Source organism: Balaenoptera physalus (genome assembly GCF_965194825.1).
Source record: "Balaenoptera physalus genome assembly, chromosome: 16".
In the NCBI taxonomy this organism is placed as follows: Eukaryota; Metazoa; Chordata; class Mammalia; order Artiodactyla; family Balaenopteridae; genus Balaenoptera; species Balaenoptera physalus.
In genome coordinates this window covers 3,972,895-4,117,073 of record NC_138898.1, presented here as the reverse complement: position 1 = coordinate 4,117,073, position 144,179 = coordinate 3,972,895, and the positions used below count along the sequence as shown (strand labels likewise).

The window sequence follows — 144,179 nt, the reverse complement described above, 5'->3', positions numbered from 1 at the left end:
CTCTGCATGAACTCTGGCCTCATCTCCTAGAAGTTTGCTCTTGTTCTCTTTGCTGTTGTTCTGCACACCCATTAGCCTTCCGATGCTTTTAACTTGCCAAGTGAGTACTCACTCCTGGGCCTTTTCACGTCACTCTCCCTCTGTCTGGAACGGCTTGTTCTCAGATTTCCCCATGGCTGAATCTTCCTTATATTTCAAGTCTCCTCATCAAGGGTAATACCACTCCATTTTTCTTTCTTCATCACACTTATCTCTATCTGAAACGACCTCACTCATTTATGTGCATTCTTACTCATGATTGTCTCTCGCTCCAAAATGTCAGCCCCATGAGGGCAAGGACCTTATCTGTCTTATTCTCCCCCAATCCTTTGACCTAGAACAGAATTTGGAACCTGATTGGTATTCAAGAAATATTTGTTGAACGTGTGGGTAACTGTTGAATGCAATTTCCCTGACACCTAGGAGGGGGTCTGTTTTCTTCTTCATTGCTTTTTTGTTTGGTATCTGCCTGTTTGGTTTTGGTCCTTATTTTCTCCTCAATCATCTTGATCATGTATCACAGAAAAGATGAAGAGCAGTCTAGAGGAGACAGAACGTTCTCAGGCAGTGAGAAGTGAAGGGACAGACTCGACAAAGCACAGCTTCTCATGGATAGGAAAACAGGCCAGGCTGGACGCATGCGGACATCAAGGTTTTTGTCTGCATGCACCTGCACAGATGCCCACATTTGCATGTATGTGTATTTAACACCGTGACAAACACAGTGGCAACCAGAGATCGATGTTGTGGGTAATGGCATGGGCTCTGGTGAGAGGTGGGTTCTGGTCCCACCTCTATGATCTTTAAAACGAGGGGGTTTTAAGGTCAGGGGCTGAATGGCTTTAGGTCAGGGGCTGAATCTCACTGGGAATGATTTCTTGGAGGTCCAGGTAAAGAGGCATCTGCTGCCCAGCTCTGGGGTGAAGAGTGCTGTGACAAAGCAGCCATGAGTGTCAGAAGGGGAGAGGACAGGTGCTTCTGAACTTGACATTCCTGGGCTAGATGATCCCTGATGGACCTTTAGCTCTAAATCCCAGGAGCTCTAAATCCCATCTCATCCCTTTGGGAATGGGAAGAGATGGGTTGGGGGCCTTAATTAAAGGGGTAAATCTTCCTACACTAGGAAACTTCATCTTTAGCATCTGCCTTCAAGAGATGTGCTGGAAAACCTCTCTGGGAGGGTATGAAGCGATGGTGACCCTAGAGAATGTATGGATGAAGTGTCTGTTTCCCTGGTGCTCCACCAATGACCCTGAAGCCCCTAGCACTAAAAATAAGTCCTGCAGGGAGCTGGGGATGGTGGTCCCTGTGCTGCAGGGAGAGACGTATTGAGGTCAGGCTAGCGCTTCCCTCCGGGCGCTGGTGGGATTCTGAACTCTGGCTTTGGAAGGAAACTGGGTGGCTTACCATTTGAGCTCTGCTTCCTTCCAAAAAGGATTTGGGGGAACTTACACTTACACAAGGACGCACCCAGAGGATGGGACAGGGGGAAAGAAAGCTAGAACCTGAGATCAGAGGCCACCAAGAAGAAGAGAGAACCAAATCTCTGGGGTCTCTCAGGTCAGGACTTGGATTCGAGGAGCAGTCATCATTTGGTTTCACGAGGACAAAAGGATTCTTGGCTTGGAGAAGCAGCTGGCAGAGGCTAATATACAAATCTGTGTCTTAATCTGTTTATTGAAATGTTTAAACATATTGTTTTTGTAAATACATCCAAGAGACCCTGATTGACCAGTCTCCCAAGGGGTGGGGTGGAGTGGGGTCTCAGCCCCGCCATTTCGTTCCTCATCTGGACCAGTGAACCCTTCCCCTTAAAAAAAACCAAGAAAACAAACTCCTTACATAAGAAACTTTTGAGAGTGGGTGGAAGGAGGAACCAGTTTTTCTTGCTACAGCTGAAACGTAAGGCTTTTTCTTTCTAGTCTAAACAAATTAATCTACAGAAACAGTGGGTGATGCCAGCAAAAATTACTTCAGGTGCTGAAATGATTTCATTTTTACACTCCATGATTAAAATCTGATAGGCCAAGTGCTCAAGAGCCACAGCACGTCTTCCTAAAAGGGGTACAACTTGTAGGGAAACAAAAGGGCCCACCTTCCCCTGGCTTTTTGTCTGTCACTCAGTCGCTTTCATTCTCCGTGTCTCTGCGAGAGCACAGTCAGGGCGATGGTCTGGGGAAATGAACTGTGCGGCAATTACGGCGGGAGAACATCGGGAACATCGCGTGTAATGGGCCCTGGGAGGCTTTGAACCTTTCCCCGGATGCAGCACAATCACAGCCCGGTGCAAGCGCGGAGCCAGCTTGATGGAGCCATCTCCATCAGCGAGATGGGAGCTGCTCCGGAAAGGGTGGGAGGTGGCATTTATCCCAATAGCCTTCGCTGCCCAGGGAGAGGGGATGAGGACAGTTTTGGGGAAACTGTCTTGAGAGTCAGGACATCATCTTGGCAAACTTCTGCTTCCTGCCCACTGAGCCACAGGTCATGGCAAGGGACATCTTTGTGCTTCCTCACTCAGCCCTCCCCAGAGCGGGTTTGGACCCGAGACACCAACCCAAACCCAGCCCATCCCTTTTGTCAGAAGAGTCTGTAGGGCTGGCACACAGTCTCACCCGACATTTCCCAAGATTGGTATGCAGACCCTGGGGGTACTGCTTTTTAAAAAATTTTTTTAACTTCTGTAACTTTAGGTGGGACCATTCAAATTTTTTTAAATAAACTTTTAATCTTGGTATCATTTTCGGTTTACAGGAAAGTTGCAAAATTAGCACAGGGAGTTCTCATGTCCCTTTGCCTCCATTGTGAGTATCTTACATACAACACGGGGCTTGTGTCATGATGGAGAAGGTGGAGGTGGATGCGTGACTGTAACTGAATTCCAGACGTTATTTGGATTTCCAGTCTTTCCCCGAATGCTGGGTTTCTCTTCTAGGAGCCAAGTGAGGGTCAAGGGGTATCTTCTGATATATCTTTTAAAAAAGTGACTACCCAGGTAGTTATTTTAACGGATATTACAAAAGTATATCATGACCACATCAACTCTGATTACAGCTTGCAACCAATTAAATGAGGAAAAGCAGGTCGATTTGAAGAAATAGAAATATAAATGAAGATGATGTGCAGCTTGGGTATGCGGCTTCAGGCACGGGGTGGTCCAGCTTCTTCTCTTCACCGCCCCGCTGAAAGGGGGGGCATCGTGCCAGGTCCCCCAGGAAGCCGGTGGCAGAGTTCCGGCAGGAGGACTGGCCCGGTGGGAGACTCCCATCCTGGCACCCCTTCCACAATCCAACGGCGTCTCCCTCCTCAACTAGAGGAAGGCAGGAGGTGTAGGTGGAGGTGAGGGAGACTCTCGGTGGGAATAGAGTTTCCATTTCAATTATTCAGCTGAACCTTGACCCCCCATTATCATGGATAATCAAAATCCGGCTGGATGCATCACGTTTGAAACAAAAACACGGTTGAAGTGGCCCTGAGGACGTGCAGGCAGATAATTGCATGGGCCACTTGTGCGATTACACCTGGGGGTGGGGGGCACTTTTCTATCTGCACAGAAATGAGAATAACAGCTGTAGGGATATTGTCACACGCCCATGGAGTGCTCCTTTCTATAGGGACTCTACAGGTCAACCTCATTTCTCATTACACGCGGATTGTGATTACAAACCTCTTTTGACAGTGAGGATGTTAAGGGGAACTGAACCCAAAGAGGGAAGGGGCTTAAATGAAAATCCGAGTGTGCGTTCCCAAGAGCAGGCCGAGTCCCACTGCCTCCCCCCCGTGAAGCCCACCGTGACACACTTTGCATTTGATGAGCTTGGAGCCTTTGCGGTTTTCCAAGCCGGGCAGGTCCCACCTGCCTGGTAGGTCTCTAAGTCCCTCAGTGTAAGATCTGGGTTTGGCTCAAGGCCAGAGAAATTTGATCGGGCTTGTCACTCAGCGGGTATTGACCTTGGACTGACATTGTGCAGGGTGGCAGAGGTCACAGAGGAACGCCCAGACAATCACTTAAGACCCGTGGGACAGGTCACCCGAGAAGGACAAGAGATGTGCTGTGAGGGTCCGTCTCGGGAGAGTCCAGAGGAGAAGGGTGATTGTCTGTTCTGATTGGTCTTTCGTGCTCTCCGTTCTTCACAAATTGTCCCACTGGATGTACAAGAGTTGAAACAAACACATCTGTTCATTTCCATTCATTTAACACAGCTTTGGGGATCCTGATGCTGTTCTAGGCCCAGTTCAAGGCTTTGCAGAGGCCCCTGGAGGTCAGGGAGAGAAGGGCAGGCAGCAGGATGTGGGGCGAGAGCCCACGCCTGGGGACGAGCCCGGAGAGACTCGCCTTGTAGGAACTTCTGATCTGACTCACCCGAGGCCCCGAGAAGCACTTCTTAGTGCCCTGCTTGCTGGCGAGGCTGAGCCGGGTCGCTGGGCCCCAGATTTCCTGCACAGATTCATCCTTGTGCCGAGTCCTGGGTGAGCCAGGTAGATGCTCTCAGAGTTACAAGAAGGGGGCCAGGTGCAGCCGCCCCACCCCCGTGGCCTTCTGCCATGTGACTGCATATTTGGGGACTGGGGAAGGTTCTGGGGGCTGAACCCCAAAGGCAGGGGGTCATTCTGCTCCCCCGGGCCCGGGCTTCTGGACAGGAATGTGTGTCGAGGGGTGCAAGGGCCGTGCAGCATCGCCCCTTGTGTGCATTATTCTTCCCACCTGGTCTCCCTCGGGCCCTCAGGGAGGGTCTGTCCTTCCTGTCCTGGTTTTGCTGCCTTTTCTTTTAGCTGCACCTAAGGGCCTTGCTTTAAAGAACAGTCATTACAGACTGCAATTTTGCCAAATGAGCCTTGCCCTTAACAAGAGAGTGAAATACCTTTTTTGTTTGTTTCCTTGCGGGGGGGAAAAATGGCCCAAGAAGGCAAGTTCACAATCATTTGGAAATGACTTTTTTCTGTCTTTGTTGACTCTTGTCACATGCTTAGTGGGTTGGTTATCTGCTGCCCACTCCGGAGACTTGATTTATATGACAGTGCTTAGAAAAATTGGAAGGGGAGTGATTATTTATTATCTTGAGATATAATTCACATACCATGAAGTTTTCCTTCTAAAGTCTATGAGTTAGTGATTTTTAGTGTATTCACAAAGTTGTGCACTCATCACTATGATCGAATTCCAGAACATTCCACCACCCTCCAAATAACCTCTGCACCCATTAGCAGTCACTCCCCTCCCTACACCCAGCCCTAGAGAACTACAAATCTACCGTCTGTCTCTACAGATTTGCCTGTTCTGGACATTTTATATACATGGAATCAGACAATATGTGGTCTTTGGTGTCTGGCTTCTGTCACTCAGCATAGCAGTTCTGGGGTCCATCCACATCTTAGCAGGTGTCAGAACTTCATTCTCTTTTTATTGCCTGATGATATCCATGGCATAGATATGTCACATTTTGTTATATAATCATCCATTGATATATTTATTTTCAATTAACTCCAAAGGATTTATTTATTTATTTTGGCTGCATTGGGTCTTCATTGCTGCGTGTAGGCTTTCTCTAGCTGTGGTGAGTGGGGGCTATTCTTCGTTGCAGTGAGCGGGCTTCTCGTTGCAGTGGCTTCTCTTGTTGCGGAGCACAGGCTCTAGGTGCACGGGCTTCAGTAGTTGTGGAACCTGGGCTCCGTAGTTGTGGCTCACGGGCTCTAGAGCGCAGGCTCAGTAGTTGTGGCGCACGGGCTTAGTTGCTCCGTGGCATGTGGAATCTTCCCGGACCAGGGCTCGAACTCGTGTGCCCTGCATTGGCAGGCGGATTCTTAACCAATGAGCCACCAGGGAAGCCCTTTTTTTTTTTTTTTTTTAAGTAGCTTTTGTACAGGAAAACTTTCTCATTAATTTATCTTAATGAAGTGCGTTCACACTGTAATTTGGGAGCAAAAAAGGCAAATCAAAGTCCTTTTCAGGTATAGAGACAGATTCATTCCTGAGGGCTTCCTTGGTTAAGCCTGGGGAAACGTCTGTCCCAGGTCCCGGAGAGAGGTGGCCGGCCCCGCTCAGCCCTTTCTGCATTCCTTTCCATAGCTCTCTGCTCCTGGGAGTTTTACCCCACTCCAGGGGAAGGCCCAGCTCTTCAGCACGAGAGTTTGGCCTTTAGTTGGTGCCAGTTCCTATTTCCGGTCTCCTCCTCTCCATCGCCTGGTCCACGGCCGCCCTGTGGCCCTCTCTCTCCCTTTCAGGGACAGCGGAGCACTCACATGCCTTTGACCTTGGTGCATTTTCAAGCCTCCCCAGCTTGCCTCTTGCTGGGGCTTCTGCCCAGCAAATTCTTATGCATCCTGCAACAGCCAGCCCACCTATTACCTCCGGGAAGTCTCCACAGACCCTCTTCCCCCAGACTCCCATGATGCTTTGTTTATATGTTATGACCGGGTGTGGTTCTATGATAGTTAGCAATGGGAGAGGTGTAGGTAAATAAATTGGAGCGGATGCTGGTGTCAGTGCTGGGTTCTGGGGGGTGTCGGAGGGTCCCTGGGGAGGGGAAGGGACATGGGAGGTGTGGTCATGCAACCCTGTTGAGGCGTTAGCCCCTGGCTCTGTGTCTGTCTCTTTCCCATTCTTACCTGCACGCGATCTGTGACCTCTTGCACGCCTGGTGGCTCAGACGGCCAGGGAGGTGCCTGAGCATTGATGCGGGGTGTATGGGGGGTGGAAGCCATGTGAATCCGCATGATTTGGTTCTTCCAAAGACCAGCTCGCTCAGCCAGATAAAATTCCTCCCCAGACCCAATCTAGCTCAACAGGAGGCTTAGATACATGACCAGCTGGATGTTATTGATGGCAAAGTGGGGTAAGGAAGCATTCCTCCCCCCAGTGGAAAAAAAATGGCATATTTTAAAGCAACAGGAAACTGGCCTAAACAAATTAATGCACCACCAGTCTACATGGCCAGTTTTGCATCTGGTCTGCCCTGCATCACCTCCAAACATATTTCTTTTCATTCTCTCATATGCTGGCTTAGAGATTCCTTTTTTTTTTTGACAATACCAATAGCTGCAATATTTTGTTTTATTTTATTTATTTATTATTAAGAGCTCAGATTATCTTTTTTATTGAGATGTAATTCACATATAACATTATATTCGTTTTATAAAGATTCAATATTTGTATACATTGCCACATGTATAATGATCACCACAATAAGTAGCTGCAGTATTTTAAAATTGAAGTATAGTTGATTTACAATGTTGCATTAGTTTCAGGTATACAGCTAAGTGATTCAGTTTTTTATATTTATGTTTGCATATATGTATTCTTTTTCAAATTCTTTTCCATTATAGGTTATTACAAGATATTGAATATAGTTCCCTGTGCTATACAGTAGGTCCTTGTCATTTGTTTTATATATAGTGGTGTATATCTGTTAATCCCAAACTCCTAGTTTATCCCTCTCCACCCTTTCCCCTTTGGTAACCATAAGTTTGTTTTCTATGTGGCTTAGAGATTCAGTTTGCCTCTCAACCTCCACCACTGAGAATAATTATTTTTATTTATGTATTGAATTCTGATATATTGTATTTTTACACGTTTATAGATTGTACTTATTGTACTTTTTCACGTTCCATCACTCCTGTGTTTGCTCCTTCCAAAGTCAGAGAGAGCAGGGCAGGAACTAGGGTGGGGAGACAGAGGACTTACCATGGATGCAGAATTTAGGGGCGCCCCAAACTGAGTCATCAAGACAATATTTTCGTGCAATATCTTGAAAATAAGAATTAATGCAAACAATTCCATATTGAACAAAATATTGACATTTTAAATAAAGGCGGCATCACAGAGATCCTTGTGAAGCTTCTTACCGTCATCACCTGCAGTGGAAATGCTCGATCTGGGCCCTCGGGAACCTCCAGCGTTAATACGTGGAGAGGCTCTGCTGACGCTCCTTCCAACCGCATCTCCAGGAAAATGACCAAACTGGCTCTAATTCTTACCAGCCTGCACAGAACAACCGTATCTCTGATGCACTGGGTGCCACACCTTCATCTCCCAGCAGCAGGCTCGGTGGACGGGTTGCTAGATCAATAGTCACAATTACTAAAGGCCTCAGCTGAGGCTCTATTTTCTTCCCCCTCTCTGCGTCTCTCTCTTCCTGTTTTCGAAGCGTTGCTACCGTGATATTAAGTGATGTATAGAAAAGAATTGACTTCCTATTTCTGAGCCAGCCCCAGTTTCGTCTCTGCTTGCATCTCCTCCAGGTGGTTCAAAAGGGTGCTTTTCTCAGTTAAACCCGGCGTTGACTCAAAGGCCAAGCCATGGGAGGCCATCCTCTTTTATTTTATTTTCTAAGATGCAGGAAGGATGCCTCTGTCCTCTGAGATGCTGCCTGCAGAGTAGGGACCGGAGAGGATGCCTGAGACGGCCGTCTCAGCAAAGAGAGTGGGAGGAGGGCTGGGCCAGCGCCTCTCTGCTCTGGGGCGCCTGCCCGCTTGTCTTTTCTGGGGCCATGGATGTCTCCCCAGTTTCAGGCCAGGTCACTCGTGTTTGAATCGGAGCACGACTGGCTGCAAGTACATCTCTCTTCATCAAGGTATGTAACGTATTCTACAAGATAAGTCTATAGAAGATCCTAGTTTAAAAAAACCCACTCTTTTTTACGTTGTGCTCTTAATGATATATTTATCTTCAAGCACGCAGTTAAAAAGAAAGTGCTACAGAAAACTGGGCCTGACCCAGTTCAGTAATTGTCTTGTGTGCCTATCACCACTGTTATTTTTGTCAGAATATTTACTGCAAATCATAATGGCTGTCAGAAACTGAGTCCACATTCCGTGTTCTACTGAACACAGAACAACCTATAAAGAAATTCGTTGCTTTATAAGCAGTTCTTTTTTTTTTTTTTCAATGATGGACCTAATTAAACTGAAGGTGTGAATTGGTTAGAAACATCAGTTCTATTAGCTCAAGGGTTAGAAAAATAAAACATACAGTATAATCTAAATATCAAGGTATTTGATAGCGACACTATTTTTAGCAGTTCTACTGATCAACCACCCAAGGGTAGCATTTTTCAACGAGATTTACAAGGGACCCTGGACCCTGGACCACGTATTTATACATATATTTGGCTTCCCTTCATCCAAAATAGCTAAGAGCTGGAGGGTCTGTCAGATAAGCCCTGGAGCCCATATTCTGAGAGGTGGCTTTCTCCTCTGTTCCCGTAGCAAATCTTTCTGTGAGAATGAAAGCAGAGATGTTATCTGCCAGAATGCAAGGGGAGACAGGATGCAACTTAGAAAAACGATAACATCAGCTGACTGGGAAAAGCAGAATAAACGTCAGGGCCGGTTTAAAATAATGTGCTTGTTAACTACCCTAATTCTATTGCCCCAGCTAAGGGCAAGCTTTTAGGATCACAAGACTGATACTCATCAGAGCAAGTGTTTAGCTTCTGCAGAAGGCTTGGGGGCTGTGGGAAGGTTTTGAGAAGCCAAGACATGAAGGGTTGCTTCCTCAGTTTTACTTTGACCAGGAAGTCGGGGGAGGGGAACCTCCCAAAACCTAAATAATCACTGCCTAGTTGCCGAGAGGAAATGAGGCCACCAGGAGGGGCAAACGGGTATCAGCCAGAGGCCTTTCTCGTGGTAGAAACCACAAGCATGTACGCAGAGAACCAAGACAGTGGAAGGAGGTGGGGAGGTCTGTGTGTGATTAAGGGGGAAAAACCCAACGTGGAATGTCTACCACCCATACATTCACTGGTTGTCTAGTCCTTTGAACAAGTGGACGTGAGCCCCACCCAGAGATATGGGAACATATGTATGTGTATAACTGATTCACTTCGTTATAAAGCGGAAACTAACACGCCATTGTAAAGCAATTATACTCCAATAAAGATGTTTAAAAACATTTTTTTTAAATAAATAAATAAAGAAGGAAAACACGGCTTGGAGAGTCAAGGTGACTTATTCAAAGTCATAGAGTTTGGGAATTCCCTGGCGCACCAGTGGTTAGGACTCGGGGCTTTCACTGCTGTGGGCTGGGGTTCAACCCCTGTTTGGGGAACCAAGATCCTGCAAGCCACGCAGCGTGGCCAAAAAAAAAAAAATGATGTTTTACATTGCTTTAAAGAATAATTTACAAAGTCATAGAGTTTGAAAGGAGCAGAGCACAGGTTCAAAGACAGGTCTCGTCTCCGAGGTCTGGGTATTACATCCTTCTGGGTGTGGCTCGGCAGGGATGGTTGAATGGTAGATGACGTGAATGGTTGCGTTCAGGAATCTCTGCAGGGTCCGTTGGGGGCATCCGTAGGCAGCCTTTTCCCTGCTTTGACTTGCAACCAAGTGAGAGGTCTTTGAGGGTCTTCATTGCTATTGCTGTATTTTCATTATGATTATCTGCACTCATACAGTGGCGGAGCCTCTGCACATATGGCGGTGATGTAAAATGTCCTCTGATATAAGGGTACCTGAGGACAAGTGAGTGGACCCAAAGAAAACAAAGCCAAGGAAAATGATGTGTGTTGAGTCAATGTTTCTCCAAGGGCAGCCCAGGCCTAGGGACGTGGTTTTAGGTCAACTCTAGATGCTGCAGTAAATAACATGGGCTCACACACTGTGAAGGTTGTTTCCTGTTTCAGTGCTCTCTCTTTTTATTTATTTATTTACTATTTATTAGGCTTTTTTGTTTTGAGATAATTGTAGATTCACATGCAGTTGTAAGAAATAATCCAGAGAGAGCCCATGTACCTTTTACCCATTCCCCCCCATGGTAACATCTTGCAAATCACAACCTGCATGTTGATAAAATCAAGATACAGACCATTTCCATCACCACAGGGATCTCTCATGGCCACACCCACTTCCCTCCTGTTCTCTTCCTCTCAACCCCTGGTAACCTTTCATCTGTTCTCCAGTTCCATAATTTGTCATTTCAAGAATGTTATATAAATGAAAAAATAGAACTACCATATGACCCAGCCATTCTACCCCTGGGTATATATTTGAAAGAAACAAAAACACTAATTCTAAAAGATCCACACACCCCAATGTTCATAGCAGCGTTATTTACAATTGCCAAGACATGGAAGCAACCTGAATGTCCATCAATGGACATTGGATGAATGGATAAAGGAGATGTGGTACATATATATACAATGGAATATTACTCAGCCATAAAAATAATGAAATTTTGCCATTTGCAGCAACATGGATGGGCTTGGAGGGCATTATGCTGAGTGAAATGTCAGACAGAGAAAGACAAATAGTGTATGCTATCATGTATATGTGGAATCTAAAAAATACAACAAACTAGTGAATAAAACAAAAAAGAAGCAGACTCACAGATACAGAGAACAAACTAGTGGTTACCAGTGGGGAGAGGGAAGGGGGAGGGGCAATATAAGGGTAGGGGATTAAGAGGTACAAACTATTAGGTATAAAATAAGCTACAAGGATATATTGTACAACATGGGGAATATAGCCAATATTTTATAATAACTAAATGAAGTATAACCTTTAAAAATTGTGAATCACTGTATTGTACACCTGTAATTTATATATAAGATTATACATCAACTACATGTCAATACAAAAATGGAAAAAATAAAATAAAATATAGAAAAAAAGAAGAATGTTATATAAATGAAATGACAGTGTGTGGTCTTTGGGACTGGATTTTTTCATGCAGCATAATTCTCTGGAGATTCATCAAAATTGTTCCATGTAATTGTTCACTCCTTTGGATTGCTGAGTATATTCTATGATATAGATGTTCCACAGCTGGTTTAACTATTTATCTGTTGAAGGACATCAGGACTGATTCCAATTTTCAGCTATTACACATAAAGCTACTGTGAACATTTGTGTACAGGCTCCTGTGTGAACCTAAGTTTTCATTTCTCTGGAATAAAAGGCCAGGAGTGTAATTCCTGGGTTGAATTGTAGTGGCATGTTTAACTATTATTTTTTTAAAAGAAACTGCCTAACTCTTCTCCAGAATGGCCTTTCCACTTCATATCCACACCAGCTACTCATCTCGTGTTTCCACATCTTCGCCTGCTTGTGGTGTTGTCACTATTTTTCATTTCCGCCATTCTGATGGGTGTGCAGTGACAGCTTGCTGTGGTTTTCATTTGCATTTCTCTGATGGCTAATGGTGCTGAACGTCTTTTCATGTGCTTGTTTCCATCTGTATATCTTTGGCGATGTGTCTCTTCATGTTTTTGCTCATTTTCTGATTGGATTGTTGTTGAATTTTTTAAATTTAATTTTTATTTTATATTGGAGTACAGTTTGAATTTTTTTTAATGTTAAGTTTTCGTACTCTAGATCCAAGTCCCTGGTCAGATATACGGTTTACGAATATTTTCTCCTGGTCTGTAGCTGGTGTTTTCATCCTCTTCAAAGCAGGGGCTCTTGTAGAGCAAATATTTTAAATTTTGATGGGGTCCAATTTATAAATTTTTCCTCCTATGGCTCATGCTTTTGGCATCAAGTCTGAGAACTCTCTCCTGTGCCTTGGATTTTTGAAGATTTTCTCCTATTTTTTTTTCTAGAGCTTTATAGTTTTACAGTTTCCATTTAAGCTTGTTTCACATTTAGAGTTAATGTTTTTATAAGTAAGGTGTGAGGTTTAGTTGAGGTTATTCTTTCTGTCTATGTACGTCAATTACTCCAGCACCATTTGTTGAAAAGGTTACCCTCCCTCCACCAAATTGCTTTTGAACCTTTGTTAAAAATCTGTTGGGCCCATTTGTGTGAGTCTTTTTCTGTTTTTTAAAACAGTTCTGTTCAATTGATCTATGTGTCTGTTCCTCTGCTGATATGACACTGTCTTCATTACTGTAGCTCTGTAATAAGTTTTCAAATTTATTGAAAATTTAGACTGATGTCTCCCATTTTATTATGCTTTTTCAAAACTGATTTATTCTAGTTCCTTTTCCTTTCTCTATACATTTTCGAATAATCTTGTCTATGCCCACCAAAAAAATCTTACTGGGATTTTGATAAGAATTGAGTTAAACCTGTAGATCAATTTGGGGAGAATTGACATCTTTACTGTGTTCAGTCTTCCAATCCATGAACACAATCTATCTCTTATTTATTTAGATTTTCTTTGAGTTTTTCATCAGTGTTTTGTAAATAGGTCCTGGGTATGTTTTGTTAGTTTTACATTTAAGTATTTCAATTTCTTGAGTGATTACAAATGGTATTGCATTTAAAATTTGGGTTTCCAACTGTTCATTGCTAATATATATAAGTAGGATTGATTTTTGTATCTCATGACTTTGCTCAACTTGCTTATTAGTTCCAGAAAAAAAATTTTTTTCCTTGGGATTTTCTACATAGACAATCATGTCATCTGCAATTAGGGAGAGTTTTATTTCCTCCTCTCTTGTCTGTATGTCCTTTATTGCCTTTCTTGCTTTGTCGCACTGGCTGGAATTTGCATATCTATGTTACATGAAAGGGCTGGGTTGCACCTCTGTCTCATTCCTGATCTTTGGGAGGAAGTATTCAGTTTTCTGCCGTTAACGGTAACGTTTTTAGATACACTTCATCAAGTCAAGAAGCTTTCCCTCTATTTCTATTTTCTTTTCTTTTTTTTAAAAATTTATTTATTTATTTATTTATTTATTTATTTATTTTGGCTGTGTTGGGTCTTAGTTGTGGCATGCGGGATCTTTCGTTGTGGCGCACGGGCTTCTCTCTAGTTGTGGCATGTGGGTTTTCTCTCTCTAGTTGTGGCACACGGGCTCCAGAGCGCAAGGGCTCTGTAGTTTGCGGCATGCGGGCTCTCTAGTTGAGGCGCATGAGCTCAGTAGTTGTGATGTGGGTTTAGTTTCACCGCGGCATGTGGGATCTTACTTCCCTGACCAGGGATTGAACCCGTGTCCCCTACATTGTAAGGCAGATTCTTTACCACTGGACCACCAGGCAAGTCCCTACTTCTATTTTCTGAGAGATTTTATCACGAATGGGTGTTGACTTTTATCAAGAGCTTTTTCTCCAGCAATTGATATAATCATGTGATTTTTTTTCTTTGCTCTGTAAATATGGTGGATTACACTGTTGCAGCCCTGGGGCCCTGGGTCATGATGTGTAATTCTTTCTATATTGCAGAATCTATTTGCTGATATTTTGTGAAGGATTTTGCTTCTATATTCATGAAGAGATAGTGCTCTGTAGTTTTGTTTGTTTGTTTGTTTGTTTTGACTGTCTTTGTCTGGTTTTGGTGTTACAGTAATACCTAGTTTCATGAAATTAATGGGGAAATGCTCCCTCCTCTTCTGTTTCCTGGAATAAGTTTTGTAGAACCGGTGTTAATTTTTCTTTAAACTCTAGGCAGAATTCTTCAGGTCCATTAGGACCCGAAGACTGCTTTTTGGGGCATTTTAAAATCACAAATTTTGTCTGCTTAATAGTTACATTGCTATTCAAATGATCTGTTTTTTATCTGGTGAATTTTGCTAATTGGTGCTTTTTGAGAAGTTGGTCCATTTTATTTAAGTTATCGAATGTATATGGATAGAGTTATTCATGGTATCCCTGTGCTGTCCTTTTGATACTTACAGGGTCGGTCATGATATTCTGTTTCATTCCTGATGTTGGTAATTTGTGTCTTCTCTCCTTTTTCCTTTCTAAATCTTTGTAGAGATTCTAAAGATCAGTTTTATTTATTTATTTAAAGAAATTTATTTTATTGAAGTATACTTGATTTACAATGTTTTGTTAATTTCTGCTGTACAGCAGTGATTCAGTTATACACATATATATATATTCTTTTTCATATTCTTTTCCATTATGGTTTATTATAGGATGTTGAATATAGTTCCCTGTGCTATACAGTAGGACCTTGTTTATCCATTCTCTATATAATAGGTTGCATAAAGATCAATTTTACTGGTATTATTAAAGAACACTCTTTTTTTCTTTCACTGACTTTATTATTTTTCTGTTCCAATTTAATTGATTTCTTTCCTTTTCTTTATTATTTCCTTCCTTCTGCTTACTTTGGGTTTACTATGCTTTTCTTTTACTAGGTTATGGAGGTAGGAGCTTGGATTATTGATTTGAGACTGTCTTTTCTGGAACAAGCATTTAATGCTATAAATTCCCTCTCAGCAGAGCCTTAGCTGTGTCCCACAAATTCTGAGATGTTCCATTATCATTTTCATTCATTCTCTGTAGTTTTGGGCTCCTTGACACTTCCTCTTTGACCTGTGGCTTATTTAGTAGTTTGCTCTTTAATTTCCAAGTGTTTGAAGATTTTTCTGTTATTTTTCTGTTATTGATTTTTTCCAGTTTGATTCTATTATGGTCAGAGAACGCTCTCTGTATGATTTCAATTCTTTAAATTTGCTGAGGTTTGTTTTATGAGATATGAGCTATGTTGGTGTAGCAATCTGGGTCCAGTCAGGAATGGGAAGCTATGTAGTAGGTTCAACAAGAGAAATTTAAAATAAGAATTACTAACTCTAAAGAGTGACTGTAGGACATAAGAGAACTCTCCAAGGTATTCTAGGATTAAGAGGAAGGGCAGACTTGGAAGACAATCAGACCTGATTGGAGAAGCTGTGATTTGGCCACCAGAAAGCAGAAGAGTTGGCTGGTTTAGCCAGACTGGAGGTTGTCTGGAATTGCTGGGCAGACAACAGGGAATGTTCTGGAGTGCCTGGAGGTCAGGAGGTATGTCATTGACCACAGGAGACATGTGTGTGCGTTGGGACTCTGGACAGAAGTGGGGACAAAGGCCTTTGGAATGCACGGGCTGCATGGGTGGGTTGTGGAGTGGTTCTCTGTGGACACCTGGCTACTGGTGGGCTGTGTGCAGGCTGCACGGGGTTGCAGAAGGAGCTTCACAGCCGTGTGGACCCTCTGGGCCACAGGCAGCCTCCGTGAAGTCTAGATAAGACCTTTGGTTTCTGTGGAGGGGGCGGCGGCAGACAGGGCAGCGCCAGACTGAGGCCGCCACGTTGCACAGGGAGTTTGTTGGGGCCATTGGTAGGGGTAGGACCGGAGTATACATCCTCACACCCATCCCACTGACTGTCTCCCTGGCTTCTGCTGGAAACTGCAGGAAGCCTCTCCCTCCCAAAGTGTCCTTCCCGCGTCCTCTATTGGGAAAACTGAGCATTGTGCCCACTCTGAACGTGAAAAGCTTAACTGAATTGCATTGTTTATTATACAGCGTATGTTGAAGGGTGCATTTGGAGCTGAGAGGCAATAAATTAATAACTGACACAGTCTATCCCTTTGGCTGCTCAGCTTCTGCATGTAGCCTTTTATACACATTGGAACTTCCTTAAAACAATGAAACAACTGTGTGTTTCCACCCAGCCAGATACATCTCTCCTTACAAATGAAGACGTTCTCACTCTTCTTCACAATGAGAAGCCCCAGTCATTGTATCCACCACGGGCTCTATTAATGGTCCCTCAAATCTAGTCCTTGACTCACGGACTATTCTGTTCTCTCAAGACTAAGTTGTAAAATTAACCCCCAATAACTCATGTAGAAGTTTAAACATACGAAGAAGGAGAGGGAAGTAGAGAATGGCTGGTACGTGTCAATGACTCATTCCTGGAACGTGCATAGCATCGCACACAAAGCCCTCCCAGTCCTTGCCTCTGGAAGTGGACACAGGTTCTAGTTCATATCTATGACTTTCTCCTTCCCTTGCCCTTAGGGCAGAACCTCAGCTGCTCTGGGTTCTTTACCTCTTGGAGTATCTAGTAATCCCTGGAAGGTTTGAGTATTTACTTTTTTTCCCAAATCACAGTCACATAGGTCCCTTTGGGGAAGGCTGTAGGAAGATTGACAGTGTGTCTTTGTGGCAATAGTACAGGGACCTTTATCAAGGGGATCTGAGCTTCCCTTAAATCAGGGGCTTCTGGGTCTGTGAACTGATTTAGGTCTGAAAACTGGATGAAGGGCTGTGATTTTTTTTTGGTGACTCAAGTTGGGTTACTAGTGGCCACGTAGAGTTTCTTGTTATGTAGAGCAAGCCATATCCTAGTGGGGTGACCTCTTATTTTACCCCTAGGGACACCATGGTCAATTAGCTACTGCTAAAGATCTCTGCGACCCAAAGAATTCTGACTCCTGGCACCTTCCTATTGCCCTGTGCTCGATGTGCCCACTTTCCCTTTGACAATTAAGTGTTGCCTCTTGGCCTCTGCTCTCCCAGGATTCCCACAGAAATCAGGGAGCTCATCTCAAGGCTGGCATCCCTTAGTCATACTTGGCCTGAAAAAAGAGCAACCACAGAGGTTTTCAGGGATGCGAGTGTACCTCACTAAAGTATTTCTCGATGCCCTAGGGAGGAGAGGGCCTTCTGGGTCTTCTTGCGAATTGTAGTTGAGGAGTTGGTGGGTGGGTGGGTGGGTCTGAATGTTGCACGTGGTACCTCCAGGCCAGCCTTCCTAGTTATCTGAGCCTTTGAATTCTCACCTCTACATCAGGCCAGAGAAGCGCTGGCATGTTAACCTCATTAAATCTAGGTCACTATTGGGTCCAGGTTTCAGTTAACCAACCAAGTAAGCTGTGAAAACCACATCCCATTGCTCAACTAATACATTGAACTGAGACTGTCTAATAAGCACCCCTATCGATAAATGTGGCCCGATTGCTGGTGTTCTTTTCTGCCCTTTCTGGTATAACGCCCTTAGAAGCCATTCCCGCACATGCATTCCCTGGTGATATATCTTATTGAGGACCTACAGCTCTTGTGGTGTATAAGCTATTCGCTCTTGAGTCATAGCCTGTACCTGTCCCCTGAATCAGGCTGACACTTGGTTCTAGTTACGGGTCTAACGGCAAAAGTGGGGGCCTTGTGGTGGGTTCTGAGAAGAGGGAGTATCCCCTTTCAAAGCATCTACCCCGAGTGAGGGTATCACGGGGTTTCTGAGCTGAGGAAGACTGGTCTTCCTGGACCCTGGAGGAACCGCCACTGCTGGTCAGAGAAGCTCAGAATGACTTGGAGGTCAATGCTGTCAGTTTCTCCAGATCCGATCAGATGTCCTTATTCCAAGTTTCAGGATCTCATTCTTACACGATTAATGTCCTCATTTTCACCTGAGAAACTTGGTGAGACCATGAATTCAACTGCCATTTAAATGCAGCAACTTGCACCATTAAATTTTGTGTTTGATTTTCAGCCGTGTCGGCCCTGTGGCTACAAGAAATAAGAAATTCTTTCAGGGCTGTCCTGGAAGCTGTCTGATTCTCAGATCATGACTTGAGGTGGGAGTTAATGGACCTGGGTTTGTCATTTTCTCTCTAAGTGCTCAAGGGCCCTCAAAAGAAAAATTCTTCTCACACCACATCCCTGATTGTCATCATTACTGCCATGCAGCTTGTGTTCCCAAAGCACGTGCTCCCATCGGCACTTTATCACAATAAACCACGGGTGATGGCTTGATTAATTGCAATGCCACTGCACGTCATGGGTGGCCAGTATCCTATTTCTCATTGGCAAGGATCTCAGCGTCACACTCAAATCCGAGGGCGTGGCTGAATCAATCCCCAGATCCCACATTCACCGATCTATCTCTTGGGACCCCTCCCATTACTAATTCTGTAGTATTTGTATCTAATCAGGAGATAGAAATCACATAGTCAGTTACACTGGGGAAGTTTAGGTTAAGACTGATTAACTGTGATAAAAGAGGAACTATAAGACATAAGAACATTCTGTATGGTCCCTAGGATTGAGAGAGACTGCCCAAGAAAGGGCAAACTCAGAAGGGGTTCAGACTTCATTGGAGAAGCGGTGGTTTAGTCACCGAATAGCAGAGAGGGTGGCTGGGTTAGCCAGACTGGAGCTGGTCTGGAATCGCTGGGCACACAATGGGCAACCCTCTGGAGTGGGGGTAGGAAGCAGGCAATGGACAGCAGGGGACGTGGATGCATTGGGAGTCCGGATGCCAGTGGGGACGGAAGCCTTCCAAGCTCATGGGCTGCGTGGAGGGAAGTTGGGCTTGCAGAGGGAGCGACCGGTTCATGTGGGCCCCCAGCCACAGACGGGATGTGCCTTGGCTGCACAGGGCCCTAGTTTCACTGTCAGGAAAGCTGCAGCCATGTCCTCTCCAACCTGAGGCTCTGTGGCTGCAGAGAGATCACATCTGTGGCCTGTGGCTGGGCAGGCTCTGTAGGATATCCTCGTATTAATTATGCGGTTGTTTTATGTATTACATTAAAGATTCATAACTCATCCTAGTCTATTGGCGTCACTGCTTTACCACCAGCTGAAGTGAAATGTAAAAACTACCTCTCTTAGCTTCTCCCACTTATAATTGTCTTAAATATTTCTCTAAATACATTAGACAGTGTTTTTGTTTTAACCATCAAACATCATTTAGAAAATTCAAAAGGAAATATTGTATTTACCTGTATTTTTACTCTTTCCATCCTTCTTTTTGCTTCTTGAGGTTCCAAGTGTCCTTCTGTTATTATTATTATTTTTTAAAACAATGGATTACACCATTAATTTATGATGACTTCTTATTTTATTTTTTATTTTAAAAAATTTGTTGGCTGCGCCTCGCAGCTTGTGGGATCTTAGTTCCCCGACCAGGGATTGAACCTGTGTCCTTGGCAGTGAAAGTGTAGAGTCCTAACCACTGGACCGCCAGGGAATTTCCCCCTTCCTTTATTATTTCCTTTCTATGTAGAGAACTTCCTTTAGCCATTCCTGCTGGTGACAAATTTTCTCTGTTTTGTTTTTTTTTTTTTAAATTTGAGAATGCCTTGATTTTCCCTTCATTCAAGAAGAATCTTTTTGCTGGATATAGAATTTGCAGTTGACAGGTCTTTACTTTAAGCCCTTGAAAAATGTTGTGCTACTTCTTTCTGGTCCCAAGTTTTGGATGGGAAACCTGCTGGCATTAGGATTTGTTTGTCCTATAGGAAGGGTGTCTTTTCTCTTTCACTGCTTTGAAGAATTTTTTCTTTGTCTTAAGAGTTCAGAAGTTTGACTATGATGTGTTTTGGTGAGGATTTCTTTGGGTTTATCCTGTTTGGGGTTCACTAGCATACTGATTCCATGGGTTTATGTCTTTTGCCAAATTTAAGTTCTCAGCCATGTTTCGTTGAGTATTGTTTTATCCCAGTCCTTTTTCTCCTCTCCTTCCAGGACCCAGATGATGTGAATGCTGTACCTTTTGTTAATCTCACAGGTCCCTGAGGCTCTGCTCATTTTTTTTCAGCCTATTTTCTCTCTGTTGTTCAGACTGGGAAATTTCTATTGTTCTATTTTCAAGTTCACGGGTTCTTTTTCTGTCCCTTTCATTCTGCTGTTGAGTGCATCCACTGAGTTTTTAAATTTTTGGTTATAGTACTTTTCATTTCTAAAATTTCCATTTGGTTGTTCTTTTACTTTTGATTTCTTGGCTGAGACTATTTTTATTTGTTTCAAGCATATTTGTAAGTATTCATGGAGACATTTTTATGACGGCTGCTCTAAAATCTTGGTCAGATAATCCCAACATCTCTTGCATCTGAGTGTTGGTATCTATGAATTATCTTTTTTCATTCAGTTTGACATCTTCCTGGTATGAGAAGTGAGTTGTTTTTCTTTGTTTGTTTGTTTGTTTTTTGGCCATGCTGCAAGATCTTAGTTCCCCGACCAGGGATTAAACCCCTGCAGTGGAAGCTCGGAGTCGTAACCACTGGACCTCCAGGGAAGTCCCAAGTGAGTTTTGATTGAAACTTGAGCACTTTGGGTACTATGTTATGAGAGTCTGGATGGATTAAACCTTCTGCTTTCGTTGGCTTCCTTTGGTGCTGCTCAGCAGGGGAAGAGGGTGGATGGAAGTCCAGGTTGCCCACTCGGTCTCTGCCGACCCCAGGGGGGAGCTCCTCGTTACCGCTTCATGGGGTGGTGGTTCTGGTCCCCACTCGGCCATCACTGGTGTCTCCGGGGGAAATAGGATGCCTGGTTGTTGCCCCCACGTGGCTTCCAATGACCCCTGGACAAGAGTGGCCTCATTGCTGTTGAGTGGTGGTGAACATGCTGGTGTTCCAGGCGGCCTCATGAGACACCACCCAGCACGGAGGGAAGTGAATGAACAAACTTCAGCGTGCACACACACACACACACACACACACGGGAATACTACTCAGCAACAAAACGAATGAACTACTGAAGCATGCAACAAATTGATCACCCCCTCCCCACCCTCATGTCTTCAAGATGGCATCTGGCGGTCCACTTGGTCCTCTCCAGGGCTCTCGTTACAGAGCTGTTCCTCCTTCTAGGTGTCCCTTCCCAGCACTCTGCGAGCTCCAAGCCAGACCCCATCAGGTCACGGGAGGACCTGTCGGGGCTCAGGACAGCTCAGCCCGAGGGGGGTCTCTCTGTGCAGGACCTGGCCTTGCTCGGGCCATCTCCTTACAGTCCTTCAAGGTGGATTTGGGGGACAGCCCTAGTGTTGCCCTGACTTACACCTTCTCCTTTCTTGGTTGAAACCTGACCTTCCTGTTTGCCTTCCTCCTCTGGCAGGTCCCCTCCTCGTCATCTCTCAAGACTATGAAAATAGCAGCATTTTCTTTCATTTCCTCTATTAGTGTCATGTGGATGCTGTAACAAAGTCCCACAAACTGGGAGGCTAGCACAGCAGAAATGGACTCTCTCACATTTCTGGAGGCTCTAAGTCCAAAATCACAGCGTAGGCAGAGCTATGCTCCCTCCGAAGGCTCCAGGGAAGCACCCTTCCTGCATTTTCCAGCTTCTGGTGGCTCCAGGCGTTCCTTGGCTTGTGGCTGCATCCCTCCAATCTCCGCCTCCGTGGTCACATGGGTCTTTGCATGGCCGTCTCTCTTGTACGTCCGTGTCCTCTCTCTTCTTACAAGGACACTGTTCATTGGATTTAAAACCCACCCTAAATCTGGTATGATCTCTTCTTGAGATCCTTAATTTAATGACCTCTGCAAAGACCTAACTGCAAATGAGGTCACATTCATAGGGAGTAGGGATTAGCACATAGACCTATGCTTTTGGAGGACACGATTCGACCCACTACACTTCCCTTACATCACAGCCTCCTTCCACCTCTAATCAGCTACTCCTGTAGCTCTGCTGTGGCCCTGTTACGAGGGGGCATCTACTCTCTTCTGCAGGAGAAGTCCCGACACACGTCTTGCCTTGGAGCCTGAAGCATTAAGCAAAGAGAGAAGGTGATTTTGAGAAACCTTTCACTCTCAACAATAATATCTGCTCTCAAGATTCCGGTCTGCCCAGAAGTCCTACTTTGCGTGCTGGCAGCTGAATCTTCCCTTGTTCTTTGTGTCTCTCTTCCTTCTTTAGGAAGGGATATACCTCCCCGAGCACTTGACCCTGAGCATATCTCTCCGGCTCTCAGCGCCTGCTTCCCCTCGCTGGAACAGTAAGAGCGCCTATGTGATGGGGTCGCCGTGTGGGTTAGATGACTTGTGTACGTCGAGCCTTCGGCACAGTGACACATGGCACGTGGTAGGCACTATGTGAGGCTCAGCCACGTCTGCTCTGAACCTGAAAAAATTCTCGGTTTCTCTCTGGGCAGATAATTGCCTCGGGCTGACCAAGGTGAAACTGATTAACTTAGGAAAGGAAAAAAGAGAAGCCTATGAATACTTTTCAGCCGACTGCCCCCATTTTGCTCCGATGCTGTGACAAGTGCATGTAGATGGTGTCCGTTTAATCCTCCTTGATCCCATCCCTCACCCCCATTTTACAAATGAGAATCTGAAGTTAAAAGAACTTGCAGAAGCCACAAGTAAGCGGTCAAACTGGGAGATGAACCTGGAGGGCGTTTCCTTCTTCAACCGAGGCGTCCCCAGCCCCAGGGACAGCGGCCCAGAGGCAGAGTCCCCCCTGCCTCCCATTTGCCAAAGCCGCCCTGACATCAGGCTCTTCCCTCCAAACATCTGAAACCTATCGACCGTCTACAGGGAAATCACGTAGTTTGTGTATGAAAATTAGGCCATCGCCCGGGGTACTCTTCTGCATCCACTCGCACAAGCCTTCTGCACGGCGTGGTTTTGTTTGTAAACTCTGGCCCGTTCCCTGATCTCACTTTGTTCAAGCAAATCAAGCGGAACGAATCTGGGTGAAGTAGTGGTGGGGACCAACGTGTGTTTGGGCCTGTCAGGTCCTGGAGCTGCTTTCAGGGAGGTGATGCCCCGAACTAGGTAGTCCCCCGCTCAGGGACCCTTCCAGACCCTTGAGAATCCGACAGAATTCAGAGATGCTCTCGCTTTCCGGGAAAATTCACCCATACATGTAATTTAAGTTGTAATTTCATTTTGCAGCCTGGCAGGCCTGATGCACATTTGAGTTGGATGCACAAGTGGGACGAGTTTAATGGGGGGGGGGCGGGGCGGCGGTGTTACCCCAGGGACCGGGGACGGTGGGAGCCATAACTGGGACCGGGGGATGTCACCTGGCAGAAATGTGGCCTTGAGTAGAGGGACAGAGCAGCCTTGGAACCAGCCCTGGCCTGGCTCTCTTCCCTCCTCACTCTGACCTGCGGGTGTAGACACCACAGCACAGGAGGCTACACCCTGGGGACACAGGGTGGAGGGAGGAAGATGGGATCTGTCTGGAGGGTCTAGCCTGAAGGTATCTCAGGTCAAGATCTTAACTTAGAGGCATGTTTCCCCAAAGTATGGGACCACACCGCTCAGCTGTGCTAGATTGTATGACAGCTACACAGCTTAAAAGATTAATCATTATACATTTATTTTCATCATTCTTAGAAAAAATAGGAATCTTCTTTTTTTTGGTAATGACATAGCCCTCCTCCCTTTTCCCCTCCAGTTATAACAAGTATTTATTTGTTGGTTTTTTGTTTTTGTTTTTTTTTTAACTCTGATAGGCAAAACATGGCATTTGGTATATACTTTGCACTTCTTGGCCGGTGAGAATAAATGTCTTTTCACGTATGTCTTTTTAAAAAAAAAAATTAATTGTTTTGATTTTTTTTTTAATTTTAAAGATTAATAGACAATTTTTAGAGTGGTTTAAGTTTATAGAAAACTGAGGGGAAAGTACAGAGAGTTCCCATATACCACTTACCTACACCCCTCATACAGTCTCCTCTGTTATTAATATCTTACATTTAGTGTGGTACTTTTTTTTAAATTGAAGTATAATTGTTTTACAATATTGTGTTAGTTTTAGGTGTACAGCAAAGTGATTCATAGATATATACATATATTATTTTCCATTATAGGTTATTACAAGATATTGAATACATTTCCCTGTGCTCTACAGTAGGTCCTTGTTGATTATCTATTTTGTATATAGTAGTTTGTATCTGTTAATCCCAAACTCCTAATTTATCCCTCCCACACCTCCTTTCCCCTTTGGTAACCATAAGTTTGTTTTCTGTGTCTGAGTCTTTCTGTTTTGTGTATAGATTCATTTGTATTCTTTTTTAGATTCCACATATAAGTGATATCATATGGTATTTGTCTCTCTCTTTCTGACTTACTTCACTTAATATGATAATCTCTATGTCCATCCATGTTGCTGCAAATGGCATTATTTCATTCTTTTTTTATGGCTGAGTAATATTCCATTGTATATATGTGCCACATCTTCCTTATCCATTCATCTGTTGGTGGACATTTAGGTTGCTTCCTTGTCTTGGCTATTATAAATAGAGCTGCTATGAACACTGGGGTGCATGTATCTTTTCGAATTAGAGCTTTTGTCTTTCCTGGATATATGCCCAGGAGTGGGATTGCTGGATCACATGGTAACTGTATTTTTAGTTTTTTAAGGAACCTCCACACTGTTTTCCATAGTGGCTGCACCAATTTACATTCCCACCAACAGTGTAGGAGGGTTCCCTTTTCTTAGTGTGGTACTTTTGTTATAATTGATGAGCCCTGGAAACCACTGATCTTACTGTTTCCATAGTTTTGTCTTTTCCAGAATGTTATGTAGTTGGAATCATACAGTATGCAGCCTTTTCAGATTGGCTTCTTTCACTTAATAATATGCATTTAAGTGTCTTCCATGTTTTTTCATGACTTGATAGCCCAAGTCTTTTAAGTCATTAAAATTAAATTTTAATTAAAAGTCATTTCTTTTTAATGCTAAATAGTATTCCACTGTCTGGATGCACCATGGTTTTTTTTTTAAATTTTTTATAAATTTATTTATTCATTTATTTATTTTTGGCTGCTTTGGGTCTTTGTTGCTGAGCGCAGGTGTTCTCTAGTTGCGGCGAGCAGGGTCTACTCTTCGTTGTGGTGCACAGGCTCAGTAGTTGTGGCACATGAGCTTAGTTGCTCCGCGGCATGTGGGATCTCCCCAGACCAGGGCTAGAACCTGTGTCCCCTGCATTGGCAGGTGGATTCCCAACCACTGCGCCACCAGGGAAGTTCACCATGGTTTATTTATTCACCCACCTACTGAAGGACATGTTGGTTGCTTCTAAGTTTCAACAACTATGAATAAAGCTGATATAAACAGGTTTGCAGGCTTTTGTATGAAAATAAGTTTTTGGATAATTAGGTAATGATATAGCCCCCCCTTTTTTTAATTTTTAAAAGTTGTAAAATATGCATAACATAAAATTGATCATTTCAACCGTTTTTAAGTGCAGTTCTGTGGCGCTAAGTACATTCACATTCTTATGCACATAGTTCCCTTTTAATGTAATGCTAATCCAGGTACCCAGGGGTGGGGAGGAAGCAAGTGGTCCCACACACGGCACGGCGGTTGACAGGCATGCAGGACAGACTGAAGTTTGGGAAATTTGCAACTAGAACAGCAGTCTCAGCACCCACGTTCTTTCTGGAAAGTTCCATCTGCTGAATACGTTTAATCCATTCTCCATAGTCTTCTCTCTCAGGGCCCAAAACATGAGTTTTTTGGGGTTTTTTTGTTTTTAAAAAAAATTTATTTATCTATTTATTTTTGGCTGCATTGGGTCCTCATTGCTGCGCGCGGGCTTTCTCTAGCTGCGGTGCGTGGGCTTCTCATCGCGGTGGCCTCTCTCGTTGCAGAGCACGGGCCCCAGGCGCACGGGCCTCAGTAGCTGTGGCTCGCGGGCCCTAGAACACAGGCTCAGTAGTTGTGGCGCACGGGCTTAGTCGCTCCGCGGCATGTGGGATCCTCCCCGACCAGGGCTCGAACCCGTGTCCCCTGCACTGGCAGGTGGATTCTCAAAAAACATGAGTTTTTAAAAGCTATTTGTGGCATTCCCACGTTCTCTTTTTGCCCAGGCCCCCTTGTGGCTTGCTTTGAAGAAAGGGGGCTTTGGAAATAGTCACTTTCCCTCCCCATGGGGTGGCACACTGTCTCAGAAGAACATAGATTTGGGGGGCTGTTGGGGAGTGGGGAACCCACGCATGGCAGAGGGAGGAAGCGAGGGGTCCAACGAACTGTCTGCAGGGTGGACCCTCGGGATGGCGACGGGGCGCGGGGACAGCGCTTGGCAGTGTGTCTCGCTGAGCAGGTGGTCCTCCCAGAGGCTTCCCTGGTGCCCCCGCCCTCACTTTCCCCCCTGCCCGATGGGGACGGGACGACTTGCCACCTCCCTGGCTCAGAGTGACAATCATCAGTGGCAGCCCTTTGAGGCTTTCCCAGGAAAAGTGCCACATCCCCCAGGAAGGTGCTGGTGGGCTTGCTGCCTCCCAGTCAGCGATCAGCTGCTACTAAAAGGCATCGATTTCGCTGTGATCACAGAACAGGCTGCAGAGAGAGCAAAATAATCATCGTGGCAGGTGTGTCAGAAATGTAACGCTCTTTTTCTGGAATTTCTATTTTGAAGCCCCCGCTCCTCCCACCCCGAGGCAGTCAGTTCTGGGCTTCTTTCCTCTCTCCCCTGAGGATGGGCTTATTTCGGGGGACAGGTGGTGCTCAGCCCCCAGTTCCCCCAGCTCCACGCTGAGTCACCCCTCCTGCAGCATTGCCCTTGGTCTGACCCATTTTCTCCGTCACTCTCAGCCCCCTCTTGGATGCTCTGGGATCCATCCTGAGCTGCACCGGCTCTGGGCACAGAACCCTGAGGGCTTCCTCCCTCCCTCCCGCCTGGACACGGGCTTCGGGCTATTGCTATTCTGTCCCGGGGTGGGGGGGGGCGCCTCTCCCGAGTGCCCCGAGGAAGGGGGTCCCAGGTCTTCTCTCCACCCAAGTCCCCTCTGAAGCCAAAGCTGGAGGGTCTCGTCGCCTCCCTCCGACTTTCTTCCCTCCCACCTCCTCCCAACCCGAGGATGGGGAAAACTGGCTGGTCTTCGTCGGATTCCCCTTAGGGTTTAGGCTTTGGAATTCACAAGTCTTTACTCTGTTTCTGCCACAGCAAGTTCAGTGGAAGCCCTGCCCATCAATCCCCCTCTGCATTTTACCGTTTTGGAACAAGCTGCAGGCAGCATTGCTGGGCATGAGACTTTCTGGGGCCACAGAGCCCGCCGGGTGTGTCCCCTTGGCCAGGTGGACATGCCAGCACACCATTGCTCCCTCAGTCCCCTGTGGGGTAACGCGTTCTATGTGATCTCTTGGTCCCCAGCCGAGTTTAGTAAGCTCCAGCTGCCCTCAGTGGGGACTGGCTTGATGACACACTCTTTAAAGCGTCCTTCACCCCAGCTTTCCCACTCCCCTGCTAGCATTGCCTGAAATCACCTCCCAAATAGAATCCTTATAATGACCTTCTTTCTTGGGAATTGCACCTGAGAATGGCATCCCTTCCCGGAGGCACTGAAGGAAGCCAGCTGCATTGACTGATGGGGAAGAGACAAGGGGTAGGAGGGAAGGTGGGGTGGGGAGGATTCGCTAGTTAATAGTTCAAAATATTATGGCGTATCACTGGAAACTCAATTGAGCCAAGCACTTCCTCCGTGCCTGACGCCACCCTCGGTGTTTTCTCACACGTTATTTCATCTGATCCTTCCAGGAGCTGTGCCCAAGTGACCTGGGAGCTAGGTCTCAGGGGTGTCCACCAGCAAGCCTGGTGAGCAGGGACAGGAAGGCGGGTCTGGTGGTTCCCCTGGGAAGCATCTCGAACTTTCTCAGCTTGAGGGAAGCCTTGTCTTCCATTCACATCAGTGCTTAGGAATTCTAATAGCCCCTACCCATCTCTAGGGATTTCTGTCTTTAAATCTTTCCTTAAAAAATTATAAGGTCTCAAATCTGTGAGATCTCTAATGTAGACAGGTCTATGAGGAACAGAGAATGGGAATGATGGTCTTGGGATAAAAAAGAAACAAAGGACTGACTGTAGCATTTGCCAATTTTTGTGCTGTAAATACTCCCACCACGGCCAATCGCAAGCTATGAACGTGACGTTACTGAACCTAAAATTGGCAAGAGGTGGAGATGTGGAGTGCCACCCCGTTACATAGTATTTCCACCATCCCGACGCAATCCACGTGAGTAACCTCCAGAGCACTGATCATGCTAAGATGTAATAAAATAATTAGTAAGTGATGAGCTTGGTGTATTTAGTTCCTTTTCTACTACTGAGATAAAATTCACATAACATGAAAGTCACCATTTTAACTATTTTAAAGTGTACAATTCTGTGGCATTTAGTACATTATAATGTTGTGCAACTACTGACTGCATGTGGTTCCAGAACATTTTCATCACTTCCTTTCATAAAGGAAGCTCGGTACCCAGTTAGGCATTCACGACTCACTCTCCCTCTCCGCCCCTGGCAACCACTATCATCTGTTTTCTGTGTGTATGAATTTTCCTCTTCTGGGTTTTTCATGTAAAAGGAATCATACAGTGTGGCCTTTTGAGACTGGCTTCTTTCACTTAGCATCATGTTTCCAAGGCTCGTCCATGATGTAGCTTGTATAAATACGTCATTCCTTTTTATGGCTAAATAACATCTCATTGTACAGATAGACTGCAATTTGTTAATCCATTCATCAGTTGATGGACATCTGGGTCGTTTCCACCTTTTGGCTCTTTTGTATTGTGCAGTTATCAACATTTATGTACACGTTTTTATTTGAATACCTATTTTCAATTCTTTTGGGTATATACATAGATGCGGAATTTCTGGGTCATGTGGTAGTTCCGTGTTTAACTTTTTCAGGAACAGCCAAACTGTTCTCCACAGTGGCTGCATCATTTTACATTCTCACTAGCAGTGTTTAAGTGTTCAAATTTCTCCGTATCCTTACCAACATTGGTTATTTTCAGTTTATTATTATTATTAATATGCTAGTTGATATGAAGTCATACTGTGGTTTTGATTTACATTTTCTAATGACTAATAATACTGAACATCTTTACATGTGTTTTTGGCCTTTGTATATCTGCCTTGGAGAAATGTCTATTCAAGTCCTTTGCTCATTTTTTAATTGAGTTGTTTGTCTTTTTGTTATTGAGTTAGAAGTGTTCTTTATACATTCTGGATTTATCATGTATACAATTTGCAAATATTTTCTCCCATTTTGTGAGTTGTCTTTTCACTTTCTTGATAGTGTCCTTTGATGCATGAAAGATTTTTTTATTTTGAAGAAGTCCAATTTATCTTTTTCTTTTAATTGCTTTTGCTTTTGGTGTTATATCTAAGAATCCAATGTCAAATCCAAGGTCATGAAGATTTACTCCGATGTTTTCTTCTAAGAGTTTTGTAGTTTTAGCTCTTACATTTAGGTTTTTGATCAATCTTGAGTCAATTTTTGTATGTGGTGTGAGGTAGGGATTCAACTTCAGTCTTTTGCATGTGAATATCCAGTTGTAGTAACATTGTTTTTAATATAATTTATTGAATTGTAAGTCTATATAATTTAACTTTTAATTATGGCCACATTTAACAACTAGCTTGCAAAATTTCTGAAAAGTTAACAGTCAGCTCTTGTGAGCCAGTGTGAGCTGGTATGAGCTGCCATGATTTCTACCTTTCCCTGCTTGAACGGTCTTGCTGCTAAGGCTGGAATTTGGATTTGATTTTCTTGAGGAGCTAAGCTGGGGATTGGCTGAAGTGGAGCTCAACCAATGGAGCTCCTGGGGGATGGGCACCTGAGGGTGAAGGGTCTGGAGGCCCCCAATTCTGTAGCCATGGGCCTGTTTACATTTTCTCATTGCATCTGGCTTTCCCTCCCACAGTTGGAAGAGCATGGCTGGGTCTCTCTTGCTCCCTTTCCTAGCATTTGCCCAGCTGTTCCCCCTGGCTGAGAGGGAACCAACTGTGTCTCTGTCGGGTTTGAAGGGGCTTTGGAAGCCCCACCTTTGAGCAGAGACCCAAGGCTGATCTTGAGGCTAAAGAAGTGCTTTTTTCCTGCTGGGGTGGCCAGATAAAATACAGGATGCTCAGTTACATTTTTAAAAAATTAATTAATTTATTTATTTTTGGCTGCATTGGGTCTTCGTTGCTGCACGTGGGCTTTCTCTAGTTGCAGCGACTGGGGGGCTACTCTTCATTGCTTTGCGTGGGTTTCTTATTATGGTGGTTTCCCTTCTTGCAGAGCACAGGCTCTAGGTGCGTGGGCCTCAGTAGTTGTGGCATGTGGGCTCAGTAGTTATGGCTTGTGGGCTCTAGAGCACAGGCTCAGTAGTTGTGGCGCATGGGCTTAGTTGCTCTGTGCATGTGGGATCTTCCCGGACCAGGGATTGAACCTGTGTCCCCTGCATTGGCAGGTGGATTCTTAACCACTGTGCCACTAGGGAAGTCCCCTCAGTTACCTTTTGATTCCAGGTAAATCATGCATCATTTTCTAGTGTAAGCAAGACCCATGTAAGAATTGGGACATACATATACTAAAGAAGTATGCATTATTTACCTGAAATTCAAGTTTAGCTAGGAATCTTGTATTTTCATTTGCTCAATCTAGTAAATGTCCCCTCAGGTCAGTTTTCTTCCTTATTGTCCTCATCCAATAGCGGAGACTCTGAACTCCAGAGTGGGAAGGGCCCTAGGGAGGTGCCCATTTTACAGACCTGGAAACTGAGTCCCATCTGAGGAAAGGGACTTGTCCCAGCCCATGGAATCACTGTGGACTTTGAGGACCTTGCTGAGCTACACGACTTTTCTTTTTCATGAAGTCAGCACATTTTCTGAGTGTCTCCTCTGCACAGGGCACTGCGCTGGGTGTCGGGGGATGACGGTGACAAGCCTGCCATGTACCTGTGTGCAGGGGAAGAATCAAGAATTCCCTTTGAGAAGCAGCCGCATAGCACAGGGAGATCAGCTCGGTGCTTTGTGACCACCTAGAGGGGTGGGATAGGGAGGGTGGGAGGGAGGGAGACGCAAGAGGGAAGAGATATGGGGACATATGTATATGTATAACTGATTCACTTTGTAATAAAGCAGAAACTAACACACCATTGTAAAGCAATTATACTCCAATAAAGATGTTAAAAAAAAAGATAACCCCCCCCCAAAAAAAGAATTCCCTTTGAAATATTACTCAGCCATAAAAAGGAACGAAACTGAGTTATTTGTAGTGAGGTGGATGGACCTAGAGTCTGTCATACAGAGTGAAGTAAGTCAGAAAGAAAAACAAATACCGTATGCTAACACATATATATGGAATCTAAAAAAAATGGTACTGATGAACCTAGTGGCAGGGCAGGAATAAAGATGCAGATGTAGAGAACGGACTTGAGGACACGGTGCGGGGCGGGGGGAAGAGGAAGCTGGGAAGAAGTGAGAGAGTGGCATTGACATATATACACTACCAAATGTAAAATAGATAGCTAGTGGGGAGCTGCTGCATAACACAGGGAGATCAGCTCAATGCTTTGTGACGACCTAGAGATGTGGGATAGGGAGGGTGGGAGGGAGGCTCAAGAGGGAGGGGATATGATGATATATGTAAACATAGAGCTGATTCACTTTGTTGTACAGCAGAAACTAACACAACATTGTAAAGCAATTATACTCCCATAAAGATGCAAAAAAAAAAAAGAGAATTCCCTTTGGGTGTATTAAATGAGTTAGGATTGAGACAGACCTGGGTCTGAACCTTGCTTTGCCACATATCAGCTGCATGACAAGTCACTTCCACTCTCTGAGCCTCAGTTTCCCCTTTCCTTACATGGGGATAAGGGTATTTTTCTTGGCGGATTGTTGTGGCTTCGGTGGAGGTGACGAAATGCCTGATGGGGGGTTGGGAAGGGTTTACTGTATGATGAGAGCAGAGAGTTACCCATAGTAAAGTTTGGTTGTTGCTCACAGGTTGCCCGGCATCCTGGGCCACCCAGACGATGTGGGATGGAGGTGCCAGAAGTCACCTGCCCTGCCTTGCCTGCCAGGGACCAGCCAGCTCCTGCTTCTGGCCCCCCAGGGGCCCCAGGTGGGCAGGCCTCGCCTCACCTGACCCTGGGCCCCATCATCCTGCCCCCAGAGCAGGGCCTGGCCCCCACCCTGTTCCTGAAGGCCCTGCCCATCCCACTGTACCACACGGTGCCTCCGGGGGGCCTCCAGCCGCGTGCCCCCCTCGTGTCAGGCAGCGTGGACGGGGGCAGCGTGCCCTTCATTCTCAGCCCCCTGCTGCAGCCTGAAGGGCCCGGTTCCACCCAGGTGGGGAAGCCAGCGGCCCCAGCGCTCACCGTGAACTTCGTGGGTGCTCTGCCCATCCTGTCACCGGGCCTGGGGCCCGTGCTGGGCAGCCCCGGCAAGGTGCGCAACGCCGGCAAGTACCTGTGCCCGCACTGTGGCCGGGACTGCCTGAAGCCCAGCGTTTTGGAGAAGCACATCCGGTCCCACACAGGGGAGAGGCCCTTCCCGTGCGCCACCTGCGGCATCGCCTTTAAGACCCAGAGCAACTTGTACAAGCACAGACGGACCCAGACACACCTCAACAACTCCAGGCTGTCTTCGGAGTCGGACGGCGGGGGAAGCAGCCTCCCGGAGGAGGGGGACAAGGCCGGAGTGCCTTCCGGGGCCCACGGGGCACGATCAGAGAGACCCCTTTCGCCGGGCGCCCAGGCCGCTGGGCACTGCCTGCTGCCTACGGCGCATCTGTCCCCGGTTGCCAAGAACCTGGACCTGAAGTTGGACGCTGTTGCCTGTCTAGGGTCCACGTTCGATGTCAGGGAGGCCCCTGTAGACTCTGCCCCCGGGCTCCCGCTGGCCAGCTCGCAGCCGAGGCGGAAGCTGCCGGAGCAGCGGTCCCCGACGGCCAGCAGGCCGGGCTCCGCGCTGCAGCCGCAGCAGGTAGAGAAGCCTGGGGATGCCAAGCCCTCGGAGGGTCGGCTGCGGAAGTGCGAGAGCACCGACTCGGGCTACCTGTCCCGCTCGGACAGCGCGGAGCAGCCGCCGGCCGCCGGCAGCCCCCTGCACAGCCTGTCCGAGCACAGCGCCGAGTCCGAGGGCGAGGGAGGCCCGGGGCCCGGGCGCGCGGAGCGGGCGGCCGGCCTGGAGCTGGAAAAGAGGCGGCTGGAGGAGCGCATCGCCAGGCTCATCTCCCACAACCAGGCCGTGGTGGACGACCCCCAGCTGGCCCACGTGCGGCCCCGCAAGACGGTCCTGTCCAAGCAGGGCAGCATCGACCTGCCCATGCCCTACACCTACAAGGACTCCTTCCACTTCGACCTGCGGCCGCCGGAGCCCAGGAGGCCGCCTGCCGCCCTGCGCGCCGCGCGCTCCACCTGCGCGGCCCCGGACAGGGCGCGGCCCCTCTTCTTCCACTCGGTCCCCACGCAGCTCTCCACCGGCACCGAATGTGTGCCTGTCACCAGGAGCAACTCGCTGCCCTTCGTCGAGGGCACGGGGACGTGGCCGGAGCCGCCGGACCCCCGGGACGCCTGGTCCCGGAGGCAGAAGCCTCTGAGCCCCAGGCCTGCCCCCGCCCGACTGGCCGATGTCCCTGGCGGTCACCCCCGGGCCCTGGTCAGACAGGCTGCGGTGGAGGACCTGCCGTGTCCCCCGACGGGAGACGCCTCGGCCCCGGCGGAGGACCCGGAGGGAAAGAGACCAGCTGCGGGGGAGGGCCAGGCCGGCCAGGGCCAGGCGGCTGGTAAGCAACGCGGCCAGAGGAGGCTGAAGAGGTTCACCCAGGAGAAGTGGCAGGTGTACGGGAAGGACACGTTCAAGAGCATCTACCAGAAAACGAAAGCCGGCCACCGCGGAGGCAAGAAGGCTAGGGAGGCCACAGCGGGCGGTGGGGTCGAGCTGGACTGTCCTCTCCAGCAAGACGCAGGGGGTGGCGGGCATGCAGCCCCCTCCCAGGACGGGAGGAGGCCCCCGGGCCCCGAGGACACTGCCACGGGGGCCAGGCCAGCGCCTTGTGCAAGCCCACCGGCCCGGGAGGGCCTCTTGGTGACTGAGCCCCCCAGGCAGAGGGAGACAGTGGCCAGAGCCGGAGGCAGGGACCAGCCCCGTGTGAACAGGGCTGCCTCACGCCCCGCCCTCAGCTGCAGAGGCCCCCTCTGCCTGGGCAGCAAGAGCCCTCTGCTTCCTCCAAACGGGAAGCTGGAGCTGGGCTGTCAGCTGCTCCCAGCACCCAGTCCCCCCAAAGGAGGGGACCTAGAGGCTCCCAGGCGGGGTCTGCCGGACCCCAAGCTGGAAGGCGGCACCCGGGGTGGCGGAGGGGACGCCAAGGAGACCCGTCAACAGGACCACATGGTCCCGAGCCAGCCGGGCGGGAGCTCCGGGGAACCCCAGCCCACAGAGAACAAGCTCCCCTCGGAGAGGAAGAAGCTGAAGGTGGAGGCGTTAAGCTGCCAGGAGCCCCTGGGAGCAGAAAGAGAGACCCCGGGGGGCCCCATGCAGGCTGCCTCCCCGCCCCCTCAGAACCAGGACAGTGACCCGGGGGAAAAGCCAGGTGGGCTGCCTGGAGGCGGCGACTGCACAGCGAGGGGCAGGGCTGGGGCCCTGAGGCGGGCAGGGCCTCGGGACACAGAGCCTCGGCCGCGTGCTACAGCTGCAGCCCCCGGGTGTCCCTCCCAGCTGGCCTCGCAGCCTCGGGCCCCCCGTGTCCTCGCTGGCCCAGTGGATGTGGCCTTTCCCCCACAGTACCTCCTCAGGTTACCCCAGGGAGAGACCCGTCACCCGCCGCCCGTCCCCCAGAAGCCGGATCAAGGCCGGGGCCTTCTCTGCAGGAGAGGGGGACCTGAGGAACAGGCATCCTCTATGGAGTCGGGGCTGGAGGCCCCCCTGCTTCCCAGCCCAACCTCAGGCCAGGCCCCTGGTGGAGCAGACAGCTTCGGGGAGGACCCCAGCTGGTCCAGGCCGTGCGACAGGAGAAAGGGGGTGCAGGGAGAGGAGAAAGGAGGCTTGGACACTGGCACCCCAGCAGCTGGGGTCCCCAGGGGGACAGCCTCCTTCCCGCCCACGCCAACGTGTGACTCTTGGAGGAGTGGGACCCATGACACCCAACAAGTCTGCAGCAGCAGCACTCGGGCGCGGGCCAGGCCCTCTGGGGGCGTCCTCCATCCCTGGGAATCCACTGGGGAGCTGGGGGGGCCTCCCGAGGGTGCCCCGCGGGGCCCTCCTTCAGGGCCGCTAGCGGGGCTCAGTGCCGGCTGCTCCCGCCAGCCCGGCTCCGTCCTCTCGGCCGTCCCGCCCCCGGGCTGGCCTGAGCTGGCCTTGTGTGCGCCCGCAGAGCCCCCCGGGAGCTGCAGGGCCCAGGGGCCTTTCCCCTCGCTGAGGGCTGAGCCCCGGCTCACGTGGTGCTGCCTGAGCCGCAGCCTCCCTCTGCCGATGGAGCAGAAAGAGAAGAACGCTTCCGTGCACCTGGCGCCGCATTTCCCTGGCGGCAGCCTCCGGCGTGAGGGTCCTGACGCCCAGGCGGTGAGCAAAGCGGTGTCTGGAGGACGGACCAGGATAAGCCCTGGAGAAGGAGGGCAGACGCACACATTGAAGGTAACACCCGGCTTTGTCCCAGGGCCCTGGGGGCTGAGGGAGGACGCTTGGCAGGCAGGACTTGTAGCGATGGAGAGAAAGTATGAAGCCATCCTGTGTGGCATCTGCTGTCCATTATAACATCTTCTCAGCCTGCTCCCAAGGGAGAGAAAAAAAGGTGCAACATGTAAAATAAAACGAAAGAAAATCATAAGAAAAGAAGTTTCAAAGGACAGAATGACTGTACCCAAGACTCCGGGTGAGATTTTTCATAACTAGACATAAACCTTAACGCTGAGCTTCCTGGTAGCAGAGGCAAACAGTAAAAATGAAACGCTGGTCACGGGAGCTTATAAATCAGAAACCCTTTTTGAGAGATAGACTCCAGACAAAAACTCTTAAAAGGAGATAGTTATCATACCAGGGACTCCAGAGAAAATAGTTGCTATGGTCAGATTCAGCTTACCCCTGAGTTTCCTGGGAGCAGTGGCAAATCGGAAAAGGAGCCAGGTGCTCTAGAGAGTTCTCACTGGTGATTAAATAAATTTATAGTCCCATCCTTTTTTTGGGGGGGGGAGGGCCATGCCTTGCGGCCTGTGGGATCTTATTTCCCGACCAGGGATCAAACCTGCACCCCCTGCATTGGAAGCGCAGAGTCTTAACCCGCTGGACCGCCAGGGAAGTCCCTGTAGTCCCATCTGGAGAGCGACTCCGTGCATCTGGATCGTATAATTGAGGGTGTTGTCCTGCTCTGGGATGTCCTGGGCCAGGGTGACTGAAGAGGATCCTGCAGCCTCAGTTGTAACTTAATCGTGTGGAACAACAGGGCCTGTGTCCCAGAGCTTGAAGGCTGTGCTCATGGTAACACTGCCTTCATCCCGAGAGTGGGGGGTTAAGAAAGAATGTGCTGGGCCTGAGAGAGGGCGAATCCGAGGCCCAGCTTAGCCTCCTTCCTCCACAAGGCCATCAGGTACTGGGCGTGGGCGTTCCTGGAGGAGGGAAAGGAGCCGGCCACGGTGTTCCCTAGACCTCCCGTTATCACCAAAGGTCTGGGCTTTTTCTTCTGTGGATCCAGCCCAGGCAGGATTCCAGAAGGTTCCGCCCAGCAATGCGCAGACCATTTGGCAATGCAGCATTTCGATGCCCGATTTCCCCAGACAGGCATCCTGTCTGCAGAGAGAGAACCCTTCTGTGTTGTTCCCACCATGAGGGCTGTGAGCAATATGACGCCAGCGTGCCTGGTATTTTCAGCTCTCCGACCCAACAGCCCCAGGGATGCCATCCCAGGACTGGATGTCTGAGCCAGAACGGAAGAGAGGATGGCCTCGTAGGAGGGCAAAGATGCCTCGTGGGAGCAGCAAGCAGAAACAACTGAGCGTCCGCTCCAAAAGGTAGGGTGTGTGGCCACCTCTGTCATTTCCCCGTGTGCCCATAGTGTCAGGAACTGCAGACTGTGATTTCAATAAATTCCCAAGGAAAACGTCACAAGGGATTCAAAAGGCATCTCTGTGTTCCCGGGAGAGAGAGAGACAGAGTCCTGTTTAGGAACTGGGGTCGAGGGTTTCATGGTTAAAGGACTCAGTGTGTTTCTCCATCAGTCTACCGGCTGTGTGTTTTTCAGTGGTGCCTTTTTTAAGGCCAGGCATCCAGCAAATATTCGAAATAACTGAGCTGAAAACACATGCATCCAGTTTCAGTCCTGAAGAGAGAGCATGTTAATTATTTACAGCTTTTATTGCTTTTTTAATTATGCAAGTGATACATGTCCTTTGCAGAAAAATTAGAAAAAACAGATGAGCGAGAAGACAATGAAACATCCTAGTGACCTCACCGCTCGGAGACAATCACGTTTAGGTTTATGCCCTTCTAGACTTTTCTCCATGATCTGTGCACATACATAATCTCCCGACTGCAAATGGGGGGAGGGCAGATGGATTTTAAAACCCCTCTTTCATCACATCATTCTGATTGTCTCGCTCCTTTGCTCAAAACCCTTCAGGTTGCCCACCGTGTACCCTCCTCCTTCCAACACCCCGCCCCCCCACCCCGCAAAGCTTTCCGGTCCCATTTTCCCATGGTCGCCCCCCTCCCTCTCAGTGTGATGTCATATGGTCTCAGCCCTCGCCTATTCTCTATTTGACACTCTGAACCCAGATCCCCAAGGCTCTCCTGCACCCGCAATCTCCCCTTCCTAGAATGCCTGGCCTTCTCCTACTGTCAGTGTCTGATCCAGACATAGGTATTTGTCGAGAGGCCACACAAATTCCTAATGCTTGCCTATGGCTGCTCAGACTCTCAGTGGCCAGAGATGACATACCCTCTTCTGAGGCCCCTGCACCCCCTTTCACTTGTCTGCCAGGACCACGTTTCCAGAGCTGGCATCGCTGAGGGCTTGCTGTGTGCCAGGCACAGCACGATGACTCCCCATTTTTCTCTCGAGGAAACTGAGACACATAGAGAAGTTGGGCAACTTCCCCAAGGACCCGGATCTGAACCAGCGAGCCTTACTCCAGAGCCCATGTGCCAAACAGCAGCTTGCCCCAGGGCTCCCAGCCCGTAATGGACATGAGAGTCACCTAGGGTTTTCTGGAGGTTTCTTGTGATGCTGGGTCAAATTCAGTGGGTCTGGGATGGGGCCTGAGATTCTGTATCTCTAACATGCTCCCCGGTGGTGCTGAGAATGCTGGTCCAGTGAGCTAGCTTGGAGAGAAACGCTTTACATCACCCAAGCCACATCCCGGGAGTGCAGGGATACTGGCACGTGGCTTTGATCCCACAAAGCACTACACTACATCTGAGTGACAGCTGGCAAGCCTGAAGTCTCCAGGCCTCAGGCAGAGTCCCGGGAGATGTGGGGAGGGGTACAAAGGTGGGGTGCCTCATTTACAGTTCCCTCCTTCCCAACACTGGGACTTGACTGTTTCAACAGACATTCATTGTGCACCTGCTAGGTGCCAGGTGTCCACACGTGGAGGCCGTTGGGGAAACATTCCCAAATAAGGCTGATGGTCCCAGGCTGGTCCTCCGAGAGGCCTGGGGACGTCTCTCCAGGATGCCTTGCAAACCCATCAGCAGCCCAGGGGCCAAACACAGCCCATGTAAGAATCTTATTTGGCCTGCAACATTGTTGAAAGTTTTGACGCTTAGTATCCAAATAATAAATATCAGGAGATTTCACATATAAACCTGGATTTCAGCCTTTCTTAAAATATCTGAAGCTCTGAAGATATTGGGCCTGTCTTCTTGCAGGGCGGCAGCTGGCTGGGGCTGAGCCGCAGCTACACCTGTGGGCAGTGCCTGTGCTCTGGCAGCCTGCCTCAGTCCCCACTTCTCCCTAGTGTCTTTTATTCCCATTTTTTTTCTTTTAGTTTTTTTTAAAAAATTGAAGTATAGTTGATTAACAATATTCTGTTAGTTTCAGGTGTACAGCACAGAGATTCATTATACACACACACATTCTTTTTCAGATTCTTTTCCCTTATAGGTTACTACAAAATATTGAGTATGGTTCCCTGTGCTCTACAGTAGGTCCTTGTTGTTTATCTATTTTATATATGGTAGTTTGTATCTACTAATCCCAAACTCCTAATTTATCCATCCCCCCACCACCCCCCTTTCCCCTTTGGTAACCATACGTTTGTTTTCTATGTGTACGAGTCTGTTTCTGAGATAAGTTCATTTGTGTCATATTTTAGTTTCCCCCTATAAGTGGTATCATATGGTATTTGTCTTTCTCTGTCTGACTTACTTCACTTAGCATGATCATCTCTAGGTCCATCCATGTTGCTGCAAATGGCATTATTTCATTCTTTTTTATGGCTGAGTAGTATTCCGTTGTATTTATGTACCACAACTTCATCCATTCATCTGTTGATGGACGTTTAGGTTGTTTCCATGTTTTGGCTATTGTGAATAGTGCTGCTGTGAACAAAGGGGTGCATGTATCTTTTCGAATTATGGTTTTGTCTGGATATATGCCCAGGAGTGGGATTGCTGGATCATATGGCAACTCTATTTTTATTGTTTTGGGAAAACTCCATACTGTTTTCCATAGTGGCTGCACCAGTGTATATTCCCATCAACAGTGTAGGAGGGTTCCCTTTTCTCCACACCTCTCCAGCATTTATTATGTGTAGATTTTTTTTTTTTTTTTTGATGATGGCTATTCTGACCGGTGTGAGGTGATACCTCACTGCAGCTTTGATTTGCATTTCTCTAATAATTAGCAATGTTGAGCATCGTTTCATGTGCCTTTTGGCCACCTGTATGTCTTCTTTGGAGAAGTGTCTATTTAGATCTTCTGCCCATTTTTTTGATTGGGTTGTTTGTTTTTTTGGTATTGAGCTGTATGAGCTGTTTGTATATTTTGGAGATTAATCTCTTGTTGGTTGCATCATTTGCAAATATTTTCTCGCAGTCTGTAGGTTGTTCCCTAGTGTCTTACGTTGAGTCATGTAGTCTGCCTGGCCCTCATAGACATGCGTGTTTGCAAATCTTCATCTTTACATCCGGTTTTGTGGGAGCCAAAACTCTGCCTCCCAGTCAGTGAGCTTCTCAGCAAGAGGCTGCAGGTGAAAAAGTGAGGGGGCAGAGGGACCCCGGCGTGCAAACAGGAGAGGTCAGAACCCAGGCTCGACAGCTCTGTCCTGGAGCCTCCAACCGGGTGCACTGAGGATGATGCTGTTGAAGTCTTTACATCCACCAAACTTTGACTGGTCGACCATGATTCATTCATCATCCGTGCCTTTATTGGCTCATGATCGTCCTTTGAGTCCTTCCAACCTCAGGGCCTTTGCACATGCTGATCTGTTTACCTCTACCTGCACACACCACCTCTGGCTCCTCATGGAGCTGGCTCCCCCTCATCTCAGCAAAGACGTCGGCATTGTGGTGGAGACTCACCTGACCCCTGTACCTCAGTGGTTCCCCCCTTTTTTTCTCCATCCCATCATCTTGTTTTATTCCCTTCATAGGTTGTTGGTAGAATTCATTTTCTTGAGGCATGGAATTGATGGCAGCTTGCTTCTTAAAAGCCAGCAGTGGAGAGGGAATGTGTCTGTGCTGTCTCAAGTCTCTGACCTCTAGATCTTCTTCTACAGGCCTCTCCTGATTAGGTCAGGCCCACCCAGGATCATTTACCTGTCGATTAGGAGCTTTCATTGCATGAGCAAAATACCTTTACCTTTGCCATATTTTATTGGTTAGAAGCAAATTATAGGTTCCATCCACACTCAAGGGGAAGGGATTCCACAAAGGTTTGACTCATAGGGTCACCCTAGGGTGTGTCTGCCCGAAATGGCTTCCCCAAGTTCACCCAGTTAGTGGAATTAGGATGAGAATCTGAGTTTTCTGACCCCGTGTCTTCCATCATCCCACTCATTGTACGTGGCTGCTAAGACTCGTCCTTTTAATGAGGGGGACACATCTTTGGACAGGTGTCCATAAGGGAACGTGATGCTGGGTTTATAAGGAAAGGGTTCCCTTTACAGGCAAATTTCTTCTTAGACCACTGGTTCTATAGCATTGGCCTGCAAAGATTTGATAAAGGAGACTGCCAGTTTGACCCACATGAAGTCTCAAATTTAATTACTTTCCTGCCAGTGGAGTGGCATGAGATGATAGAGCTTCTCAGAGAAACATCCTCTCCATTTCTCTTTCATATTTGGTCCATCTTCAGAAACATGGAGTCAGTGTTCAATTCTGAGCAGCCATGCTTGGAAAATGATGAGAGGAGATGTCTAAAAGTGCTTCAAAAAAAAGGACGCAAGAGGGAGGGGATATGGGGATATATGTATATGTATAGCTGATTCACTTTGTTATACAGCAGAAACTAACACACCATTGTAAAGCAATTATACTCCAATAAAGATGTTAAAAAAAAAAAAAGGTGCTTCAAATTCACTGCTCAGGAGGCCATACATAGAGCCTATTTTTTCCCTTCAAAAGTTTTCAACTGTGTATTTCAAAATCCATCCATTTTTCACATAGTAACTTATGACCAGTTTATAACAGAAGTCAATAGTAACATAGGATTTGTTTCAGATATGTTTACTTAGCAGGCAATCAAACAGAAAAACTTCTATTTGATGAAGTAAGGGATCTATCATCTATCCATCATCTATTATCTATCTATGTGTCTATCTATCTATATTAGTTTTGTAGTGCTGCTATAGCAGATTACAACTTAGTATGTTGTTTTAAACAGGACACGCTTACTGTTTTATAGTTCTGTAGGTCAGAAATCCAATATGGGTCTTTCTGGGCTACAATCAAGGTGTCCCAGGCAACACTTCTTTCTGGAGGCTCCAGGCTCCGTTTCCTGTTCCTTTGGGTTGTTGGCAAACTTCCATTCCTTGGCTCACGGCCCCCCTCCTCCACATCCCAAACCAGCAAGGAGGGGTTGGGTCCTTTTCCCACTTTTCCTTCTTATTCAGTCTCCTCTCTCTGACCCAATCTTCTGCCTCTTCTTTCATTTTTAAGGACGCAGGTGGTTAGCTTGGGCTCACCTGGGTAATCAGGATACTGTCTTCATTTGAGAGGCGTCTCCCCTTGCTCACATTGGCAGAGTCTCTCTAGCCATGGAAGGTAACATATTTACAGGTTCTGGGGATTAGCATGTGGACATCTCTGTGGGCAGTGGGGGTAGTGGTGGGTATAATCTGCCTACCACACTCTCTATCCATCCATCCATCCACCCATCCACCCAAGGGTGTATGACTGCCTGTATGATGTGTGTATCCATTTATATATCCATCTCCCCACTCACATATGTATGTATGCATGCATATCCCTATCTATCTATCTATCTATCTATCTATCTATCTACCCATCCGTCCGTCTACCTATCTACCTTATCTATCTATCATCTATCTACCTATCTATCAACTATCAACACGTGCGTTCTCTCCTTAAGAAAGAAGCCCATTTTTAAATTCATGTCTCCATTTTCACTTCAGTTGTCTTTACATTCTACAGAAAATGAAATATTGTATCAGAGATGACCCTATGGGCCTCAGCTCACAGAGAGTGGTAAAATTCATATATCATAGTGTCCATTCTCTTTTCTCTCTCTCTCTCTTTGTTTTTTCTGTGCTGCGCAGCTTGTGGGATCTTAGCTCCCTGACCAGGGATTGAACCTGGGCCCTCGGCATTGAGAGCATGGAGTCCTAACCACTGGACCACCAGGGAATTCCCATCTTTTTCTCTTTTTTTGAAAAAGAAAATAAAAAGGACAGAAAAGTTCAGAAAATCTATAACAGATTCATGGGTGATGACCCAGAATGAACAGATGTTAACATTTTATCATATTTGCTTCTGAGCCTTGAAAAAATAAAGCAAATAAAATATTACTTTTATTTATTATATATATTATGTAAAATAAAAGAAATAAAACAAAAAGATAATTATGTAGTTTTATGGGTTTGGCACTGTTTCCATCCATGGGTTCATACCTTACAAATCAATGTATCCACTAATATATAATATTGTTTGGTGTCTTTAAAAAAAAAAAATCACACTGTTAAGAAAAAAAAAAAATATATATATATATATATCACACTGAATTTATCATCCTTCAGTTTGATTTTTAAACTCCATATTGTGTTTTTGAAGATCTAGCCATGTTGGTACATACAGATAAAATTCATTCATCTTAATTGCTGTAGAGTATTCTATCCCATGGAAATAACACACTGTATTTTCCATTCCCCTATTTATGGACATTTAAATCATTTCCAGTTTTTTTTGTGTGTGTGCTAACTTTGCAATGAACATGCTTATATGTGCCTCCTTAGACACAATGTGAGAAGTTTTCTAAGAAATATACCTAAAATGGAATTACTGGGTTATAAGATAATCACATTTTCAACTTTACAAGTTATTACCAAATCACTCTCCAGAGTGCTTGTGTCACTGTAGGTTTCCTCCAGCTAACAGTGAGAGTTTGCCCTGCTCCCATATTCTTACTAATGTTTGTTAGGAGTAGATTTTTCATGTTTTGCCCACCCAGAATTTGTAGGATTGTGTATATATCCTAGATTTGCATATATTCTTTGCCTGTTATATATACTGCAGATATTTTTCCAGGTCTATTATCTGACTTTTTAAGCCCATTCATTTATATTTACCCACATAATTGCAGATATCTTGCCTCTTCATTCCTTTTGGCATGTCAGATCTTCCTTCTGGGATTATTTTCTTCTGTCTGAAGTATATTCTTTGGAATTTCCTTTAGAGAAGAAAAATCTCAGTTTTTATTAGCCTGAAAGTGCATTTATTTCATCCTTGTTGTTGAAAAATATTTTTTCTGGGTATACAGTCTTAGGTTGACAGTTATTTCCTCTCATCCATCAAAGCTGTTATTGCATCATCACTTGGCTTCTATTTTGTGGTGAGAAGTCAGCTATAAGTCTACTCATCGGTCTTTTGAAGGTCTCTTATCTCTGGCTACTTTCAAGATCTTCTTCTTTGGTGTTCCATACTTTTACTTTGATGTATCCAGGTACACGTCACTTTAATTTATTCCATTAGGAATCCATTGGGCTTCTATAATTTCTGGATTGATGTCTACCCGGAAAATTCTCAGCCATCGTTCTTCAGATGTTGCCTCCACCCCAGTCTCCCTCCTCTTTGGAACATCGAAATAATGCATCTTAGATCTTTCATGTCTCTTAACTTCTATTTTCAACAACTTTGTCTCTCCCTGCTATAATCTAGATACTTTGTTCGGATGTATCTTTAAAATGTTACTAATTTTCTTAATCCACTGAGTGTTTTTTTCAAAGCTCTATTGACGTATATTGAATTTTAATATTATGCATATTTAAAGTGTGCAATTTAATAAGTTTTGACATGCTCACACCGGTGAAACCAACAACACCATCAAGGTAGCAAATGTATCCACAATCCCCAAAGTTTCCATGTATCTCCTTGTAACTCTTTCCTCCTGCCCACCCTGCCACCCTCCCACCCCCAGGTAAGCACTGATGTGCTTTCTGTCACTATAGAGTATTTCACTTTTTCTAGAATTTTATAAAAATGGAAGCAGACAATATATACCTTCCCTCCCCCCACTCTTTTTTTTTTTTTTTGGCTGGGCTTTTTTTCCACTCCATGTGATTATTTTGAGGCTCATCCATGTTGTTGTATGTATCAGTAATTTGTTCCTTTTCATTCCTAAGTAGTAAGCCATTGTGTGGATATGGCACAATTTGTTTATACAACCACTTGTTGGTAGACATTTGGCTTGTTTCAGTCTTGAGCTGTTATAAATAAAAATTACTATAAATATTCATATACAAGTCTTTGTATGGGTATAAGCTTTAAATTCTCTTGAGTAAATACCTAAGAGTGGAATGTCTGGATCATATATGGTAGAAGCATAATTAATTTTTTAAGATGCTGCCAAGCTGTTTTCCAAAGTGGTTGTATCATTTTACATTTCCACGAGCAGTGTGTGAGAGCTTCCGCTTCTCCACCTCCTTGCCAACACTTAGTATGGCCATTCTTTTTAATTTTTGTCATTCTAATAGATGTCTAATGGTATTGTATTAGTTTGAATTTACATTTCCCTAATAAATGATGATACTGACTATCTTTTCATGTGCTTATTTGTCATTTATGTATCTTTTTTGGTGAAATATCTGTTTGCATCTTTTGTCCACTAAAAATGGGTTGTTTGTTTTCTTCTTATTGAATTTTGAGAGTTATTTATATATTCTGGCTATAAGTCCTTTTTCTGATATGCAAGTGGTAAATATTTCCTTCCAGTCTGTGCCTTGTTTTTTGTTTTTAATTCTCTTAATAGTGTCTTTTAAAGGGCAGACATTTTAAATTTTGATGAATTCCAATTATCATTCTTTCTTTGGATTGTGCTTTTGATGTCATAACTAAAAAATCTTGGCCTAAATCATAGCCACAAAGATTTTTCTCTTAAGTTTTCTTCTGTAGCTTTATTGCTTTAGGTTTAATATTCAGACCTAGGATCAAATTTTTGTATATGGTGTGATGTAGAAATCAAAGTTCTTAGTTTTGCAGGTGGATACCTAATTGTTCCAGCATGATTTGTTCATCTATTTGTCTATTTTGATGCATATGCCACGCTGTCTAGATGACACTGCCTGACTTGAAGGGTTACTCTAAAACTTAAATATTCAAGGCAGTGTAGTATTCACATCAAAATCGACAAATAGATCAATGAAACAGAATAAAGAATACAGAAATAGACCACACATACATGGTCAATTGATTTTTGACTAAGGTTCAAAGGAAATTCAATGGCAAAAGTATAGTCTTTTCAACAAATGGTGCTGGACCTGGAAAGTTTCCCCACCAGGAAGCCAAGGCAATCGTGAGGCTCACCTCATCAGTTCCTCTTCTCTCAGGGACAACTGCTTTCATGGCTTGGTGTCTAGTGTCCTGAAAATCATTGTTTTAGACATTTGTCCATTTTTTTATTTGGGAGGGCACATATAGTCACTGCTACACCATCTTGGTCAGAAGAAGTCCCTGGACTAATGCAATGGCCTCTTAATTGGTCCCCTGCTTTTACATGTCTGTCGAGTTTTAAATTTAATTCCTGACAATATTATGTTTAATTTTTTTTAAAGTTCCATTTAATTACTTTTCAAATCTGCCTGGTCATTTTTATAGTCTCTTGCTCTTTACTCTTCTTTTTTTAAATTGAGGTATGATTGACAAACATAAAAGCTGTATGTATTTAATATATACATCTTGACAAGTTTGAAGGTATGTGTACACCCATGAAGCCATCACCACATTCAGTGTCCTACACTTTCCTAAACTTATCCATCATCTCTAGAAGTTTCTTCCCTTCCTCTTTTTTGTTTTTTGATAAGAATATTTGACATAAAATTTACCCTCTTAAATTTTTAAGTATATAATACAGTATCATTAACTATATGCACTGTGGTGTGCAGTAGATATCTAGTATTTATTCATTTTGTGGAAGTGAAACTTTCTACCCTTAGATCAACACCTTCTTGATTCTCCCTCCCTCCACCCCTGGTAACCACTATTCTACTCTCTGTTTTGATGACATTGACTACGTTAGGTTCCTGATTTAAGTGGGATCATGTAGTATTTGTTCTGTATCTGGCTTATTTCATTTAGCATAATATTTTCCAGTTCATCCCTGTTGTAGCAAATGGCAATATTTCTTTCCTTTTTAAGATGAGTAATATCCCATTTTATGTATACACCACATTTTCTTTATCTAGTCATCGATGGACGTTTGGGTTGTTTCCATATCTTGGCTATTGTAAATAATGCTGCAATGAACATAGGTGTGCAGTTATCTCTTCAAGATCTTGATTTCAATTTGTTTGGGTATTCACCCAGAAGTGGGATTGCTGGGTCATAGAGGACTTCTATTTTTAAGGTTTTGAGGCACTTTCATACTGCTTTCCATAGTGGCTGCATAAATTTACATTCCTACCAACAATGTACAAGGGTTCCCTATTCTCCACATCCTCACCAACACTTACCTTTTGCCTCTTTGATGATAGCCATTCTAAGAGGTGTGAGGTGATATCTCACTATAGGTCTGATTTGTATTTCCCTGATGTTGAGCACCTTTTCATATACCTGTTGGCCATTCGTATGTGTTCTTTTGAGAAATATCTATTCATGTCCTTTGCCCATTTAATAATTGAGTTCTTGGGTTTTTTTCCTATTTGTTTTGCTATTCAGTTGTGTGAGTTCCTTATGTATTTTGGATATTGGTTCCCTATCAGATATATGGTTTGCAAATATTTTCTACCATTCCCTAGGTTACCATTTCATTCTGTTGATTGTTTCCTTTGCTGTGCAGAGGCTTTTTGGTTTGATGTTGTCCCACATGTTTATTGTTGCATTTGTGGCCTGTGCTTTTGGCATCATATCCAAGAAATCATTATCAAGGCCAGTACAAGCAGGTTTTCTCTATGTTTCCTTCCAAGAGTTTTAGTTTCAGGTCTTATGTTTAGGTCTTTAATCCATTTGGAATTGATTTTTTGTGTATGGTGTAAGACAAGGGTCTAATTTCACTGTTTTGCATGTGGATATCCAGTTTTCCCAACACCATTTATTGAAGAGACTATCTTTTCCCCATTGTATATTCTTGTCCTCTCCCTCCCACCCCCACTGAAGATCAGTTTACAGTAAATGTGTGGGTTTATTTCTGGTCTCTTTATTCTGTTCCATTTGTTAATACATCTGTTTTTATGCCAGTACCATACCATTTCTATTACTGTAGCTTTGTGATATATTTTAAAAACCCAGGAAGTGTGATGCCTCCTGCTTTGTTCTTCTTGCTCAAGATTGCTTCAGGTATTTGGAGTCTCCTGTAGTTCCATATGTATTTTAGGATTGTTTTTTCTATTTAGGTAAACTGTACTCTTATTTTCAATCTTTTAAAAGGACACAGTAAATATTTTGCATCTGATAATGCCAACACAGGAAGTCTTGGCATGTCTGACTCTGTTTTATATATGAGTTCTCACTTATGGTAACTTGTTTCCTTGTTTGTTTTTGGATTTTTGATGGTAAGCTGAGGTTTTTGGAACTTTGTGGTGGGTTTCTCCAGTAATGATTTGTTTTGCTTCTGCTAGGTGCCTGGGGGCACCCAATGAGCACTACTTTAAATAAGATTCTTGGTTGTAGGTTTCTCCATGTCACAGGGTAGTGTGAATTCAGATTGCAAACCCATGAGAAGACTGTCTTATTGTTATGAAATTAACAGGAGAGACTTTTGCCCCCTCCACTCAGTGATAAGATTGGAATTAAAAATATATATATATTCTCTGGGCAGGTGGTGGGGGTAGGATGTATTATCCCTAATTAACCCATATATTGAGGGTATAGCCTCTGAGGTCTCAGTTTTCTGCAGGAGTAGAGGTTGGGTCTTCCACCTGACTCACATAGGGTTGATTCTGGGTTTGAATCATGCACCCTGAACCCCACCAGACAATGGAAATGGAAGAGCAGGATCATGAAAACAAAAGGGCAAGCTCACCTGGTTTGGCAAATGCCCCCAAAATGAAATCGCTCTCACTTTTTTCCACTTGGTTTTTAACTTTTAAATATATCTTACCTTTTCATCAGAACACCAGTGCGTTTAAATATAAATTGTAAACATTTTTATATTTAATCTACATTTTTCGTTGGTTTCAGTATAAGGGTAAATATGGGGGTAGTCAATCAAAGTAACTAGTTCACTGTACTGTTAGAAATGGACTTCTTATTTTTTAACCTTGTTTATGCTTCTTTGATCATCAAGAAATTGCATATTTTGATGTAGTCAGATGGAGTTACCTTTTCCTTTATGATTATTATTTTTTGTTCTTGTCTAAGAAATTTTTCCTTATCTCAATCCCCCAATGTCACAAATACAAAAAGATAGTCTCTTATGTTCTTTCTCTATATATATTAATGTAAAGAAGGATTTATTTTTATTTTTGTTTATATAGAAAACAGTGGACCTTGGGTCAAGTTTGGCTCTTGGCTTGTTTCTGTATGCCCTGTGTACGTCCTGTATACCTGTATGTGAGGTAGGCATGATTTTTACATTTTAAAAAGAATGTGTATATGTATACTGGGTTGGCCAAAAACTTCGTTCAGGTTTGTCTATAAGATGGTACCAAAAACCCGAACGAACTTTTGGGCCAACCCAATATATATATATATATACACACATATGTGTATATATATGTATATGAAAAATGTGTGGCAGAGATTGTATGTGGCTTGTAAAGTCTAAAATATTTATTACCTGGACCTTTATATAAAAAGCTTATAGACTCCTGGCCCAATCCCCTTTTTTCACTTATTTGCTGTATTTTAACTTCCCGTTTGTACCTGAAGTTTATTTCAGGGCCCTCCATTCTGTATCATTCGACCCTTTGTTGCCAACTCCAAACACCACACTGTAATGAAAATGGGTGTTGTCATTAATGAAAGCATATGAGTTAAAGGAGAGGGATTAGAAAAGGCAGGGCCCATTTTCAGAGTGGAAATGGGAAAATGTAGAAAATTCATACTTGGACACCTAATTGCCCTGACACTAACTAGAGGCATAGAGATTCAGAGCATTCAGAAAAAATGTCTCAGCCGTGCCCAGAGCAGGCACTGGACCATGGAATTGGATTTTATTGATTAATTTGTAACTGTGTACAGTGCTGTACGAAGCATGAGACGCTCAGAGACTTGTTCTAGGGAGCTCCTGACAAATGAACAATGAATTGTGAAGCCCCAAGTGAATCGGGATGAGTGAGGAGGAGATTGGAGGTTATATGGGTGAAGGGTGCTTTGGAAACCCTAAAATGTAGATTCATCACAGAAGGGGAGAGCACAGGAGAACACACGGAGGATGGAAATCTCTTAATTGATGGTGTTTTTCCTTCTAAAGCAGATGTTCATATGTCTTAAGTGTGTACTTATTCACTTTTTACTTATTCAATGAGGTAACCCTGAAGTGAGATGGAGACGCAGACCTAGGGACGAGGTGGCTGTCGCTCCTCGTGGCTGAGACCCTCTGTGACGTGCTCCACGGCACCAGAGCTTTGACCCCGGTCCCAAGTCCGGTTTGGTGGGATGCTGAGGGTCTGCCATGCCTCCACTCCACTTCTCTTTGCTTTGTTATTCCCTGTGGGATCAAGAGAGGAAAATGAGGGGGATGATATGACAGACCACATATTCCTTCCCCAGGATGAGCATGTGCCAGGCAGGCCATGCAAACGTGCAAGTCTGCCTCCTTGGATCTACCTTCCAAGACTTGGCTGATAAAAGGGACAGTGGGCATGGGCGTCAGGGCGGGATTGGAGTAGGCAGGGCGGTCAATGGCTGTCAACCGGCATCAAGATACATGACAAACCTCACCCTGCCTCCTTTTGTGAGCTTCCCACTGGACTCCAATCAAAGCTGGTGTCCCCTGCGCTCTTGACCTTGGTCCATCAGTCATCAGTGCCCCGGCTGGAGCTGACCTGGGGTAAGAAAGCTTTTTTCTGATCGGTCTTCCATGAGGTCTATAAACAAAGATATTGTGTTGTTCTTATGTAAGTGCTGATAATGTTGGCTCTTACAGGAAGATCTACAGAGAGAGACCAAGAGAGCAGAGGGTGTGTCAAGTATGAGTTGGATTTAAAGTCTGGCCCTTAAATAGCAGCTTATTAAAACAAAATGTAAAGCACTATGCAAGACAGCTAAAAGCAGAAAATTAGACATGAATACAAAAATCTAGACTGATCTTCAACACATAGCCTTGAGTAAAAATAAAGTGAGAATAAGAATGGCTCTGTGGTACAATGTCACGCACAAAAGCGACACTACATATTTATAAGCATACATGCATATTTAAGGAGGTTTGGCAAACCTGCCCGAGTGCCTCTGGGGGACATAGGCGGATGGGAGTGAGAAGAAGAGAAGCAGGGGCGACACTCTGATCTTGCATCTGAGGTTGGGCTCCCTAGAAGCAGAGCCTGAGATGGGGATTCTTGTACAAGAGATTTACGCAGAGAGGGCTCTCAGGAGACTTGTAAGGGATGACGGAAGCAGACAAGGGCGAGGGAAGAACTCAGCAAAGATGCAGGCTTGGGGGTCCAGCCGTGCCTGGTCCCACAGGGAGCTCTGGAGTGTGAAGTGCGTCCCAGAGATGGTCCTGCTCAGAGGCAAAGGGGCCGGGCTCTCACACCCTGTGACAGTCAGTCAATGGCTAAGGGCCCTTCATGGGGGCTGTGCACACTCTCCCAGGCCTTCCAGGCGAGCTGGCTCCCACTGGCCTAGGGCAACCCTCTCGAGAAGGTGGTGAGTGTGCGTCCCAGCAGCCGGCCACAGACGAGCAGCCCGGTGAAGACGGTGGAGACAGGCACGAATGGCATCTGCTGAACTGCGAGGGGCCTTGCAGGACGGGTGATGGCGAGCTTGCAGGACCTGCCCCACCCTGGCTGCCCATTCCCAGGGTGATGCTGCTCTAGGAGGGGCTGCACACAGAATGTTCTGGAGAATACAGGAGGGAAAAAAGTAGACCCTGCCCATGACTAAACAAAAATTGCTTTGAAGACAATGCCAAGATCCACTTGGGCTCCCCCCAAGGCCAAAAGGGTCCAAATTCCACCTTAATGAGATCTGAATCCAGAAGCTGGAGCTCCCTCAGCGGTCTCCTAGTTCTTTTCATTGAGCGCAGTTCCTCGCTTTGGTCCGTTTTCCAAAAGCAAACCTCCCTGCAGTTCAAACTGTGCCATTCTTAACACCTGCCAGCTTGTGGCAGTCACCCACTGACCGGGGGCAAAGGTGACCCACGGCACACAGGGGACGAATGCTCCCACACCTCCCACCTTCCTTCCTGCCTTTGTCTCTGTACTTGGAAATCACTCTCCCCCGGCCCAGCAGGAGCCCCGACTGGAGCCGACTGGTTCAGGGGGTTGTGATTAGCAGACCGGCCGGCAGCGCTGTTGCTCTCCACCTGGGCTCAGATAGCTCTTTCAGGACCCTGGGGTCTCGACAAGCAGGGATGGGCTGCTTCAAAGAGCCAGGAAGGCACCGCTGGGGAGTGACAGCTCCTGCCCAAGGCCCGGGAGGCCACAGTGCCTGTAAGTGGAGCCTCTCCCAAACATGAAAAAGATGAAGAAAAAGTCACTTTTTCCTTGTTGCTGCTATGAAAATGAGCGCCCAAGAGGATACGGAGTTCTGCAGATCTTACTTAAATTCTGCAAGCAGCCCTGATTATTAGGGGACTGCGGCTGGATGTTGGCGGCAGCTCAGACAAATGAGAAAGAAAAATGGCCAAGCAGGTTGCCTCGCCTTCCTCCCCAGCCAGGTGCCTCTAAAGAGCCTCATCGAGGGAACAGAATTCTTGTAAACTGAGGCTGGCAAAGGGAAGGGAGTCCCTGTGGCTCAACCAGGCAGCTAGAAGCGGTGCAACAATCTTTTCAAAGAGCTGACCACCGATAATGGTCAAAATGGTTCAGGGACTCGAGTCAAGAGTTTAGGTCCCACCTGGCTACAGGGCTTCGGGTCTTAGGGCATATTGCAGGCGTTCTGCCTCTCAGTTCTTTCACCTGCCAAGTGGGGGGCTAGACCAGCTTGCTGGTCTGCTTTTGGCTGCACATTCTTATTGGTAAGAAATTTTATTTAAGCCTGCACCCTAAGAAATGCACAACTGTTCATTTACCAGTTATACATCTGTTCTACTCCCCTAATGTATTATGTACATTATAAAGGGCCTGCAACAAGAGATATAAGAAAGTCTAGATAAAAATAACTGTAGATAGAAGCTCAGTATTTTTTTAAAATTTATTTTATTGAAGTATAGTTGATTTACAGTGTTGTGTTAATTTCTGCTGTACAGCAGAGTGATTCAGTTATACATATATATATACATTCTTTTCCATTATGGTTTATCCCAGGATATTGAATAGTTCCCTGTGCTCTACAGTAAAACCTTGCTATTTATCCATTCTATATATAATAGTTTGCATCTGCTAATCCCAAATGCCCAATCCATTTCTCTCTGCCCACCCCCCACCCTGGCAACCACACATCTGTTCTCTATGTATGTGAGCCCGTTTCTGTTTTGTAGATAAGTTCATTTGTGTCATATTTTAGATTCCACATGTAAGTGGTATCGTATGGTATTTGTCTTTCTCTTTCTGACTTACTTCATTTAGTATGATAATATCTAGGTCTCATGTTGCTGCAAATGACATTATTTCATTATTTTTTATGGCTGAGTAGTATTCCATTGTATATATATACCACATCTTCTTTATCCATTCATCTGTCAATGGACATTTAGGTTATTTCCATGTCTTGGCTATTGTGAATAGTGCTGCTATGAACATAGGGGTGCACGTATCTTTTTGCATTATAGTTTTGTCTGGATATATGCCCAGGAATGGGATTGCTGGATCATATGATAACTCTATTCTTAGTTTTTAGAGGAACCTCCATACTGTTTTCCACAGTGACTGTACCAATATACATTTCCATCAACAGTGTAGGAGTGTTCCCATTTCTCCACGCCCTCTCCAGCATTTGTTATTTGTAGACTTTTTTTTTTAAACATCTTTATTGAAGTATAATTGCTTTACAATGGTGTGTTAGTTTCTGCTTTAAAACAAAGTGAATCAGTTATACATATACATATGTTCCCATATCTCTTCTCTCTTGCATCTCCCTCCCTCCCACCCTCCCTATCCCACCCCTCTAGGTGGTCACAAAGCACCGAGCTGATCTCCCTGTGCTATGCGGCTGCTTCCCACTAGCTATCTATTTTACATTTGGTAGTGTATATATGTCCATGACACTCTCTCACCCTGTCACATCTCACCCCTCCCCCTCCCCATATCCTCAAGTCCATTCTTTAGTAGGTCTGTGTCTTTTTTCCCATCTTGCCACTAGGTTCTTCATGTCCTTTTTTTCTTTTTTCTTTTTCCTTAGATTCCATATATATGTGTTAGCATACTGTATTTGTTTTTCTCTTTCTGACTTACTTCACTCTGTATGACAGACTCTAACTCCATCCACCTCATTACAAATACCTCCATTTCATTTCTTTTTATGGCTGAGTAATATTCCATTGTACATATGTGCCACATCTTCTTTATCCATTCATCCGATGATGGACACTTTGGTTGCTTCCATGTCCTGGCTATTGTAAATAGAACTGCAATGAACATTTTGGTACATGACTCTTTTTGAATTATGGTTTTCTCAGGATATATGCCCAGTAGTGGGATTGCTGGGTCATATGGTAGTTCTATTTGTAGTTTTTTAAGGAACCTCCATACTGTTCTCCATAGTGGCTGTATCAATTTACATTCCCACCAACAGTGCAAGAGTGTTCCCTTTTCTCCACACCCTCTCCAGCATTTATTGTTTCTAGATTTTTTGATGATGGCCATTCTGACCGGTGTGAGATGATACCTCATTGTAGTTTTGATTTGCATTTCTCTAATGATTAATGATGTTGAGCATTCTTTCATGTGTCTGTTGGCCATCTGTATATCTTCTTTGGAGAAATGTCTGTTTAGGTCTTCTGCCCATTTTTGGATTGGGTTGTTTGTTTTTTTGTTATTGAGCTGCATGAGCTGCTTGTAAATCTTGGAGATTAATCCTTTGTCAGTTGCTTCATTTGCAAATATTTTCTCCCATTCTGAGGGTTGTCTTTTGGTCTTGTTTATGGTTTCCTTTGCTGTGCAAAAGCTTTTAAGTTTCATTAGGTCCCATTTGTTTATTTGTGTTTTTATTTCCATTTCTCTAGGAGCTGGGTCAAAAAGGATCTTGCTGCGATTTATGTCATAGAGTGTTCTGCCTATGTTTTCCTCTAAGAGTTTGATAGTGTCTGGCTTTACACTTAGGTCTTTAATCCATTTTGAGTTTATTTTTGTGTATGGTGTCAGGGAGTGCTCTAGTTTCATACTTTTACATGTACTTGTCCAATTTTCCCAGCACCACTTATTGAAGAGACTGTCTTTTCTCCACTGTATATGCTTGCCTCCTTTATCAAAGATAAGGTGACCACATGTGCGTGGGTTTATCTCTGGGCTTTCAATCCTGTTCCATTGATCTATATTTCTGTTTTTGTGCCAGTACCAAACTGTCTTGATTACTGTAGCTTTGTAATATAGTCTGAAGTCAGGGAGCCTGATTCCTCCAGCTCCATTTTTCGTTCTCAAGATTGCTTTGGCTATTCGGGGTCTTTTGTGTCTCCATACAAATTGTGAAATTTTTTGTTCTAGTTCTGTGAAAAATGCCTGTGGTAGTTTGATAGGGATTGCATTGAATCTGTAGATTGCTTTGGGTAGTAGAGTCATTTTCACAATGTTGATTCTTCCAACCCAAGAACATGGTATATCTCTTCATCTATTTGTATCATCTTTAATTTCTTTCATCAGTGTCCTATAATTTTCTACATACAGGTCTTTTGTCTCCTTAGGTAGGTTTATTCCTAGATATTTTATTCTTTTTGTTGCAATGGTAAACGGGAGTGTTTTCTTAATTTCACTTTCAGATTTTTCATCATTAGTATATAGGAATGCAAGAGATTTCTGTGCATTAATTTTGTATCCTGCTACTTTACCAAATTCATTGATTAGCTCTAGTAGTTTTCTAGTGGCAGTTTTAGGATTCTCTATGTATAGTATCATGTCATCTGCAAATAGCGACAGCTTTACTTCTTCTTTTCCGATTTGGATTCCTTTTATTTCTTTTTCTTCTCTGATTGCTGTGGCTAACACTTCCAAAACTCTGTTGAATAATAGTGGTGAGAGTGGGCAACCTTGTCTTGTTCCTGATCTTAGTGGAAATGGTTTCAGTTTTTCACCATTGAGGACAATGTTGGCTGTGGGTTTGTCATATATGGCCTTTATTATGTTGAGGAAAGTTCCCTCTATGCCTACTTTCTGGAGGGTTTTTATCATAAATGGGTGTTGAATTTTGTTGAAAGCTTTCTCTGCATCTATTGAGATGATCATATGGTTTTTCTCCTTCAGTTTGTTAATATGATGTATCACGTTGATTGATTTGCGTATACTGAAGAATCCTTGCATTCCTGGAATAAAACCCACTTGATCATGGTGTATAATCCTTTTAATGTGCTGTTGGATTCTGTTTGCTAGTATTTTGTTGAGGATTTTTGCATTTATGTTCATCAGTGATATTGGCCTGTAGTTTTCTTTCTTTGTGACATCTTTGTCTGGTTTTGGTATCAGGGTGATGGTGGCCTCGTAGAATGAGTTGGGGAGTGTTCCTCCCTCTGCAATATTTTGGAAGAGTTTGAGAAGGATAGGTGTTAGCTCTTCTCTAAATGTTTGATAGAATTCGCCAGTGAAGCCATCTGGTCCTGGGCTTTTGTTTGTTGGAAGATTTTTAATCACAGTTTCAATTTCAGTGCTTGTGATTGGTCTGTTCATATTTTCTATTTCTTCCTGGTTCAGTCTCGGTAGGTTTTGCATTTCTAAGAATCTGTCCATTTCTTCCAAGTTGTCCATTTTATTGGCATAGAGTTGCTTGTAGTAATCTCTCATGATCGTTTGTATTTCTGCAGTGTCAGTGGTTACTTCTCCTTTTTCATTTCTAATTCTATTGATTTGAGTCTTCTCCCTTTTTCTCTTGATGAGTCTGGCTAATGGTTTGTCAATTTTGTTTATCTTCTCGAAGAACCAGCTTTTAGTTTCATTGATTTTTGCTATTGTTTCCTTCATTTCTTTTTCATTTATTTCTGGTCTGATCTTTATGATTTCTTTCCTTCTGCTAGCTTTGGGGTTTTTTTGCTCTTCTTTCTCTAATTGCTTTAGGTGCAAGGTTAGGTTGTTTTTTCGAGATGTTTCCTGTTTCTTGATGTAGGCTTGTATTGCTATAAACTTCCCTCTTAGAACTGCTTTTGCTGCATCCCATAGGTTTTGGGTCGTCGTGTCTCCATTGTCATTTGTTTCTAGGTATTTTTTGATTTCCCCTTTGATTTCTTCAATGATCACTTCGTTATTAAGTAGTGTATTGTGTAGCCTCCATGTGTTTGTATTTTTTACAGATCTTTTCCTGTAATTGATATCTAGTCTCATAGCGTTGTGGTCGGAAAAGATACTTGATACGATTTCAATTTTCTTAAATTTACCAAGGCTTGATTTGTGACCCAATATATGATCTATCCTGGAGAATGTTCCATGAGCACTTGAGAAAAATGTGTGTTCTGTTGTTTTGGGGTGGAATGTCCTATAAATATCAATTAAGTCCATCTTGTTTAATGTATCATTTAAAGCTTGTGTTTCCTTATTTATTTTCATTTTGGATGATCTGTCCATTGGTGAAAGTGGGGTGTTAAAGTCCCCTACTATGATTGTGTTACTGTCGATTTCCCCTTTTATGGCTGTTAGTATTTGCCTTATGTATTGAGGTGCTCCTATGTTGGGTGCATAAATATTTACAATTGTTATATCTTCCTCTTGGATCGATCCCTTGATCATTATATAGTGTCCTTCTTTGTCTCTTGTAATAGTCTTTATTTTAAAGTCTATTTTGTCTGATATGAGAATTGCTACTCCAGCTTTCTTTTGATTTCCATTTGCATGGAATATCTTTTTCCATCCCCTCACTTTCAGTCTGTATGTGTCTCTAGGTCTGAAGTGGGTCTCTTGTAGACAGCATATATATGGGTCTTGTTTTTGTATCCATTCAGCCAGTCTGTGTCTTTTGGTGGGAGCATTTAATCCATTTACATTTAAGGTAATTATTGATATGTATGTTCCTATTCCCATTTTCTTAAATGTTTTGGGTTTGTTGTTGTAGGTGTTTTCCTTCTCTTGTGTTTCTTGCCTAGAGAAGTTCCTTTAACATTTGTTGTAAAGCTGGTTTGGTGGTGCTGAACTCTCTCAGCTTTTGCTTGTCTGTAAAGGTTTTAATTTCTCCATCAAATCTGAATGAGATCCTTGCTGGGTAGAGTAACCTTGGTTGTAGGTTTTTCTCCTTCATCACTTTAAGTATATCCTGCCACTCCCTTCTGGCTTGCAGAGTTTCTGCTGAAAGATCAGCTGTTAACCTTATGGGGATTCCCTTGCTGCTTTTAATATGTTTTCTTTATATTTAATTTTTGATAGTTTGATTAATATGTGTCTTGGCGTGTTTCTCCTTGGATTTATCCTGTATGGGACTCTCTGTGCTTCCTTGACTTGATTGACTATTTCCTTTCCCATGTTAGGGAAGTTTTCAACTATAATCTCTTCAAATATTTTCTCAGTCCCTTTCTTTTTCTCTTCTTCTTCTGGGACCCCTATAATTCGAATGTTGGTGCGTTTAATGTTGTCCCAGAGGTCTCTGAGACTGTCCTCAGTTCTTTTCATTCTTTTTTCTTTATTCTGCTCTGCAGTAGTTATTTCCACTATTTTATCTTCCAGGTCACTTATCCGTTCTTCTGCCTCAGTTATTCTGCTATTGATCCCGTCTAGAGTATTTTTAATTTCATTTATTGTGTTTTTCATCGTTGCTTGGTTCCTCTTTAGTTCTTCTACATCCTTGTTAAATGTTTCTTGCATTTTGTCTATTCTATTTCCAAGATTTTGGATCATCTTTACTATCATTATTCTGAATTCTTTTTCAGGTAGATTGCCTATTTCCTCTTCATTTGTTAGGTCTGGTGTGTTTTGACCCTGCTCCTTCACCTGCTGTGTGTTTTTTTGTCTTCTCATTTTGCTTATCTTACTGTGTTTGGGGTCTCCTTTTCACAGGCTGCAGGTTCGTAGTTCCCGTTGTTTTTGGTATCTGTCCCCAGTGGCTAAGGTTGGTTCAGTGGGTTGTGTAGGCTTCCTGGTGGAGGGGACTAGTGCCTGTGTTCTGGTGGATGAGGTTGGATCTTGTCTTTCTGGTGGGCACGTCCACATCTGGTGGTGTGTTTTGGGGTGTCTGTGGCCTTATTATGATTTTAGGCAGCCTCTCTGCTAATGGATGGGGTTATGTTCCTGTCTTGCTAGTTGTTTGGCATAGGGTGTCCAGCACTGTAGCTTGCTGGTCGTTGAGTGAAGCTGGGTCTTGATGTTGAGATGGAGATCTCTGAGAGATTTTCACCATTTGGTATTACATGGAGCTGGGAGGTCTCTTGTGGACCAGTGTCCTGAAGTTGGCTCTCCCACCTCAGAGGCACAGCCCTGATGCCTGGCTGGAGCACCAAGACCCTTTCATCCACACAGCTCAGAGTATAAGGGAGAAAAAAATAGAAAGAAAGAAAGAGGATAAAATAAAATAAAATAAAGCTATTATAATAAAAAATAAGAAAATAAAATTATTAAGAGTAAATGTATTCAGAAAAAAAATTTTTTTAAAGATAGATTTATTAATTTTTTATAATAAAAAATAAGAAAAAAATTATTAAGAAAAAATTTATTGAGAAAAAAAATTTTTAATTTTTTTAAAATAAAAAATATGAAAAAACTTATTAAAAAATTTTTTTTTAATTTCTAAAAATAGAAAATGAGGAAAAAATTATTAAGAAAACATTTATTAGGAAAAAAAAAATTTTTTTTAAGTAAAAAAAAACGGACGGACCTAACCCTAGGACTAATGGTGAAAGCAAAGCTATACAGACAAAATCTCACTGAGAAGCATACACATATCCACTCAGAAAAAAAGGAAAAGGGGAAAAATTAATATATCCTGCTCCCAAAGTCCACCTCTTGAATTTAGGATGATTCGTTGTCTATTCAGGTATTCAACAGATGGAGGCACATCAAGTTGTCTGTGGAGCTTTAATCCGCTGCTTCTGAGGCTGCTGGGAGAGATTTCCCTTTCTCTTCTTTGTTCGCACAGCTCCCGGGGTTCAGCTTTGGATTTGGACCCGCCTCTGCATGTAGGTCGCCTGAGGGCGTCTGTTCCCCGCCCAGACAGGACGGGGTTAAAGGAGCAGCTGCTTCGAGGGCTCTGGCTCACTCAGGCCGGGGGAGGGAGCGGTACGGAGGAGGCGGGGCGAGCCTGCGCGGCGTCAGAGGCGTCGTGACGTTGCACCAGCCTGAGGCGCGCCGTGCGTTCTCCCGGGAAAGTTGTACCCGGATCACGGGACCCTGGCCTGGCGGGCTGCACCGGCTCCCGGGAGGCGCGGTGTGGAGAGTGACCTGGGCTCGCACACAGGCTTCTTGGTGGCGGCAACAGCAGCCTTAGCGTCTCAGGCCCGTCTCTGGGGTGCACACTGACAGCCACGGCTCGCGCCCGTCTCTGGAGCTCGTTTAAGGCGGCGCTCTGAATCCCCTCTCCTCGCGCACCAGGAAACAAGGAGGTAAGAAAAAGTCTCTTGCCTCTTCCGCAGCTGCAGACTTTTTCCCGGACTCCCGCCCGGCTAGCCGTGGCGCACTAGCCCCTTCAGGCTGTGTTCACGCCGCCAACCCTGGGGTCCTCTCCCTGCATCCGACCGAAGCCCGAGCCTCCGCTCCCAGCCCCGCCCGCCCCGGCAGCTGAGCAGACAAGCCTCTTGGGCTGGTGAGTGCTGCTCGGCGCCGAGCCTCCGTGCGGGAGTCTCTCCGTTTTGCCCTCCGCACCCCTGTGGCTGCGCTCTCCTCCGTGGCTCCGAAGCTTCCCCCACCCCCCCCCCGCCACCCGCAGTCTCCGCCCGCGAAGGGGCTTCCTAGTGTGTGGACACCTTTTCTCCTTCACGGCTCCCTCCCACTGGCGCAGGTCCCGTCCCTATTCTTTTGTCTCTGTTATTTCTTTTTTCTTTTGCCCTACCCAAGTACGTGGGGAGTATCTTGCCTTTTGGGAGGCCTGACGTCTTCTGCCAGCGTTCAGTGGGTGTTCTGTAGGAGCAGTTCCACGTGTAGATGTGTTTCTACTGCATCTGTGGGAAGGAAGGTGATCTCCGCGTCTTACTCTTCCGCCATCTTGCCCCTCCCACTGTAGACTTTTCAATGATGGCATTCTGATGGTGAGGTGGTACCTCATTGTAGTTTTGATTAGCATTTCTCTAATAGTTAGTGATGTTGAGAAGCTCACTATTTTCTTTCTCTGCCCTGTCGTGCCCTCCCCCTGGGATGTGAAGGCTCTGTTTTAAAGATTATTATTATTATTATTTTTGAATGTTTATTTCTCCTTTTATTTATTTATTAACATCTTTATTGGAGTATAATTGCTTTACAATGGTGTGTTAGTTTCTGCTGTATAACAAAGTGAATCAGCTATACATATACATATATCCCTATATCCCCTCCCTCTTGCGTCTCCCTCCCACCCTCCCTATCCCACCTCTCTAGGTGGTCACAAAGTACCAAGCTGGTCTCCCTGTGCTATGCGGCTGCTTCCCACTAGCTATCCATTTTACATAGACCAGATGATCTGGAAGAGCTTCTCTAGGGGGAGCATGTGTGATGCCCGTTTTTTCAGAGGAGATGCTCTGGGCCTGACCTGTCCAATAACGGGAACCACTAGCCACCAGTGGCTCTTTAAACTCATTAAAATGAAATTGAATGTAAAGCTCAGTTTCTCGGACACATGAACTACATTTCACTCACTCTAGAGCTGCCCGTGGTTAGTGGCTACTGTATTGGTCCATGCAGGTTATAGAAGACGCCCATCACTGTGGAAAGTTCTACTGGACAGCCTGTTTAGTAAGTAGTCAAGACCATATAATTCAGTATTTAATTACAGCAACTGACCTTAATTAAGCGCTTGTTGTGTGCTAAGTGGTGTGGGAAGCGTTTTCTAGGCGCCATCTCATTTTATCCCTACAACGGCCGCCTGAGTTGCGTCCTGTTGTCATCCCCACGTCCTGGCGGGAGAAAAAGGATTGGAGGGAAGAGGGGTTGCTGACAGCTGATGAGCTGCCTGGACCTCACGTCCCTGTGTTCTCCCAGGCTTCCCACACGGACCTGGATTTTATCCTCCGAGCATCCTGTCTTGGATTTTCGTGCCTGTGACCTCCTGGACACACTCTCAAGGCTGATCACTGCATATGTGCTTCTCGTCCCCCAGGTACAAAGGGAATTTCTTGCAAAGCCGTTTCCAGCTGAGAGCCAGTAGACTGAGGAAGCCACACTGGGTGCTGAGAAAAGACGGCCGCTCACCCCCAGCCGAGGGGCCGGCCCCACGCAGGACCTGCGGGCAGCCTTCTTCAGAAACGGCAGGTAAGGCTCTTCTTGGGGGTGGATCCAAACCGGGTACCAGGCTGCTGGGATGTGAAACGAGCAGAGCAGCCATCCTTGCTGTCCGGAGCCTGAAGTCCAGCAGGGAGACGGGATGCATGTGGGGTGATGACAAAAGTGTCACCTCTGTGGGACAGTCGAGACCCTAAACGAGGGGAGAGGGTCCTGGGTGAGGATATTGAGAATCCAATATTGAGAAGACAACAAACGTCCTCAAGTACTGGCCACAGGTGCCCAGCCCTGTCCAAGTACAGATTCCCTCCTGGACCTGGAAAACCTGAATCGGAACTCTGGGTGCCTCTACTTTTCCCCATCATGAAAGAGGAAGTTCACTGGATTCTTTCCACAGGGCCATTGTGAGGCTAAAATGGGTCAGTGGATGGGCTTTCGAATGAATGTGAGCTAGAAGAATAAGGAGGAGTTGTGATGTGAGAGCTGCAGGGAACACGCTTCCACGGGAGGTATTAAGAGGGGCCCTCTTCATCATTCTCGGAAACAAACAAAGGATGAACTAATGGAGGCTGCTTCCTGGAAAAGGGCTATTTTAAGGTGCAATCACTGGGCAGCGAGGGCAAATCGCGTAACTTCTCTGGACCACAATTTCCCTCCCTTCCTCCCCGCTGCCTGGCAGTCATGAGCGCAGCCTTAGCCTTGCTGGCAATGTGTTGACTGGGGAAGATGGAGACCATATTTGAGAAGGTGGCCGGTCCCATCTGGCCAGTGGTGACTGAATTACCATCCTTTTGTGGCTGATTGCTGTCTGTTTGGCTCAAGGGCTGACCCTGGGCTCTGCTTGTTGGCTGCGGTTTTGGTCCCTGGAGACAGTTGGCTGGGGCGCCTCCTCCTCTACCTCTGTGTGGCTCCAGCGCCCCCTGCGGGCAGATGGCGCTTGCATGCTGCCCCTCGACCCCCCACCTCCAACCCCGACGCCCTCTCTGGTAGGCAGGCAAGGACGAGGATGAGTCTTTTTCTCAGAGTTTAAATCAAGGTAGGTATTTGCTCAACTGGATGGCCAGTTGTGGAAGGAAAAGCACTGTCTTTTTATGGAACGTCAAGGGTTAAGACCTCGTGGGGGGAGGCTGAGCGGGTGTAGACAAAAATGCAATCGGGGCACCCGGCTTTGCTCTTCATTTTCTGTGGCTCATCACCTTGAACTCCACTGCTTTCCTCCCGGTCAAGTAGATACAGCCAATGCAACTGCCCATTGGGGTGTTCGTGGGCGATTCCACCTCCACAGCAGAACCCACCAGAACTCACCAGAACTCTGTCAGTTTTCCATAATGGCAGTGCTTTCCCACCAGCTCTCTTCCCAGCACCATAAATAGAGCTGAATCAAGCTGCTCCTGGAAACTCACATCAGCTTCCATGTTTCCATTGCTAAGCTCCATGCTAGAAACTGAAAGGGAAAAGACGACAATCCCTGCTCTGGATAAACGTGGTTCAGGGTGAAGACAGACAGACAGGCTTGCTGTCCATCCTTTGCTCAAATCACGTGGGGAATGACACTGGCGGGTCAGTGAGCTCCCTCCTGGGAATCTTCTGTCTGTACAGCGAGGCCGTTGATGGAGGTCTTGCCCACCCAATGGCTCAGTGTGAGGATGGAGCGAGCTCGTGTGCGGCAGGGAATTTGCAGACTCCAAGGCAGGTGATAAATGTTGATTGTAATTATCTCCTGAGCATAAACACACGTGCGTTAAGATCTGGCGTATGCTGAGTGCCGAGTGTGGAGCGCGTGGTGACCAGGGTGCCTGTTGTTTAGCAGAGGACAAGGTCAGGGCTGGAGGAAGAGCCCAGAGGGGGAGTTTTCTCGGGAGAGAGACAGCTTCTTCTGGAAATTCAGGTGTAGGGAGAATAGAACAGAGGCATTCTGGACTGGGGAAGAAAATTGCCTATGGCAGCCGAAGAAATTGCCACAAACTTGGTCCAAGGTGTAAAACACCTTGGTCCAAGGTGTATTCTCTCCCAGTGCTGGAGGCCAGGAGTCTTGCTGTCTCTCCGAAGCCTCTAGGGGAGGATCCTTCCCTGCCTCTCAGCTTCCCTGGGGACTCGAGGCATCCTTGGCTTGTGGCCGCATCACTCCAATCTCTGCCTTCATCTTCACAGGGCTTCTCCCCTGTGTTTCTGTGGGTCAAATCTCCCTCTGTCTTTCTCTTATAAGGACACTTGCCATTGAATTTAGGGCTCGCCCTAAATCCAGGATGATCTTATTTTGAGATTCTTCATTTCACGTGCAAATACCTTTTTCCAAGTAAGGTCACAGTCACAGGTTCTGTGGCTTAGGACTTGGAGGGGGAGGCATGATTCAACCACTAACCACTTCAACAACTTTCCCTCTATCTGGGAACCGACAGAAGGGACCTTAAAATGTGTTTCTAAGTGAAAAAGGCAGCAGCACCCATGAACACTCAATTTACAATAATGCCCATCATCTGTGCTCTTCGGGTGTGCAAACAGTTTTGGCAGGAAAGTTCTATTATAAGCTTAAATCAGTATGTATTCATTAAAACGGGATCACCCAGTCCACCACCTAGCAGGATGTGTTCACACTTGTGGGGAGTCTTGTCCAAGTGACCACAGGCAGCTTCGATCGTGAGACGGGTGTGTTGGGTCAGGGGCCCTATTCGCTTCTCTTTGGGAAGAAGGCCTGTGGCCGGCTGGATAGGGGGCGGGCAGGGCCTCTGAGTATGGCTATGTGGATGGTGCCCATAGGGGCTGAAATCCAGCCACCACTGGTTGGTCCAGCCTTTTGCTCTGACTGTGGGGCTGTCAGCCCAAAGCAAGGAGCTCCTTCCTCCTTCTCCCAAGGGGGTGGGGGACAGCTTTCCACACATCCTTCAGTGGAAGTGGTTGCCTCTTCCTAATTTACGTGTGTGCCCGTGTGCTCATGGTGCCCCTGGGGCCCCCGTGCCAGCAGAGAGGCCAGCTGGAAAGCCTCTGATCTTTCATGGTCCTCTCCACACCGTCTTTCCTTTACAAGCTTCTCTCGGCCTCAGGGAATGGCCCTGCTCCCTCCACGGTGGGAGAATCCCACTTCTGTACACTTCTGATCTCAACATCAGCCTTTCCTACCAAAATCCTGAGAGCAAACTGCGGGCTCCAGTGAATGGGGGATAAAACCAGCCCCAAACAGAAAAAAAATCAGAAACAAAATCTAAATGTGGAGCTAAGATTGAGAGGCCAAATGTAATGCAAATCCCCCTGGGAAGCTAGAGCCCCTCCCCCCATGTAGGTAATAATGTTGCAGCAACAGCCCAGGGTGGTGACAAATGTCTGCACTTTCATGTTTGTTATTGGAACAGCCAGTTGAGTCAGAGGTCTGGGTCACTGGTGCCCATTTTCAAAGGGCTCCCTCCCGCCACAATGTCCACTCAGGGCAGGTGTGAGCCTGTGGGGTGTGGTCTAAGCATTGGCCCGGGGAATATTAATCACCCCGCCACCCCCATTCCTTATTGAAGTGTCAGAGAGGGAACAGGGATGGCGGGTTGGGTAAACCAGCAAGCCCGGGGTGGACGGGCTGTTATGGACACCACCGGGTTGGGGGTAGGTGGTAGACTGCATTAAAATAAATACCACCTGGAAATCAAAGGAGCTTGGGAAGTTTATTGCCACCATCTCCCAAAGCCAATGTTTCACAGCAGAGTGACAGGCACTCAGAGTGTTGGGTGTTTGAAGACAGAGTGCTGTAACTTCAAAGGAACCTAAAGATGGGCCTTGGTCGCCCACCATTTACAAACAAATTTCTTGTCTCCTTTGACCTGGTAGGTCCTGGTTGGAGAGATCAGAGCTGGCTGCTCAGTGAGGGGGCTGACCTCACGGTGTGTGTGTGTGTGTGTGTGTGTGTGCACATGAGTGCATGCAAACGTGTATATTTTTGTGGGGGGAAGACCTGGTTTCCACAGCAGGACAATGATAGGGTGATTTGTTTCGGGTGACCTGAGGGGTTGTAACTTGGGGGAACTTGATGAAACCCAACAAAGAAATTGAGAATAACCTTTGCAGGGGAATTTCCCAATTCGAAGGTAGGGAAAACCTTTGGTCCTGATCCTTGAAGGCCAATTAGAATCAGCAAAACATTTTCAAATAAATGGACAGGAATACTTGTGTCCAGGGGCCGAAATAAGATATTGTAACGGATTCTTTCTCCTCTTTATTTTTGGAGAAACTTCCTGTCAATAATTTATGAAGATTAGAGAGAAGGTGTTTTTAAAAAATATCTTTTAAAAGGATGCTTAATTTCCCTCTTCTTTCAACTAGTCCGATAGCTTGGTACTAATCATTCGAATTAACATATGGCTTGGTAGTGAAGTCACCTGCATGCAGAAGGCCAGAGGAGTTATGAAGGGTGGAGAACTAATTTATAAGATTTTATGGTGATTGGGATCTTTGAGACTCTCCTTAGAACTGAACCTTTTCATTTTTTTTATTTTTATTTTCTTGACTTTCCAACACCACCGAATTTAATTTTTTTCTTTTAAAAAAAATTTTATGTTATATTGGACTATAGCTGATTTACAATGTTGTGTTAGTATCAGGTGTACAGCAAAGTGATTCAGTTTTACATATATATATATATATATATATATATATATATATATATATATATATATATATATATATATATATATATACTTTTTCAAATTCTTTTCCCATTTTGGTTATTACAGAATATGGAGCAGAGTTCCCTGTGTTCTACAGTAGGTCCCTGTTGGTTACCTGTTTTAAATATAGTAGTGTGTCTATGTCAATCTCAAACTCCCAGTTTATCCCTCTCCACCCACCTTTCCCATTTGGTAACCATAAGTTTGTTTTCTATGTCTGTGAGTCTGTTTCTGTTTTGTAAATAAGTTCATTGTATTTTTTTAGATTCCTCATATAAGCGATATCATATAATACTTGCCTTTCTTTGTCTGACCTACTTCACTTACTATGATAATCTCCAGGTCCATCCATGTTGCTACAAATGGCATTATTTTATTCTTTTGTTTGTTTGTTTGTTATGAATGTCACATGCCTTTTATTTATTTTATTTTTAAAATTTTTTATATTGAAGTATACTTGAATTACAATGTTGTGTTAATTACTGCTGTACAGTAAAGTGACTCAGTTATACATATATATATTCTTTATATATATATACATATATATTCTTTTTCATATTCTTTTCCATTATGGTTTATCCTAGGATATTGAATATAGTTCCCTGTGCTATACAGTAGGACCTTGTTGTTTATCCATCCTATATATAATAGTTTGCATCTGCTAATCCCAAACTCTTTTTTTTTTTTAAAGTCCCCTGGAAACCCCAATGTGATCCCCCTTTACTAAGGGTGGACAGCGCATGGGCAACCTAAGCAGCATGTCAAACACTCACAGGTTTTTTTTTAAAATTTTATTTATTTATTTATTTTTGGCTGTGTTGGGTCTTCGTTTCTGTGCGAGGGCTTTCTCTAGTTGCAGCGAGCGGGGGCCACTCTTCATCGCGGTGCGCGGGCCTCTCACTATCGCGGCCTCTCTTGTTGCGGAGCACAGGCTCCAGACGCGCAGGCTCAGTAGTTGTGGCTCACGGGCCCAGTCGCTCCGCGGCATGTGGGATCTTCCCAGACCAGGACTCGAACCCGTGTCCCCTGCATTGGCAGGCAGATTCTCAACCACTGCGCCACCAGGGAAGCCCTAATCCCAAACTCTTAATCCATCCCTCCTCTACCCACTCTCCCCCTTGGCAACCACAAGTCTGTTCTCTATGTGTGTGAGTCTGTTTCTGTTTTGTAGATAAGTTCATTTGTGTCATATTTTAGATTCCACATATAAGTGATATCATATGGTATTTGTCTTTCTCTTTTTGACTTACTTCACTTAGTATGATAATGTCTAGGTCTCATGTTGCTGCAAATGACATTATTTCATTATTTTTTTATGGCTGAGTAAAAAATAGTATTCCATTGTATATATACACCACATCTTCTTTATCCATTCATCTGTCAATGGACATTTAGGTTGCTTCCATGTCTTGGCTATTGTAAATAGTGCAGCAATGAACACTGGGGTGTATGTATCCTTTCGAACCATGGTTTTCTCTGGATGTATGCCCAGGAGTGGGATTGCAGGATCAAATGGTAGCTCTATTTTTAGTTTTTTAAGGAACCTCCATACTGTTCTCCGTAGTGGCTGCACCAGTTTACATTCCCACCAACAGTGTAGGAGGGTTCCCTTTTCTCCACACCCTCTCCAGCATTTATTAATTGTAGACTTTTTGCTGATGGCCATTCTGACTGGTGTGAGGTGATATCTCATTGTAGTTTTGATCTGTATTTCTCTAATGATTAGTGATGTTGAGTGAACTTTTTTAAAACCTAAATTCAGTGGTTCATCCCATCCAAGTTCCCAGCAAAGGTGTGGAGGGAGCTGGAAGTTTCTTTGGAGACATCAAGTATCGTTGACTTACCAGACCCCCCAGGCTGAATGTGACTAAGAACTGCAGTGCTGTTCCTATTGCAAAGAACGTCCTTCCTCACCCAGGGTCACTTCCAGATCAGGGCTGAGGTGTGGAGTTAGGTGGACTTAATCTCAGACACTTGAGCTGCTGGGACTGGTAAAAAATGGTTCTTAGATATCGAGTGGTTGAATATCCCCAGGAGAGCAAACCTCCCCTTGCGGACAGTCCTCATAATCCAGACGTTCTTCACGGGATTCACCTCCCAGTCGGAGGTCGGCTGGGGAGGCAGTGACTGTCACAGGATGAGAACAGTCCCTACTAAACTGACTGCTGATACATTTAGACCCCATTCAAACACTTCTCTTTGTCTCTCTCCGTCTCTCCTTACCATTACTTTCCATCGCTGCCCTTCGGATTGACTTTCACAATGTCATGTAAACTGATTGCCAAGTGAAACCCCAAATCATGCTCAAGACATCGAATTTAATGAGATTGATGGGAGTGACCATTGGGTTGATTCATTCCCATTGGCAGAATCAGGTAACAAATGAATAAGGGAAAACTGGTGAGGCTAATTCCAGAGAGTGACGGGAACATCAAAGACTTAAGAGAAGCCCTTAGAGAAATTGAGGAAAGTCTAGAATATTTTTTGGATGGGAAAAAGTCTTTCTGGATGACCTTGCTCTGAAAGTAAATGTAAAAGTGAAGAATAGCCCATTGTTCTACCCTATAGTTTGGTGTAAAAATGTACTCTGCCCCCATCAACATTCGATTAACCTTTGTTGATGTTAACAATTAGCTCATAGCTTGTCATTATAACCCACAAACTGGAAGTTTGTTTTACTTTCATTTTTGTGGGTTCATCTGCTTATTTTCACAACATTAGGTTTCATGGTTTTTCAAGATAAATTCTCCAAGTCCTTAATTTTCCACTGTTTACTGTGAAATTTTGGTCCCCATTGTGAATGAATTCATTTTTCGTGGTCTTTCCTCCGTGGCAATGATCTCAGCTAATAAGGACCCTGTTTGCCCAGCTGATAAGTCATCTTCTCCTTTGCACAAGGTGCCTAGCAGATCCGTAGTGTTTGTTGAATGACCAACTGAACAGCAGAAGTGAGTCTCCTTATTTTAAGCTTCCTTTAAGCTCACCTTCAGTTGAAAGGACATTCAAAACCGGCCCCCAGATCTTTAAGAATGAAGGAAGGGGCATGCAGTCTGGAGGTTTCGTTCCTGATGGTGTTTTGGGGATGTGTCAACAATGGAAGAATCCAGTGGGTATCGAGTTTGGATGGCGGTGGGCTAAGCAGCATAAAAGCAAACTTCATCGTTCTTTTCCTCATAAAAGAAACTTCCTTATCTAAAAAAAGTTCCAGCTCCCCCTACCCCCTTGCTAGATTCAAATTTGTGGAATTGCCATCTTCACCCGTAAGGATCATCTAATGCCACCTCCGCCTTACAGGTGAGAGCTCTGGTGAGACAAAGATGGGGGCTTTGAGCTGGCAGGTGTTCGCTCTGATGTCTTTTAACCTGAGGTCCTCTCTTACACCACAGGGGGACCAAGTCTTGAGTGGGGGATGTGCTTCCAAAGCCAGCAGTAGTCAAAATTGTCTTTGAAAATTCTACAAATCCATCATTAGAGTATGAACGGTGTCTACAACTCTGAGCAGAAATTCTCAGGCAAAACATGTTTGAGGACCACTGAGGGAAAGGAAGGAAAGAAAAAAGGCAGTCCGTCCATCCGGGCTGCTTTGACAACAAACAGCAATTTCTGGTGAGGAATTCTCAGAGGTCCCCGCTTGGCCGTGTGGTGTATGCCATTTGGTTTCAGCATGAAGTGTCTGAAACTGTGATGACGTCTTACTGGACTGGCTTGTTGCCGGGGGATTAACTGAGATGTTGGATCTGTGTAGGAGGTAGTGAGTTTCAGAAGTCAGGGTTTAAGTTAAATGTGTGATGGGACCCTGCTGGGGCGGTTTCTCATCTTACCTGAGCACCTGTCTTCCTGGGTGCCAGTTTAAGAATTGGGGGGCCGTTCTCCACTTGGCAATTACGTCGTGTAATTGACGGTCAGAGAAAGACCATCTTTTGTAGCTTAAGGGGAAGTTCACCACTAAGCTTGTTATGAAAACGATCTCTCCGCTGTTTACTTACCAAGTTAGGGTCTTAGGGACTTAGGAAGGGCAGCTTTGCAAGTGCGTGTTGTGTGCGCGCGTGCGCATTGGTGTTCTCGCATTTGAGTGTTATTTTTCCATTAGGAAAAGCAATTGAAAAACCCACACGTCCATACAAAGTGGGTGACACCACCTGAGCGAAAGCCACTACTGATTCTCTTTTGTTGTGGTTATACAATTCCTGATGCATCTCTCCTGATGGGGTCACCGCTCTGAAATGAATACTTTTCTTTTCAGAACGCGGGGCACGGTGGGGATAGCGCAACATCATTCAACTCTGTTTGCATTTCAAGTGGGAAATTCTAGTCTCTGGGAGCTTAAAACCCATCAGCAGCCAGCCCTATTACCCTTTTCCTAATATCACAGTTATTGACCCTGGGCTGCAAAAAAAGAATCTCATAATTAGGTTTGCCCTGTTTCTGTGTTTATGTGCACATTTCTTTCTCTCCAGCCGATGACATATCAACTTTTATTTTTTTTTATTATTGAAATCCTTTGTGTTAAAAGGACCTGCTCCATTAACTGAGACCTGTTCTATTTACTCCGATGCTGGGATACATTAAAACATTCCGTGATATAAAGAGCACTCTTATATATTTCCTTAGAAACGCATTTTGTGGAACTGAATGGAGAACGCTGATGTAGTTGAGGTTAATCATTCGGGCTTTTGCCGGGCACACTGGAAGCTGTGCTGCTTCTGCCGGTACACGGGCTAAAATTGGAACACTGAAGAGGAGCCCAGCGTGGCCCTGTGCCCAGATGACGCATCTGAAGTCATATTGATTGAGGGAGATGCTTTATTGAACGATAAGAACTCCACCGAGTTTCTGGGTTTGCAATTTCCTGCAGCTGGCGTGGCTTCTGGCAGTAAACACCGTGTGATTCGGGGCTACATTTAAAAGTGAGATTTTAGAAAAATCTCCCAATAACTAAACTCAGAGGGCACTTTCAGCTTAGGAGCTGCACCCACATCTAATCCCCCCAACAGACTTGCGATGAGTGACTCATTCTCATTTTGCAGAGGGAGAAACTGAGACTCAGAGAGGCATCCAGTGACTTGCCCAGGGCCACCCAGATGATGAATCTGGGGGTCCATGGTGTTTCCTACAGTCAGAAATGTCACATCTGCATGTCACCTGTGCAATTAGTCGCTTATGTGATCCATTTAAGCTCACTGACAAAAACCATAAATACATTTATTTTCAAAAGAAACTGTTTATTGACACCAAAAATGGAAAGCCAATATCACATGCCATTAAGAGAACTTTACAGAAAGAAAATGCTATGAACAATATTTTCTTGGTAAATAAATTCTAGCTAGACTATTGTGGGCAGAAGACCAAGAGCCCTAGGTACACTCCCTTTGCTTAAAAAGAGATTTGGAAGCGTTAGGCAGGTGATAGAGATATATTAGCACCCAGCTGAGACGTTCTTCTTTCCCTAATCAGAGGGATGTAGGGAGAATAGCTTTCTCACTGGGTGATTCCATTTTGTTTAACACTAAGCTTGTGACTCACCGCCCACTGGGGGTCTGAGCCCCTCCCTGGGACTTTCTTGTGCTGTCATATCCGCTTTTCTCTGTCAATAAGATCCCCCTGGCTTCTACTGTCTTATCTGGGATTTCCTCAACTCTTGTAAGGCCTTCACCTGTATCAATTTAAACTCTACATTCAACAGAGTTGGCTGTGGAGGCCATGGACCAACATTCTGCAAAGACCCTGCTTGAAGACCGAACCTTTTCTGCCTCATGGGGGTGGGAGCTTGGGGGTGTCAGAGGTCTCCTAGGCAGGTTCAAACTCTGCATTTGTAAGAGTCTGAGATGCTGACCCAGAGCCTTCTGTGGCTGAAGGAGGGATGGTGGGAAATGCCCAGGGTGCAGAGAGAGGAGGCGGGAGGGACCAGGCACATCTGAGACCTTGGTGTGGGCTCATCCTTCTCCTGAGAACAGTGGGGAGCCATTGATGGACTTGGGTGCAGGAGAGGAGGGCAGAGGGAAGACCATCCGATGTAGGTGCAGGGTGGAGAGAGGCTTGGCGTAGGTAGAGTGGGTACCTAGGAGGCTGATGGGAAAGTTCCTGAAACAGGTTGGGCAGGTGTGCATTGAAAAAGAACTTGGAAAAAACGGATGCTCCACCTAGAGGAATAGAAAAGTTAATTATTAGTTTTTAGTTATGCATGTAATCATGAATCATGCTTCTTTTAACACATTAAAATATGGTAATAAGGCTCATGTTCACTTTGACCACCACCCCCATTCCCAACGCCCCTCTCAGATAAAACTACAGTTTGGAATTAAGAGGGCATCTGCCAGATCGTTATTTCCGTGCACGTGTGCGTACGTGTGTGTATGTCTGTGTTTAACATGAGTGGTACCACACTGCCCATCTCATTGTGCAACTTGCTTTTGGTTAACTCAACAACATTTTGTGGTCTTCCCACACTGTTAGTACATGTAGACCTATCTCAACAGTGTAGGTAGGGACAGAGTCTCTCGGGGTGGGGCTACTGTAATTTTAGGTAGTCATTCTCCCAGTAATGGACAGTTCATCATTGCCAGTACTTCACTATGGCATCGTGCTCTTTGGACCACTGTCCATGACTCCCTGACCCAATCAGGGGGTTTCTCTAGGGAAGACCCAAGAGGAACAATCACTGGGTCTTTCTTATGTTGCACATTAAAAAAAATGTTATTTTATATTGGAGTATAGTTGATTTACAATGTTGTGTTAGTTGCTGGTGTACAGCAAAGTGATTCAGTTATACATGTACATACATCTATTCTTTTTCAGATTCTTTTCCCATATAGGTTATTACAGAGTATTGAGTAGAGTTCCCTGTGCTATACAGTAGGTCCTTGTTGATGATCTATTTTATATACAGTAGTATGTATATGTTAATCCCAAACTCCTAATTTATCCCTCCCCCACCCTCTTTCCCCTCTGGTAACCATAAGTTTGTTTTCTATGTCTGTGAGTCTGTTTCTGTTTTGTAAATAAGTTCATCTGTATCATTTTTTTTAGATTCCGCATATAAATGATGTCATATGATATTTGTCTTAATCTTACTTCACTTAATATGATAATCTCTAGGTCCATCCATGTTGCTGCCAATGGCATTATTTCATTCTTTTTTTAGGACTGAGTAATATTCCGTTGTAATATACACCACATCTTCTTTATCCATTCATCTGTCAAAAGGACATTTAGGTTGCTTCCATGTCTTGGCTATCGTAAATAGTGCTGCAGTGAACATTGGGGTGCATGTATCTCTTCAAATTAGAGTTTTCTCCAGGTATATGCCCAGGAGTGGGATTGCAGGATCATATGGCAGCTCTCTATTTCTAGTTTTATGAGGAACCTACATAGTGTTTTCCATAGTGACTACACCAATTTACATTCCCACCAACAGTGTAGGAGGGTTCCCTTTTCTCCACACACTCTCCAGCATTTATTATTTGTAGACTTTTTGATGATGGCCATTGTGACCGGTGTGAGGTGATATCACATTGTAGTTTTGTTACATCGCACATTTTTAATAGATATTTCCAAGTTGCTTTCTATTTCACATTCCCATAAATAGCATGTTAGAGTACTTCTTTCATTGATCTTATCAAACTTAAAAAAATCTGCAAGGTGGGTAAAAGATGCTACCTCTAATGCCCATGGCCAGGAGGGCCTTTCCACCCGTGCCTTGCATCCCACTGGGGGGTCCGTTGCCCAGACAGACCGTGAGGAAGGCCGGCATTATCCAGTGGAAAAAAACATGGAGGGATGAGTAGACTATTTTGTTTTTAAATCACAGAGAAGTGAGTTTCTCTTGACCAAACTTTAAGTCCACTGGGTACAATTTGATGTTCTCTCCAAATATTAATAGATTTGTTCCTCGGCCGAGGCACGAAGTCTTGGTCTGCTCCAAGAGAGGTCCGTCACTGCAAAGGACACAAGGCCACACAGGACTTCCTCTGTGCTGAGCCAATTCATTAGACCCGGTGAGCAATTTGCAGAAGAGATTAATTGATTTGCAGGCTGCCCAGCCCTGAGTGTTACTCAGCTACCTCCCAGAAAGCTCAGGCCGCCCGGCAGCTCGACAGAGCAAACAGTAATATGTGAGACTTTAGTCAAAGGCTGAGCGTTGTCTTCATTCCTCATTATAAACAGAAGCCAGAGCAATGAAGTTCTCAGCCCCTTCTGGTTTAGTGTGGGATTTGGGGCCACAGTCCAGGCTCCCGGAATAAAATGAGAAGGCTTGTGGAGCCGCGGCTGCCAATATGATAGCAATGTTTCTCTTCGCAAGCTGTGATTATCCCCAAACAGACACCTTGCTTATCTTGCTCTGAAAAGTTGCTATACCAGAGGTGGAAATTTCAACTCTGCATGCCTGTATCAGAAAGGACTCTTCGGGGTGTGTGGAAAAGAGACTCAATTTAAATTGACCTAGACAGAAACATTCATCATCTCATGGAACAGAGAAGGGGGCTTCAGGCATGGCTGGATCCAGAGGTACCAATGATGTCACCCGGACTCAGTTTCTCTGCATCTCTTGGCTGCTCTTCTGGGTCAGCATCACTGGCTCCTCTAGTACCTGCCCTGCCCGAACATGCTTGACTCCTTCCCGTAACCCAAGTCCCCAGACTGAATCCGGATGGCCTGGTTGGGGGTAGGTGTCTCTCCTGAACCAGTCACTGGGGATTTGAGTGGCCAGGTCTGGGTCATGCCCCTGTCCTTGTATGGAGGGACGGGTTGGGGCCACCTCCGCTACAGCCCTTAATAAAGTAGAGGAGAGACAGTTTCCCAAAAGAGTCGGGGCCCAGATGTCCAAACCGCCTCTTACTCATGGCTTAACGGAATTCAGCATCTGTGTGTGAGCAGTCATGCCCCTTGAGAGGGGAGAAGCACAAGATGCCATGAGTCCTCTCCTCAAGAAGCTTGGGGACCAGTTGGTGGACCGAGACACCTTTGTGAAATAGATGAGAGTTCCTATGCAATTAGCGGGGCCCTCTCTGTGCCAGGCAGTGTGTGGGAGCAGGAAGAGAGGCAGACAAGAACACGACACTGCCCTGTCCTTAGGGAGAGCCCAGTCTGGCAGAGGGAGCCGGCACAGACTGGTAAACAAGTCATTACACATGCAATGCGGTAAGCTTGCTGATATGATTAAGCTTCCAAATGAGGGATCCTGACAAGACCGGCTGGAGCGGGGAAGGGAGAGTGGGCTAGCATAAACAGGAACAAAACAGGAGGGGGCCGTGCTTCCGACGCCCATCCCCAAGGCCCCTCCATCGGGGCACCCACCGCAGGGGGAGCGCGGCCCCCTACGGAGACCCGCAGCCTGTCACTCTTTATCATTCCTTTTCTCCTCCTTGGATCATAAAGGATTTTTGCCATCCACACTAAACTGCTGCAAATGGAGGTGCACAGCACTTAACTACTATTTACTTATTTACCTAAAATGCTAAGTGTTTCCCTTGGCAATCGCTAACAGATTCCTAAAGAAACGGGGCGACACGATCTGAATTCTGATTTCTGCGCCAACAGAAGGTGGGAGGGCAAAAGTGGCCAGTGCACTCATGGCCGGTTCCACTGGGGAAGGGGGAGGCCAGGGCCATAGAGTCATTTAAAGAGGTTGAAATCTGGATATTGGAAAGATAAACGTGTATTATGTTAAAAAATGTTAAAAACAAAAGAGGCACATACCTTCAATCCCAAACCTGAAATGGAGACTGCTCTGCTTTGGAAGGACTTTCTGGAAACTGTCCTCACCTTTGAGTTGGGAGAGCCCCTTCTCAGCAGAACCCACAAAAGGAGTCTTGTTCTAGAATTTTCTATGTCGAAGGCTGGTAGACAAATGGAATCAGAGGATGAGGCAAGATGAGAAGTGATGATTTCAACAGACCTACAGATGGGGGACAAAATCATGAAGGGTTCCGGGCTCACCTTGTTGGGTCTTTCCACCTCCACTTGTGACCTGATCTTCAGGAGGGGCAAGGCTGCTTTGGTTTTGGAGACAGGTGGCCTTTAGGGTTAATTCTAACTAAGGGATTAGAGGCAAGGTGAGGCAGAATGGTGTCACCAATAGTGAGCCTAGAGGGGAAATACTGTTATGTAGACCAACTACATGGAGTCATAATGAGAAGGTCGTTCTCAATTCCCTGTTAAGCCTCTTGCTTACATCACAAAGGAAGTCTTGTTTTGATGCTAATACGTCTTTAACACCTGCCTAACTAAAAGTCTTTACTAATCTCCCTTTGAACAGACAAAGGTTGGGTTTCAACCTCTAGCTAGAATTTGAGAACACAGTTCTGTTTTTATTGTTTGTATTTTGACAGGGACCTTCTCAGGCCAGATACTTCATCTCACCCAGCTTCCTCCTACAGTAGACCTTGAAAAGCCAAATACTTCTTCCCTCTCCCTCTCTCTCAGCCTCCCTTAGGCCAAGAGTAGTGCAGGGGAAGAAACTTTGTTTTTGGAGTCAGAAGAATTCATTTGAGTCCTGACTTCTCCTCTTACCACTTCCTCGGCCAAGGTCATCCCTTCTCTTTCCCTCAGATCCTCATCTGTAAAATGGGGCCATTTCTGAGTCCACAGGTGTCAGAGACATTCGCCTATGCTGACTCACTAACCTGGCCCTTGAAAAGCCTATGAGGGCAGTCTAGAAATATCCCACTCATCTGTCCAGAGGACTGTTGAGACACCCAAGCTACATGAGATGGTGAGTTGGAAAGATACTGTGTCACCTATAAAGGACTTTGTAGGTGCGCTGGTTATCCTGGCTGACAGTGGGGGACCATGGGCTATATTTCCACCCAGGTCTAGGAAAGACATCTGCAAGTCAAAGCGATGAATCAAGGAACCGTGAATTTCAGATAGGGAGCTATGTAGTATTGAGCCGATACTTGGGGGCACATGAATTTAGGCACTTGGATACAGATGGTGCCCTCCCTGCCGGGGTGAGACTGGACCCAAAGGTAGAGGAGACAAAGGGATTTGAATAATCCTCTGCTCCTGCCCCATCCCATCTCACACCTCCCTGGCAACGATGAGCTCTTCTTAGGGACGCTGTCTTCCTCTGAATAAATGCATTCACGGTGGCCTTCACCCCAACGTTGGATGCTGGCAGGGCGCACTGAGGAATCAGGTCCAACAAGCATTGCTTCCTGCTTGAGCATTTGGAGAGTTTCCTCCAAATGTTTTTCTTCATCTAATTTTCAATATGGCCCCATGGGGTCAGGAGGGGGATGTCGTGGGCATTCTCCATCCTAATTACAAGTCTTGCCCAAGTTCAGACATGAAGGAAAAGAATGAAAGTTCCATTCCAAGGTTTTTCCTTTGCTAAAACTCTTTAAATTTTGGCTTGTTTACTTCTCTAACTTCCAGAGACACGAAAAAGTAATTTTCGTGCCCCCCTCCACACAGACATTAGTGATCATTTTCAGTCATTTTCAGCTCTCCCTTTTTGCTACGAGGCACCTGGCATGCCGGGAATGGACAAAAGCCATTTTTCTAAGTACTCGCGTTTGAAATTATTAAGTGTTCATTAAGCACCCCCGGGTGCAAAGCACTCTCGGAGATGTTTGTTTCTCAATTTTCTATAATTTCCTGATTTTTTTCCCTTCGCTAAAGGCAGATTGAAAAATGAACTCAGTGCATTTGAGTCTCTGAATCATAGTTAATGTGCGACGCCCCCTCCCTTAACCGCGCTGTTTCTCTTCTGCCCCCTCTTGTCTCTTTTCTTATCATTCCGATAAAGTTCTTATTCTTTTTAACCCCTACTCAGGGGCTGGAACTTTTTGGCGTTGTTCCTGACTACCTGCCAGGAAGAAATGAGTGCAAAAGCCGTGACCAGCACTCGCCCGGGACTGCGGGTGGGAGCGATGGAAAAATCGAGAAGGCGGCAAAGGCAGCCTTTGATGGGCAGCGGGGCCGCGGGCAGCTCTGCGGCATCGGAGCCGGTGCAGGATGAGCTCGGGCTCAGCTCCCGGGGGGGCCCTGCCCCCCACTGATTGGCATCAGGGACCCTAGAGAACCCCAATCTCTGAGTGGACCCTTCTGGAAAAACACAGAAGCCCGAAGACCCCCTCCTGTGCGCCCTCACACCCCGTGATGTTGAGTCTTGCATGAGCAGAGAAGCTGTTTTTCTCTTTCTCTTTTTTTTTTTTGACAACAACCTCATATAACCTCAAAAGTTGCCCATGAATTTACCAAAACTTCTTTAATGAAACTATTCTAACCTCTGGTGGGGGTTAAAAAAGAAGCCCTGGGAATTTATTACCCAGGAAAAAAAAAAAAAAAAAAGCAGCACGACTTTTTATTTGATGGGAAATCGTCTTCCAAGCTTCAAGGGCGCCCCCTAGCGCCGGCCTGCGAGGAGCAGGCAGCGCGGCTTCCTCCCGCCCGCGAGCCCGGCTGAAACCCCAGCTTTGGGGTCCCTCTCTGCGGGGGGGGGGAGCCCCTGATCTCGCCCAGTTGTGCGTCCGGCCTGGACCGGACCTCGATTCAAGTGCAGGGGAAGCTGTGCTCTCGGGGAGACCTGCTCTGAATACCAGGGGACCCCTTGGCACGAATTTATTTTCTATTCTTTGGAATTCAGGTGACTACAGCCCAAGGATGCGAGAGGACAGTTTTGATCCAAGAGCCCCAGTGCTGTTTGAAAGAGGTTGGACCCCCGCTGAAGAAGTGACTCTTGCCACTGTCTCAGCACACAGGCGACCCTGGCTTTTTTTCGGTCGTTTCATTGCTCTCATGTAAATGCCACCCAGATATGCAAGAATAAAAAACTAAGAGAAGAGGCAGAAGCCCTAGCCGAGAAAGGAGGGAGGGAGAGAGGAAGAAAAGAGAAGGGTGATAAGATGGGGGTAAAATAAAGGACTCAACGGGGCGGGAGGGTGGGCTGCCGGACCTTTTCGGGGCTCCCTGTCCCAAGGGATGTGATGCAGGATCCAGGATTCTGCTGCAAACGCAGGCTCCCGGCTCTTTGCACCCCAAACAGGACTTTTCGATCTTTCCATGCCGAGTATGTGAGATGTTTCTCTCCTCCCCAACTTGGAAACACACCGGTTCTCCTTCAGAACTGGCCACGTTTTTAAGACGCACATGTTAAAAATATTAAAAAGCAAATGTTCTAAACCAGGGATGCGGGAAAGGAGAGAGCCTGCGGCAGCCTGCCTAGCAGGGGCACCAGTGGGGCAGCATCAAGAGGGCGGGCTCGGAGGGGAGCTGCGGTCCTGCGTCCTCCCGAGGCGTCTCAGCTGCCCGGCACCTCAGTTTCCCCATCTGTGCCGTGGAGACGATAAATAACAGTATCCGTTTTGTTGGGCTGTTGACATATCACTTATATATATCATTTAAAATAGGGCTTAGCATCATATTTTACAGTGAGCATGCCAGCTCCTGATTATTAATCTATCTCTAGAGAGGAGCCAGAGACCCAGCCTTTTCCATTAAGTTAAATCTCCCGATTTGTACATGATGGGAATGAATTCACATTAAAAAACAAACACATACATACACAGGGGTCTGAGCCCAGTAGAGTCAGGTACTTTGAGACCTTTACTTGGCAGGCTGCCGGGAGGCATGGGAGGGGAGGGAGGAGGGAGGAGGAAGCTGGCTGCCACCCCTCCCTGTCACCTACTACCCGCACATCCGGGACACTAGAGCCAAATGCTGAAGCCAGTGGGGTCACAGTTCTTTTGGGATGAATGGATTTTGGGGAAATGACCCCTTTTCCTCTCCCCCCACACCTCCCCCGAGAACGTGGGAGGAGACCCACTTTGAGTCCATGCCCACCAGGAAGCCATGATGGAAATGTGCTGGCATGTGGGCCACCACGGAGGAGTGGGGAGGGGAGACTTCCCCTCCTTGTCCCTGGAGACCCCGCTTGCCCCTCCTGGCAGCTGTGTGTTTTTCACCAGCCCAGGTGCCTTTCAACCTTGGTGTTTCAAGGCACATCTTGGCTTCTGTCTTTGGTTTGGTGACATCCTCTGCCAGTCTGGCTTCTCATAAGTTCCTGCACCAGGAGAGGAGAGCATGGGGGGGCCTCGCCTCTGCCGTGTCCCCTCCTGATTGGCATGTCCTTCTGCCCTGATGCCTGAGCACGTGACTCACTGCCCATCTACTCTTACTGCTTTGATCGCTCTGGCTGCTCTTTTGCACATGGCCCAGCCCTGGGCGAGGTGGCTTCCTTCACTCCGCCCTCCATGCACTCAGAGGCCACTTACTGAACATCTAGTGTGCTGTGACATTGTTCCTTGACGGGCAAATCAAGCCCATTTCACTGAGCTCCCATTGTCTCCAAAAATGTTGAGAGTTTAAAGCTTCTCCAAGTGTCATAGAGAAAACAACAACAGAAATTACATGGCACAGTGATTCCAAAAAGCATTAGAGAGTACAGAGAGCCAGAGGCACGAATTCCCATTTATCTTTGTTCAGATGGAGTAAATAGAATATGTTATTGATTTTTAAAAATCCACACATTAGTGGTTCAAAAGAAATTGGTTTTGTATGTTTTAGTATGAAAGCAATTATTTTCCTTTTAAAACTGCTTCCTGGGTCTGTACGGGTTTTTTTTGGTTTCGTTTTTTTTCTTCTTTCCCTTTTCATTCTGCAGAGCAAAATACTGCATGTTGCTAAGTGGAGGGGGAAAAGCTCTTCATTTTTCACTTGTTAATCTCTATCTGCTTTACCTTTTAAATTCTATGTTCTATTGTGTTTAATTCCAATTAATTTGGATTAATTTAAGTAACATTTCATTATAGATTCAATGCATACATATTGTTTTTTAAATTAAGAAATGGGGAACATTTTTAGTGACTTTTAAGTCATGCTGCATCAAAGCTAAGAAAATCCACTTAGCCTGGTTTAGTCTGGAAGTTTCCTTGAAGAGGAAGAGGTTCTTTTTGATTGTGTTTGCTTTTGTTTACCTTCCCCCATCTCTCCTCGGATTATCTGCAGCTCGTTTAGTAAGACCTGCGTTGGTTCTGACAGCTTGAGTCTTTCAGTGCTTCTGAGGACAGAGAACATATTTCTTTGCTTCCAGTTTTGCCACTCAATAAATTTGAGGAGTCACGAAGCCGTCATCTGTGTAGTTAGATAAGGGAGAAGATGATTTCTCTATTATTTTGCTTAGAAGAATGGGAAACTAGATTAATCACTGTCCTTTGGAAGGGGCTCTTAATAGAAGAGACTGGCTCCTTTCACCGGACTCACGGTGTGTGCCCACACTGGGTGGTTTTCCAGGGGCTGGGAGCAGACAATCAGGGCTCAAATTTTAAGTCTGTCACTAGGTGACGTTAGGTAAATCCTTAATCCCACATTCAACATGGTTAGGAAGGGGCTGGGGATCCTCGGGTATCCATGGCACACACCCACCTCCTTCTCTGGGACAGAAGGAAAGTAAGCAACGTCTGTTAAGAGTCAGGAGAACAGTTTGTCATGGGTTATAATTCTTGGCAGCATGGGACCGAAATCCAACTCAGGAAGATTTAAGCACATGATTCCTCATGAAACAAAAAGCCCAGGGACTCAAACAGTATCACCAGAGTTAGGGTTAGAGGTTTATCCCTCTTCCTATCTGAGTTAGCCTTCTTCTGGGTGGCTTTCATTCCCAGGCACGTGGTGGTCCCCAGAGGCCCCAGCGTACATCCTACCCACTTAGCAATTGCAGTAGGGAGCATTCTAATTGAAGTCCAGCATTGACTCTGACTTAGCGAGGTTTGGGTCGCGTGCCTAGCCCTGAACCTTCTGTTTGTCCAGATGAGTGGAATATGCCCACTCCCGGGGATGGGAGGGGTGGTGATTGATTATAAACCAGCCAACTCATATTGAGAAAAGATGCTCCCGGAAGGTAGAGGAAAGGCTGCTGAAATCAGAGAACAACCCACTCTTGCGTCCTAGGTAGAGGAGAACAAACAGCAGGGCAGCTGCACTCTCCGTGCCATGGGCTACAAGGTGACAGTTGTCGTCAGTACCACTGGTGCCCTGCCCGGATCCCTTTTCAGGCCAGGCGCCCACCCATCTCCATGTCCTGACTGCTGCCCTCTCTTATCTGTACCCTTCTCCAAAGGATTGGCCCTTGGCTGATGGGAATTACTTTGCCCCCAACATACACACAGACCCTGGGGTTGGTCCACAGCCCCTGACTGATTGATGGAGGGATAGGACCACTCAGCCCTTTGGCCTCCGGGTGGGATGAGTTTTGTGATACAATTCACACTCCAGAGCTCCCTGTGGGCATCTCCAAAAATCCTTGTTATTTAACTGCGTCTGGCTTCTCTCACTCATCTCAAGTTTCTCTCAGGTGGGCCCCCTCAATAAGTCAGTTACACAAGAGCCCGAGATACCGGTTATTTATGAATCGAGAATCACAGCTATTCGCCACTTACTCCCCAGTATAAGGCTGTCCCCTGTTTTCTCAACACAAAATCTGAAGGAGTTTCTGGACCAACCTGAAATACAACATCCAGACGGAGATGAAGTAGGCAAACTTCTACTTACAGTATTTATTGTATTCAACTGGTTGCACATAGCCCTTTAAATCACACATTACATAAAATATCGGTGTAGCGACATCGTGTCTTCTACTCACATTTCACGAAGCCATTCTAGCTGCACTTGTAGCATGCATCTTTGAGATGGCTTTTGTCATCGCTAGAGCCCCTGGTTTGAGTCACCTAATAGAGATTTCCGAGCACGGCATCTTCACTTTCATCCCAGCTCTTTGAGATTTAGCACTTTTAGAATCCGAGTGCAATGCCATCGTAGAAATTTATCCACGGCCATGAGCACACATTTACATGATATAAGGACGGCCGCTTTCATTTCTCAGGTAGGTGCCTGTTCCCAATTTCCACCAAATAAACACATCCTGTTTCGCTTTTTAAAGCAGCCTACAAGGGACTTGTTTACGATAACACCCAAAGCTTATGACTGTGTCCCAAGCACCCAGGAAAAATGACTAAACGTATATGCAGGGTCCCCCCTCCCATCACTTTTTGAAACCAATTTTTTCAGACGGTATCTATGTAGGACCCAAACCAGCACAGACTGGCATTGTTTCAGGCTAATGTGTCTTCCTAAATAGTATTTTGTCATTTACAATGAAGTCACGGAGAGAGCTCCCTGAAAAATCGGAGACTTTGTAGGGATTTGATTAATAAAGCAACTCCTTTTCTGAGGGATAAATTGAGGGGGGGAGGACCTCTCTTACACTTGGGCATATCATAGCCTCTGAGTGATCATCAAAGGAACTGAAATGGGACCAGCTGGTCTTGTTTGACTCAGACGTGACATCTTGAAAGCAAAGTGAAATTTGGGAGGACATGGAGAAGGGATGCTTTCTTTGCTGTCTTAGTACAAACAGAAGTAGAAAAAGACCTAATATCTAAATGATGATCCAATCATATGGGGATATTTGGGCGTAGCTATGTTTCCCCATGCATTATTTTATTTTATTGTTTTCTGCTGTAGCATTACGCATTTATTTTTTTAATTTAAATTTTATTTTATACTAGAGTATAGTTGACTTACAATGTCATGTTAGTTTCAAGTGTACAGCTAAGTAATTCAGTTATACACATACATATATCCATTCTTTTTTGGATTCGTTTCCCTATAAGTTATTACAGAGTACTGAGTAGAGCTCCCTGTGCTCTACAGCAGGTCCTTGTTGGTTACCTAGTTTATGTACGGAACTGTGTGTACGTTAATCCCAAACTCCTGACTTAGCCCCCGCACACCCAACGTTTCCCCTTTGGTAAATTTGTTTTTGAAGCCCATGCATTATTTTAAAACGTCATTCATTTCAAATTCCTTTATTATAAACATCTTTAGTCTCAAACTTCTGTTCATTGCTCAGCCATATTATAATTTGTTTGCAATGTCTTATATTATCTAGTAAGATTCACAAGAGGAATAATCTTAGCAAATAGCGATGGGTGGACACCATGGGCGAGTCACTATTCTGAGCCCTTTCATCACCCCCTGTGAACTTCTTGACGGAAATACAAGTGCTAAAATTATACTCTCTCTTTTTTTTTTTTTTTTTTTGGCCGTGCCGTGCGGCATGCAGGACCTTAGTTCCCTGGCCAGGGATCAAACCCGTGCCCCGCCCTGCAGTGGAAGCCTGGAGTCTTAACCACTGGACCGCCAGGGAATTCCCCTATACTCATTTTAAAGCCAGGAAATGAGGAGGTTACACGAGAAGCAAGTGCTGAAAATCTAGGCAATCTGCCTCCAGACCCAGGTTATGAAATGCTATGCTTCTCATTCCCAATCTCACTAATTATCAGTGGAAGCCCCAAATGAAGTACATTTACGTCTATGGTTTATAAACAAATATTCTGAAAGAATTTTAGTCATCGAAAATATACATATTAGTCATGATAAATATATACATATATCTTGTATCAAAGGTAATGATACATATATTTACTGTATAGCAGTAGCTAACTTATGTCAAACATAGGTTGACCTATGATATAAGTTAGCTACTGCCATGTAACAAAACACCCCCAAACTCAGTGGTTCATGAATCTTTATTCTTGCCCGTGAGTCTTCGGGTTAGCAGGGCATTCAGGTTTGGCAGTCTTGCTGGGTTTGGTCACGCATCTGTGGGGTCAGCGGGGAAACGGCTGAGACTGGCTGGTCTAGGACGGTCTTCCACTCGCATCCTGGACGTTGGTTGACTGTCAGCAGGGAGAGTGGGGTTGCATGAAGCATATGTCTTCCAACCTCCCAGGGTTTCAGAGAGAGGGCAGATTCTCACAGACCTCTTGAGACCTAGGTATGGAATTGGCATGACATCACCCTGATGCATTCTACTGGGCAAGGAGAGTCACAGCCAGCCCAGATTCAAGGGGGGGAAATTGACTCCACCTCCTGATGGGGGACTTTAAAAATCACATTGCAAAGGGTGTGGATACAGGGAGTGGTGAAGAATGGAAGCTGTTTTTGTTTGGTTTTTTGTTCTTGTAATCAGTCAACCCTGCCTTCCATTTAGTGCATGTGGTTGCAATTTAGAACACATTTACCAGCCCTTAAAAAAAGGTGGTTCATCTTTTCACGTAATGGGTAGGCTAGGGATACGTGCTCTGGGCTAGAGCAGCTGGGCAGGGAGCCCAGCAGTGAAGGGTCCCTCCATTTTCCTGCCCTGCCCTCCCCACCCTGTGCCTTCATCCTGTGCACAGGACCATCACCGCAGCCCCTCCAGGCGTCACGATTGCATTTCAGGCAGGGAAAAGGCCTAAGATCCAAAGGGGGTGTGCCTTTAAAAAGCTGTCTAGAGTTGCCATGTGATCCTGAAATCCCACTCCTGGGCATATATCCCAAGAAAACTCTAATTTGAAAAGATACCTGCACCCCAGTGTTCATAGCAGCACTATTTACAATAGCCGAGACATGGAAGCAACCTAAGTGTCCATCAGCAGATGAATGAATAAAGAAGATGTGGTACATATATGCAATGGAATATTACTCAGCCATAAAAAAGAACAAAATAGTGCCATTTGCAGCGACATGGATGGACCTAAAGATTATCATATTAAGTGAAGTAGGTCAGACTGAGAAAGACAAATACGATATGATATCACTTATATGTGGACTCTAAAAAAATGATACAAATGAACTTATTTACAAAACAGAAACAGATTCACAGACACAGAAAATAAACTTACGGTTACCAAAGGGGATTGTGGGGGGTGCGTGAGTGGGAGAGATTAATCAGGAGGTTGGGATTAACAGATACACACTACTATATATAGAACAGATAAACAACAAGGACCTACTGTATAGCACAGGGAACTACACTCAATATCTTATAATAACCTATAACAGAAAAGAAACTGAAAAAGAATATACATAGGTATAACTGAAAAAAAAAGATTGCTAAATACCATCTGTATCTACTACATGATAATATAATATAATTTAATTTCCCCAAAGGCAGGTAAATATAGAAGGAACAACTTAAGGGTTAAGAATATGCAAAAAAAAAAAAAAAAAAAGCTGTCTGGAGGGTTTCCAACAATCCCTACTTACATCTCATTGTCTAGCACTGGGTCACAAGGCCACGCCTGGCTGTAGGGAGTCCGGGAAAGAGTGTTCTAGAGGACCACTAAACATCTTTGGGGTTCTATTGATGAGAAAGAAGGGGAGAGTCATAGGGGGTAGGTGACTCCCAATGTCAGCCTCAGCAAGTGATACTAGCGTTTCCATCTGAAGCAGTCTTAGAAAGTTTACTTAAAAAATAATGTTGCGCAACTAAGCCCGTGTGCCACAACTACTGAGCCCATGCACCACAACTACGGAAACCCATGCACCTAGAGCCCGTGCTCCACAACAAGAGAAGCCACTGCAATGAGAAGCCTGCGCACTGCAACGAAGAGTAGCCCCTGCTCACCGCAAACTAGAGAAAGCCTGCACGCAGCAAGGAAGACCCAATGCAGCTAAAAATTAATTAATTAATTTAAAAAAATAATCTTATTTAAGTGAAAAAAGGGAGTTAAACATTTTTATGTAATTAATAGTCTCTCTCTGTAAAAGGCCAGATAGTAAATTTTTTACTTTGCCAACCATACAGTCTCTATTGCGACGACTCAACTCTGACGTTGTAGGGAGAAAACTGCCACTGACAATATGTAAATGAATGGGCATGGCTGTGTTCCAATAAAACTTTATTTATAAAAATAGGTGGAGGGCCAGGTTTGGTCTTCAGGCTGTAGTTTGCTGATCCCTGGTCCAGATAATTTGTAGATATGACAAAATGGTGAAGGCTTCAGCAGACAAGCGAAATTCGTCAAGGTTGTATGGGCATAAGCAAAGTTTAGGTAATAGTCTAAAGTTTATTAGACTCTTACTGCAAAATATTTCTCATCACTGTGGTATTTAGTATGATAAAACTTTGGCTTCTCTAGTGAAGACTGAAAATAACAGTGAATTTTAAAAGATACTTGTAAAATTTTATTTCTCTCACAAATAACAATTGGGTGTAAGTAGAACAATTTAGGATGGTGGTTCGATGGTGTGGTAGGAACCCAGTTTCCTCCTGTCTTGTTGCTCTGCTCTCCTCACCATAAGTTTCCTGCTTTGTGGTCTAGGGTGGCTGCTTCAGCTCCTGCCATCACATCTGCACTCCAGCTAATAGAAAGGAGAAAAGAGGAATGAGAGGGGACCAGCCCTCGCTTTAAGGACATGCCTTGGAAATTGTGTATATCACACCCTCTCACATCTCTTTGGCCCAAACCTGGTTACCTGGTCATACTTGGCTGCAAGAAAAACTGGGAAATGTAGTTGTTAGCAGAGTGGCAACACACCCCATCCAGAAAGTGGGTTCTCATTACTAAGAAAAAGAATTAGAGAATAGGGAGGCAACTCCCGTGCTCTGCCACTAGGGCTAGAGATATAGACGGGGTGAAAGTCCAAACTTTAAATTCAGTTAATATTCATGCCAGTAATGCCATTTTCCAGGTACTATGTACATGCTAAGATTTCCCCTCTGTGCCTTGATCATGAGTCTCTCTGGGCAGTAGTAACATCTTATTCCTTTTCCTACTCCCCATCACGAGTTAAAAAAAAATTACAGACAGAACTTTGAAATTCTAGTTAGAGAAAAACATGTTTTTGGTTGTTTATCTGCAGAAAGCAAGTGATACCACTTCAAGAATCTTGTTACTAAACACCCTTGTTCACGTCGACAAGCTCGGAGATGTGCATTTCTTCCTTAAGTTCTTTCACGTGCTTCTGCTTTTAACCCCTTTGGCATGCTCCCCCCACCCCCACCAATTGTCAAACAAGGAACCAGGTTGCCTCCTTTGTCCCCACCATTCCAGGTCCTGCACCTGATGGTGGCTGGTTTCATCTTGTCACTTCCGTTCAGTCCTTTCTGCTTTTCCTCCATCGCCCACTGAAGGAATCTCAAATTATATGGTGAGCTACGGTAATAACAGTAGTAAAAACACCTTGCTATTATTTACACAGAACAAGGTGTGAGACTGTCATAGCTGCCTGAGGGGGGTCCCATTATTCGTACATACGCTGCTGTTTCTTCCCAGTACGCCCGACTGATCAGCCGGGGAGAACTCATGGTTATACCTATATATCCCCTAAAAGAAAATGAATTTCAGTGAAACGGAGAGGATGGAAGCTGCATGGAGCACGGAAACGTGAGCTGGCTTGTAAATTTTGAGGCTCTGCTTCCCTTCACGGGGAAAACAGGGCTGAAAATTGTGGTCACCTTTAATCTTCTTCTTCAGATTACCTTCAGACATAGAGCCTGTTACCTTCAAAATTCAAACTGAGCCTTTGAAGAGAACTACCCCTTTAAAGAAAAAAAAAAATCCTCGATGAGCGCAAATTGACATTAAATGCAGTTTAAAAAAATGATCAGGGTTTTTAAATATGATTACAATCAGTGGGAATAGTGGAGCAGAGTCAAATCATTATTGATTTCACTCGTGGGGGTGGGAAGGAAGAGCTGCTGTGAATTCATCAGAAAAGGAGCTTTTCTGTAAAGCCTGACCAGCTGGGAATGCTCCCTGGGGTCCGCCTCTGCCCTGGGGCCCCTACCCGCGTTGCTGAGATGCTGGACGCTTATTAACCCTTGACGAACCTCCCCTGGAGGTTGTGCACCTACCGTCACATCAAAAGGGAAAAAAAAAAATCTCTGTTCAGGGGTCATATTTGCCATTTTGAGAAATCAAGGGGAAAAGCAGCATCTGGCCCAAATTTTGGAGTCAGAACGATTTAGTTTCACTCCCTAAGCTCATTTCACAGGTGTTTATCGAGCACCTAATATGCGCTGTTCACTCATATAGACCTTTAGGTGCTGGAAAAACGGGGACCATCGAGACAGGCCATGTCCCCTCACTCATGGGGCTGACGTTCCAGGTGGAAGGAGACGGGCCACAAACCACAAATTAGTGACTGAGACAGCAACACACAGCGATGATGACACAGGCCATGCCAGCAGGAATAGCAGCCCCGCCGTTATCCCGGGAGCATTTATCCCAGGTCCTGAGAGTGGTGCTTATGGTATGAACCCGTATAACCTTTCAAGCACCCCGGCAGGAAGCGCTAGTTTCCTCCCATTGCACAGATGAGGACACCGAGGCACAGAGGGGAGTGATCTGTGCCTGGACGTGAGCATTTCTTTACAACTCCTGGCCGGCTCAGTGACCACCCTCCCTCCACCCCGAAACGACTGGCTTTGTGCCTCGCGAGGCCGCCATTTTCGCCAATGGTCTCCCCCCAACATCTGCCTTTGAGCCCCTCTGGGTGCGGTGGGGGGAAAACTTGCATAGCAAGGGCACAGGTGGCCTCACCAGAATCAAGGGAAACTCAGCTGCGTCTGTTTCCACCCTAGACCATAGGACGGCCGAAACACAAAACTCCAAAGCAAACAAAGAGGAGACAGTCTCATCAGGAAATAGCCAAGAACTTAAATTCTACCAAAGCCAAGGGTTTCAAAACGATAACTTCAGAGGAAGAAGAGTACCCGTGCCTCTTCCCCATCCAGAGTTCCTCTACCTCCATAAACACGGGGGCTGTGGTCAGATGAAAGTTTTCTTTATCAGACCTAAAGCCCACGTCTGCTTTATCCCTAACACATGGCAGGAATTGGGGAGAGGCCTTGAAGGATTCTCTCAAGGCCTTTCTAATTGTCCTGAGGATCAAAACAGACAACTGCCTTCAGCATGTGTCCAGCGTTGATGAGTTAATCCGTGTGTGTGTGTGTGTGTGTTAATCTGTGTGTCTGTGTCTGTGTCCGACAATCTCCGCCCCCTCCCCATCCTCTGAAAAATAATGAAAGAGAAAAAAACCCAGATGAGCCTCTCATTCTCACTGCTTCCCCTGCCTCTGGCCGCAAGCAGCTTTTGCCACCATGGGCTTTGGGCTCCTCCCGGAGAAGAAAGGTCGGCCAGGCTCTGGGGGTCTCGGGGTCTCGGGGTCCTTTGGGGAGTAACAGAGCACAGAGGTGTGCTGCTCATCTTCAGACACAGCCTCGCCTCGCTCCATTCTTCAGCTCGTTCTGTCCTTGAAGAATTGTTCTGTTGCTTCTTGTCATGGCTGATGTTAAGATTGGTTTCATCAGAAGAAATAAACACCTTCTGACGGAAATCCTGGTGTGCCTGTGCCCCGTGCAGCACACAGGGCCAAACCCAGAAGGCCCCAAGCTTGGTCTGCTGGGATGACTTGAAATTCTTTCTTTCCTTCCAGCTGTATTGAGATACAACTGACATACGGCACTGTATCAGTTTAAGATATACAGCATCATGATCTGACCTACAAACACCATGAAACGATTATCATGATAAGTTTAGCAAACATCCCCCCTCTCATATAGATACAAAATTTAAGAAATTAAAAAAATTTTTTCTCTTGTGACGGGAGGTCTTGGGATTCACTCTCTTAACAGCTTCCATATATAACATAGAGCAGTGCTCATTATATTTATCCTGTTGTACGTTACATCCCTAGCACTTTTTTATCTTATAACTGGAAGTCTGTACCTTTTGACCACCTTCATCCAATTCCCCCTCCCCTGCCCCCGCCTCTGGTAACTGCAAATCTAACCTCTTTTTCTATGAGTTTATTTTTGCAGTATAATTGACCTACAACACTATGTTAGTTCCTGTTATATAACATAGTGACTCGATATTTCTATACATTTCAAAATGTTCTCCATGATAAGTTTAGTTACCATCTGTCACCATACAAAGGTATCACATAATTATTGACTGTATTCTCTACACTGTACACTTCATACAGTGACTCATTTATTTTGTAGCTGGAAGTTTGAACCTCTTAATCTCCCTCACCTATTTCTTCCTCTCCTCACCCCTATCTGTTCTCTGTACCTATGACTCTGTTTCTATTTGGTTATGTTTGTTTGTTTGTTTTGGTTTTCAGATTCCACATATAAGTGAAATCATACAGTATTTGTCTTTATCTGTCTGACTTATTTCACTAAGCACAACACCCTCTAGGTCCATCCATATTGTTGCAAATGGCAAGACTTCATTCTTTTTTATGGCTGAGTAATATTCCATTACATGTATATACCACATCTTTATCCTTTTGTCTATTGATGGGCACTTTATCCATTCACCTATTGATGCTTGCATATCTTGGTTATTGTATGAGTTGAAATTCTTAATCCTTTTGAATAAAGACCCCACATTTTCATGTTCACTCGGCCCTGCAAATTAGGTAGTTTGTCCTGACAGCCCGATACCCTGGGTAGTATCAGAGAAAGTGGTTTGAAATGGGAGAACTGAAAAAAAAAAAAAAATATATATATATATATATATATATATATATATATATATATATATTTTTTTTTTTTTTTTTTTTTTTTACTTCAAGACCCATCAGTGAAGGAAAAATGTTCTCATGATACATCTCAGAAGAAGAGATGCATCACGTGCCCAAGATCTAAAGAGTAAGGGAGAACGTGTGGACTTCCAGGAGGTTTTTAGGTGCCTCTTGTCTCTGACAGCGTCTCCAGCTTTTCTTGTTTTCGATGCCCTTGACGGTTGGTTGGGAGGAGTGCCGCTCAGTTGTTGTGGAGAATGTCCCTCCACTGGGGTTTGTCTAATGGTTTTCTCGAGGTTAGACTAGGGGGATGGGTCTGGGGAGAAAGACCCCAGAGGTGCAGTGCCCTTCTCATAACATCCTATCAAGGACAAACCATCACCATGGCTTATCATTGCTGATGTTGACCTTGATCACCTGGCTGAGGTCTCTCAGGTTTCTCCATTGTCAAGTGATCCCACACCTCCTCCCACCATCAGACATTTTACCCACAGGAATTCTGCTTCTCTCCACCGGCAGTGTCCAGGACTGCCTCTGCGTCCCTGTTCTACCACTGGCTTCCTTCGGTTGCAAACTCTGCCCTGAAGACTCTCCCCACTCGCCCAATCTCGTCTCCTGTGATGCAGGAGGTAATTATTATTTCTAGAACAAAGATAACCCAGAGCCGCTACTGGTGACCAAGTTCACCGTCGTCTCTACCCGAACCAAAACGTTATTGGAAAAGTAAATTACTTTTATTTTCCTTGAAAATATTTGATAGGAAGTGCATGAGAATCCTCGCTGAGAAAATAGACCCAGAACCTATCATCAGAGGAGAGATGTTACCTATATAAAAAAAAGAAAGAACCATCGGGTACATTTCCACACTGAAACCTATTTCGAATTTTATTATTTACCCTGTACTCTTTCATTGATTCCCATCTCCTCTCCCTGAATTTATGAGCAGGTGGGCATAGCCTCCTTCCCCTCGGAGGACCTTCGTGATAATGGAGCACGCATCCGATTCTCTGCCAGCGAGGGCAGGGTAGCAGGGGAGGGCGATTTCAGAGGGAAAAAGTGGATCGCCTTGAGTCCTCATCTATGGGGGAGAAATGTTTCTGAGCTAAACAGACTAATAATGTTATTTAAAATAGACTTTTCGAAGGCTGATTTTGCATAGTGAGGTCTTGAACTGACAGGAAGTATGTGGGATTCTGATTTTTCACAGCCTGACCGTCCGTCAATGCTTTCCCTTCTGTCTATGTGTCGTGGCCTCCTGGGTCCGTCTGAAGTCCTTTTAAATTCATTCCTCCATCTGGGCCTGTCTGAGAGCCCTCCAAACTCAAGGTACTGTCATGACATGCCTGGATCTCTCCTGCTTCCATCGGACACAAAAGGAAGTGTGTGTGTTTGCCCCGCTGGCTGACTGGCCACTTGGACCAGACCTGCCATTCGTCCACTTGTTTTCTTCTCTCCCCTCTGCCAGGTGAAGAGGCGGAGATGAACACACAGTGTCTTCCTGGGTGGCTTGGTTTGTCCCTTGAGGGACCCCTGTGTAGTGGGCTGGGTCCTCTCCTTCGGATGGGTACCATTTTCTTACGAGCCCTTTGCCCTCAGGTGAATGACAAAGTTAACCCTTGCCGTTCTGTGAAGTGCACACCATTGACAAGTTCCACTATAAAAGCCAAAGTCTGCACTCTTTTCCCCTCCTAGCTTAAATGGGGAAGCAAAGGAGTTTTACTCTTTTTCTCTCCCCTGCCCCCGCTTAAACATTCTAGGGGGAGGGGGCTTCCCTGGCGGTCCAGTGGTTAGGACTCCGTGTTTCCACTGCCGGGGTCCCGGGTTCGATCCCTGGTCGGGGAACTAAGATCCCACAAGCCGTGCGGTGCAACCCCAAACCAAACCAAAACAAAACAAAAACAACTGTAGCGGGAGAAGTTATGAGCCTAACGAAACTCTCCTCTAGAAAATGTGTCCAGACCTGCAGTTATTGGAATGCGGCCGTTGGGCTCCGACCTCCAGAAAGCGTTTCCACGTGGCGCCTCTGTTGAATGTGATTATCTCCACCGTGCCATTTCCACCGCCCCGTCCTTCCCCTCTTGTGTTTATCAGAGACTCGCCAAGCTTCCTCACCCAGAAAAACCCTTCGTAACAGTAAGCTCTCCTTGGTGGCCTCTCCTGGTGGGGCTGGGTTAGGGGACGATCGTAGATAGCCTGAGGTCCTTGGATCCATGGGGATGGGAGAAACAGCTCTGAGATTGTAGAGACTGGTAATTTCTGAAGGTCGTTGCTTCGTGGTGGTGTTAAACATTTCTTAACCATAGTAGAAGGGCCACAGAATGCCGCTCCTCTCTTTGTCTTTTGCTGGTGGGCTTGTCTTTTGTCTTTTGCTGGTGAGCTTGCTTTGTCTTTTGCTGGTGGGCTCGTCTCCCCAGGGTTTTTGGAACCCCCATAAGTCATTTCGTCACCAAGGGCTGTTGGGGCCAAGTCCCCACTCAAAACCTTTGCGAGGCGCCTCCTCACAGAGGCGACTTTATTGATAATGATGGCTCGTCCTGAGTCAATCCGTCCCTGGGTTGATGGCGGCGTGCAATGCCTGGAGCCTGCTTGGAGGCGGTGGCTGCCCGGGCAGACGCTTCTGAGCCTAGCCAGCCCCCAGCCAGCTCCCCTGCCCCACACCTCACGCCGGGGGCCAGGGTTAGCAGGTGCAAATGCAGGCACCCAGTGAAAGCCGAATTTCTCGCGAACAGTCAATACATACATATATATACACACACGCGCGCATATATGTGTATATAGTATATACGCATATATATGTTAGCATAAGTATGCCCCCAAACATGGCAATAAGACACATTATGCTAAAAATGATTCACTGTGGACCTGACATTCAAATTGAACTGGGCATCCACGTTTCCTCCGGCCGCATTTCCCTAAGGCCCTCAGACCACCCTTTCCGGCCCAAACCGTCCTGCGGGAACTCCATGTGCTTGAAAATGGCCCTGGATGTTCTTTCGTGTCTGATTTCACGTCTGCATTATCCGGTCAGTCTGGGGTTGCTCTGCCATCTCTTCCCCGTCTGCGTGGCCTGGGGCTCTTCTCGCAGCTGGGTTGACTCCAGGGCTGTCAGTTGTTCCAGCTCTTAACCGGTTGCCTCTTAAGAGGGGTGGGAGGCTGGTCCGGTCACCTGGGCACCCGGACCCCCCAATTTCGCCTGCAATGGGTCTATTTTGATCTCTCTCTCTCTCTCTCTCTCTCCACTTCCCTTTGTGTCTCCCTCTGCCCATCTTTGCTTTCCGGGTTGCTTCCCTTGGATAAGGCATTTCCTTCTGTGGCCTGAGGCCGCTCAGCCAGACCCCCAGACCCCAAGTGAGGTCGGTGAGGGAGGCGTGCACCCTCCAAGTCCTGTCACTCCACCAGTGATGAAAGGCCACCTTCACTTTCTTTCTTTGCCAAGCCAAACCCTGGAAAGAAAGGGGTTAATTTTCTCTTCTCTTTGCGATATGTGCGGGAGACAGCATGAAAGCTGCCCCATTCTGGCTCAGAAAACACACTCAGAAGCTGTAATCAGGGGTGACCTTCTAGGCAGGGTACAGTTCTACACTAAAACCTATTTTAAATTTTGTCATCTCTCTCTTGCTATTTCATCTCCTCTCGCCCTCCCCCCTTGTATTTATTAGAGGCTCGTAGGGATTTCTTTCCCTGAGAGAACTTTCATAATAATGAAGTATGCTTGGCAGACGCTCACGGTGAATATACAGGATTGGAGGGTATTCTGCAAGGGAAATGGGCAGGCTTGTTTTCCTATGTCCGAGAGAAATATTTGAATAAGATAGACTAATTATTTCTCAAGATGGAAGTGTTGAAGGTTGCTTTTGCATAGAGAAGTTGAAAACTCCTTGAAGGAGCAGAAAGCTTCTGTGAGCATCTTTATGACTTCCCTCCCTGGCAGGCTGCCGTCATCCTGTCTCTCTGGGTACCAGCATCCTCTGGGGTTCAAGCCCATTTCCCATCTTTCTAATGCTCTCCCCACACTGACTTTTCTTCTTTTTAGATTTTCATGAGAGGTCTGACTGAGAAAGCCTACCAGAACCCCCTCTTCGGTGCTTCTAGCCCTCATTCTTTGATAGATGTTCATACTATTTTCTCATTATTTTTCTCTCAGCTTTCACAGAAACGGTGTAAACTACTTTATTTCAAAACCATTATGTTAGTTTACTCCATGATAATTTAAGCCGTGTATTCTTTTTCTGATTTGAATTTAGTAATAACATATTTTTAAACAGAAGTCAAGATTTCCTGAATAAATTTTCAATGACAACTGCTGACGTTTCCGGGTTGTTTTTTTTTTTTTTTTCTGCTTCTTTAACCTCCTTTTATTGGACCTTAGTTTTACATACGTGACTGAGTCATCCTTTCTTTCTCCAAGCATTTTATTTTATTCTTTTATTTTTTTTTAATTTTTTTATTATTTATTTATTTATTTATTTTTTAACATCTTTATTGGAGTATAATTGCTTTACAATGGTGTGTTAGTTTCTGCTTTATAACAAAGTGAACCAGTTATACATATACATATGTTCCCATATCTCTTCCCTCTTGCATCTCCCTCCCTCCCACCCTCCCTATCCCACCCCTCTAGGTGGTCACAAAGCACAGAGCTGATCTCTCCAGGCATTTTAAACAGACCCTGGGACTTCTATGAGGAGAAAATTTCGGAGCGGGTTGGCGAGGGCGGGGGGGGGGGGGTCGTCTTATCAACCCAGCTGTCTTTGATTCAAGAAAATAACCAGGGGCCAGCTGTGTGGTCAGGTGCAGTGATGCCCCCAGCCCGACCCTGCCCGGGACCACCCCCAGCGAGGATTCCAGAAACTGCGCGAAAGCAGGAGCTTGTAAAGACTGTCTTCTCTCCCTGGAGCAAGATTTGCATTTTTTTATTTTTTTATTTTTTTTTAGTATTTATTTATTTTTGGCTGCGTCGGGTCTTAGTTGTGGCAGGCGGGCTTCTCTCCAGTTGTGGCATGCGGGCTTAGTAGCCCCCGCGCGGCATGTGGGATCTTAGTTCCCAGACCAGGGATTGAACCAGCGTCCCCTGCATTGGAAGGCAGATTCTTAACCACTGGACCACCAGGGAAGTCCCAAAATTTGCATATTTTAAATTCTGTTTTTCCCACAACCTCCTTCGCCTCTGCATATCATTTGTGCAGAATTGTATATCTACCTCGTCTCATCTTCCACTCCATTCCCTACTCCTTCCCCAGGTGGAATTTTCTGGATGCGTGGCATTATTTATACTCTTTCTGTCAGATCTGGGTCTTCCTTCCTAAAGTGCTTTTGACTTGCAAAACAGATTCCCTTTATGGGTGATGGAGTAGAAATCTTCAAGGAAAGATGTAAAGATTTCTTAAATGCCTCAAAGCGTTGACTTTCTCAACGGTCCTAATATGTCAATCGCTGTTCTTAAAAAAAAAAAAAAAAATCTAGAAATCAAATTTCTTAATGAGTTTGGTAGGGTTAACATTTATTTCTGGGACGGTATTCTTTCTTTTTTAGCCTCTCTTTTTCCTTAATGTTGCGTTGGGAGTCCTACCTGTAATTTCCAGGAAAGCTTTTGGTTGCGTAACTGAGCTTTTACATTTCCAGTGTGTTTTAAGCAGACTGATTAAATGTAGGGGGAGATGAAGGGTGTGACCCTGAGTCTATGAGAGTTTCTGAAGTTAAAAAAAAAAAAAAAAAGTCCTGAATTCAAGTTTCCCATCATAAAAGGTAGAAATTCTAAAGCTGGTGGGAGGACAAAAGGGTGACTTCATAGGATTCTGAAAGAATTGGGTCCATCTCTTCCTGCTATTACTCTTTTCCCCTTTGTCACATGCACTTCCGAGTCAAGCCTCTTCATCTCAGGGCAGAGTCAACCCTTGGTATTTTATTTCCTACTTCGGCTGAAAGAACTCATGACTGTCCCCCTTTATTTTCTGCCAGCATCCATAGAAACCACATAGAGGCTTTTGCTCAAAACACACTCATTGAGTCGCATTGCTACGGAATTGCAGTCGCAGAAGTACTCTTCCTTTTGAGGTGGGAATCTTGAGGAAAGCTGAAGCCAAGTTGAAAGTCCTTCAGTTATGGCAGAGTCCACCCAGTAGAGTTTTTTTCATTATTAAGAAAAACCCCACTTAGAAAATCAGGCTGAAAGCATACATTCTTGAGTAAATTTTGGTCTGAAAAGTTTTCAAAGAGTCTTTTGAGCTGCTTTTATTCTTTTCCCTTTCGCCCAGTCCCCTTTGCTCCTCAGTAGTATTTAAGAAATGCTGTCGAATTCTGTGCGCGTACAGGATTTCACATTATTGAAATAATTTACCCTGACTCCTTCACTAATGTTGTTTAGGAGAAATATCTGAGTGGGAGAAAGTTTTCAGCTTCCCAAACACTTGCCTTTCCTCAGAAAAGGTAGAACTATAATGGCAGGTGCTCTGAAGAAAGAAAAGAAATGCCCAAGTACCATGTGAGATGGAGTACCTAAACATGTTACAAAACCAGAAAAGTGTTCTCTCATTCTGTTTCCTGGTTTTCTTGTCTAATTAAGTTTTACTGCAGTTTAGGTTTGAGGGAAGAGCTAGATTCTCCCCGAACATTTATCTTTTCACAGAGACTGAACTTAGAATGTTTTCTTTCCTAAGGCGATTGGAAAACCAAAATGGAGGAGGCCAACGCCAATATTTTCTTTCTTGTCTTTGTTTCTGGTTGGAAATTAGTCCTTTTTTCCCCCTTATCAGGATTAGTGAAGGAGAGGAGGGAAGCTCTTTCTTCCCAGCTATTACCATTGAAATGGATCAATTTCTTCTTTTTAAGGATGCAAATCTTGAGGACAAATGAGCTCTCTCAAATATCTCAATCATATTTCGAGAAATGGACCATCTTTTACAGACTCATTTAGTAATGAGAAACATTGAAAACCATAATTCAAAGGGTAGATACTCTTGATTTCGATCTGGGCATTATAGATTCCAAATGGTATTTTCAGTAATTGTATTTTTTCCCCTTCACCTCATACCCAGAGTGGCTCTCTAAATTTTAGGTACATGCTTATGGTGTGGGAACAAACTTTTAACTTCAGGATTGATTTTAAACATGGCTTTCCACTCAACGTCTTTCAGGGGAAAAAAAAAATCTCTGAGAGGGAAATCTTAAACTGATTGCCTTTCATCAAAGAAGAGAAGTAAGTACCACTAAGAGTAGTTTCTGAAATAAAACATATGATTGCTTAGAAAATTGCATTAGGAGAAAGAAATACTCTGGCACGTAGTGAGATTTTGACAAATGTGTTTTTCTGTCCCTCTGGTGGGTCCTGCAACTATGTTCTCTCTGAAGAACCCAGTTGAGGTTTCATGCTATTCCTCTCCAGAAAGTGGGCATAGAGGGAACCCCCCTCAACAAAATAAAGGTCACACATGACAAACCCACAACTAACATCATACTCAATGGTGAAAAGCTAAAAACATTTCCTCTAAGATCAGGAACAAGAAGAGGATGTCCACTCTTGCTACTTTTATTCAACATAGTTTTGGAAGTCCTAGCCACAGCAATCAGAGGAGAAAAAAAATAAAAGGAATCCAAATTGGAAAAGAAGTAAAACTGTCACTGTTTGCAGATGACCTGATACTGTACATAGAAAATCCTGAATATGCTACCAGAAAACTACTAGAGCTCATCAATGGATTCGGTAAAGTTGCAGGATACAAAAGTAATTCACAGAAACCTGCTGCATTTCTAGACACTAACAACAAAAGATCAGAAAGAGAAATTAAGGAAACAATCCCATTTACCATCTCATCAGAAAGAATAAAATACCTAGGAATAAACCTACCTAAGGAGGCAAAAAGACCTGTACTCCGAACACTATGAGACACTGAAGAAAGAAATTGAAGACAACACAAACAGATGGAAAGATACACTGTGTTCTTGGATCGGAAGAAGTAATATTGTTAAAATGACTGTACTACCCAAGGCAATCTGCAGATTCAGTGCAATCCTTGGATGGTTTTGTGAGGTGACACTTTCATGATTCCTCAGGCTGGTCATTTCCTCTCAAGCCAGATAAGGTGTCCTTGTGGTATGATTCGTAACCCATCTCCTCTGTGGCATTTACCACAATACCAATCCTTATATAATTATGTCCTAATTTTCTTCTCTTCAGCTACGTGTGTACTACCTCAGCGAGGCAAAATTGAGCTTCTTAAATCATTAACAATAAACCCATATTTAATTCCAGGGTGAAGGAGACATTTCTCTGCTTTCTCCTGGTCTCATTTACTTTCTTTCTCACCGGAATCTCTTCTTCTGAATTTTCTGTCCATACCTAAGCTTTTAAGGGACTGAAATAGTTCAACTGGATTTTTTTTTTTCATTAACATAGTTTAGGAAAAATTCCTCTGAGGCAGACGTTATCAAGGCAGCTGTCTTTCATTGAAAAAATAGAAAGGTAAAGAGAACTTCTCTGACAGGTACTTCCTGAGATAAAAGGTTTACCTAATCCTGTTGAAAAGGTAGAATAGTTCAATATTATGGGAGGCTGGTGATGTAATTCTCTGAAATTAAGTAGCTGTGAATTGTTTGTCTTTTTTTTTTTTTTTTTTTCACCCTTTCAACTTTTGTTAGTTGAGTGAACTGGGAGAGGTGGGGCTGGGGAGGTTTACTGCATGTCACTCGTGCCCTGCTCTGTCACACATCACCTCCAGACGTTTTCCTCAGAGAAACAAAATGGCAGCCTGAACTCCAGGGTTCCCTCACCCACCAGCTCCCTCTCCGCCTCTGACTAGAGCTAATGGCTCTGTACCATTATTTTTCCTGTCAGATTTAATGGGGAGATATTCTTTTCCTAAAGCCATTAGTTAAGTAATATTGCTTACAGAATTGCTGAAACAGGGATAACACCTCCTTCTCAGGGTGTAAATCTTAAGAAATGATGAGGCAATTGCCTAAACACATCAATTATATTCCAAAGCCTGAACTTTTTTTCTGCTACAATTTTCATTTAGAGTTAAGAAAGTTTGAAAGTAATGATCCCTTAAAGTAGGTTCTCTTGATTCAATTTTGGCACTAAATAATTCAAATAATATTAGCTGGGTTTTTCTTTCTTCTTTCTTTCTTTTTTCTTTTTTTTTGTTCTTCATTTCATTTTCTCTCTTCCCCACAATCTGTCCTCTCTTTATTTTAAGACATTCTCTTATTGTCTGAGGATGATTCAAGTTTCAACTTATCGAAAGATTTTAAGCATACTTTCCCACTAAATATATTTTTTTGGAGAAAACGGTAAGTGAAGTGTTCTCAAACAGATTGCCTTTCATCAGAGAAGGAGAAGAGAAATTTAAATCGTAGAGAAAAGTGGTTTCTGGAAAAAAGAGATTGGAAAGTGATTACTCGGAAGAGGCAAAATTTCACACAAAAAATGAGGCTAGAACAGAAATACTTCAGATTTGGTTAGAGATGGGAAAATATATTTTTCTTTTCCTTTGAGTCTTTCAACCTTTTCTCTGCCTGAGAAACTGAACTCTTGTTATGAAGGTGTGAGGGTCCATCTCCCTCTGTCAGATGTGTGTTCTGATTGAAATGACTTGCCTTGCACACTCTGGGGCTTTTCTTCATGACTTTCGGTCTGAATTTTAGAGCCAGTGTCATTATTTGCCTCTGATTTTTCTTTCAAACGAATAAAGCAATCCCATACTTGTTGCAACAAAAAAAAACAACATTGACATGTGCAAGGAAAGCTTGACAATCCCCAGCCTCATGGCCCCCCGAGGTTGCCAGAGTTGGGCTGATGTGCCATCACGTACATGATGGACACTTTATTTTGTTGTTTACACAGATAGATCATACCATACATAGTCATCTACAACTCTTTTCTTCTTAATATATCTTGTATATAACTCTAGGCATATATTACAGATTGATAGATAGATCATTTTAATAATGGCACAAAATCCCAAAGTATAGCTGTACCATAATTTATTTATTCAACTCTTCCTGTATTGATGGATGTTCCTGTTGGTTCTATTGGTTTTCCTACCACAGCTATTGCTGCAGTAAATATTCTTGCCCCATTTTGCAAAGAGCAGTTGCTGGATCAATGCGCGTTTTATAATTATAAATTTCATTTTATAAGATACTACTAAATTACTTTTCAAAAACAGGGTTACTCTCCCATAAATATCTTTTTAACACTATTTTTGAAAAGAAACTCTGCTTCTGCAAATGAGCAGAGCCTGCGCAGAGAGTAAAGCCTTGCCTTCATCGTGGGTGCCCTTGAACCTCTTCATGGACAAAGGGTCTCACGCTGGCCTTTCTTGGCAGCACTCAGGCCACGGATACGTTGGTTAGCACGGAGCTGTTGTTTGAAAGTTAATTTGTTATCAGTGTTTAAACTGGAATCATGGAACTCAGATTTCTGGTTTCTCTTGGAAAATGGATAGTTCTGGCAAACTGGATGCTTGGTCCTCGGTGGTCTTGGTGGGTGGGAGCTGAGGGGCAACCTTGCCCTTGGAGGCTGGACCTGTCCTCCCTCTCCTTCCACAGCCCTCATCCCAGGCAGAAGCCCTTGTTTCTGTTATTGGTCTGGCCCTGTAGCTTTTGAGTTTGTGATTCTTGGTTTCAACCAGGGTTTCCCAGCCGTGGCCTTATTGACCTTCGCATCTGGGTCCATCCAGGGTGGGGCATGGGTGCATCCTGTGTACCGCACGTCCAGGAAAGTCCCCGGACATCACCTCCGGCTGAAAACCACTGGCTCAAACAGACCCACAAATCCCATTTTCTTCGGTAGATGTTGAGATCAACTTTTCCAAGAGTGTTCCTGAGCCACTTTCATCATTTCTCTCTATCCTGTAGGCCTCTGTCTCGCTTTCTGAAGGAATGTTGTTGAATTCTGTACACAACCAAGCTTTAAAGTCACGGAAGTATTTCAAACCAGCCCCATTCACCGAATTGGGAGAAAATATCTGAGTGGAGAAAGTGATCAAAACACTTTCCTTTCATCTCCGGAACAGAAGTGTAGACACGGCCGTGATTCCAGGTGTTTCTCAAGTAAAAGCTTTACCTAATTACACACACGTAAAAGGTACAATTTCTAAATACTGGATGAAGAGGCTTGAATAAGTCCCTGGAAGAAAGGGAGACATTGCCTTTGTTCCCTCGGGTTTTCTGCAGTGGTTTCTTTTTGTGATTTAGGGCCTCGGGTGATTACCCTTCTCCCCTTCTGCTCTCACAAGAGTTCTCCTCAGAATGTTCCTGAGCGTCAGGAAGAATCAGGAAGGCTGGGGAGGGGGTCTCTCCAGGGCTTTTCTCCCCCTTTGCCTTCTTTCTCCTTCTCTGACAGGAGCAAATGACTTTCCTACATCTTTTCTCATTAGAATTAATAGAGAAGTATTAATTCTTTCCCTAAAGCTATTAGTTAAGTCACAGAGCTCTGGAATTGCTGAAACAGAGTAATTTCTCCTTCCTTCCAAGGTGTAAATCTCGGGGCAAGATGAGAAGCTTTTGTGAATGTATCAGTTAGGTCTCCAGGAAGGGACCCTCATAGACAATTTTCATTTAGCCATGGGAAACTTTTAAAACAACGATACATAGACTAGATGGGCTGCTGCATTCTGTCTTGGCATTTAACGTTTCAAATGGCATTTCTTTGATCATCTCTTTTCCTGACGTGATTTCATCATCCTATTTTCACTGTATTTTAAAGTCACTCTCTTGTTGTCTGGACAGGGTACAACTTTTAACTTAAAGCAAGATTTTAAACACCACTTTGCACTAAACATAGTTTAGGTGAAGAATTTCTGTGTGGGAAGAGTTCTTGTCCTGATTGCCTTTCATCAAAGGAATAGAAAAGAGATGAGAACCACGAAGGAAAGTGGTTTCTGAAATAAAAGATTCATTTGTGATTACTTAGAGGCGAACTTTCCAAAGACTGCATTAGGGTAGCACAGAAACACCCGAGGCTGTACTCGATAAATATATTTTCCTGGCTCTCTCTCAAGTCCCTCTCTGTCCGTGGGACTCAAGTGGGTGTCTGCCCCCCACCTCCTACAGTCCGCCCACTTCTAATTGTTTTCTGATTGGAATGAATGTCCCCAGCCCCTGCCTGAGAAGAATAAAGCTTCTTCCCTCCATCATTTTCAGCCGTATTTTTTTCTTCTTCAGAGGCCTTATAAACAAAAATTACAATAGGATTGCAGAAACAAATGAATATACTTGCAAAAAAAATTTTAGTCTGATATCTGGTGTGCCATAGAGCCTTAAAAACTATTGGTTGAATAATTACTCAAATGAATGATTCAGACTCGGTAGAGAGAAAACCAGCCCCAAACAGGTGGCAGGTGGGAACGGTTTTACAGTATGCATGGTTTTACTCATTTCCATGGATACAGGTGGGGTCAGGGCCCCATTGTACCATCTCATTGCACCTCTGCTTTTCCCTTCCTAGCATTTGCTACATATGCTTGGTGATTTTTTTTCCGATTGGACTTTTATTTTTTTCATATTCTTTTCCATTATGGTTTATTACAGGATATTGAATATAGTTCCCCATGTGATACAGTAGGACCTTGTTGTTTATCCATCCTATATATAATAGTTTGCATCTGCTAACCCCAAACTCCCAGTTCATCCCTCCTCCAACCCTCCCTTCCCCTTGGCAACCACAAGTCTGTCCTCTATGTCTGTGAATCGGTTTCTGTTTTGTAGACAAGTTCATTTGTCATATTTTAGATTCCACATATAAGTGATATATGATGTTTGTCTTTGTCTGACTTACTTCACTTAGTATGATAGTCTCTAGGTCCATCCATATTGCTGCAAAAGGCATTATTTCATTCTTTTTTATGGCTGAGTAGTATTCCATTGTGCATGTGTACCACATCTTCTTTATCCATTCGTCTGTTGATGGACATTTAGGTTGTTTCCATGCCTTGGCTATTGTGAATAGTGCTGCTGTGAACATAGGGGTGCACATATCTTTCTGAATTAGAGTTTTGTCTGGATATAGGCCCAGGAGTGGGATTGCTGGGTCACATGGTAGCTCTAGTTTTAGTTTTCTGAGGAACCTCCATATTGTTCTCCATAGTGGCTGCACCAATTTACATTCCCACTAACAGTGTAGGAGGGTTCCCTTTTCTCCACACCCTCTCCAGCATTTGTTATGTGTAAGTGATTTTTTCTTTTTTGGGTGTAATTATTTGCTGGCTGAATTTCTCCCTCCATTAGACTGTCATTTCCATGAGGGTATCTGCCTCCGTCACTGAATAAATTGCCTGTGTTCAGCACAGTTCCTGGCACAGAGCGTTGACTGTGGTCAGTGCTCAATAAATATTTAGGCTTAATCATATGGGCTCAGAAATGGGCTCAAAAAATATGGACTCAAAGGGGCTCAACTAGTATTTGGAATATGAGCAAATAACTGCCCACATAGTGATTCCTCTTAGAGTCCTGCCCCGCTTTCCTTAAGTAATTGCAAATTTTAATTGCTAGCACATTTTGCATCCTTCGATGGCAGGGATGCTTGTAAACAATTTCATCTCAGATAAATTAGTAGTCTGGCAGATTACCCCTGGGATCATGTTGATGCTTATAGCTTACTTAATGAGGCCAACGTGATAGACTCATTTTTACCCCTTCCTTATAATTCAGCATCTTTGGACTCCAAATTCATGGAGGTTTGGGGTATATTGGGGCAACTGATGAAAAGGCATCAAATTACTTACATTTTCAGATAATGATATTTGAATAATATGTCTATTAGCATTTTAACAAGGCGTCGCAATGAGACAGCCTGCAGGAGGCTTGACATTAAAGATGTCACCAGTTAAGCTGTAAGTTTCATCGTGTTGTCTCTTCACTCCATTTTCCTTCTAATTATTTTACAGTTTCCTATCGCCTTTTCAAGATGGCTAAATTTAAATTTGCTACAATACTAAGCAGTCTCTTCCTCTCTCCACGTGGTTTGGCAATTATTTCTGAGGGAAATTATTAAAAACGCAGCCTTTAATCGGGGTGGGGGGCAGAACAGCACACAGACCTGTGATGAGAGATGGTTTCTGTAGTAAGATTCTGGTAATTGCGTAAGAGTGGTCGAATTCGCAAAGGTTGCGATAGGACGGTGGAATCTATAATTTCTGAAGATGTACAAGGTGATTCACAGAGTGATGCCGAAACATAAAGAGGACGCCGTTCTGTGCTTTAACACTTGACTGGAGCCCTACTGACTTTTTGAAAAGGGCCATTCATCTAATAGCAAGGATGCTTTCCTTCTTCAAGAATCGCAATTCGTTTAACACACTTCTGTGACATTATTTGGGCATTTTCCACAATGATTAAAGATAACGCACTTTTCTCTGTAGACTGTTAGGTCACAAGCAAATTAAATCAATGTATTTTCTTCCCTTGCTTTCTCGGATGAGTCAGAAGTTATTGGTCAAAGGCGCGCATGGCCTTTTTGTTAAGCTTAAAAACCCAAACGACCTGCTGAGAAGATGCTTGGCCAATCTGATTATTTTCTCTGTACTAATTGGTTTTACTTCTTCATTGAATTGAATGAATTGCCTGGTGGTTTTGTCACTGTGGGAGCACAGCTTAATCCACTTAGAGCGAGGCGCTTGGGCTTGGTAAACTCTGGGGCTCTAGAAACGTTTTTCATAATTGTGGTCTTTGGGTGATGTTTCATAGGTGAGAATGCAAATGGATCTCAAATCCATCCATTTTCTCCATTTCTATTTCCACTGCCCTAGCCAAGTCATCTCACCTGGCCCCCTAGACTACTTTGGGAACCTTGTAACTGGTTTTCCCATCCTATTCCCCTCTCTCCTTCTTCAGTCTCCATATAGTAGCCAAGTGCCTCTTTAGAAGATGTAGACCTCTTGCTGGAAACACTGGTTTCTTCACAATGAATGAAGAATAAAATCTAGACCCCTTCCCAGGGCTGCCTGCACCCTACAAGATCTGAGCCCTTGGTGGCTCCCTCAGCTTCATTTTGCCCCCTTGCTCCCCACCATCTTTCCACCACGGCCTTCCACTGATTCCTTAATCCCCCCAGCTCCATCCCACCACAGGGCCCCTGCCTCTGTTCCTCCTTTGTCTGGAATGGCCTTTGAGGGCTGGTTCTTTCTTATCCTGAAGGTCTCATTTCAGGTGTCACCTTCTCAGAGACGCCTTCCTCAACTAGGCAAGCCAGTTACTCTCTGTGATCTGCCCTTCAGGGACTGTTACTCTCTATAATATTCCCTGTTTATCATCACTTTCATTATTACTCTACCCTCTCCTGTTTATTGCATCTTTGTCATAGCCTCCTGTGTATCATTCCTCTCTGGGGTACCCCCATCCTGTTTATTTCCTTCGTGACCCCCGTCACAACCTCAATTATCTTACTTGTCTCTGTTTCTCTTCCCCATCAGAACAGAGGCTCCTGAGGGCCAGGGCACCTTGGTCTTGTCCTCCGATTCCTCAGGGTTGAACATGGTATCTGGTTCCTTGAAGGAGCCCAGACATGTCTGTTGAGCGGATGAATGAAATAACAAAGACTCTGGTGCTGCATCTTTAGATGATCTCAGTAACGTGGTGCTCAAGTGAAGATTTTTTGTATTAAAGGAAAAATCATTGCTTCCTTCCCTAAATTGTCACAACATTGATGGATTTTTAAAGTTGATTTGCCCAAGATTAGTGTGCTCGATCATCTAGTGACCTACCCCTGGGGGTATAAGAAGTAGGTCTGTTCTTTTGGGTTCAAGGTGGAGGACAGAGCACATACACTTCCTTCACTTTCCTCCCAGACATTAGTGAAGGAATGTGTTTGGAATGCCCAGGCCCAAGGGGACAAGATGACCGGAGAAGAAATGGCGCCATAGTTGTAGGGGCTGGAATGCAGAGGCTAAGTGGTCACTGATTAGCAGACCCAAGTGAACTTAATCCTTGTTTAACAGTGGTCAAGCCCTAGACATTCAGAAATCCATGGTACCAGGTGGGGCTGAAAACAGGAGCGTTGGTTGAAAGAATCAGCAGCATTCAAACCCCCCCAGATCTCCACCCCGCCCCTGCTTCTCAGAGCCTGGTCACGTCCCTCGCTCTCGCCCCCAAATAATACTCTGGGCTTAGTCTCTGGAGACTCTACAAAATGCTGGGGAGCAAGGGGGCTGTACTGAAAACAGAGGGTTTAACCAAAGGTTGGCACCGCACATTGAGGCCCCCGCCTCTCAATCCCAATTCTGACTCCAGGATGCTGGCACCTGCCTTGCACTTTCCAGGCAGGAGATCAGAGAACTCCCTGGGCAGAAGCCGACCAGCCTGTGTGGAAGACCTAACGGGGATTACTTCAGGTCTTCCCACATCAACAGGGCGACCAGATAACCCTGCAGGGAGGTCCACGATTGACATTTTATGTTTGTAAAGTGTTTCTAACCAGTTTTTCAGTGCCTATTTCCTAAACATGAGCAGGTAGTTAAGATTGCCGGGTATCTCAGGGAAGCCTTTAGTAGGAAAGAGAGAGACAAAAACATACAGAAACAAAGGAACTTGGAAGAAAGAGAGACAATATAGGAAGAGGCAAACTTCAGCAATAACAATGACAACAGATTATTATTAATCTTGCCTGAGACAGAAGGGAAGATGTTGGAGCCATGAAATAGTAACAGGATGCTATAAAGAAGGAATAATAATAATTAATAATAATAATGAGTGGACTCTTGGAAATTAAAAACATGATAGCAGACACAGACACCTCTGAGTTGAAATAAAAAGTTGAAGGAATTCCCCCAAATGAAAAAGACAAAGAATTAGAAAATAGGAGAGAAAAGATAAGAAAAATAGAGGATTAGATCAAGATGTCCAATAACCTACAAAGAGCAGTTCTAGAAAAAGAGAAAAGACAAAACATAAGGAAAAAAATATATCAAAGAAATAACATATTTTTCTAAAATGGAAAGACGTGCTTCAGGTTGAAAGGGCCCACTGAGTGTCCAGACAATGAATGGAAATAGACCCAGGACCATGGTAACGCTGGCATAAAAAGAGTTTAGGAGTTTCCAGAGAGAGAGAAACAAAAAGGTTTCCTCCAAAGGATCGGGAAACATAAATCATGTTGGCTCCAGACTTCTCAACAGCTAGAGCTCAGTGGAGCCACATCTTCAATTCTGAAGGAAAATGAATTTTAATTCAGACAGCTATACCCAGGCAAGTAGCCAATTAAAGTCTAAACAATTTTATTTCATCCTTTCTCATGAAGCTGCTGGAAGTTTTGCATTAAGAAGGAATGCAAAGAGAGTAAACCCAGGAAAAAGAAGTGTGGGTGTCCAGGAACCGAGGAGGTGAAGAAAATTGCCAGGATGGGGGTGACGCACGGGCTCAGCCCCCATCGGGCCAAGGGAGCAGTGGTCCATGGGAGCAGGTCAGAAAGTTGTGAGAGAGAGATTTCCAAGGAAATGAGATGGAACCTAATAAATGAAATAAAAGACCACTGGGAAGGAGGTGGGAGGATGATTTTAGGAATAAGTCCATACAAAAAAGTAAGCAAAAGAAAAAGACAAAATAATGATTAACTCCAGGGAAACCAGTGTTGGCAAGAAAGGCAATGTCATCACAGCACACTACGTGGCTTGGTGGTGAAGACCGTGTTCCTGAACATGGTGATGTAAACACTGGATATGCTAAACAAAATTATGACATCATAGTCATATGACTGTAGAGAGGAGAGAGGGGAGGGGCTGTGCCCACGTGTGCGGGTGATAAGGGTTGTGGATGGGGCAGCTCGTCCTAAACCCTCCTCTCCCCTCATGACGTCATAGGCTATCCTCCAAACCGGAAACAGGGAATCCAGAAGGGGTGCTACACGCTTGTTCTTAGGAGAGAAGGAGATAAATACAAAAGGAACACAAAGTGGGAAAAGATGAGTGGGTGGGCAGGTGTGGCTGTTTCTCTTAATACACGGAAATACTTGACTTTTAAAAACTCTGTGCGTGTGTAGCGTTAATCAAACTAAAAGCAGATGTAAAAGTGGGTTGAATGCTTTTCTCTGGTGACACAGCTCTTCTAGAATGTTTTTCTGATCTCCTCTCATGATGGGATCTACTTGCTGAAACTCTGTGGTCCTTCTGACTTGTATCCCAGGCCAATATGACAAAATGGAGGAGAGAGTAAAGATGAAGGACGAGAGAAGGGCAGCTGTTCCCCTGAAAGGGAGATGCTGTTTTGGGGATGTTGTCAAGGCCATGTCTTTGTCACCCCTCTCCCCCCACACATCACAAACACCACCACAGAACAACAGCAACACAAAAACCAACCTCCCTCCTGCTGTTGGCGCTCTGATGGAGACTAAGGCATCCTATGTGATAGGAAAATTTCTAGTCTCGACCCTCAGTTGAATGGCCAGAGAATTCAAACCGATCCAAAATTAACCAATGTGGCCAGGAAGATGACTTTGATGAAAAAAAGATCCACATGAAATATCTTTTAAAATATCTGTAATCAAGGGATTTTTCTGCCTTGGGAATTGGTTTTGCCATTTCTTTCCTTATCAGAAGTGGAGACGTTGTATTTGACCATGTGAACTGTTTCACGGTAAATCCATTTCCCAGATACACCGTGTGAGATGAGGTTATGAGTTCGGAGCTGGTTGTGAAGACACAGATCAACTCCTAGGAAATGACTGTTGGCTGACTTTATAATTTCAGGTGTATATCCATGTGCCTCCCCCCTTTTTAGGTCTAAATCTGTCAGGGGAGCCACCTTGTGCTGCCTCAGAATCATCTCTTTGTGTTGGGAATGGAGAGAAGGAGGAGGAGGAGGAGAAGGAGGGCAGCAGACACAGCTCGGGAAGCTCCTGTCCTCACCCAAGTTCAAGAACTGTCAGGGAGACAGTCAGATCAGCCTCGAAGGTGGGAATTGTGCTTCTGAGCGGTCTCTACCTATCTCTTTTCTAGATTTATGCCTCTTTTTTCTTGTTAGTGTCCAGTGTGGCAAAACTCGCTTGGGCCACCTAGAGGTTTCCTGGCACAGAAACCCCATGAGGCAGACAGACGCCTCCAAATATTGCGCTGAATCAGCCGGTGACTTGGGCTGTGAACTGTTGGGATGATCTCACAGTTGATTAAAAAATCCCAAGTCCCTTATTATTTCATACCTGAATAGAGATGCCTATCACCTTGCAGAGGTCACTGCAATGCGGCATCAACGCCAGGCAGACTGGGGGGCCTTGGGTTGAGAAACATGAAAATGCTAGTCCAGACCACACCTTGAAAAACCGCTAATCTGGAAAAACTCAAATGCACGGTACCATAAAGTAGCACACCCACTGCAGGAGCAGCGATGATTTAAAATCGGACGCTCAGAACTGGTTGGATAATTGAGTGGCTGGGTTTTCACAAGGCCAGATACAAATACAGAGCTGTCTCAGTAGCTTATTGTGTGTCAACACGGAACTTTACTGGAGTTAATGCATCAATTAGTTATTAATGAAAACTGATGAGAACATCGTATCGAAGTTCAGGCTCTGTAAAGAATCATTAAGACCTCCAGACCTTGTTCCCATTGAGGACCACGTTTCTGACCACAAGTTTTTTGGTACCAATTAACCTTTTTTCCCTCCATTTATCTTCCTTTGCACGTTGCTGCAGGAGATTTCTCCATCTGCCGGTGAGCATGGAGATCGTCGTCCTCAGAATACAGCTGTGAGGTCAGGATTATCTCTGCCATCCAACTCCTTGGTGGCAGTGGCTCATGACAGACTTCCAGCCCGTGGCAAAGGTCTGGACGTGGGATTGCTTGACACTCACCTGCCGCCCCCCCAGGACCAAGTCTCAACAGACCCCACACCACGCATTTTCTCAGATGCTCAAGAGCCTTCTTCCTTTGAGTCCAAAGGAACCTCTCTCTGCCATGACCTTGCTACCTCTGGGGCTGCCTTTTGTCCTTCTCTGGGGGAGAGAGCAGGTCACACAACCCTGGGAATTCACAGTGTGGAACCACAAGACCACAGCCAGGGTGCAAGGGAGACTCTGACACAAAGCTCCCCCGACAGAAAAACGATAGCAGAGGGTGTGTCCCCATCAGTCTTGCCAGGGAAACCTTCATCTGGGCAGAGACTTTCAGGTTCAGTTCCACTGGGGTCCACTGGAAAAACTCATCTTGAAATACCAGCTTCAGGACCAGGTTCAGCTAGTTCACACCAAGAGGAAGGGAAACACAAGACATTTTTCCCTTCCGGGGGGCAATACGGGTGTGGGGAAGTGCTGGTCTCCTGCCCTCCTGTAGGAAATGACAGTGGGAAATGTCAAGGATCTGGATTCATTGCTCTAAAGGATGGTGTGGTTCCGTCTAGCCCAGGGCAGCCCACGGAGATCCCTGCAGCCCCTTCGAAAACCCTCAGGAAGAGGAGTTTGGAAGGAATGAGAAAGCAAACTCGTGTGGAGTTCAGCGACACCAGCAGCGATGATGAAGATCGGTTGGTGATAGAAATCTGAAACTTCCAGAGAAAGATGCGTCCGCGGTCAAAGATGGATGATGCTTCACGGTAAATGCCATCAAGCGGGCAGGAGAACTGAACTCTATTCATGAAGCCCCTACAGAGAGGAAAGCCATCTGGGGGTCTTTCTAAGATCTCCCCAACCAACTCTGAAACCCAAACTCAGCCTCACCCTTCCCAGGAGGCCCTGCTCACAAGGCACCAGGCTGGGCAAAGGTGGCAGTGAAGCAAGGTCTAAGAAGTCTTGACCTACACCATGACTGTGGCTTGACTCCCAGCTGTATCCTCTGCATTGGTCCTTCGCTGCCTCATCTGGGAAAATGGCATTGACCCAGAGAGCCACGATCGACTTGCTTCCGAACAAATGTGAACCCCCCAGAGTCAAGGGGACAGGTTTCCTCCGTTAGTGAGCTGGGGGTTGGCTTCAAAGGGAGTGAGCATACTTGGGAAAACTGGGGTAGCTTGCAAAAGAGATGGGCTGTGAATTGGGCATCGAGATACTTCTGTTTATTCTGGAGACAAAATCCAGATTCATTCAAAAACTGAAGTTTTGTCCCAATAATTTGCCTCCTTCATGGAAGTTGTAAATATACTTCAAAATGCCCATGATCTGGTGAAATACTAAGTATCTTTCATTGTTGCACAAATGGTCAATGCTTATGTATGATTCAGTGACACAAGCATGTACAGCTCTTGTGCCCAGTGCCTTTTCTGTGGAGACCTCTGAAACCCTTGGTTTTTCCAACTCTTGCAAAAGGAACGTTGTGTTAAAAGTTAATAGAACAGTCTCTGTAATGAGTCATTTTCGAGGGGGAAAAATTCACTTATTTTCCTCTGATTCTTTCTGTCATATTGTGCTCTGAGCAATTTCAATTAGAGGGTTACATTTTAGTAATCTCTACAGCTTAAATTGATGCCTGCTTATCGTGATGGGAGCCTTGTAGATTTCCTCCAGAAGCTTCAAGGATACAAAACTAATTGGAGTTTTGACGCTGTTTTACATCTCAGTAATTTTATTTTGGGGGCTTGGTGTTACTTTGCTGTCAAATTAAATCAGCCTCTGTATTGTGCAAGTCAGAACAGCACAGAGAAAATTCGCCAGTGTTCCAAGCCCATGCGCCCCTGTGCAGAAGAAAATAGGTGATCTGCGTCAGACAACGCAGTGAGCAAAGCCTCCGATTTACTGCACTCTTCTCCTCCTCCTTAAATGGGAGAGGAAAAACTTCAAGAGATTTACACTGCTGCATTCCAATAAAATTTTATACTTGCTTTTGGTATGGTTTTGTACAATTTGAAATTTATAGCCGAGCTCTTTTGGCTTCACTTTGATGTAAGGATGTTCATATGACATCTTGTAGTCCAAAGACGGGGCAGCAATGCAGAACGTCTCACACAAACGAAGATGCTTTAATACGTCCTTGCCTGTGATGAAGGATGGTCCGATTTCATGTATCTTCAAGTGAATTTTCCAATTTTAGGGTAACTCTAGAAACTTCAAGGTGGGACCAGCTGCCCCGGGTGACTTAGCATATGTCTGTGGTCATTTCAGATGCACTCATACATAGCCAAGTGATTTCAAGCCCAGCCAAGAAAAACGTAAGAAGGGAGGTAAAAGGATGCTAAGCATTCACTTCGTGTACTTTCTAAACCAAACAAAAGTAGATGTAATTATCTACCCGTTGGCTTGTCCGTGCCACTATAATGAGAGAGAGGTCTAGGAAAATGGTCTGAATCCTGGAGGGAGAGAAAGTGACCTTGTCCTGAGCTGGCTGGGGAATCTTAGTGAAGACTCACGCCCTCTCGGCACCTGTTTCTCCGACTGGGAAGAAGAGACTAAGACAAGATGTGTTGAATGTGACTTCAGGCCCCGATCCTCGTGAGAGTGGCTCGGAGGTGGTGCCCATGGGGAAGGGTCCTGCACTCAAGGAGTTTGGGAGGGGGCTGTGGGGAACTAAAGCCAATTATTTTTTTGAAGAATGTGAGCTCAGGGAAGCTCCTTCTAATTTTTTTTTTGTCCAGAGCTTTAGATTTGGGGGTGCAATCAACCCATTTCTAAATGGTGGCTCATAATGCAAAAATTAGAAGCAAAGCAGAACACTACTGTGTGAGTGGAAGACAACATGTCTGTGGGCTGGATTGGTTACTTTGTGTTGGGAGGTACTGGTCATCCAGATGCTTCTCTCCTGGACGGCTGCTGAGCTGTTGGCTGGACCACTGGACTGAGGTCAGTAAGTCACGGCTCCCAGTAGCACTGACCTCAGGATAGTCAGGTCAGGTGGAAGCTTGATCCTTCTATGAGCCACGCATGCTGGCTGCCACATCCCAACCTCCATCAAACATGGCGGAACATTGATTCCATCTCTAACTCCCTGTGTCTCTCATACAAGAGTGAGCAGGTTACCAAAATTTCCTGTCTCAGCTGGTCATTTAGCTAGTTGGTGGCAATGTTTTACAAGTGTACCTTACTTTATATCAACATGAATTTGTGAAAAGCTATATTTCAGTGGGTTTAAAAAAATTTTTTAATGTATTTTGAATGACCCGAGGGGACTTGGCTATTGAAAATCATCCGGAGGTAAATATTTTTTTTTAATGTAAAGCTCTTTTATAAAGCAACAAACAATCTCCGATTTTATAAATCTTAACTTTCCTAGGGTTTTTCTTAAAGTAGACGGCAACTATAGGGGTACATTTTAAAGATCATATCAAAACCTAGACCTGATATCAGTGACCTAGAACCCAGTTTGGGTTATTGAAAATAAAACTTCAGTAATATGGATTGATCATTGCTGCAGTGACTCTACAAGTGTGTGCTGTGTAATGGTTAAGGGAAAACAAATTTATTTTAGAACAGGGCAAACTTGAGTTTAAAGATCAGGGATTCCCCTTTCTCCCCAGTACTGCTAATTTCATTGTACCTTCAGGTAAGGGTCTTAACCAATGGTGTCTCAGCTTCTCCCACAGAGAATAACTCCTGGGATGCTGGCACCGACTAAGATAAAGGGCACTTTGAATTCTTTCCTTTTCTCTCAGAGCAAGGTATACAAATGCCACTAACCATGATGCTCAAGACACTGCCAAGTTTCTCTCTCCAGCTGTACCTACAGCTGGCCAGATCTCACTTGTTGAAGATGCATAGAGAAAAGGACTTTCAGGTTCCCCCTTGGCAACCTATACTGTTAAGTGGCTCTTAACGTCATGTGCTTTTTGATGGACAACCTGAATCCTCCTTGTTGTAAAGCATGATGGAGACAACGCATGCCTCCTGTTGCAGATGACCTTTGAGATTCTGGACGAAGCTAATCCCCTTTACTTCACAGTCCAGAAGAACCTATGGTTCATTTGTCAAGAGATAAAATAAGACAGGGGATTGGTGCTTCTGGATTCGAATCAAAACCCTGTCAATAGCATGATGGGTACCTGAGGGCAAGTTAAACTTCCCTTTCCTAAAATCCCTCCTCTAAAGCTCAGATGGGAAGAGTAAAAACGCATCGTGGCCACAGTTCTTGGCATGACAGGTGAACGATTTGCAGCCTCATGCCAAAACGTATTTCCTTGCTTTTACATTCATTACTTAGAATGATCACATTATTCATTTTTTCCCCAGCATAGAAATTTGCATTTTGTGCAAAATTTGCCTGGTGCAGCAGATTTTTATAGTTATGGAAACTCATCATTATCGGGATGTACCACAGCTCAAATCCCCAGACATAATTCAATATGGTGAGGAGAAAATGGTCTGCCTGGCCCTATGGTGATCATATTTCTATAACCACAGCAAACAGGGCTTGTGTATTTCTTCTCACTTCAGTTGTGATTCCCACAATTCTTGTGAGGGAGACTCTTTGGCTTTTGAAACACTACATTTCTCAATATATAAGCACAAATTTTTGCCCTTCTCTTTCAGATACTCATTAAACATAGGTGTCAGGACCCAAAAAATCCAGTGCTAGATTTGTACCTAGTACAATCCTTTGCACCCATGCTTTGCTCTTATGTGGGAATACATATAATTCACTCTGAAGTATAGAACATTGAGAATGTTACTTCACCACTGGAAGAAGAGAAGCCAGGGAAAATAGTCAGCCTCTGTCAGTTGGCGCCCTAGAGGATGACTCAATACCTTATATATGCAGTCAACTCTTCAGAACTTACTACTCTATTGATTGTTCAGAATCAAGAAGCTATTGGCTTCTTGGTTGTTTGTTTAAATGTATTTCCTTCTTTATATGGTTAAATTATTTTGTTTTGATAAAAATAAAACTGAAAATGAAAATGCCTTGTGTGATTTGTTCACATTTTAACCAAAACTACCACAAAAAATATCCTATATAAATTGGATGTCTGATTATTCCTAAATAGTTGACCAAGCGTCCTGGCCGCCATATTGTTATCCCATTCCACTCAACGAAAGAATTAGGTAATGGCAAATTATCACATTTTCTTGTGCTGTTTTCTTTTCCCATGTGTCTCTTCTGTCACTGTCTGCCATATTTTATGGTTCATAACTTAGAAATGTGTTTTTAAATTCCTAAATGTAGCTAAAATTTGAAGCCACATGAGGGCACTATCCACAGTGCAATAATCCCAGAGTTTTCCCCTTAGAATTGATGTTGCTTAGATAATTAATATTATTCATTAGCAGAGAAAAAAACATCTGTAATTCAAAACAATGCCTCCTTATGAAGATAAATCATGTACTCTTGGCAAGAATAATTAGACTTATTTTACATACCAACACAATATTCTTCTATGTCTATACCTCCTGAAGCCACGTGAAATCAATGAAGACACAATGCATTGGGAGAAAAAGTGGGAAAGGAAACATGGGAAGAACAGATATACCAACTGATGGATCTTCATAGCTTTTTTGCTGACTTATCAAACTCTAATAGTGATAAATTAATCCATTATTTCCAAATTTCCATCATTTGAGAACCATCTTACTGCTTTTTGCCATATGTGTCCACATGTGGGTACATTATTTACTTAATACTTTTATTTAAATCATCTCTGTCTTAAAGAAGCTATTCTTTTCCTAAGTAATAATATCTGTGAAATCTCAGCCTTAATTTGGTAGCTGTGTGTATCTTCTGACATGCATTAAAATAAAAGTATTAAGATTGGTCATCCATGTAGCAGTTAAATATCATCTTTGTACTACCCGGCACACACCCCACAGTCGGGGGAAGCATGGAGCTAATCTAAAAGGTACATGTGTTGTTAGTTCTTGAGTTACTCCAGTTTTTGTTAAGCTCAGCTCTCTCTCCAGTCCAACAGAACTGGTGGCGGCAAGTTGCATTGTAGGTTTATCAGATAAGTGTCTTCAGTCAAACTTTACAGCTGATTAATTAGCATTCCAAGTCAAAGGATTCTCACTTCTTTTAGTCTCAAAGGAACAATCATATAATGTCAATATATATATTTTCTTTTTTGGTATTTTATTGGTTGGTTGGTTGGTTAATGAGTACAGAATGATATACAGGAAAGCGTAGTTAGGGATTCATGCTGAACCACCAGTACTCCCATCAGTTCTGATGAAACACCCGCTTCCATACCCTTGAATTTGAAGCAAATGGATTTGGCTGTACTAACAGCCACGGAGAACAATTCTCCAGTCTCCTGCTTGGGGACAGCCTGTTGATCTCTGGGCTGCAAACGCAGAAGGAATTGCTTGGTGACAACTAGGACGTTTGTCTCCAGCTGTGACAGACGTCTGCTTTCAGCCTCCCTCAGCTTCTGCCGGGGGCAAACTCAACACCCTTTACAACTGAGCATCCAGGCGATTTCTACCCAGAAGCAGGGGAATTGTTTTCTGGATAAATGCAGGCATGGATGGATTCCTATAGGGAATTGGCGGTTTTGTATGTGCAGCATCTGGGCATGGGACCCAGCCCTGTCTCTGGCCTCAGTGGCAATCTAGTTTGTCTTCTATGTGTATGTTGTGTGAAACAGAGTAGAATTCGGCAGAATTCAGCAGAAATTCAGACAGAGCCTCTTGACTCCATTGTAAATGAAAGGCCAGATATCTAAGCTTGTATTTGGTCTAAAGAACCCCACCCTATGCGCATGCGGGCACACGTGCGTGCGCACACACGCACACACACAGACACACATGCACGTAAGCCACACCCTACTCTGAAAGTCCTCTTCTTGTTAAAATAAAGAATTGGGTGGAGTGGGCCCAATGAGGTAGGAAATGGCCACATAAACGGCCCCAGAGAGACTTCCTTGGAGGCAGGGCCCACGGTGTCTTCATCTTGGAATAGTGCCCGGCTCAGAGCAGGTATTAACGCACACTTGCTAAGTAAATGAATGGAAATAGCTCACCAGGCAGGGAGAGGAAAGAAAGATTCTAAGATGAGTAATTTGGCCCACCCCTTTTCTGATGGAGACCTGCCTCCTTATCAGAGATGAACAAAGGCATCGAGAGAAGTGCCTGTCCACCAACTTCAGAATTAAGCGACACTTTTCCATTACCTATTCCATCCCGTTCATTCGCCCAATGTTTATTGAGTGCTTAAGTACATAGCAGGCACAGGAGCATATAGGAGTGGAAAAGGCATACAGGATCTGTGGAGCTTTTATTTGGGGGAGAGAATGCCAATTCATGAACCAACCAGGCAAACAAATATGTAAGCAACGTGTTATCAGACGTTGCCAATGGCCAAGAAAGCAAAGGGAATGTTAGAAAGTGTATCTTACCCTAATTCAAAACGTTTAATGCAAATACACATTTTTCTTTTGTTGTCCTCAGTAGAAGAGAAACCGTCCTACACATTAAGATCTATCTCCTTTTCTGTTTCATGCCACCACCTCAATTCTTTGCACATGAAGCAGAGAATGTTGCAGGATGACGTGTCACTAGTCTTGTACTTATAATTTCTCTTACTCTCCTGAAAGCTTCAGTTAGCGTCAGTAAGCATGGTAATTTGGGGCTACCTGTGCTAATGTGCTGAATTCCACATACCTTAGCACTTAGAGGATGAACGCCTGTTGGATCCCATGGTAGCAGAGAAACCCAGGTGGGCACTATTTTGCAGCTAATTTTCTCGAGAGAAACCATCAAATATTTGATGACTTGATGTGCTCAAGTCTGGATTCTTTTTCTCAGGAAAGGTTAAGAAAGCATCCTTAAAGTCAGAGGTTCTCAAAAGGGAACAATTTTACCTCCCTGAAGACATAAGACAATGACCAAAGCCAGTTTTAAAAAAAATTTTTAATGTTTTATTTTTAAAAATTGATTTTATTGAGGTATAGTTGATTTACAATGTTATGTTAATTTCTGTTGTACAGCAAAATAATTCAGTTATACACATATACATTCTTTTTCATACTCTTTTCTATTACGGTTTATTATGGGATATTGATATAGTCCCCTGTGCAATACAGTAGGACCTTGCTGTTTACCTATCCTATATAAAATAGTTTGCGTCTGCTAATCCCAGACTCCCAATCCATTCCTTCCCCACCTCCCCCTTGGTAACCACAAGTCTGTTCTCTATGTCTGTGAGTTTGTTTCTGTTTCCTAGATAAGTTCATTTGTGTCATATTTTAGAGTCCACATATAAGTGATATCATATGGTATTTGTTTTTCTTTTTCTGACTTACTTCACTTAGTATGATAATATCTAGGTCCATTCAATGTTGCTGCAAATGGCATTGTTTCATTCTTTTTTATGGCTGAGTAATATTCCATTGTATACATGTACCACATCTTCTTTATCCATTCATCTGTCAACGGACATTTAGGTGTTTTCCATGTCTTGGCTATCGTGAATAGTGCTGCTATGAACATTGGGATGCATGTATCTTTTCAAATTAGAGATTTGTCCAGTTGTATGCCTAGCAGTGGGATTGCTGGATCATATGGTAGCTCTATTTTTAGTTTTGTAAGGAACCTCCATACTGTTTTCCATAGTGGCAGCACCAATTTATTATACATTCCCACCAACAGTGTAGGACGTTTCCCTTTTCTCCACACCCTCTCCAGCATTATTTGTAGACTTTTTAATGATGGCCATTCTGACCAGTGTGAGGTGGTACCTCATTGTAGTTTTGATTTGCATTTCTCTAATAATTAGCAATGTGGAGCATATTTTCATGTGCCTGTTGGCCATCTGTATGTCTTCTTTGGAGAAGTGTTGACCAAAGGAAGCTTTGATTTCACAGCTTGGGTGAGGGGTGCCACTGGCATCTGAGGTGGAGGCCAGGGGTGCTGCTCAACACCCTACGAGGCACAGGACGGTCCCCATGAAGAAGTAGCCAGTCTCACTGCCAATACTGCTGAGGTTTAGGAACTCTGGTCTAAGAAGGTGAGGTCACAGTCTATTAGCGACCCTAGAACAGCCCTGTCCTCAGACTGATGACGAGATTAGAACGGGGAGAAAGACTTGCCTTGACAGGACCAGCAGCAGAGTCTGGGCTCCGTATCCCAGTCCAGTATGCTTTCCGTAGCCTCACATCTGGAACTTTCCAAGTTGCGTGAGGACTTGTGTCTTGAGTCTACACACAGTAGACCATCAGTGGGTTATGGTCCAATTAACTTCATTTTTTTTTTTTCACCCTTCACTCCACCTTGAGGAGAAAGAACCAGGACATGGGATGTTAAGTCAATGTGAACAGATGTGTGAATATCAACTAGACATTCAGTAAAGACAGATCAAAAGATCAGCTTTTACTGTGAGGGTAAATGCAACCTAAAGTCCCATAGTACTCCGTTGACCTCTACAGCCAAATGGAATGAAAGAACATAATACTACTGCAGGGAACCGGGGAGTTTTCAGATTTGGTTGGGGTGCACCAAGTCAGAAAGGTTGCTTTGAACCTTCTTCTTTTTAGAGGAAACTGACAACCAGAGGATTTGGTCCTGGCTCGAGTCAGAGGCAAGGCTGTGACTGATACCAAAGTCCCAAAGTCCAACATGCTTGCCATGACATGACCAGATGCTGCCTCTGAAATCTTCCATTATGTCCGCTGTCCTTGCTAAGAGTGTCAAGTAGAACAATACATTTTATAAAGGTTTTCTGCATCAGGGCTGGGAAATATCAATGGAGTTCTGGTTAACTGGAAACCATCCAGAAAATTAAATTATCTAGACTAACCCATTCCCCAAATGTTCTAGTTAATCTAGGTGTGATTCTGTTGGTTTTGCAAAAAGAAAACTTCTCTCCTAAGACGTCTGGACGCAAATGGTCCCCTAATTTATGTACTTGAGTACAATAAATTTGGCAGGGATCACAAACGTAGACAAAGAAGATGTTAACAGCAAAAAAGACATCACCAAAAAGCCTTTGGAAGACAAACACTTCTCATCTTCAATTATAAGACAACCTGATGCAGAGAGAGAATAAATTAATTTAAAAACCTCCTGCACAAAGAAAATAATGGAAAAATACATCATAAGTAGTTATGCCTTTTGTGCTAAAAACAAGTGATTTGGAGAAAATAACTACATGGGACTGAATGTGTTAGTCTTATTATCTTTTTCTGGTTTTAAATTCTTAGGGGAGAAACAGAGAACAAGAGAAAAGAAAAGAAGCTTTCATTGTTTCAACAAACATTTATTGGGTATTAGTATGTTGCCAGGCACCAGGCTACACTTTCTGTGACTTTTTCTACTTTTAAAATTACCTTCAGTCAAGAACTTCTAGATGCCTCATTGCTGGATTCCGACAGTGTGAGAAAGGCCATTCTTCTAAGGTTTTTGCCAAAACCATTATGGTTCAACTTTAGAGATGCAGCTGGGAATCTCACTTTGTCCCCTTGTCCCCCATGGGAACCTGAGTTTTAGGGCTTGGTCCATCTAGGCTTAGGGGACATCCATTTGCAAGGAGAGGTTTACGAGTCTCAGGATGGCTTTTCCTGGAAGCAGACTCTGAAACGGTGTTCAGTGACGGGGTCTATCAGGGGATGCCCTTGAGGTCCACATTCCTTCCATGCATCCAACAAATATTTATTCAACACCTGCCATCTGCCAGGCATAGCCTGGTAGAGAAGCTGTCATTAAACAAAATATTACACGTTATTTACTTAAAATTTGTCAAATGATAAAAAGGGACCATACCAGGTGAGAAAAGAGAAAAGAATTGGGGGAACCGACAGACTCGGGGTAACTTGAGCCTGAATGCTGACTTAGGATGAGAGGAAAATTGATGTTTCAGGTGGAGGGAGCTTTGAGTGGCAGGAACGAAAGGACGGTGGTGTGGCCCTGACATGTGGGATGGGAGCAGACAGTGAGACTGCAGGGGGCAAGGGCCAGACCTGGGGGATTTTATGGGCGGAGTTAAGGAGTATGCTTTTATCCTAAAGGCTATGACCAAAAACTCCACACCATGCTTGGGGATCTAGGAAGGAGATTCTTCTGGGACTAGAAAGCTGGAAATTGGCTTAAAATGTAAATGCACACTCCTGTCGGCAAAGTTCATGCTGTTCCTGAGAATGGGAGGTACCTAAGATGAAAATAGCATCTTCCAACGGGCTCAAGAGGGAGTTGCACAGAGCTGCACAGAATTCCATACGGAGCCGTTTAGGGTTTTGTCTCAGCGTCTGGTTCACCCTGACCATGGTAATTTTCACAGCAGCTCACCTCAACGGAATAGTCTAAACTTTAAAACGAAATACTTAAAGGGTCAGTTGACCACAAGATTTGAGAACTGCCGTCCATAAACCCTCTAATGAAGAAGTAGATGGCTTGAATTGCCTTGCAGTTTTCACAGTCACCTGGATGAAAAGATGAAAGAAAATAAGTCACTGTAACAACCAGCAGAGTCCAAATGTCTGCTGTCCGGGGTTGCGTCTTATGAGACTCATGAAGTAAGACATTTCTCTTCTAACTATGGAGGAACAGAATTGAGATGAATTGGGATCTGATAAAATTCCAGAGTCTTAGACTCACATTTGGAATCTTCCTTCTTCTCTCTCCCTCTCATTCCCTCTTCATCGAGAGAGAATGGTGGGGAAGCATTTGAAAAACAAGTCTATTTTTGGATTGAGGAAGAGCAGCCTCTACTAATGTGTGGTCTTACCCAGGATTCACTCAGAGCACCGCACCCGCCGGGGCTGCTTTATTTTGTTCGGCTATCTCCGTTCTTATTTCACATAGATTTAAAGTTTGAAAAGCTTAACCTTTTCAGTCAGTAGCTGAGCTCTCACCCCGTAGAGATCAGCCAATTAAAAAAACAATTCCTGGGTCATTGTAGATGAGTCGTCTTTTATTTGATGCTTATAAAAATGGTCCACATCCGACCAGGAAGGCATCGGGAAAAAGCACTTCAAAATGTGCTGTCTTCAAAGTGTCAGAAGATAACCCTTCAGGGCTGGGAACCTGGGAACAGAAGGTGAATATTGGTCTTTAATTAAGGAAACTGTTGAGAAGGAAGAACATTTAACATTTTAAACCACCGGTGGCTTCACAGCTACAGGAAGCGCCTGGGTGACAAAGATGGACTTGTTGCCCCCGCTGTCCTGGTACCTGCCTTGGCCCGTGCAACTGACCCAAAGCTAAATGCTTCCCACCAGGGGGCGGATTAGAAATGATCATCGACTCCCCGCACTGTGACAACTCAATTTTCACAAGTGGCAAAGGAAGCAAAGCTGCAGTCCCCTCCTGGGGGACACGTTTGCCACAAAACATTAACAGAGCTGGAGAAGTAATGGTTCTCTGCCCGGAAAGGCCCGCAGGTGTGGGACCGTGCAAGGGCGCCGCCGTACGCCGAGAGATCAGAACCTCATCGTGCAGATTTCATCACAATTTCATCTGAGGGAGAAAGAGCTTATAGGCGGAGGGATGGAGGAAAAAAAATCCTAAGGATTGTACTTTGATTTTATAAGCAGATTGTTGGAAATTACTGACAGATTGAATGAAATAATACGCTTTGGAGCAGCAGGGAACTTAAAGGTGGAGATCTAATTGATTTCTACCCTAAACCTAGGAGCAGCTATATTATTAATCAGCCCCGTGGCCACTGCTTGGTGGTCTCCTGCACACCGGGAGGAAATGTAGCTTCCAGTTACATACGTATGAATTTCAAATGACACCTGGTGTACCAGAGGGAAGAATTCATGTGGCTGGGGAGTTGCAACCCATCTCTGGACGCACTTGAGCAGAAACACACCACCCCATAAAATGGTGGAATTACAGAGCATTGGGGGGGGGCACGGTGAGGGTGAAAAGCCCCAGTCCGTAAGGGCCCCACCTGGTCAGCTCTCTGTTGAAGCACATGCTCTCTTCCTTCCTACAAAGCCCTTTGCCCTAGCCCCGGCCTGAATAGGCTTCAGATCTGCCTTGAATACGAACTACCTCTGGGTGCATTCAGCCATTTTCTACCCTGAAAGTCAGAGAGACAAAAGGCAGATTGTGTCTGTATTTAAATGATCTTTCAGGGGTTCACGAAATGTCGAGATAAGATGAAGGTCAGCTGGGGAGGCTTTTCCGAATTAATATGCATTCTTTACCATCCAAGTTTCAAAGATCCTCTTCGGTTAAGCTTCCAGAGTTTTCCTCCAGCATTCAAACAAAAGACAACGTTTTTGTGATAGGGTTGATTATAAGAAAGGAGGATGGTTTCCTTGAACAAAGAAAGTCTTTTGCTTTCATGGAGAAGATACCCCCCCAAAATCACCAGGGATGGCCGATTTGCATATGAGTAGCCACTGTGGGTCCAGCTGGTGCTGGATATCCGAGATTCCGAGACCGAGACAGACCTGTTTCTGCTCACAGGAAGGCTCAGAGTAAGATGTGTTCAATTATATAGTGTGAGCAGGAATGCTCATTCAGTTATTCGTTCATTCAACAAGCCGTCAACAAGCCAGAGTGCCTAAAATCTTCAGAGTCAGCGTTCACGAGTCACTAGATAAAACAAAGGCTTATAGGAGCATGTGTTCAATGCTTTGGACCCAGACAAACCTGGGCTTGAGTCTGCCTCTGCTCTGAGTCTGTCTGGTTTGAGTCTCCTCTGTGCCTCAGTTTTTCCTTCCATAAAATAGGGACAGAGAGAACCAGCTCTTGGGTTTCTTGCATTAAATGAGGGCCTTTCATCTCTTAGCCAGCAGCTCTGGACTCAGAACTTGATGACACCCAAAAAATGACTGGGAACCTGAAATGATTACAAAATGATAACAAAACCTCTATTACAAAATGGTGATCAATATTTATCATTCTATAAATCAACATGAAAAACATTTAAAATTATGTATTAATTCATTTTAAAGTAGTAATAATAAACCCATTACATATCTTTTTTTGTTTTTAATTTTATTTATTTATTTATTCATTTATTTATTTATTGGCTGTGTTGGGTCTTCGTTTCTGTGGGAGGGCTTCCTCTAGCAGCGGCAAGCGGGGGCCACTCCTCATCGCGGTGCGCGGGCCTCTCACCATCGCGGCCTCTCTTGTTGCAGAGCACAGGCTCCAGACGCGCAGGCTCAGTAGTTGTGGCTCACGGGCCTAGTTGCTCTGCGGCATGTGGGATCTTCCCAGAACAGGGCTCGAACCCGTGTCCCCTGCATTGGCAGGCAGACTCTCAACCACTGCACCACCAGGGAAGCCCCCATTACATATCTTTATATAGAAAACAGCAATATTTTCCAAACCAAGCATTTAGTGAAAAGAGGGGCATTGTTTGCCATTTTTGCACATCTCTTTCAATATCTGTTGCAGTATCACACTCTATGTGGTCTCTGGAAAATTCCACCATGTGCTCCTAAGAGAATCTGAATATAAAAGGCCAATAACATCTGAGTATTTCTGTGAAAATGGTGTCAAACCCCTTGAAAGGGACCCCAGGTCTCACCACAGCACCATTGTGGCCAGTCCTTTGATCTTCACTATAACCCTTCAGGTAAGTACTATTTTCATTCCCATTTTACAGATGAGGAAATTGAGGCACCAAAAGGTTAAGAAACTTGCCTGAGGCCACACAGTTAAGAGCAGCAGAGCTGGCATTTAAACCCAGCTGTCTGCCCCTAGGGTCTGTGTTCCTCCCTACCCTTTCTCATTCAGAGAACCCAGAATAGCTCAGACCCAGGAAGCTCTTGGTAAATGAGAGCAGGTGGGACAGCCAGGAAGTAGTGTGACATCCTTCTGTTATGGAAATGATCCCACCCCATCCTCCAAGGGCCAGTTCATCTTGGTGCTCAGAGAAATGGATGGAGGGAGAGAGGGACTAAGACAGCCCATTAGAATTGAGATTCAAGGCTTTGGAAAACAGTCCTTAAGAATCTGAACATTCCTTAATCACTGAATTCGCATTCTAGAACATCTCCAGGGACTAGAGGTCACTCACAGAGGAGAGTCTGTCTGTCTGAGCACCCGAAAAGCTTTAGAAACCCCCCGGCCATCAGAGCAGCTCTGCCCCCCTTGGCTTAGGCTGTGATGGGGCCAACCCACCACGTACATTTGTGGAGAACAAACAAGACACACACATTTAAGGGAGAGCGGTGAAAATGTCCCATCAGCACAGGTCTCTCAGGCTTTGACCAAAAACGTGGGTAGTTGATTCAAACGACTTGCAGCTTGGGGGGGGTGGGGGTGGGGTGGGTGGTACACTCTGAGGCCAAGCAAAAGCAGAGGAATATGTCTCATACTTAAAAAAAATCCGTGGACCATTTTTGGCTCAAAATATGCCAAGACTTTGCAACTCACCTGTTCCCATTTGCCAGTTCAAAAGAAAAAAAGAAGAGGAAAAAAACCAGCCACATTAGAATTCATGGGAGGAAATGAGATTGTATTTGAGACACTGGCAACTGGATTTCTTTGTTTTATTAGCATAAGTGAATTATTAATTCAGCACAGAAAAAGCATAGATCTCTGTCATATAAAAAGTCACCAGTACCACAAGGGACCTTCACAAACCAGGATGATAATAATATCTAACTTACATTTGCATAATGCTTTACAATTTCCAAGGCCCTGCCATATACTCTGTGGGTTTAGCTTTGATAGCTGCGTGGAATAGAGTTTTGCCCTGGGTAGAACTGCAGGACAGCAAGGGGATATGAGTTCATCACCATCAAGCCCCACATCAGGGATAAACACTCTAGATTTAATCAGAAGCGCCTGGGGGGAAAAGGTCATTAATATTTAGCATTTTTTATTGCATTCCCAAACTCCATCGAACTTTTTCAGAATGTGCCTTTGAGAATCAAGGGCCACGGGCCCAGCTCTGGGGAGTGGTCCAGTCTGAGCCTTCATGAGCTCTGTCCGTTCTTTTATCCCTAATGGGATAGAGATGTTTGCCACCGCGAGCAACTTGTCCCAGTTTGCCTGGGACTTTCCCAGTTTTAGGGCTGAAAGCCCAACATCCCAGGATTCCCCTGAGTCTTGGGCAAACGGGGGTGGTTGGTCACCCTACCAACAATCAGGATTGAGAAATCCCTGATAATATCACACACGTTGTGCCCACTATGGTCCTTTCCTTCATCTCTGCAGTTTTACTTCTGGCTGCTGCTGGCTTGGAGCTTAATGTTTCCCAAGTGCCTTTTGTCTGGCTGGCAAGACTGGCCTCAGAGACGTGTTCCTCTCCTCTCTCCCCTCCCCAGCTCTGTCAAAGCAGTGAGGGGGCAGTGGGCGCCCAGCAAGGGAACACCCAGTCTCTTTGTGGGGAGTCCCCTGAGTAATATTCCAGTGTGTGTGTGTGTGTGTGTGTGTGTGTGTGTGTGTGTGTATACACCACATCTCCTTTATCCATTCGTATGTTGATGGACACTCAGGTTGCTTCTATATCTTGGCAATCATAAATAATGCTGCTATGAACATTGGGGTGCATGGATCTTCTTGAATTAGTGTTTTTGTTTTTCTCGGGTATCTACCCAGGAGTGGGATCGCTGGGTCACATGGTAGCTCTGTTTTTAGTTTTTTGAGAAACCTCCATATTGTTCTCTATAGTGGCTGCACCAATTTACATTCCCACCACAGTGCGCGAAGCTTCCCTTTTCTCCACATCTAGAAACGTGTTTTCCCTGAGAAGCCAGAAGTCTGTGGACAGAATAGCCCCAAAGACAAAGACCTTGGAAGTGCCCGTCTGCCCGTGAGGCCATCTGACCTACCCTATGAAGCCAAAGGCTTAGAACACAGCAAAGCCTCCTCTTCCTGTGCAATTTTGGGAAGATCCAGAAGGTTATTCTGAGGAGGATTTAGCAGCTAAAGCTGAGAGAAAAAGAAAATAAATGAATAAAAGAAAATATTCACTGTCCTCCAGGATGTAGCCTGAAAAATAGCAACATAATCGTGATTTCGTAATAATTCAAACCAGATGAAGAGAACTTCGTATCTAACCCCACACCAATTGCTCTGATTTCTAATCAATTATTGTGGAAGTAATCCATCCATCACCCACCCATACATCCATCTTTCCACCCACCAGCAGCCACTGGGAGGGGGAGGGGAGGTGCCGAGCACAGGCTCCGGAGTCAGGCAAGATTGGAGCTAAATTCCTATTTTGTTCATGCATCAGTTCTATGATTTGGGGCAAATTACTGACTTTCCCTGAGCTTCAGTTTTCTCATCTGTAAAGTGGGGGTAGTAATTGTTCCTGCTTCACAGGGTTAAAAGCACATAAAGTTCTAAATGCTCAGAGCCTGACACACACACACAGAAGGTTCTCACTCACCATGAGCTCTCTCCTCAGTTTTCACAGAACAAGCCTCAAGGCACCATCGAGTGGTGGCCACAGGGAGCCAGGGTCAAGGTGAGTGATGGCGGAGCCCTTGAGGTCCAGCCATGGTGTGGTCATTGCCCATTTTCACTTTCAAGTAACATGTCTACTTCTATACCTTTATCCTACAAAAACACGTTGACAGGTGCCCCAAGACATTTTTTAGGAGAATGCAGCATAAATGCCCACACACAAGTAAAAAGTTCAGTAAACCATAGTACATCTGTTCAATGCGTATGCTGCAGGGTTCAAAAGAATGAGTCGATTGGTAAGTATCATAGGGAAGCGCCACCGAGTTGAGTCTAAGAGTATTTAGCAGATGCCCACATTTTTATAAAAATAAGCAAGAAGCAATAATGTGTTGTAGCCGAGCCTAGAGGAAAATAGTGGAATACACAGGAATAGGTGTCACACAGCTGTTGAGGTTGGCTTTCTCAGAGGATGGTGGTGTCATGAGTAGCATGGTCATATCATTCATTGGCCAATGGAAGCCCCCTGGGGCATACCACAGGGGACTTTCCTTGGCGTCGAAGAGCACTCAGGATTCACATTTGCTGGTGACAAAATCCCAGGCAAATCTGCTTGGTTCGTATCCCCCTTCCCAGAGCCCTTCATTCACTGGGACTAAACCAGGCCTGGACGGGGGCGGGGGGGCCTCTCCCATCAGAACCTAGGGGTGGGGAGCCGGCCGGCTGGGATGTAGCACTGCCCAAGCTGTCAAGGGAGAATGGGAGCCTGGCTGCTGGAAAAACAGAATCCACCGGGTCCAGTGCGGTCCATGGCATATTCTTGCAGCATTGGAAGGTTATAGACCTGAATGTCATTGAGGGAAATTCACTGGTTTGATGCAAACAGCAAAAGCAAGGGGACCTTCTAAGAAATGCCGGTGGATAAGGCTGGAGGCTGCTGAAGACTCAGAAAAGCAATAAAGTGGTGAAGAGAGAAGGAGGAAGGAACCCGGGTCCCAGGTGGTGAAAGAGTGTAGGTTTTCTTCCTTGCACCGGGGCGAGGGAGCTGTGCTTTGAAGAGCCAGCAGTGGGAATGGGTAGAGTGAGATGCTCCGGAAGGAAAGTGTTTGCTTCCCTTGATTGGAAGCAGCTGTGGGTCTTGAACCTTGCAGAGAGGCAGAAAGTTTGGTGTCTCCATGGTGTGAGAGGTTACTCGGGATGATTTCCTGCCACCCAGGCCCCACGGAATTGGAACCGTTTTTCAACTTCTTCAGACATCCAAGACTTCCAGGGGTTCTGGGAAGGTCTCCGAACATCCCTCTAAATCAACCTGGCCATATTGTCCCTGGGAGGGCTCGACTGATTCCAGCACTGGGGGAGCCCCGAGCTCCCAGACCTTGTCGGTTCACTCACTGCCTGCCCCTCAGAGCGACTTGGGTGACTCAAGCTTCCAAGCAGAGAAATGATCCCTTGGAGATCTGCGCTCACATTTAATTCTCAGGAGCCCTGGGAGGGTTACCGTGATGTAAACAGGAGCCTTAGAGCAGGGTCAGAGAAATTGCTAGAATGATAAGCAGGTTAGGAGACAATGAGTTTTGACTCCCCTGGATGGTCCCCTCACCATCACATTGGGGCCAATTAATAATGCCTACCTTAAAGGGTTCTATTTTTTAGCAAGTTTTCAAATTTAAACAAATTTTTAAAATTTTAAAATAGTTTCAGATTTACAGAAAAGTTGCAAAGGCAGTACAGAGTCCCATAAACCTTTACCCAGTGTCCCTTATTTTTCACATCTTGCATTTCTGTGGTACATCGGTGACAATGACAGTGCCAACATGGGTATATTACTATGAACTAAACTCCGCAGTTTATTCAGATTTCACTAGTTTTCTCCTAATGTCGCTTTGCAGGTCTAAGACCCCATCCAGGACACCACATTGCATTTGGTTATCACATCTCCTTAGGCTCCTCTGGGCTCTGATGACCTTGACGGTGTGGAGGAAGACTGGTCAGGTGTTTTGTGGCATGTCCCTCCATTTGGGGAGGGGACCACAAAGGTGAAGTGCCCTTCTCATCATGTCATGTCAGGAGTTCATGCCATCCTCCAGCTTAATCATGGAGGGTCATTTTGAGGATTCAGTGATATCATGCTTATAAGACACTTGGAAGAGCTCCTGGCCCCTAGCAGGTCCGCGATGATTAGACAAGTGGATTAACAATTGAGCAAGTGATTGTTGAGGATTTTCGCTTTGTCCGTTTGTGTGTCTATTTCAGACAAAGAGGAATCAGCCCCCGTTCCTACCCTCTAGGACCCTCCAGTCCCGGGTGTAGATGACCACCTCCACTTCCAATCCATAATGCTTTGTTCATGATGCTATTTTCAGCTGCTTCAGAGTCAGGGCTGTAGCTGCTGGCAACTGGGATGTGTGGGAAACAGGAACATGAACCAACACAGCAATTTCTGGCCAGGGATGAACAGCCCAGCAGACAAAGGAAAGGAGGTTTACAGAGCCACAGCTCAGCCTGCAGTGGAGACAGCGAGCCACTAGAAAGGAGGGGATTCTTTTGAAATAGCTCTCAGTGGAACCCAGTGGCCGAGAGGAACACCTGCAGCGTCTCTTGCATTGATTTCCCACACTACCTTGGAAGCACCCCTCCAAAATGGCCATTGTTGATTTCCTTGTATGCAAAAATGGGGGCAGTCATAGTGGAGTGGCCTTTCTCTCCAGTTTAAGTTGATTAGCCTTTGGGTACATGTAGATACAGAGACAAAAAAAATCCCAGTCCTCAAAAAGCTCAGTTTTAGAACATGATGAGACTCAAAAGGTACAAAACATGTAAAAAGTACTTTAAAAGAAAAAGTGCAATACAAATGTAAGATTTCTAAATAAAAGTTTGGGAATTCCCTGGTGGTCCAGTGGTTAAGACATGGGCTTTCACTGCCGTGGGCCCAGGTTTAATCCCTGGTTGGAGAACTAAGATCCCACAAGCCGTTTGACGTGGTCAAAAAATAATAATAAATAAATAAAAATAATAAATAAATAAATAAAAGGCTGAGTGAGATGGTCTCATCTGTCTTTCCAGTCCCTTTTTCTCACCAGACTGGTGATACCATCAAATATAAAAAATGCTGCTGTGGAGGTTTTGCTGCCTCTGAGTGGCCAGAATGAGGGGAAATCTCCATCTCTTATAAGATAGGCAATTTTTAAATAACAAGTTTTCAACCAAGACACAACATGGTTAGTATAACTCCCTAACACTCAAAGCCATTGTCTTGTTCTTGTTGAAAATCTTGGAGGATACAGTTTGGGAACTTGTTTCAATTCAGCAAACTATGGTTTTAACAGGAGCATCTAAGAAGTTCCCAGCACTGCTTTTGGGGGATTCTTTAATTACAATGAATGTCCAATTGAACTCAAGTGAGCTTTAATTTTTTTGACTGGAGAAGCAGCAGTGATGGGTACGTGAGGGTGTGCTTCTGCTTTTTGCAATTATCGGAACATTTTAATCACATTTTCCTAATCAGTAAAGAGCTCATAGCACATATAGGATCATGGGTGAAAAATGGATACTAGGGGAAACTAATTATTTTTTATTTTTGAGGGCAAGGGGGAGATGTTAGCTTAGCACCATGGACTTATAAATGGACTTAGGACTTATAAATGCTCCAAAGCTCAACAGATTCCCTTACAGCAGAGCACTGATGCGCAAGGCTGCAGGGAACATTTCCAAGTGGAGTTACATTGCACAATGTACGTGCTTGAGCTCTAGGAGTTTTAAATTTATGCCGTGTATGAACTGCACTTATTTTCACCATGATTTCCCAGGGAAAGTTTCGAACCCCAGAGGAATAGCATCCAGTCCTAGAGTTAGAAGATGATAGAAAATCAAAGGGCTCCAGCCTTTTTTTCTTTTTCTTTCTCCCATCCTCCATTGACAAGAAGCAGAAGTTCTGCCTGGTCAGGCAGATGGTCTCAGTAGGACAAAGCACATAAAATGAACGCATACCTGGATTTTTTTTTCATACCTGAATTTTTGTTTGCAGATGTTAGTCCGTGTGAGCAGAGTTGGTGTGAGGGTACCAGGGGTTCTCAACCCAAATGTTCCAGCCGTAGATTTTAGTTACTAGAGTCACTGGCTTCCCTGTTCTGCCTGAGCTGATTTGAGTTGGGTTTTGGGTTTTGTCATCTAAAAAGTCCTCCCTGGTTTCTAAACACAGAGCCCGGTCTGCAAAGGGATGCTTAGTAAGCATTCCTGTCTGAATGACTGAAGGCTTTAAAATGCACACTCCTGTCCGCCAGGGTTCCCAGCCTTGGCACATAGACACTTGGGGCCAGATGCTTCCTTATAGGGGCTGTCCTGTGCACTGCAGGAGGTTTCACAGCACCCCTGGCCTCCATCCACTAGATGCCAGTAACCAACATCACTCCCCCAAGCAGTGACAATCAAAACTGTCTTCAGACACTGCCCAGTGTCCCCTGGGGAGCAGGCATATCACCCCCAGTTGAGACCCACTGATGTAAACAAACCTGCAATACCTCATTTTGAAGAATGTATTGGACATCTTCTATAAAAAGTACCACGTGGATTGGATGAGAACACCAAAAAAGAAACTAACATAAAATGAGAGAAGGTGAATTGAAATGAAAGAAAGGTCAAGATCTTATTTCTTGTGTTCCTTCTGGTTTAGAAGAGGTTTGCCATCTTCAGATGCCAATGCTGATCCAAGCCATTTATATTCCAGAAGCTTCTGGGAGAGAAATGGATCTCATTCATCAGAGGCTGCCAGTCACCATTCACCCCCTGGTCTGTTTTGGAGTCATTTAATTTCTTACCGAACACTGCTCGCATTTGCACCCTGTCTCTATCTTTCTCTCTCTTAATAATGAAGGGGTTTCAAATAAATAGAAGTTTGCTTATCATCCTAATTGCACTTATTTATTTAGAACAGCAAAGTCCTCTTGAGATGACAAATGTGCTTTCTGCCACAATTCTGCAGCTGAAGGTTTAGAACGGATCGTGTAATTAATTGGATTCTGTCACCAGAATGCTGGCTTCCCTTTGCTTCAGTTTGCAGGTGTGAAAAGTCCCAGAATCGGCCTTGCCAGGTGAAGCTTCCATGCGTTTTAGCCTGCGGGGACGGGACCTTGTAGGCTGGCCCTGCAGCCCCTCAGTTTTTTCACTGGCTTTTGACGTCGGGAAGATTCCCCCTTTGCACACAGCCATCTCCTCTGTTGAATCTGGACAGCTTTGAACATGCATTACACCACAGAATTGGGCCCTGCTTTTTGCCAAATTGTTATTTCTCAAAGCTTATTTAGACAACATCTGGCCTCCGTTTTGCTTGATGTAAGGATTTTCTCCTGAGGCCCCTGCCTTGCTTCCCCAGCTGTCTAAGGCTACTTCTAACCATGAAATCTTATTCATAATCTACTGTGAGACAGAACAAAGGCATCACGGCTACACAACCTACTCAGAAGTCAAAAGCATCACTACCCCTCGCCCAATCTTTCCCCGCAGTGCTTCTCTGTTTAGACAATGTGCCGGTATTTCTGACTCTGTGGGGAAATGCACCCATGGCAAAAACCAAATCTGAGAGTCTTAAGAGCTGACTGCACTCTTTTGCACGTTAGCCTTTAATTTCATTATCCCTGCTTTGCCCGGAATTTTTTTTTTTTTTCAATTCCCCTGACACAACTTTCCAGAGACTTTCCCCACCTCTTTCCCATCCCAAACAAACACACAAACTTTGCAGAAGGAGGCAGGACTGTGTTCAAGAGAATACGTCAGGCAATCCAAGGAAACAATCGTATATTCCTCAATGACACATGAAAAGGGTGAATTTAAAGTACTTTAAGTAGCCAATGCAGGAGAACAAAAACAAACAAACAAGAAACCCCAGCAAGACCCGTGGACCAACATGTCAGATTTTTACACGGATTTGATCAAATCGAGGGATGACCCAGAGGTCCTGCCTGGATGAACCCATGTCAACCTACATTTAAAAACCGATTTCTCAAGGAAACCTAAAGGACTGTTACACAATAAGTATTTAAGGCAAACAAAAAAGCCATGCACATAGGAAGTAATCTTGTTTCCTGTCCCTGGCAACTTCGTGGAGTGATTTACTCTTTAATATGTCTGAACATCAAAGGAATCCATTCATTTGAAATATTTTCCAAGATGTCATAAAATAACGTTTCTCTTCCAAACAAAGCCCAAGCTGGCACGGAAGCTTTCATTTGTATAGCTATTGGTATTTAAAATTAAAATTCCCCTCCAGAGAGAAAAACTGCTCAAAGAGAGCTTGTGTCTGTCCAAAGGCCAGGCAAGTTCAAAAATTATAATTCAAGTGACCCCAAAGCAAAGGAGGTGACACCTACCAAGGGAATCAGTCACACATTAGCCGAGATGCTATTCTGGCTTCGAAGGGCAGGGTATGCAAGACCAGTATTTTCTCGCCTGGGGGTAAAGAGATCATTCCTCCCAGGAAGTCAGCACCTGTTGGAACGTTCCACCCAGAGCAACGTATTCTATAGCAACATGGTGTGGTTTGATCGCCCCAGGCCGTAGCTGCATCTGGACAGGCTCTGCTTATCATTCATGGAAAGCAGAAGCTAGCGATCAGCCCTGGATTTAAGTAAAAAATCAAAGCCCCCCTGGCATTTGCACCCCCCTCCTTCATTTCCATGTAACCTTTCTTCCCTGGCCTTTCTCCTGACACTTTTTTAAAATGAGAGCTTCGGAACATCTCTTTCACTTGAAACTTGCATTATCTTTCAAACCCCCGCCTCCCCCCTTTCTAAAACTGCCTTTGGAAAAACTACAGAGAAGCCCAGACATCCGTCCAGCAGTGTGGACCCACCCCATTCCAAGTGCCTCGCTTGGTGCCGGACGTTGCAGGGCAGCATTACAACGGCCATAAGACAAGGATCGTATTTCAGGGTCCCCTGCCCGGGGGCTTCACCTCCCCTTTCAAGAGACGGTGGGAGAAAGATGCAGAGCAGGTCACTGCAGACCAGTTATGCTTTGCAGGGGAGCTGGGAGGAGAGAGAAATGATTTGCCCTAATTACTCTTTCAAAGAGTCGCCCTCTGTCCTTGGACTACAGGGCTCTGAAAAAAAACAACTTACTTGGCCACTGTTGTCATCAGTAACTTTTGGGGCGGGGGGGAGAGGATTCCACCCCCCTTTTTAATTTATTTTTTAATGGTGTAAAATATAGATAACATAAGATTTACCATTTTAATTATATTTTAGTGTACAGTTCTGTGGCATTAAGTAAAATTCACATTGTCGTTCAGCCATCACCACCACCATTGGACCATTTTTTTTTAATCGAAGTATAATTGGTTTACAATGTTGTGTTAGTTTCTAGTGTATAGCAAAGTGATTCCGTTTTAGATTCTTTTCAGATTCTTTTTCAGATTCTTTTCCATTACAGGTTATTACAAGATAGTGAAGATAGGTCCCTGTGCTATACAGTAGGCCCTTGTTATTTATTTATTTTATATGTAGTAGCATGTATCAGTTAATCCCAAGCTCCTAATGTATCCCTCCCCCACCTTTCCCCTTCGGTAAACATAAGTTTGTTTTCTATGTCTGTGAGTCTGTTTCTGTTTTGTAAATAAGGTCATTTGTATCATTTTTTAGATTTCACATATAAGTGATAGCATGTAATATTTGTCTTTGTCTGATTTACTTCACTTAGTATGATCATCTCTATGATAATCCATGTTGCTGCAAAAGGCATTATTTCATTCTTTTTTATGGCTAATATTTCACTGTGTGTATATACCACACCTTCTTTAACCATTCCTCTGTCAATGAACGTTTAGGTTACTTCCACGTCTTGGCTACTGTAAATAGTGCTGCTACAGACATAGGGGTGCAGGTAACTTTTCAAATCAGAATTTTCTCGGGATACATGCCCAGGAGTGGGATTGCTGGGTCATACACCATTGGAACTTTTTTCATCTTGCAAAACTGAAACTCTGTGCCCATTAAATACCAACTCCCCTTTCCTCCCCACTCCCTTCAGCGTCCCCAGCCCCAGGCACCCACCACTCTACTTTCTGTCTCTAGGAATATGACTCCTCTCAGTTCTTCATATAAATAGAATCTGGCACTATTTTCCTTTCGTGACTGGCTTATTTCACTTAGCAAAATGTTTTCAAGATTCATCCCTGTTGTAGCACATGTCAGTTTCCCTCCTTTTTCAGGCTGAATAATATGCCACTGTAGACAGTATGTACCACATCTTATTTATCCATTCCACCATCAGTGGGCATTTGCTTCCACTTTTTGGCTATTGTGAATAAACTACTATAAACACTGCTATAAACATGGGTGTACAAATATCTGTTTGTGACCCTGCTCTCAATTCTTAGTTTCTGTTTTTAATAGTAGCCGTCTTATTGGGTGTGAATTGATATCTCATTGTGGTTTTGATTTGCATTTCTCTAATGATGAGTGATGCGGAGCTTCTTTTCATGTGCTTATTAATCGTTTGTACTTTTTTTTTTTTTTTGGAGAAATGTCTATTCAAGTCCTTTGCCACTTTTGAATCTGTTTCTTTGTGGTTGAGTTTTAGTATTCTCTACATATTTTACGTATTAATTCCTTATCAGATATGTGCTTTGCAAATATTTTCTCCCATTCCGCGTGTTGCCTTTTTACTCTGTTGATAGTGTCCTTTGATGCACGAATGTTTTTAATTTTGATGAAATCCAAATTATTTGGTTTTTTTATTGAGTTATAATTAACATACAATATTATATTAGTTTCAGGTACACAACATAGTGATTCGATATTTTTATACATTATGAAATGATCACTGCAGTGAGACCATCTATCACCATACCAAGTTGTTACAATATTATTGACTATATTCCCTATGTGTCCATTACATCCCCATGGCTCATTTATTTTATAGCTGGGAGTTTGTACCTCTTAATCCCCTTCACCTTTTTTGTCCATCCCCCACTCCCCCTCCCCTCTGGCAACCACCAGTTCCTCCTCTGTATTATGAGACTTCTTCTGTTTTGTTTTGTTTGTTCCTTTGTTTTGTTTTTTTGATTTCACATGTAAGTGAAATCATACTGTATTTGTTTTTTCTCTGACTTATTCCATTTAGCATAATCCCATCCAGACCCGTCCATGTTGTCGCCAATGGTAAGGTTTCATTTTTTATGTCTGAATAATATTCCATCGTGTATATACACCACATCTTTTTATCCATTCATCTATGGGTGGACACTTAGGTTGCTGCCATATCTTGGCTGTTGTAAATAATGCTGCGATGAACACAGGGGTGTGTGTACCTTTTTATTTTTTATTTTTTTTGTACCTTTTTAAATTAGTGTTTTTGTTTTCTTTGAATAAATACCCAGAAGTAGAATTGCTGGATCATATGGTAGTTCTAATTTTTGGCTTTGAAATGCAAGTCAAAACCACAGTGAGAAAGCACCTCACACCCGTCAGCATGGCAATTATCAAAAACAACAGGAAACAACAAGCGCTGGTGAGGGTGTGGAGAAAAGGGAGCCCTCGTGCACTGCTGGTGGGAGTGGAAATTGGTGCAGCCACTGTGGAGAACAGTATGTTTCTTCTTTTTGTTTTGTTTTGACTTCTTCTGTTTTGTTTTGTTTGTTCCTTTGTTTTGTTTTTTTGATTTCACATGTAAGTGAAATCATACTTGTGCCTTTGGCATCGTATCCAAGAAATCACTGCCAAATCCAAAGTAATGAATTTTTTCCCCTAGCTTTCTTCTAAGCGTTTTATAGTTTTAGCTCTTAGGTTTAGGTCCTTGAACAGTTTTGAGTTAATTTTTGTATATGGTGTTAGGTAAGGGTCCGACTTTATTTTTTTCTATGTGGATTTCCAATTTTCCTGGTACCATATGTTGAAAAGACTGTCTCTTCCTCATTGAATGACCTTGTCACCCTTGTTGAAAATCATTTGCATATAGATGCAAGGGTTTTCTTCTGTGCTTGCATTCATAACTTTTACTGTATTTATGCATTATTTGAATTTGCCATGTTCTAACGGCATCTGTGTGATCCTGGTTCCTATATAGTAGTTCCACTAGATTATAAAATGCTTAACCCCAGTTAAACAGATTTTCTCGTTATTTTGTTTCTTTGAGTTGCCTGGTGGTTTTCTTTTTTATTTGGGATATTGTCCGGATCAATGTAGTCAGGTGCACATATTGACCTAAGTGACCTGGTGGGTGGGTCTACATTGATCCCGACTTGAAACTTGACCCCCACCCGCAGGCATTTCATAGGTAACTTATGCAGATTTCTAATGATTTTGTACCACAAGCCTTCTCCTCCAGCCAGTGAGCACCTCGGAAATACCCTGCCCATTGCTCACGTCTCAAGTTTTGTTGAGTAAACAGATGAGCTGGTGGGTAAATGGTGTTGGGAATATGGGAGTGACCACGGATGTCTGGATCTGTACCATCCCACCCTTATCAGTGGGGAGAAGTGGCCCAGTTGGGTTGAATCACAGCTAGATTCTCTTCTCTGTCCTCTTTTCTGGATCTTCCAGCTCTAAACTTTGGATCTCCCCAGGTCTCAATCTCCAGATGTCTTCTTGATCCGCATTTATTTCCAAGGTGAGCTTATCCTGAAAGCTTTGCATGCAATCCATCTGCTGACAACTCCCAAATTCAAATCTTCAGACTGTAGTTGAGTCTCTGAGCCTTTCTGCTCCTCAGTTTCCTCATCTGTAAAACAGGGATAAAATGACCTTCCTTGCTGCTGTGTATTATACATATTGTGTGTCAATATGCAGCGCCCAGCAGGTGCCCAGCAAGTGGCAAGCATTATTTTTAGTTTCTTTTATTAAGTTTCAGCTATAGGAAGCCCCCAAGATCAATTCTAATAAGGAATACTTGGGGGGAAAATGAAAGCAAGAATTAAAATATTGTAGATCCTAGCATCTCCTGGCTGTTCTTAAGAGATAGAGGGGTGGGTAGGAGGTCCCAGGGCTGGAGGGAGGCCCTCCTAGTACTCTGGGTTACAGAGTCGGCCTCCAAGATAACTCTTTTCTCTTTCTCACCCACAAAAACTCTTCTATAGGAAATGTGCTTTGAGTTTGAAGTAGAGATCAGGGTTGGAATAAAAGAAAGAAACTAGTTGAGTGCTAAGGGAAAGGACTTTCGGGTGTGACCCTCTAATCTTGGGGTATAGGGGCTGCCCACCCCTTAGTTTCAGTTCCTGAAACGGTATGAAAAATTCTCTTCACTCAGAATTCCACGCATTCCAAAACACGTCTGCATCCATTCTCTCTTGCTAAGTTTCAGGCCAAAAATCCTCGAGGGCATTTTGAGTCCTTTCCATCACTCTTCTCTTGCTTCCCAAATTCAATATCACAAAATCCAGTTGGCTCTGCCCCCAGAATATTTTCTGAATCTGATTTGACCATGATTCTTTACTGCCACCACCATGATCTCAGATTAAGCCATCATCATCTCCTGCTTGGTCTGTACAAGCCTCTTAACTGGGCTCCGTGCTTCAGTCCTTGAAATCAAAAGTCTATTCCTTACCTGCTGCTAGAGGGCCAAGAGCCACAGAGGGTGGAGCCAAGAACCACAGAGAATTATTCTCAGGCCTGGAAACCTAATGGAAGTTGCCCTGCTGGATTTCTCACTTGCTTGGGACCAGTGACCCCTTTATTTCCCGCAGTTCCTCCTTTTCGGAATGGCAGTGTCTGTCCTATACCTGTCCCACCATTGTATTCTGGAAGCAGATAACTTGTTTCCTAGTGCACAAGTAAGCAGGTGGAAAATAATTTTACCCTGGGCTCGATCGTAACCCATGTCTCATCCATGCTGATTTAGATGATGAGATGCTGGACTTTTGAGTTGTTGATATTTAGATGAGATTTGAGACTAGAGTTGATGCTGTAATGGGTTGAGATTTGTGGGGAATTGGGATTGGGGTGAATATGTTTTGCACGTCAGATGGACGTGACTTTGGGGAGCCAGAGGCCAGAATGTAGTGGGTTGACTGGTAATGCTCCCCAAAAGACATGTCCCCAGGGAAACCGTGAGGGTGACCTAATTTGGAAGAAGGGTCTTTGCAGATATAATTAAGAGATGAGATCATTCTGGATTAGGGTGGGCCCTGAGTCCAATGACAAGTGTCCTTTTAAGAGGCTTGAAAAAAAAAAAGAGGCTTGATTCCACCCTTGCTGGTCTTTGCACATCTGCTTTGCTTCTGAGCAACCGGACCTGGGAAATTGAGGGGCAGCTGGTGCCTGGAGCAACCCTCATAAGGTCTGGTGGCATTGCCATGGGGTCCTATTGATGCCACCTTGCATGTTCCCAGCTTCTGCTCCCAAGACGGTGCCCTTGGCAAGTCAGTTCTGGATGGAGACAGGCACACAGGTCCCCAAGCCCAGGGGATTCCCGCCTTCTTCTCCAGAGGAGGGGCTGGGTTGGCATTTCTTTAACATAAACCCCGGGTACCAGAGCACGTCTTGACTCCTCGTTCACATATTTTCAATGTCAGGTCAGTTCTGCAAACTCACCTGATGAGTTTCAGTTGGGCACCATCACCTGCCAGGTACTGTGTGATACTGAGGCCATGAAGGTGACGATGACACGGTCCTCACACCAAGGAGCTCCCCTTCCATCAGCGGGGACATGCCAGGGCAAGACCGCTACTGCAGAGGAGGGAGTGTGAGAGTCCAATGAAAAGCCTGGGTTTGGTGTCAGACAGACCTGAATTCTGGCTCCGGTGCCTCCGTTTTTGCGGTTTTTTTTTTTTCAGCTTTCTGACCTAAGGCCAGTTACTCGATCTTTCTGTGCCTCAGTTTCCCAGATAGCAAAAAAGGGATCATAAGGATATCTACACCATGGCTGACATGAAGATTAAATGAGATGAGATACAGGAAAAGCTTAGCCTGGTGACTGGCACATAGCGGAGAATCAGTAAATGATACCTTTTAATCTTAATAATAAGTTATGATTTGTACTCAGCTCCGCAGAAACCCACCTCCTGGGTTTCACATCTGGCCACGCAGAGGGTAAACTGTATCCCCTCCTGTGCTTGCATCATACTCAGTATCACTGCAGTGGAAAGCTGCTCCAGAGATGCATTTTGGGAGCAAAGTAGAATTTGGGGTTTTGATATGGACCATCTTCTGGAGTTGTCTCCAGACTGTGTCCTGTGGTGCCCCTAGGTCTCCTGGAAACAGACACAATACGTCGAAGTTTTCAACTTTATAAATAATTCTTACACTTTGCAGAAGGAGTGATGCCAGGGTTACTTTCGCACCAATGCCTGGGCATGCCTGGCTCGGGTCCCATGCTATGTGGTCGGCAAGGCGCTCTCACGGGGAAAGGAAGGTTTCCTGGGTGATGGGAGCGGAGGGTGGTGGCAGCACTTCACCCCGGCAACGCCCAGGCAGCCCTTTGGAATGAACACAACGTGGGCCTCCCTGGCCACACCCTCACCCAGGATCAATCAGCTCCCTGTGAGGCCTGCCTGGCCTTTGCCCAGAAGGACACCGGGTGGAAATTCCCAGGGCCCATCTATCTCTGCCAGGTGCTTGGAGCTGCTCTCCCATTGGCTGCCCAGACCTGCTCATTTGCATGGCAGGGATGGTCCCTCTCACCTGTTCTCCCCTCACCAGCACTGGGAGCTTTCCCAGGAGGTCTTCTCTGATTCCTCAGACCAGTCTGGTTTGCCCTGTTCTAGCAACTTGGGCTCAACCCTTGCAGCCGTCATCAAAGCTGTCACCTTGCTTTTGTTGGACTGATACTTCCTGCCCCACTGAAGTCTAAACTCCGGGAGGGACGGGACAGTGTCTGAGACAAGGGAGCATTCATAGTGAGCGCCAGATAAATAAACCTTGAGCCACTCCCCCCAGCAGGCAGGCTGTGGGTCTTGGTGTTACCACCGTCACCATCATAATTACAGCAAAAATAAAGCAGCTTAGAGTTGTCGAGTTATGACGCGTTATCATTGCACATAGGTCATCTCACTTGAAATCCTCCCGATCTTGCTGCGATTCGGTTAGGGGTCATTCTTGCCTCCGTTCCTCCAAGGACGACACAGGTCTGGTGCTCAGAGCCAACACTTTGAGTGACATCTGAACGAGTGCTGGGATGCTGACGCCCTTGCCCACAGCTACCCGGCAGGTGTGCCCAAGCGGGGCACGTGAGATAGTCTTAGACGGTGCAGGGAACATGACATTGACACTAATCACCTCCTGATAAGGCCACTCCCGAGTTCCATTTCAATCCTGATGGCCTCCAAGACAGTCAGTATCTCTTTGCCAATAGCATAGCCTGGGCACCTCCCTAACACTTGCTCACTTCCCTTTTTTGCAGAAAGAGGGCCAGCCAAGAGCTGAAAGTCTTTGGCACACGATCAGGTCTGGTTAGATGTTGGATGATGCTGTTTTGTGCTTTCATTGGGTTTAATTTTATAGTTCCTTTCTCTTTATGGCCCATGAGATTGGTGTCTGTGTAGCTGATGCCATCTCTCTAAAGCAAAAATTTTGAGGAAAAAAAGTTACAGGGAAAAAGGAAGAGATGGAGTGACTAATGGTAGGGGAGTCCCCAGCTAGGGCAAGAATCGTGGCGGTAGAGTGTGTGTGACAGCCCTGCTGCAGGGACCACGCCTGAGAGCCAGCCTCGCATCTTCTGAACGCCCGTCACCCACACAGACCACAGGACACGACTTAGCCCTGATTGCATTGTGCTCGAACAATCCCCTGTCTTTTCCTTCATCTCCCTGGCAAATCACAGGCTTTTAAAGTGCAAGGGCTGTGTCACACTTCTGCCTGCCCCTGGGCCCCAAGCACAATGCTCCTGAGTTGCCAGTGATTG

At 44.7% G+C, this 144,179-nt stretch overlaps 1 protein-coding gene and 1 long non-coding RNA gene across 2 annotated transcripts; one reads left to right on the top strand and one right to left on the bottom strand.

Annotated features, from left to right (window-relative positions):
• Window positions 1–23,960: 23,960 nt before the first annotated feature.
• Window positions 23,961–31,763, bottom strand: LOC309644565. Its single transcript, XR_014254491.1, has 2 exons — window positions 31,719–31,763; window positions 23,961–31,174 (listed from the first exon to the last, which is right to left on the bottom strand). It is a non-coding gene; the product is annotated as an uncharacterized lncRNA (long non-coding RNA).
• Window positions 31,764–32,178: 415 nt separating this feature from the next.
• ZNF831 (zinc finger protein 831) lies at window positions 32,179–125,964 on the top strand. The gene is made up of 5 exons (XM_082428353.1): window positions 32,179–35,774; window positions 37,005–37,144; window positions 62,190–62,341; window positions 110,971–111,143; window positions 111,882–125,964. The coding sequence occupies exons 1-5, from the start codon at window positions 32,181–32,183 to the stop codon at window positions 112,725–112,727; spliced, it is 4,905 nt and encodes a 1,634-aa protein (XP_082284479.1). The 5' UTR covers window positions 32,179–32,180; the 3' UTR covers window positions 112,728–125,964.
• The last annotated feature ends 18,215 nt before the right edge of the window (window positions 125,965–144,179 follow it).

Bases quoted from the DNA above. Each gene is read 5' to 3' on its own strand.
- ZNF831 (XM_082428353.1), top strand. From the start codon at position 32,181: ATGGAGGTGCCAGAAGTCACCTGCCCTGCCTTGCCTGCCAGGGACCAG. The intron at 37,145-62,189 runs GTAGGGTGTGTG...CTCGTCCCCCAG, and splicing joins CTGAGCGTCCGCTCCAAAAG to GTACAAAGGGAATTTCTTGC. The intron at 111,144-111,881 runs GTGGGAATTGTG...ACGTTGCTGCAG, and splicing joins CAGTCAGATCAGCCTCGAAG to GAGATTTCTCCATCTGCCGG.